This window comes from Carcharodon carcharias, chromosome 20, assembly GCF_017639515.1.
Source record: "Carcharodon carcharias isolate sCarCar2 chromosome 20, sCarCar2.pri, whole genome shotgun sequence".
Lineage (NCBI taxonomy): Eukaryota > Metazoa > Chordata > Chondrichthyes > Lamniformes > Lamnidae > Carcharodon > Carcharodon carcharias.
The window spans coordinates 44566386-44710564 of NC_054486.1; the positions used below are offsets into that span (position 1 = coordinate 44566386).

The 144179-nt window shown below is 43.8% G+C and overlaps 1 protein-coding gene across 4 annotated transcripts; it reads right to left on the reverse strand.

Annotated features, from left to right (window-relative positions):
* Positions 1–48086: 48086 nt before the first annotated feature.
* On the reverse strand, positions 48087–118259 carry egln3 (egl-9 family hypoxia-inducible factor 3). Of its 4 annotated transcripts, none has more exons than XM_041215161.1 (5): positions 116721–118251; positions 54893–55012; positions 51886–52022; positions 49272–49345; positions 48087–49170 (listed from the first exon to the last, which is right to left on the reverse strand). In XM_041215161.1, exons 1-5 carry the CDS (start codon positions 118095–118097, stop codon positions 49139–49141), a joined length of 1740 nt encoding a protein of 579 aa, XP_041071095.1. In that variant the 5' UTR covers positions 118098–118251; the 3' UTR covers positions 48087–49138. The 4 variants fall into 4 exon arrangements, with proteins under 4 accessions (XP_041071095.1, XP_041071097.1, XP_041071096.1 ...); XM_041215163.1 differs by lacking the exon at positions 116721–118251 and adding an exon at positions 108544–109175; XM_041215162.1 differs by lacking the exon at positions 54893–55012 and having other exon boundaries at positions 116721–118259.
* Between the last annotated feature and the right edge of the window lie 25920 nt (positions 118260–144179).

Consider the following 144179-nt stretch of genomic DNA (forward strand, 5'->3'; position numbering starts at 1 on the left):
CGAGCCTGCTCCACCATTTAATAAGATCACGGCTGATCTGATAGTAACCTGAAATCTGCATCCCACCTACCGCTGATAACCTATTACCCCCTTGCTTACCAAGAATGTATCCACCTCTGCCTTAAAAATATTCAAAGTCTCCACTTCTGCCATCTTGTCAGGAAGAGGTTTCCAAAGATTCTCAACCTTCTGAGTGAAAATATTTTGCCTCATCTCTGTTTTAAATGGGTGACTCCTTTATTTTTAAACAGTGACCCCTAGTTCTAGGTTTTTGCACAAGAGGAAACATCCTCTCCACATCCACCCTGTCAAGACCCCTCAGAATCTTATATGTTTCAATCAAGTCACCTCTTATTCTTCTAAACTCCGACAGATACAAGCCAAGTCTATCCAAACTTTCCTCATAAGACAATCCATTCATCCCAGGTATTAGTCTGGTAAACCTTCTCTGAACTGCTTCCAATGCATTTACATCCTTCCATAAATAAGGTGACCAATACTGTACACAGTACACCAAATGTGGTCTCACTAGTGCCCTGTACAACTGAAGCATAACCTCCCTACTTTTGTATTCAATTCCCCTCACAATAAATGATAACATTCTATTAGCTTTCCTAATTATTTGCTGTATTTGCATACTAGTCCTTTGTGATTCATCTAGCATTTTGTGACACAAAACTAGGTGGAAATGTGAGTTGTGAAGAAGATGTAAGGAGGCTTCAAGGAGATTGGGACAGGCTAATGAACGGGCAAGAACATGGAAGATGGAATATGATGTGAATAAGTGTAAAGTTATCCACTTTGTTAGAAAAACAGAAAGGCAGAGTATTTCTTAAATGGTGAGAGGTTGGGAAGTGTTGATGTCCAAAGGCACCTGAGTGTTTCTATTAATGAGTCACTGAAAACTAGCATGCAGATTCCTTCATTGCAAGGGGCTTTGAGTACAGGAGTTAAGATGTCTTGTTGCAATTGTGTACAGCCTTGGTGACAACGCATCTGGAGTATTCTGTACATTTTTTGTCTCCTTATCTAAGGAAGGATGTATTTGCCATAGAGGGAGTGCAACAGAGGTTCATCAGACTAATTACTGGGATAATCGGATTGTCTTATGAGGAGAGATTGAGGAAACTGGGCCTGTATTCTCTAGAGTTTTGAAGAATGAGGTGTACTCTCATTGAAACTTACAAAATTCTTATAGGGCATGATAGGGTGGGTGTAGATAGGATGTTTCCCCTGGCTGGTGAGTCTAGAACCAGGGGACATAGTAACAGAATACGGGGCAGGCCATTTAATGAGGAGGAATTTCTGCACTCAGAGGGTGGTGAATCTTTGGAATTCTCTACCCCAGAGGACTGCGGAAGCTCAGTCATTGAGCATGTTCAAGGCATGAATCAATAGATTTCTGGATACTAATGTTATTAAAGGATAAGGGAATAGTGGGAAAAATGGCATGGTCTGTTTGAATGGCAGAGCAGGATCAACAGGCCAAATGGCCCACTCCTGCTCCTATTTCTTATGTTCCTATGTTTCTATGTTCCTAAGTACGTCATTTTCCAATTAAGCATTTTACAGCCTTCTAGACTCAACATTGAGTTCAACAATTTCAGACTGTAAACTCTATCCTCCATTTTGAATTATTTTCCCCAGTATGTATCTTGTTACCATGTTTTGGTTGATCTTTATTCTGCTATTAACACCTATTCTGGACCAATGCTTTGTGTCTTTAATACTATCATTACCATTCTCTTTGCCTTGTGTTCCATGGCTTTTTTGTTTAATCTCCCCTGTCCTCTAACTTATTCCTGACCTTCTCTTTTGCTCCACCTGTCCCTCTCTTCCTTTTTAATAGCATAAAACCCATCATATCCCTACCTCTCTTCAGTTCCAAAGAAGAATCATATTGGGCTCAAAACGTTAACTGTTTCTTTCTCTGTTGGTGCTGTCAGGCCAGCTGAGGTTTTCCAGCACTTGCTGTTTTTATTTCAGATCTCCAGCATCCGCACAATTTTACTTTTATTATAGTAATCCAGAGGTCCAGGTTAATGCTCTCAGAATAAGGGTTCAAATTCCACCATGACAGCTGGTGGAATTTAAATTCAATTCATAAATCTGGAATTGAAAGTGTAATGGTGTCCAGGTCATGGATTGTCGTAAGAACTCATCTGGTTCACTAATGTCCTTTAGGGAAGGAAATTTGCCATCCTTACCTGGTCTCCATGCTCTACATGTGACTGCAGACCCACAGCAATGTGGTTGACTCTTAACTGCCCTGTGAACTTGCCTAGCAAGCCACTCAATTAAAGTCAATTAGGATTGGGCAACGAATGCTGGCCTTGTCAGTGACACCCACATTATGAAAGAATAAAAAAAACTCACTGCTCATCAGTGCTCTGGTTGAAATCCATGGAGACATATCTTCTCATCTCACTGTTTGCCTGCTTCACAAAGTTCAATTACTGAAAAAACCATGGGTCTCGTACACTCAATATTCTTGCAACCTCGGGAGCAGGAGAGAATGGACCAAAGGAGGGCTCTTGCCACTCAACAGTAGGGGCTGCAATGCCAGCAGCAGGCAGCACCAGAAGGGGAGGCTGCTCAGGATACAACCATCCAAGGAAGGCACTGTGGGAGGCAAGCACTGGCACATCAACTCAGAACCAGAATGCACTACCTTCGGATGTCAACGAGGTAATGTCAAAGACAACTGAGATGTCCTGAGAAATGGTTACTGAGATTTTTGGTAGCATTCACCAAGACTGCAGCCATATGGATCTGGGGATGTCATTCACCTTAATGTCATTGTGGCACTAAATTTTTTCACCAGCAGTGGATTCCAGGTTTCAGGGTTCAACGGGCAATATATGTGGCATATCATAGGCTGCCGCATATACATATGAATCAAGGAGGTGACTGATGCCCCCTTTCATTGTGCCAATGAGTTCATGCATTTTTCCATAGATGATGGCAGCCAGGCGGCAAGGACATCGGCCTTCGAGGCCATCGCTTGTTTCCCTCAGGTGCAAGGGACCATCAACTGCACTCACGTGGCCATTAGAGCTCCCTTGAACCAGCCAGCTGCATTTATAATTGCAAAGGCTTTCACTCCTTGCACGTGCAGCTGGTCTGCCACCACAGATGACAAATCATGCAGGTCTGTGCTCACTTCCTAGAGAGCTGCCATGACGCATACATCTTGTGGAACTCTCAGCTCCCAGAGCTGTTTGAGGCCCCAGCCCAGCTTGACAGCTGGATCCTGGGTCATAAAGGCTATCCCCTGTGGACATGGCTGATGAAAACAGTGAAGCATCTGAGAGCACAGCAGAAGGGCAGTGCAACCAAGCATTGGCTTGCTCAATATGCGCTTCTGCTGCCTTGATTGTTCTGGAGGGGCTCTGCAGTGTGCACCCCAGAGGGTGTCATGAATGGTAGAGGCCAGTTGTGTGCTGCAACGCAGCCATCTGTTAAAGCCTGATGAGCAGGAGGAACATAACTCTTGCTCAGATGAGGATGAATTGTATGATCCTGAGGCGGAGGCCATGACCCACAAATGGATGCCAGGGCCGTGGAAAGATATGCATGGTCTACAAGGGACAACGTTATATATGAACGGTTCACCCATGACTGAGGCCTTTGTCCCATCGCTATAACTCTATTTTCTTCTTGGGATAAAGACTTAGCCCTCCCATCTCCCCTTGCGAAGCAACCTCTAAACCTGCACCCTCTGCCAGCTGGATTGGCATGGGGAGTGGACCTTTGTCTCACACACTTATTGGTCAATGTTGGTACAGAGGACTTTTGTGCAACACTCGAACATATGTATGTCAGCATACCATGACCAAATAAATGTGACTGGTCTCCACCTTTACATTGCTTTGAGTGCACCTACCCCATTTAACTTATCCCTGTTGAGAGCCATCTTGGACAATCTCTTTTACAATGCATAGAAGGGACAACCAGCTAAGCCTGTATGTTAAGCCACTTACCACAGCCTGGCGAGTACAAAACTGGAAACTCACATGAATATTCAATAAAGAGTGCACACAAATCCAAACATTTTCCCCCAATAAATGCAATGTTGCTACCTCTGTAAGCTTCAAGTAATGCAAATTATGAGGTGTGCCATTAGATTTACTTTCTGACTAAGCTAATAATTAAGTGCACATAAATATATCAAAGGCAATGCACCATTTACATGTGATATATATATATTTATGAAACACCCTTTGAACCAATAATGTCTTATGTTTCCTTCTCCCAACACTCTGTCTAGGTGCAAACCCGATAGCAGCAGCTGAGTTGGAGGCAGTCTGCTCAGTTTTCTTGCCCATTGCCTTGGATGAACATGATGGAAATCCTCTGGTGGCCTGGGGCCTTGAGAATATCCCCTTTGGCTGCGACTGCTGGAGCTGATGGGGTCATTGCTGGAGGGGGTGAGGAGCCACCACTAATATTGGGGGTGCCTTGAAAGGAAGCCCCGGGTAGCTGTCATATTTTCCTCCTCCATCTTGGTATGCAATGTCATCTTCCTGTCTCCCTGAGGAAAAGGGGCACCTGGAGGGTGGTCTAGCTGCCTCATGCCCCTCTCACCTAGCAACTGCTGCACTGAGCCCATGGCTAGAGCGATGGAATGCAGGTTAGAGCACATATGGATCGAATGCTCAACCTGGCTCTCCATGGCAGTCGCCATCCTCTCCATGGAGGAAACCATACGTTTGCATGCCTGAACACAGCAAACCTCATGGCTTGGATGAACACTTCCATCGCATGCACAAAGCTGTGCATGACCTCTGGCATCTCCTAACTTTTTCTGTATGTCCAGCAGGCTTCTTGTGGCTTCGATCAGAGACCTGTCATCAGCCTGGGGCTCAGCAGAGTCTTGGTCTCACACTTCTGAGTGTCAGGGGACCAGCTGACACAGTCTCCCTTAGCTCCTGAGATGTGTGTGCAATGTGTTTACTAGGTTGTGCCCCTGATTACAGACATTACCCCTCCAAGGACTGGGTGTATGTTACTCTGCCAGCTGAAGTTGCTGTGCTGAGGCAAGTGACAGTGCATGCTTTGGGGCATTGGTCTCATTGTGCCCAGAGGAAAAGTCTTCTGGCTCCTGCCATGGCTGCGGCCTGCTCCTTGCATGGGGTTGACCTGTGGTGGAGAACAAAAAGAAGCATATTTAGAAACAGCACAGTATGAGCACATCGCATTTTCGCATCTGCCTCTTTGTGTGCCCATATGGCACCACCAGCATGGTTTCTTATTCATCCTTATACCTGTTCCAGCTGCGCCCTTTGCATTTGTCTGTCCTCCTTTATCTCCTGCGAGATGGATGGCCTCCTCCTCTGCTCTGGTAAGGACTCTTAGATTGACCACTCCGCCTGTGTCTTGGCTCTCTTCCTGGCATTGTGTGTCCATTTGTCCTGGACAACAATATGCAGAATTAGTGACATGTCAAGTGAAACCTAACCCTCTTATCTGCATGCATCTCCATCACACATCCTAGCCTGTCATTCGCATTTTGCATCCAAGTGCCCAGAACAGGCAAACCTCCACACACGTTGGCATCAATTGCCATGAGGCAGTAAGGCCAATCACCCATTCATCCTCCTGGCACAGTCGCCAACTTGAAGATGTCATTTACTGATGCCCCCATGAGAAACCCTTTATTAAGATGTGATTCTGGTACTGATCGTGACAAATTGGAGCAGGTTGTTCATCTGTTTCCTGCACTGCATCCAGGTTCTGCTTATGGACCCCCATGATTGCTCACCACCTCTGCCACCTCTGTCCAGGGTGACTTGATCAGGCAAGAGAGTCATCTGATGCCTTTTACAGGAAAAAGCCTTTCCCTGATGGCCTGGAGGAGAACCTGCAGGGAGGCAATGCTAAACCATTGGGCTGGTCTCTGTCTAGGCTCTGACATCTTTAAAGTTGAAGGGGCTTGGATGTGTTGGGGGGCCCAGGACAAGAGAGTATAGTAAGTGGAGAATGATAGTGATGGAGAAGTTTGATGGGGACTGTGCTTGATCAGGGGAAGCAGCAAGAAATGGACCTACTGAGCTGGAAAGCTGTGGCCATGGTGATGAAGAGCCTTCTTGTTTGTGCAGAAGGCAACATTATATACAAACCATCATACCAGCCTGTAGCTGCTGCCTTGCCAACTAATGGCAAGTTTCACCAATGAAAAGACTCCTCTGCTGTAAGATCGCATATGTCTCACATGCACACCACTAGTACTTTAAATTTTAATTAGAATCATATGGACACCAGCAAAAAGCATCACACACTTCTGGTTCCACTGTTGGGAATGACATGCTACAGATAAAATTCTGTCTATTGTTGGTCAAGTTTCCTCTTAAGTCCGATTGATGGTGCCACTACATGTCTGCACATGATATGATGCTTGCACAAGTGCAGTGGTGCTGACTTTTAAGAGAGTAATTACAATACTTCTAAGTTCAGGACAATACAACCCTGCTGCTAGCTTCTCACTTCCTTTCACTCGCTTGACTTTGTTTTCTATTAGTTTTGACCTGCCTTTTACTTTTCTTTCTCTTTCTTAATTTCACTATGTTCTCTGTCTTTCATTCTCTGGCTCTCAGTTTTCCTTTTGTTCTCAACTGATTTTCTTCCCAGCCTTTTTTCTCCATTTACTATATGTGTCATTTTCTGGTTTTGTTATATCAAAAAATGAAAGCAAATGTTATAACACTAGTTTATGTAAGTACTTATAATGCCTAACAATGAGCTGTTAAAGACCCAATGCAGTCAGCTCATGGTCATAAATGCTGAGGACTTTTCTGTGCAAAAGATCACAAATAGAACACGTCCAGAAAACAGACACTATTGAAACTAGCAACATTTGTATTTTGTACACAAAAATATTCGATATTTGATGGACTGGACAGATTTCAACAGGAAACAGATAAACGTTATCACAGAGAGCTTTTCAGATGCTACATGCTCGATCAGGACCCTTGTCAGGAAGCCCCACCCCCTGGATTACCCACACTTAGGGCTTATTACTTGGAGCCTCCAAGGACATTACGTCACCTCCTGATAGACAGCAGGAGATGCTATACCTTCAGTCACTACTTTTCCTCCCCCTTTAGTTTTTTTACAGTTTCTATTTACAGTGAACATTTGAATATCCAACAACATGTAGATATATACAACTTCAGGTGATTAAAAATTAAGTCCCTGAGGTGCTCTCCTTACTCGGTTAGAGTGGTTAGAGCTCTACCACCCAAATTTCCTCCACAGGATCGACATGATCAGGAATTGCAGCACGAGATACATCATTAGTAAGTGGCAGTTCAGAGTTTGTTAACTCTACAGAGACATCGGGCATGCCTATTCTAGGTCAACCTGTTACCTCAGGAACTGATGGTTTGATGTTAATCACAGGCGAAATAGTTAGTTGTTGGGGTGTCTCGCTATCACAAATATGGTCTATGTGCTTTCGAACAATTCAATCTTCTACTTCCACCTGGAAGGATAAAGGACCAATCTCTGAGACAATGGTCCCAGGGATTCAACAAGGTCCACTTCCAAATTTCCGCATGAATACTATGCCTCCTACAGTGAATCTTCGAGCTTTGCTATGAATATCTTGATTCAATTTTTGATTACTCTGATTCTTCTCTACCTTCTCCTCTAAGTTTGGAAACATCAGACATAACCTTGCATGTAGGTGGCATTTCATCAATAATTCAGACAGTGTTGAACCCGTAGTCAAATGAGATATTGTACAATAACTGAGAAGAAAGCGAGAAAGTTGAGTTTCTAGAGAACCTTCTGACAACCTCTTTATTCCAGATTTGAAAGTTTGCACAGCTCTCTCAGCTAAACCATTTGATGAGGGATGGTATGGGGCTGTGTTAATATGTCTGATTCCATTTAAATTCATGAATCTCTGAATCCCTGCACTGGTAAAGACTGTACCGCTATCAGAAACGATCACTTCCGCTAGGCCATGTACGCTAAAACAATGACGCATCTTCTCAATAGTTGCACTCAACGTTGGTGATCTGACTTCGTATCCATCCATCTATTTAGAATGTGCATCTATGATCAACAAAAACATGGTACCCAAGAATGGTCCTACATAATCAATATGTAGTCTTACTCAGGGTCAACCAAGCCACTCCCACGGATATGTGGAGCTGAAACAAGCAACTTCTGTTGTTGTTGACAATGGAGACGGTGCTTGACTATGCTTTCAATGCCACTGTCTATGCCTGACCACCAAACATAGCTTCGCGTGAGCATTTTCATCTTTGATACACCTGGATGTGCATTGTGAAGCTCTCTCAGGAGCGGTTCTCTTCCTTGTGAAGGGACAACAACTCTTGATCCCCACAACAAAATTCCATCTTGACAACTTAACTCTGTTTCTCGGGCATGGCAGGTCTCATCTCTTCAGACACTGGTGAATTTGACCACCCTTGCAAAACAAGGTCTCTGACTTCCGACAAAATTGGATCTCTGTTCCTCCAATTTCTAATTTACTTCACACACACAGGCAAAGGATCCAAGAAATTCAGTAACAGCACAACTTCTTGTGGCACTGGAGCATGTACAATGCTATCTGGTAACAGGAGGTGACTGCATTTGCAATATGTAAGCCAGTCCAGTGCGCAAAGCTATACCCATACATAGATAATATCAAAGATCATAGATAATATCAACAGCCCCATACCAACCCTCATCAAATGGTTTAGCTAAGAGAGCTGTGCAAGCTTTCAAATCCAGAATGAAGAGGTTATCAGAAGGTTCTCCAGAAACTCGACTTTCTCGCTTTCTTCTCAGTTTTTGCACAATATCTCATTTGACTATGGGTTCAACACCGTCTGAATTATTGATGAAATGCCACCTATGTACAAGCTTATGTCTGGTGTTTCCAAACTTAGAGGAGAAGGTAGAGAAAAATCAGAGTAATCAAAAATTGAATAGCTGACACTATTGGTGGAATGGCCTTATACTCATTGAATAAATCCACCAATGGTTTATGGTCCAACACAATGGTGAAATGTCATTCATGCAGATACTGATAGAATTCCTTCACTGAACACCACCAATAAACCTTCCTTTTCTAGCTGAGAATAACCCTTCTCAACTGTGGAGAGGGTTCTCGAGACATAGCCAATGGGACTTTAGTTCCATCTTCCATTCTATGTGCTAACACAGCTCCTACACCATCACATGTTAATACCAATTCTTGCGATGGGTCATAGTGCACCAATAAACACCAACAAACGCAACGGTATCTTTACTTTCACAAAGGCTTCTTCCTGTTGTGAATTCCATGACCAACAGTGATTCTTTTTACACAACAAGTGTAATGGTGCCAGCACAGTTGATAAGTTTGGCAAGAAGCAGCTATAAAAGTCGACTATACCCAGGAAAGACTTAAGTTTGGTTACACTGGACAGCAATCTTTGATTGCCCTGACTTTACCTTCTACCCAATGCAAACCCATGGTGTCCACCCTGTGACCCAGGTAAACAACTTCTGCCGTTTGGAATGTACATTTTTCTTTCTTTAATTGTACGTCGGCTTCTTAGCACCTCCTCCAGGTTGGCCAAGTGTTAGATCTCAGTTGACCCTGTGATCAGACATCATCTAGGTACACTACCACTCGGGGAAGTCCTTGCAAAAGATTCTCCATTGTCCTTTGGAAGATTGCATATGCAGATGATACTCCAAAGGGTAGGTGAGTAAATTGATAAAAACCCTTGTGTCCTCGAGACATGCTACCCAGCTCTAATTGTTAGTAAGCATGGCTCATGTACAATTTTGTATAGGATTTGCCTCCAGCTAGTGTTGCATATAAGTCATCTATCCTTGGAATGGGGTACTTATCTAGTTTGGCTGCCGTGTTTACAGTCAATTCATAGTCCCCACAAATGCATACAGTTTGCTCAGGCTTAACCACTGGAACTATAAGTGCTGCCCATTCTCAGAATTGGGCAGGTTGGATGATGACCAGCTTTTCTACCGGCTCTGTTCTGCATCCCCTTCTCCTTCATCGCATAAGGCACAGGTCTGGCCTTAAAGAAATGTGGTGATGCCTGAGGATCCGCATATGAATTTGCCTTATAACTTCCCTAATTCATCCTGAAATACACTGTCGTATTTCCTTAGCAGTTCAGGAACTCCTGTTTTCAGGTGAAATATTTCAGACCAGTCAAGCTTGATTTTCTGTAACCAGTCTTGGCCCAGAAGACTAGATTCTTCTCCTGTCACTATTATCACTGGAAGCTGAGCTGTCTATTGCCTATAAGACACAGGTATTGTGGCGATGCCCTTTACCTGTATTGATTCTCCAGTGTATGTATTCAATTTAGTGGTTGTCCGCTCCAGATTCAGTGGCTGGGTATCTTCATTTAGGTATCTAAACGTGTGCTCTCCCACCACTGCAGTTGAGGCTCTCATATTGACCTCCATTATTAGTGGCTTCCCATTAACTTGGATTGTGACAGTAATAGATTCAGTTTTTACAGCATTGACATTATGCAGGGAACAGATGTCAGTGTTGATAGCTTCAGGTTCTGCTGTACTATTTAATTCAGTTATGTTGGTTTGCTGCTTTATGGGCTGTTTTGACTTTGCCCTGCATTGCCTTTCTTAAGGCAGTAATGACACTCTGCCTCCTTGAATCTGCAGGTGTCCAGTCTGTAGTCATACCCACATCTATAACAAATTAACCTTGGAGTTGCTGCTGAAGTGTTTCTTCTAGGCCTTTTCATGTTTCTAACAGTGGACATTGCCTCTCGCTTCGAAGCTGTGTCTCTGGTTTTTGCGCCACACCTGGTGGTTGGTTCCCACCCAACGTGAAGAACAGCGCCATGTTGTATGTATTGCAAAGCTTGGGAATCTCTCACAGCACTTTCTATGGCAAGTGATATTTCTAGGACATGCTTCAAATCGACTTCGACCTCTGCAAGTAAACGGCGCTGAACGGTATCGTCGTGAACTCCACTAACTAATTAGTCCCTCATTTAGTGTGTCCCCAAAGTCGCTGTGTTCTGTCAACTGTTTCAGCTTCGCTAGTAGGTTGCAATGGACTCTCCCAGGGCACTAACTCTGAATTAAACTTAAACCGCTGCATTATTTTGGATGGCTCCAGCTGGAAATGCGTTTTCATGAGGTCCACTAATTCAGGACTTAGAATTGGCCGCGTTCAGAGCCATCAGGCTGCGGATGAGATCGTATGTCTTGCTAACACATATACTCAAAAGGATTGCTTTCTGCTTTCCCTCTGTTGTAATTTTGTTTGCTATGAAATAAAAAGGCGCCCCACATACTGGCTCCTGTCTTCCAGTCGCATTGTAAAAATCGATTCTGACAAAGAGTGGCACGACCGGTGAGTAGTGAGTATTCTTTTCTTTTTTCTTAAGATTCGATGTACTCATGTTAACAAAGTGCGGTGCAGCATCGGAGCTGTTTTACCATCGACTCCAAATGTAATGACTTGACAGACCAGACAGGTTTCAACAAGAAACAGATAAACTTTATTACGGAGAGCCTTTCAGATGCTACAAGCCCGATCAGAACCCTTGTCAGGAAGCCCTGCACTCCCAGATTACCCGCACTTAGGGCTCATTGGTTGGATCCTCCAAGAACATTATGTGACCCCTGATAAACAACAGGAGAGGCTATACCTTCAGTTACTGCAAATAGAATCATTTAAAAATTGAAATCATTTCTGTTTTACATGACAAATCATAAATAATAGAATCATACACTGCTTTAATGGTCATTTATTTCACATTCATGAAATAGCAATCTTATAAAATAAACCCTTAAAAACTGTTATCAAGCCAATATCTTCATGTACTTCTACATCTGTAAGTCTTTTAATCTCTCTCACATACATATCAATCCAGGTGCCAATTCCTTTTAAAACCACTTGGTGGAGACACTGTAACATTACATTGTGTTTTGATTTAAGACCACCATTGCTTTATAAATTGACAAAGAATTCAACGTTATTGAAGATATAAGAAGGTTAAGCTTTAAATTTGTATCTTCTCCTTTTGTGGTGTTGCTGATATGTTGGAAAGCAAACTGATGAGAGAAAAGGGAAAGGGAAAGAACATCTGAATTGCGATGAGCTGCTTCTTTGATAGATATCAGGTCAACTTTCTCTCAAACTGTAATCAGAAATTGAACATTCCAGGCAGTGCCACAGCTCCAGTCAGGTGCAGGATGGTTCTTGGGACAGGTAGAAATCAAGCTGTGAGAAGCGTTGTCCCAGACTGGGTTTGCGGTGCCTGGCAGAGCTATTTTGCTTCTCTTGGCTTCACAGAATTGGAGGAACGCACCTTTCAACTCATCTTAGGCCCCAGCTGTCACTGCCTTAGGGTGCATGGCACCTTCTCCAGCCAATTCAGCCCAGACATGGCAATGGTGCCCCTGCTCCACCCTTCTGCCCCCAGCCACAATCTGACTATTTTAATCAGCTGGATTCTTGCTCTATTCAGGAATCCCTCAGTCCATCAACTTGAATAGCGGTGATCAGAGCAAAAGGGTGGGATGTTTACTTTCCAGGCTGCTCCTGTTCAGCTGGCACCGGAACAAAGGGAGGCCTTAAAATTCAGCCTCATCTCTGTCCCACAAGTGGAGTAAACAAAATCATTTATGTACAGTGCAACAGCACAACTTTTCTGTAATGAAATTAGAAAGGAACTTTCTTATTATGAGCAATGCTTTGGTCCAAGTATGGTGGGTTTGTGAGATTTGCAGGACAAATCCAACAATTACTGCTCCATCAGTCTACTCTCTCAAACATTCTCAAAGTGATGGAAGGTGTCATCGACAGTGCTGTTAAATAGCACTTACACAGCAAAGCCTGCTCAGCAATGCTTGGTCTGTGTGCTGCCAGAGACACTTGGCTCCTGACCTCGTTACAGCCTTGGATAAAACATGGACAAAAGAACTGAGCTCAAGAGGTGAGAGTGACAGCCCTTGACATCAAGGCAGCATTTGGCCGAGCGTGGCATCAAGGAGCTCTAGCAAAATTGATATGAATGGGATTCGGAGAGAAACTCTGCACTGGTTGGAGTCAAACCTAACACAAAAGGTTGCGGTTGTTGGAGGCCATTTCTCAGTTCCAGGACATCAGTTCCTCAGGGTAGTGTCCTAGGCCCAGCCGTCTTCAGCTGCTTCATCATAAAGTTATAAAAGCTGGGAAGTCATGCTGCAGCTGTATAGAACCTTGGTTAGGCCACACTTGGAATATTGCATGCAATTCTGGTCACCACATTACCAGAAGGATATAGAGGCATTGGAGAGGGTGCAGAGGAGGTTTACCAGGATGCTGCCTGGTCTGGAGGTTATTAGCTATGAGGAGAGTTTGGAGAAACTCAGATTCTTCTCACTAGAGTGACGGAGATTGAGGGGCGACTTGATAGAAGTTTACAAAATTATGAGTGGCATGGTCAGAGGAGATAGTCAGAAGCTTTTTCTCAGGGTGGAAGAGTCAATTACTAGGGGACATAGATCTAAGGTGAGAGGAGAAAACTTTAGAGGAGATGTGCGGGGCAAGTTTTTTACACAGAGGGTAGTGAGTGTCTGGAATTTGCTGCCAGAGGAGGTGGTGGAAGCAGGTACAATAGTGGTGTTTAAGAGGCAGCTTGACAAATACATGAATAGGATGGGAATAGAGGGATAAGGACCCCGGAAGTGCAAAACGCTTTAGTTTGACAGGCAATATGATCGGCGCAGGCTTGGAGGGCCGAAGGGCCTGTTCCTGTGCTGTACTTTACTTTGTTCTTTGTTAGAAGTGGGGCTGTTCATGATGATTGCACAATGTTCAGTACGATTCACGACTCCTCAGATACTGGAGCAGTCCATTTCCATATGCAGAAAGAGCTGGACAAAATTGGAACTTGGGCTGATAAATGGCAAGTAACATTCGCGCCACACAGTGCCAGGAAATGAGCTCTCTGACAAGAGCATACCCAACCATTTCCCCATGAAATTCAATTGCCATCGCTGAATCCCCCACTATCAACACCCTCGGGGGTCACCATTGACCAGAAACTGAACTGGACTAACCATATAAATACTGTGGCTACAAGAGCAGGTCAAAAGCCAGGAATTCTCTGGCGAGTAACATACCTTCTGACTCCCCAAAGCCTGTCCAACATCAACTCGACACAAATTAGCAGTGTGATGGAATACTCTCCACTTGCCTGGATGAGTGCAGCTCCAACACAAGAAGCTGAACACCTTCCAGGATAATGCAAACTATTTGTGTGTGTGTGTTTGTGTGTATACTGGTTACTAGTTCTTGACTTTAATCAGAAATTTGGTTCTCGAAGTATTGTTTACATATCAGCATAAGTTTAAATTTCTTTTACATGTCAAACTCTGTACTGCCACTTTATTTATTATTGTGCTGTAACGATTCTAGTATGTTTAGGGCCAGTCATGATGGGGGTATTGCCTTCATTTCAGATGTCAGTCTGAGATACTGAGTTGTAGTCACTCTGATTTATTTTAAATTCTCAGTGACTTGTAGAGAGGTAACTCTGTCTCCAGAATATACTGTTTCATATACATCATGTACAATACATCCCTTGTCGTTTAAGCACACTGCACATTGATTGATACATTCGGTATGTATTTTGTATGTTTTCCTGATCCACAACAGGTCAATATCCTATGGCAGAATAGAAATGGACATGCAGCAGATGCCATATTGGTTTGGACACTTGATAGGTATCCTGACAGCCACCAGAATACAGGCATCATATTTATAAATCAGGGGTGAGAGTGGCTAAGCCAAAAAGGTCTGAAAATGTTTTGTGACAATGCATCATGTAATTATATAGTACTTTTAATGATCTGTAGTGAAATGTAAATGCTTCTAGGCCATTTCAAATTGGTGGAAGTGGGTAGAAACATTAGTTTTCTCATTATTTATCTTCTATTACCATCAAGACTGTGTCCAATGCATTTGTATCAAATCACCGAAGAGACCTCAGCATTTCATCATTCAATGCAGTTAGTACATGTAATGCAGAATGAAGCCCACACTAACAACAGAACACGATCTTGCTGCATTATGTACTTGCAAAGGGAAGCAAAGGATGATGGCAATGCTTACAAACTATTTTCCAGTCTGACCCCATTTTAACTCACCACCACCTTCTCAAGGGCACTTTGGGATTGGCAACCAAAGCTGGTCTTGCCACTGATGCCCACATACATAGCTAAAAAGAAACTGTTGAAAATTAACCTGACCCCAGACACCAGCAAAAACTAAACAGCAAGAAAGCAGCATAGGAAAAATTGGTATGTTATTATTAAAGTTTGCTATATATATATATATATATATATATATAAATACTTCATATAAATATGAAAATGTATGTTTTTAAAGTACTTTGTAAAATGTTATTATTTTATAACTCTCCATATGCCATGGTGACAGAATACTCAGTGAAACCCTTCTACCCAATCACACACATGTGTCTTCCCAACCCACCTCCTCCCCCTTCACTCACTCATCCTCTCCCTCCCCACTCAGCCTTCCATTCATTCACTCACTCTTGCCGTCTCTCCTCACTCAGCCCCAACTCATTCATTCACCTATCTGAAAAACCTGACATTGATTCAGCATTTATAAAAGCTTGTAAGCAATCACTGTTGATCTGACTTCAAATGGTGTAATTCGGAATGAATATTGAAGCACTCGAAAACATGATCCTGCACGACAGGATTCATTAAAAGCACTCAAAAACACTCGAAAACCACCGCGGCTTGTCAAGGTTGTGGAAGCAATCTTCTGCATTCGGAGACGCTCATTACTAATTGGAAACAATTGCCTTCACCAGCTCTGGTGAAAAACAAGGGACACTTCGCCAGGGGTCGGGGAGGTGGTGTGGTAAAGAAATAGTCAACAATGTAAGTAACAAAGTAAATGTGGCACCATTGAAAAGTATTGGTGCAGTGGAATTAAATTTGAAAGCATATAACAAAATAAGAAAGCTTGCAACTCACCAAAGACTCCATGACAGCACCTTCCAAGCACATGACCTCCACCACCGAGAAGGACAAGGGCAGCAGATACATGGGAACACCACCACCTGCAAGTTCCTCTCCAAGAGGCACACCATCCTAACTCGCTATTCCTTCATTGTCGCTGAGTCAAAATCCTGGAACTCCCTAACAGCCCCTGTCTACGTAGCTGCTGTTCTTGAGTACCTGATCGCCTAGATCCAGGAGCTGGCAGGCAATGTGGCCTGGGACAACAAGAAGAACTGCATCAGCCTCCACCACCTGCAGTTCACCATCAGCAATGGCAAGGAGTTCAGCAAGCAGACGGGAGGAGTCACTACAGCCTGAGGAGGTGTCCTCCCCAACATCCAGGCTGTGCCTGCCCAAGAAAACCACGCATCCCAGCTAGGTTTATGCCAGAAGGTGAAAGATCAGAAAAAGGTAAAATATGAATTAAAAAAACAATATATTGTCCAGTGCATGGCTCTTCCCAGATTCCACTTCCTCTGCTGTAAGCCAATAACACACAACACCCAACTCTAATGGCCCAGACCCTTCCTCTTGGACCTGCCATAAACATACCTACAAGGGACAGTGTGTCAGCCTACAGCCCTCCCTCCTCCTCTTTCTCCCCTCCCTCTCTCACTCAATACCCCTCCCTCCCTCTCTCTCCCTCCCTCCTGTTTTCTCTCTCTACCCCTCACTCCCTCCTACTCCCACTCTCTACCTGTCACCCCCTCATTCTCACTACCGGCCCTCCCTACCTCTCTCACTCTCAGCCACTCCCTCCCTCTACCACTCCCTTCCTCGCTCTCTACCCAACACTCCCTCTCCACACCCTCCCTCGCCAACACTTCCTCCCTCCCTCACCACCTCCCCATTTCCCACTCCCTCCTTCACCCTCTTCCTGCCTCCCCCTCCCTGCTCCCTCCTTCCCCCTCACTCCTTCCTCCTTCCCTTTCTCACTCTCTCCCCCACCCTCCCTCCTTTCCCCCACCCCTCTCTGTCTATACCTCCACCCCCGCTCACTCTATGCCTCCCTTCCCCCTCTCTAGGCCCCCAAACCTCCCTCTCTCTTTGCCTACCTCCCTCTCTCTCTAAACCTCCCTCCCCCCCTCTCTCAATGCCTCCCTCACCATCTCTCTCTACGCCTCCCCCCTCTCTATGCCACCCTCCCTCTCACCCTCAATGACTCGCTCCTCCTCTCTACATCTTCCCTCTCTCTCTACGCCTCCCTCCCTCTCTCTTGATGCCTCCTTCCCTCTCTCTCTCTGATTCTCCCTCCCTCTCTCACTATCCCCACTCCCTCCCTCTCACTCTGTACCCCTGCTTCTCTCCCTCTCGCACTCTCTACCCCTCCCTCCCTCTCCTCTTCCCTCCCTCTCCCCTTCAGTCCCTCTTCCCTCCCCTTCTGACCTCCCCCTTCCCCTTCCCTTCGTCCCTCTCCCCCACTATCTGTCCCTCTCCCGTTCCCCCACTCTCTATCTATCCCTCCCTCCTCCTTTCTCCTCTCTATCTATCTATCTATCCCTCCCTCCTCCCTCCTTCCATCTATCTCTTTCTCCTCCTCCCTCCCTCTCTATTTCTCTCTCCTCCTCCCTCTCTCTCTACACTCCTCCCTCTCTATCTCTCTCTACTTCTCTCTCCATCTCTTTCTCTACACCTCCCTCCCTCTCTCTCTACCCATCCATCCCTCTGTTGATCCTCGTTCCCTCCCCAAACCCTCTTCCCTCCCTCTTCCCCCTTACTCCCTACCAATCCCCCTCCCTCACTCTCTCTACCCTTCCCTCTCTGTCTACCCATCCCTCCCCCTCTGTCTACCCCTTACTCCCTCTCTTTCTACCACTCCCTCTCTCTCTCTCTACTCCTGGCTACCTCTGCCTGCTTTTCTCTCACTACCCCTCTCTCCCTCTGTCTCTCTATGCCCCTCTCTCCCTACCTCTCTCCCTATCGCTCTCTTCCTCTCTCTTTAACCTCTTTCCCTTTGCTCGTTCCCCTAACCCCTCCTTCCACCCTCTTGCCCCTCATTCTCTCCCACTCCCACCTCCCTCCTTCCTTTCCTCTCTCCTCGCTCATTCCCACTCCCCTCCCTCCCTCCTACACTATCCCTTCCTCCCTTCTCCTCTCTCTCTACCCCTCCCACTCTCTCTCAACTCCATCCTCCCTCCTTTCCTCTCTCTACCCCTCCCTCCCTCCTTCTCTCTCTACCCCTCACTCCCTCCCTCTCTCTCTACCCCTCCCACTCTCTCTGTACTCCCCCACACCTACCTCTCTATCCCTACTCCTCCCCTGCTCACTTTCTATCATTTCCCCCCTCTCTCTACTCCTCCCTCCCTCTCAATCCCTCACATCCTCCATCTGTCCCCCTCACACCCTCTCTCTCTCTACCCCTATCTCCCTCCTTCTGTTGATCCTTGCTCCCAACCCCTCCGCCTCACTCTTGCCCCTCATTCCTTCCTGCCTTCCCCCTCCCACTTTCCCTCTCCCTCTCTCTATCTCTATATCTCTCCCTTTCTCTCTACCCCTCTCTCCCTCTCAACCCCTCACATCCTCCCCCTCTCTCTCTACACAGTCACCCCCCCATTGATCCTCACTCACTTCCTAACCCCTCCTCCCTCCCCGTCTCTCTCTACCCCTCCGTTCCTCTATTTCTACCCCTCCCTCCCTCTCTCTCTATTCCTGCTTCCCTCTCCCTACCTCTGTCTCTTTATCCCTCTCTCTCTACCGCTTTATCCCTCCTGCTCTCTCCCTCCCTGTTGATCCTCGCATCCTCCCACAACCCTTTGTCCCTCCCAGTCCCCTGTCATTCCCCTCCCACCCACGCCTCCCTCCCATCCAGCTTCTCTCATCCCTTGTTCCCACTCCCCCTCCCTCCCTCTCTCTATCTCCCTCTCTATATCTATCTCCCTCCGTCTCTACCAAATCCTCCCTCTCTACCACCCCGTCCTTCTCTCTCTACCCCTCTCTCCCTCTCTCTCGATCTCTCCCCTCCATCCCTCTGTCTCTATTGCTCCCTCCCTCCCTATCCCTCTATCCCCCTCCATACCTCTTTCACTACCCCTCACTCCCCCTCTCTGCTACCCCTCACCCCCTCCCTCCCTCTGTCTCTCTATCTCTCTCTCTCTACTGCCCTTTCCCTCCTGCGTTCTCCCTCCCTGTTGATCCTCACACCCTCCCCAACCCTTCGTACCTCCCTGTCCCCGTCATTCCCCTCCCATACCGGCCTCCCTCCCACCCATCTTCTCTCGTCCCTTGTTCCCACTCCCTCTCCCTCCCTGTCTCTCTCTATCTCCCTCTCTCCACCTCCCTTCTTACCTCTCTACCACTCCCTCCCTCCCTCTCTACCACCTCTCTCTCCATCCCTCTCTCCCTCCTACTCTCAAACCCTCCCTCCTTCTCTCTCTAACTCTTCCTCCCTCTCTCCCTCTCTCCCTACCCCTCCCTCTTTCTCTCTATCCCTCCCCTCCCTTCCTTTCTCTCTCTCCCTCCCTCTCTACTCCACTCTCCCTTGCTCACTGCCCCTAACTGCTTCTCTCACTACCCCTCACTCCCTCCCTCTCTTGCTATCCCTCACTCCCTCCCTCGCTATCCTCACTCCCTCTCTTGCTTACCGTCATTCACTCCCTCTTTCACTACCCCTCACTGCCCCCTCTCTTGCTACCCCTCACCCCCTTCCTACCTCTGTCCCTCTATCCCTCTCTCTCTACCACTCTTTCCCTCCTGCTTTCTCCCTCCATGTTTATCCACGCACCCTCCCCCAACCCTTCGTCCCTCCCTGTCCTCATCATTCCCCTCCCACACCCGCCTCCATCCCACCTATCTTCTCTCGTCCCTTGTTCCCACTCCCTCTCCCTCCCTCTCTCTCTCTATCTCCCTCTCTACACCTCCCACCCTCCCTCTCTACCACTCCCTCCCTCTCTCTCTATTCCTGCCTCCCTCTCCCTACCTCTATCTCTCTATCCCTCTCTCTCTACCGCTCTTTCCCTCCTGCTCTCTCCCTCCATGTTTATCCACGCACCCTCCCCCAACCCTTCGTCCCTCCCTGTCCCCGCCATTCCCCTCCCACACCCGCCTCCCTCACACTCATCTTCTCTCATCCTTTGTTCTCCCTCCCTCTCTCTCTCTATCTCCCTCTCTACACCACCCTCCCTGCCTCTCTACCACTCCATCCCTCCCTCTTTACCACCTCTTTCTCCAACCCTCTCTCCCTCCTTCTCTCAAACCCTCCCTCCCTCGCTCCCTAACCCTTCCTCCCTCCCTCCCTGTCTCCCTACTCCTCCCTCTCTCTCTATCCCTCCCCTCCCTTCCTTTCTCTCTCTCCCTCCCTCTCTACTCCACTCTCCCTTGCTCACTACCCCTCACTGCTTCTCTCATTACCCCTCACTGCTTCTCTCATTACCCCTTACTCCCTTCCTCTCTTGCTACCCCTCACTCCCTCCCTTGCTACCCTCACTCCCTCCCTCCCTCTCTTGCTTACCCTTATTCACTCCCTCTTTCACTACCCCTCACTCTCCTCTCTTGCTACCCTTCACCCCCACCCTCCCTCCCTCGCTACCCCTCTCAATCTCCCTCTCTTGCCAATCTTCTTTCCCTGTCTACCCTCCTCCCTCCTTCTTTCTCTACCCCTCATTTCTTCCCCCTCTCCTCCCACCTTCCCTCTCCCTCCCTCTATCTCTATATCCCTCCCTTTCTCTCTACTCCTCCCTCCCTCACCCTTCTATCCCTCTCAACCCCTCACATTCTCCCTCTCTCTCTCTGCACCATCTCCCCCCATCGATCCTCACTCACTCCCTAACCCCTCCTCACTCACTCTTCCCCCTCCCTCCCCGTCTCTCTCTACCCCTCCGTTCCTCTCTCTCTGCCCCTCCCTGCCTCCCTCTCTCACTATTCCTGCCTCCCTCTCCCTACCTCTCTCTCTATCCCTCTCTCTCTACCACTCTTTCCCTCCTGCTCTCTCCCTCCTTGTTGATCCTCGCACCCTCCCCCAACCCTTCCTCCTGCCCTGTCCCCGTCATTCCCCTCCCACACTCGACTCCCTCCCACCTATCTTCTCTCATCCCTTGTTTCCACTCCTTCTCTCTCCCTCTCTCTCTCTCTATCTCCCTCTCTACACCGCCCTCCCTCCCTCTCTACCACTCCCTCCCTCCCTCTCTACCACCTCGTCCTTCTCTCTCTACCCCTCTGTCCCTCTCTCTCAATCTCTCCCCTCCATCCCTCTGTCTCTATTGCTCCCTCCCACCCTCTCTACCCCTCACACCCTCCTCCTCTCTCTCTACCCGACTTTCCCTCCTCTCTCGCTCCTTCCCCAACTCCTCTTCCCTCCCTCTTCCCCCTCATTTCCTCCCAACCTACCCCCACCTTCCCCCTCTCCTCCCCTCTCCCTCTCCCATCTCCCTCTCTCCTTCCCTCTCTCTTTATCCCTCCCTCTCTTTCTCTCTCTCTCCACTCATCCCTCTACCCCTCCCTCCCTCCCTCCCTCCCTCCATTTCTGTCTACCCCACCTTCCCTCTCTCTACCCCTCCCTACCTCTCTCTACCCTCTCTCTAACTCCCACTCTCTCTACTCTCGCCCTCCCTCTCTCTGCCCTTCTCTTCCTTCCCTCCTCTCTTCTCCTCTCTCCCCTCACTCTAATCGTCTCTCCCTTCTTTCTCTACCCCTCTCTCACCACCTCCCTCTCCAACCCACTGTCCCTCCTCTATCTTCTACGCCTTTGTGAAAGGGAAATCATGTTTGACAAATTTACTAGAGTTCTTTAAGGATATAACAAACAGAGTTGATAAAGGGAAACCAGTAGATGTAGTGTATTTGGATTTCCAGAAGGCATTTTATATGATGCCACATAAAAGGTTATTGCACAAGATAAGAGCTCACGGTATTAGGGGTAATGTATTAGCATGGATTGAGGATTGGTTAACACACAGAAGACAGAGTTGAGATTCATGGCTCTTTTTCGGGTTTGAAAGACATAACTAGTGGAGTGTCACAAGGGTCAGTACTAGGGCCTCAATTATTTACTATCTATATTAATGACTTGGAGGAGGGGGCAGAGTGTAATGTATCCAAATTTTCTGATGATACCAAAACAGAGCCATAGAGTCATAGAGGTCTACAGCACAGAAAAAGGCTCTTCGGCCCATCAAGTCTGTGCCGGTCAAACAAGTACCTAACTATTCTAATCCCATTTTCCAGTACTAGGCTGATAGCCTTGTATGCCATGGCATTGCAAGTGCACATCCAAATATTACTTATTTGTCATGAAGGTTTCTGCCTCTACCACCCTTTCAGGCAATGAGTTCCAGATTCCCACCACCCGCTGGGTGAAAAAATTCTTCCTCACATCTTCTAAACCTCCTGCCCCTTATCGTAAATGTATGCCCCCGAACAACAATGGTTTCATGTCATCATTAGACTTTTAATTCCAGATTCTTATTGAATTCAAGCTTCACCATCTGCTGTGGTGGGATTTGAGCCTGTGTACGGAGAGGTTAGCCTGGACCTCTGGATTACTAGTCCAGTGATATTACCCCTGTGCCTTGTCCCAAAATGATCTTCTGGTGGCGGTGGGATTCAAATCCACATCTCATTAGAGACTAGAACTTAAGTCCAGCACTTTAGACCACACTACCACAGTCCTAAATTGTTAGATTCAAATTTCACCATCCGCATGGTGGGATTCGAACCCAGGCCCCCAGATGATTACCCTGGGTCACTGGATTACTAGTCCAGTGACAATACCACTATACAATCACCTCAGGGCATGTTGTGATGAGGACATAAGGAATCTGCAAGGGGATATAGATAGGTTGAGTGAGTGGGCAAAAATTTGCCAGATGGAGTTTAATGTAGGAAAGTGTGAGGTCATGCACTTTGTTAGGAAAAATCAAAAGGCAGACTATTATTTAAATGGAGAGAGACTCTAAAAAAGTGCAGTAGAGAGGGAACTGGGCGTTCTTGTGCATGAAACACAAAAGGTTAGCATACAGGTGCAGCAAGTAATTGAGAAGGCAAATGGAATTTTAGCCTGTATTATGAAGGGGTTGGAGTTTAAAAATAGGGAAGTCTTGTTACAACTGTACAGGGTGTGGTGAGGCTGCACCTGTGTACAGTTGTGGTCTCCGTATTTGAGAAAGAATATACTAGCATTGGAGACAGTTTAAAAGAGATTCACTGCGCTGATTCCAGGGATGAAGGGGTTGCCTTATCAAGAACGGCTAAACAGGTTAGGCCTTTATTCATTAGAGTTCAGAAGAATGAGGGGTGATCTTATTGAAACGTACAAGATTCTGAGGGGGCTTAACAGGGTCAATGTTGAGAAGATGTTTCCACTAGCGGGGGAATCTTGAACTAGGGGACATAGTTACAGAATAAGGGGACGCTCATTTAAAACTGAGATCACAGAATCACACAGTGCAGAAGAGACCCTTCGGCCCATCGAGTCTGCACCAACACGTGAGAAACACCTGACCTACCTACCTAATCCCATTTACCAGCTCTTGGTCCATAGCCTTGTATGTTAATGAGATGCAAAGGGTTTTTTTCTCTCAGAGGTTAGTGAATGTCTGGAATTCTTTATCTCAGAGAGTTGAGGAGGCTAGGTCACTGAAAGTATTTAAAGAGGAGGTAGAAAGATTTTTAAAATATTGGGGAGTTGAGGGCTTTGAGGAACTGGCATGAAAGAGGAGTTGAGGCCTGGGGCAGATCAGCCATGATCTTATTGAATGTCGGGACAGGCTTGAGGGGCTGAATGGCCTACTCCTGCTCCTATTTCTTATGTTCTCTTTCACCCCCTCTCGCTCTCTACCCCACTCTCCTTATATCCCTCCCATTCTCTTCTACCCCTCCATCTCTCTCTACCCATCCCTCCCTCCCTCACTACACTTCTCTCTCTCTCTCTCTCCATTCCCCTCTATCTCTGCCCCTCTGTCCCTCCATCTCTCTCTCTACGCCTCCCTCAATTCCACTCCCTCTTCCACTCCCCCTTACCAATGTCTCTTCAACCCCGCCCTCCCTCTCGTCTACCCCTACCTCCCTCCATCTCACTGCTCCCCCATTCTCCCTCTCATGCACTCTCTACCGCCTCCCTCTCCCACTCTCTATCCCCTACCTCACTCCCACTCATGCTCTCTACCCCTCCCTCCCTGCTTCCTCTCCTGCTCTCTACCCCCTCCCTCCCTGCTTCCTCTCCCGTTCTCTACCCCCTCCATCCCTGCTGTCTCTCCCACTCTTTACCCTCTCCCCCCGCTGCCTCTTTGCACTACCCCACCCTTCCTCTCCCCAGTACCTCCCTTCAACCCTTCCACTCCCCTGACCCTCCCTTCTTCTCTCTCCCTATCATTCCCTCCCTCCCTCTTTTCCTCACTCCCCCTTCCCTCCCTCACTCTCCCTTCCCCCCTCACTCCCCTTTCCCTCATCAGACTTCCTCATTCTTTTCCCCCTCCCTTCCCTTCGCTCAACTTTTTCTCCCCTTCCTTCCCTTCCCTCTCCTCCCCTCACCCTTTTCCCCTGGTGGTGTAGAGGGGTTGGGTGTAGGGGGTGGCAACTAGGATGGGGGCGGTGTATTTGAAGGGGATGGGGGTTTGGTGGTGTTGGGCGTTGGAGAATTAGGGGGCTGGGGCTGTTGGGTTTACATGGGAGGTGAGGTACCACACTGGCCTTGATACTAGTCCATATCTGGTAGCTCAATCTGAAAAAGGCTTTTTAAAATTCTGTTTTAATTCTAAACACAAAAGTACTTCAGCTGTCTTTAAATTCAGAGCTGCCTGTGTGCCTGTGCCTGTGCATGTGCCTGTATGCGCGCAAATGGGTTTTAAAAAGAAAAGTTTTTAGCCCCGTTCTGCCTGTTAACAAGCTATAATCATTAATTCAATTCTAAAGTATAAGGTCCTAATTATATATGAATTCTACCTAATATCTATATTCCACCTAACTATATCTTTATACACAGTGATACTGGTAGTTAGGAGATGGGCTAGCAGGCTGGCCAATAGTAATTGCTGGTAAATGCTTTTAACAGGGACAAATTTCCAAGTATGGGCTGCATGAGGGACTAAATTAATTTCCAACAACATTTTACCCATGAGCGCTTAAACGGGCCAGCACTTGCTGTGAGCACACTTTGAAGCTAGCAGATCACTGATCCATGAGCATTTAACACCAATGATGTCAGGTGAACAGTTGCTGTTCACAAGTGATGTGGTTTCAGGTCAGTTTGATTACTTTCAGATTTCAAATGATGATTTAAAAATCAGAACACAGAATTTCACAACCAAGTGCAAGTTAACACTGTTGCATGCAGAATTCTGTCAAAGTTTTCAGGTAGGGACTCATTCACTCACTCATGTCCTCCCTCCTCACCCAGCCCGCCCATTCATTCATCCCCTCCCCTCCTCCTTCTCCACTCCCCCCCAACCTCAACTTACCTGGATTTCTCCACCTTATCTTCTTTTTAATTCATTCATGGGATGTGGGCTTTGCTAGCTGGGTCAGCATTTATTACCCATCCCTAGTTGCCCTTGGGAAGGCGGTGATGAGCTGCCTTCTTGAACTGCTGCAGTGGTGTAGGTACACTGACAGTGCTGTTAGGAAGGGAGTTCCAGGATTTGATCCAGCAACAGTGAAGGAACAGCAATATATTTCCAAGTCAGTATGGTGAAGGACTTGGAGGGGAACTTGCAGGTGGTGGTGTTCCCATCTATCTGCTACCCTTGTCCTTCTAGATGGTAGTGGTTGTGGGTTTGGAAGGTGCTGTCTAAGGAGCCTTGATGAATTCCTGCAGTGAATCTTGTAGATGGTACACACTCCTGCCACTTTGTTGGTGGTGGAGGGAGAGAATGTATGTGGATGGGACGCCAATCTAGTGGGCTGCTTTGTCCTGGACAGTGTCAAGCTTCTTGAGTGTTGTGGGAGCTCCACTCATCCAAGCAAGTGGAGAATATGCCATCACACTCCTGACTTGTGCCTTGTAGATGGTGGACAGGCTTTAGGGAGTCAGGAGGTGAGTTACTCATCGCAGGATTCCTAGCCTCTGACCTGTTCTTGTAGCCACAGTATTTACATGGCTAGTTCCTGGTCAACGGTAACTCCCACGATGTTGATTGTGGGGGATTCAGTGATGGTAAAATTATTGAACATTAAGGAGCAATGGTTGGATTCTCTCCTGTTGGAGATGGTCATTGCCTGACACCTGTGAGGTGCCAATGTTACTTGCCACTTATCAGCCCAAGCCTGGATATTGTCCAGGTCTTGCTGCATTCGGACATGGATTGCTTCAGTATCTGAGAAGTCACAAATGGTGCTGAACATTGTGCAATCATCAGTGAACATCTGACCTTATGATGGAAGGAAGGTCATTGATGAAGCAGCTGAAGATGGTTGGGCCGAGGACACTACCCTGAGGAACTCCTGTAGTGATGTCCTGGAGCTGAGATGACTGACCTCCAACAACCAGAACCATTTCCCTTTGTGATAGGTATGACTCCAACCAGCGGAGAGTTTTCCCCCTGATTCCCATTGACTCCAGTTTTGCTCGGGCTCCTTGATGCCACATTCAGTCAAATGTGATCTTGATGTCAAGGGCAGTCACTCTCACCTCACCTCGGGAGTTCAGTTTTTTGTCCATGTTTGAACCAAGGCTTTAATGAGGTCAGGAGCTGAGAGGCCCTGGTGGAACCCAATCTTGGCGTCAGTGAGCAGGTTACTGCTAAGCAAGTGCCGCTTGATAGCGCTGTTGATGACCCCTTCCATTACTGATGATCGCGAGTAGACTGATGGGGCGGTAATTGGCTGGGATGGATTTGTTCTACTTTTTGTGTACAGGGCATACCTGGGCAATTTTCCATATAGCTGGGTAGATGCCAGTGTTGTAGCTGTACTGGAACAGCTTGGTTAGGGGCACGGCAAGTTCTGGGGCACAAATCTTCAGTACTATTGACGGAATATTTTCAGGGAACATAGCCTTTGAGGTATCCAGCGCTTTCAGCCGTTTCTTGATATCATGTGGAGTGAATTGAATTGGCTGAAGATGGGGGCCTCCAGAGGAGGCCAAGATGGATCATCCACTCAGCACTTCTGGCTGATGATAGTAGCAAATGCTTCAACCTTATCTTTTGCACTGCTGTGCAGGGCTCCCCCATCATTAAGGGTGGGGTTATTTGTGGAGCCTCCTCCTCCTCCAGTGAGTTATTTAATTGTCCACCACCCTTCACAACTGGATGTGGCAGGACTGCAGAACTTAGATCTGATCTGTTGGTTGTCGGATTGCTTATCTCTGTCTATCACTTGCTGCTTATGCTGTTTGGCATGCAAGTAATCCTGCGTTGTAGCTTCACCAGGTTGACACCTCATTTTTAGGTATTCTTGGTGCTGCTCCTGGCGTGCCCTCCAGCACGCTTCATTGAACCAGGATTGATCCTCTGGCTTGATAGTATTGGTAGAGTGGGGGATATGCCAGGCCATGAGGTTACAGTTTGTGTTTGAGTATGGTTCTGCTGCCTCATGGATGCCCAGTCTTGAGTTGCTAGATCTGTTCGAAATCTATCCCATTTAGCATCGCAGTTGTGCCACACAACACGATGGAGGGTATACTCAATGTGAAGGTGGGACTTCGCCTCCACAGTGACTGTGTGGTGGTCACTCCTACTGATACTGTCATGGACAAATGCACCTGCGGTAGGCAGGTTTGTGAGGATGAGGTCAAGTATGTTTTTCCCTCATGTTGGTTCCCTCACCACTTGCTGCAGACCCAGTCTTGCAGCTTTGTCCTTTAGGACTCTGCCAGCAGTGGTGCTACCAAGCCACCATTGGTGATGAACATTGAAGTCCCCCACCAGAGTACATTCTGTGCCCATGTCACCCACGGTGCTTCCTCTAAGTGGTGTTCAACATGGATTCATCAGCTGAGGGAGGGCGGTACATGGTAATCAGCAGGAGATTTCCTTGCCCATGTTTGCCCTGATACAATGAGACATCATGGGATCCAGAGTCGATGTTAAGGGCTCCCAGGGCAACTCCCTTCCGTCTGTATACTACTGTGCCACCACCTCTGCTGGGTCTGTCCTGCCAGTGGGACAGGACACACCCAGGGATGGTGATAGTGGTGTCTGGGATATTATCTGTAAGGTAAAACAAAAACAGAATTACCTGGAAAATGGGTACCCGCATGGGCCCCAGTTATGCCTGTCTCTTTATGGGGTATGTGGAACATTCCTTGTTGCAGTCCTACTCCGGCCCCCTTCCACAACTCTTTCTCCAGTACATCGATGATTATTTCGGTGCCACTTCATGCTCTCGTCAGGACTTGGAAAAATTTATTAATTTTGCTTCCAATCTCCACCCCTCCATCATTTTTATGTGGTCCATCTCTGACACTTCCCTTCCCTTCCTTGACCTCTCTGTCTCAATCTCTGGTGATAGACTGTCCACCAATATCCATTACAAACCCACCGACTCCCACAGCTATCTCGACTACAGCTCCTCACACCCCACTTCCTGTAAGGACTCCATCCCATTCTCTCAGTTCCTTTGCCTCCGTCGCATCTGTTCCGATGATGCTACATTCAAAAACAGTTCCTCTGACATGTCCTCCTTCTTCCTTAACCAAGGTTTTCCACCCACGGTCGTTGACAGGGCCCTCAACCGTGTCCGGCCCATCTCCCGCGCATCCGCCCTCACTCCTTCTCCTCCCTCCCAGAAACATGATAGGGTCCCCCTTGTCCTCACTTATCACCCCACCAGCCTCCGCATTCAAAGGATCATCCTCCGCCATTTCCGCCAACTCCAGCATGATGCCACCACCAAACACATCTTCCCTTCACCCCCCTTATCGGCATTCCGTAGGGATCGCTCCCTCCGGGACACCCTGGTCCACTCCTCCATCACCCCCTACTCCTCAACCCCCTCCTATGGCACAACCCCATGCCCACGCAAAAGATGCAACACCTGCCCCTTCACTTCCTCTCTCCTCACCGTCCAAGGGCCCAAACACTCCTTTCAAGTGAAGCAGCATTTCACTTGCATTTCCCCCAACTTAGTCTACTGCATTCGTTGCTCCCAATGTGGTCTCCTCTACATTGGAGAGACCAAACGTAAGCTGGGCAACCGCTTTGCAGAACACCTGTGGTCTGTCCGCAAGAATGACCCAAACCTCCCTGTCGCTTGCCATTTTAACACTCCACCCTGCTCTCTTGCCCACATGTCGGTCCTTGGCTTGCTGCATTGTTCCAGTGAAGCCCAACGCAAACTGGAGGAACAACACCTCATCTTCTGACTAGGGACTTTACAGCCTTCCGGACTGAATATTGAATTCAACAACTTTAGGTCGTGAGCTCCCTCCCCCATCCCCACCCCCTTTCTGTTTCCCCCTTCCTTTTTTTTTCCAATAAATTATAAAGATTTTCCTTTCCCCACCTATTTCCATTATTAAAAAAAAAACCCACTAGAGCTATACCTTGAGTGCCCTACCATCCATTCTTAATTAGCACATTCGTTTAGATAATATCACCAACTTTAACTTTAACACCTATGTGTTCTATTGTACTATTGTCGTTGACATCTTTCGATGATCTGCTTCTATCACTGCTTGTTTGTCCCTACAACCACACCAACCCCCTCCACCTCTCTGTCTCTCTATCTCTCCGCCCCCCACACACACACCTTAAACCAGCTTATATTTCAGCTCTTTCCTGGACTCGAACTCAAGTTCTGTCGAAGGGTCATGAGGACTCGAAACGTCAACTCTTTTCTTCTCCGCCGATGCTGCCAGACCTGCTGAGTTTTTCCAGGTAATTCTGTTTTTGTTTTGGATTTCCAGCATCCGCAGTTTTTTTGTTTTTATATCTGTAAGGTATAGTTCCATGAGGATGACTATGTCAGGTTGTTGCTTGACTAGTCTGTGAGACAGCTCTCCCAATTTTCTCACTAGCCCCCAGATGTTATTAAGAAGAACTTTGCAGGGTTGACAGGGCTGCGAGTGCCGTTGTCATTTCCGGTGCCTAGAATGATACCAGGTGGTCCATCCGGTTTCATTCCTTTTTTGTGACTTTGTAGCAGCCATCTCGGCCCCGCTTTCCCCCTACACCACTTTTGGCCTGGTCCTGGCCCCATTCTCGCCTCCCCAGGCTCCACTCTTGACCCTGGCCTGCTCTTTGCCCCACTCTCCACAATGACCCCAGTCTCCCCGACCTCACCCTTGGACTGGCCCCGGACTCAGTCTCTCCCCAGGCCCCATTTTCACCCCAGCCCCATTCTTAGCCCCGTTCTCTCCCATATCCCAGGTCTCTGCCCTGAACTGTGCCGTCAATCTGGCCCTGGTCTCTCCCTAGGCCCCAATCTCGGCCCCGGCCCCACTCTCCCCACTTTCAGCGGTACAACTCACACGGCGGAGGTGGCACCAGGAAAACAACTCAAATGCAGGTAGGCGATCTGCTGGCTGCACATGGGAGCAGCAGCTACCAGGGATGTTGCCTCTACATCACCCGATCACAAAGTAAGTCAAAGCAGTTCAAATTAGCATCGAGTTAAAGACAGAGGTGCAGAGTGACAACTCTCCTGGGCCAGGTGGAAGACAGAAAAAAATTAAAATGGTGGAATTCCATGATCCAAAAATCAGAATTCTGCCAAACTGAGAAAAGTTTTCATCCCTGAAATATGTTATAAAGATCCTTTCCTGAATGAGGACCGTTTTGTGAAGTTAGTGTCCATGCTTGTCTCAAATATCACTTCCTAAACCTTCCCAGCAAATCATGCTGGGAGGAGGCCTTCTCAAGCAGTGAATCCTCAAGTCCATTAAGATACATTTCTACTTAATCATTTTTAGGCAACTTGGGTGCTTCTGGGTCAGGTTTTGATAGCTTTGGCAAGTATTTCCCTGTGAGATATTTTTACAGTGTCAATTTGTGGAGGACAAGAGCTTGTTCACAGCATTTGCTTATTCTCAATTGCTAAACATGGGGCAGGATTTTACACGTTTGCGAGCGGGGATGGGGCCCGCTTGCCGATGCGTAAAATGATGCACATGACGTCGGGGGTAACTCCTGACATCACTGTGCCCCATTTAAATTTTCAGGCAGGCGGGGGCGCAGCCTTAAGGTTGGCGGGCAGGCCAGGAACCCTCGCATGAACTAGAAAAAGCATGAAACCTCGTCCACGGGTGGGATGAGGTTTCATTTAGATTTTTAAAAAGTTAAATAAAATTTTTGTGAAAATTATGGACATGTCCCAACTCATGTGACATCGTGACAGCACTTAGCCTCAGGGAGATGAGTGCGCTCTTTTGTGCGCATGCGCGAAAGGGCACAGTCTCGATTTTGGAATTCCTCCCCCCGCCACCCACATAGGAGGCACACAGCACTTCCATGCGGATGTCTCGCCCGCCCATATAAAATGGTGCCGTGCCCCCAATTGGGGGCGCTGATCGGAAGTGTGCCTGTGCATGCCCGCCCTTCAATTTCCCCACCGACGGGGAAAATTCAGCCCATAGAAGTGCTGCAGGGTTTGACACTGAGCCTCCCAAGATCAGGAGTCTCAGCGAGGAAGGCAGCTAAGACAAACAGTGGCTGTCCGAGGAGGGTGCAGGAAGCACCATGTGGTTATTAGGAAGAGAGCATCATACTCAACCTGTTGCCCAACATCAGGGCATGTACAGCATGTATTTTTATAACTCTGGACCGTTTTAAACTGCTTCTGTTAACATCAAAAATAACAGCTGTGTGCACGATGATCTGGCAGGTCACTGATGCACTGTTTGCGAGCATCAACAGTTCATTACTTTCGTCATGGTGGCTGACAAACAAGAAGAGCACTAGGATTTGTCTTCATTGATCGATTCCCATAGTTGCAGAGAACCATAGATGTAGCCCTGTATACAATGTTGTTATGTAGGGAATTCCAACATCCAGTTTGCACTTAGCAAGATTCACAAAGTGAAGTTAGGAGGGGAATAAGGGGCCCAGAAACAGGAGAAGCACCAGGGCCCATGATTTCTCTTCCTGACCCTGGGTGCAAAGTCCAACTTTTTAGCACCGACACCACAATAGCAGAGTGTTGAGTAGTTTTGATCTGCTGCAGAAACTATTGTTGATTTCTTGGTTGAGGGGCACATGATGTAAAGGTTGCATTAATGGGTTGAAGTGCAAGCCATACTCTGGATAGGAAGCCAAACATGAAACAGCAACTATACTTAAAACTATATATCACCCAGAAAAATAAACTGGATAGATAATAACCAAGTTCATGTTTTGTCTTTTTTGCATAGTTTGGTGTCAAAAGATATTTAAAGTCTAGTAGCACATAACAATTTCATGTTCAATTAACTATTGATTTGAGTTTTTAACATTTTCTGTTGATTTTTCTTTCTCTTACCTATCAGCATTATTACCAGAAGATAACAACCTTCATCAATGTCACCTTTCTATGATTGGTTAGCATGTCATGGTTTTGTTATAATCAGGTGAGGAGGAGCTTAATGGCTCCCCTCTTTTCCCACTCCTCGTTTGACTGCAACAAGGTTTTTGTGAAAAGGATATACTTGCCAATTCGGTGAGTGTTTAACTGTTTACATGCTGACATCATAAAAGACACAATCAGGCAGGTTTTCCTGAGTTTTTACTTTATTTTAGCTTTATTATACTTAATCTGGCCTAATTAAAAGTAATAAAAAATGCCCCAACTTTCGCATTACACATATGCACACACTCACACACACACACACATACACGCACACACAGATTACGGAGAGGGGAAGGATAGATTAATCAAATTGGAGTCTAGAGAAATTAAAGGGGTTTTTGATCAGTGCACGTTGGTGACATAGTTGGCTTCAGGTTGAATTTGGTGATCTTACAATTTTTCTTCAGTGCTCACAATCCTTCTGGTGTCCTGGCGATTTCAAGATGTAGATAGCTGGTTTGGCTGTTCTCCTGGAGGCAGGAGTGATTTCCTTCAAGAGGTTTCTGTCTGCATTCCTGGGTGGTCACGGTCATGGTTCAAAGCTTGCAAGGTGGGTCGGAGAGGGAGGAAGGAGACACCTTGCTTAGGTCTTCTCTCAGCAGTGTCTCTTGCTGCAGAGAAAGCAGATGCTTAAACAAACAAAGGGTGGGCCTGCCTCATGACTGTCAACCAGTGATTCAAACATGGTCGTTAACAGTGTATTCCCCCCTTGTTACTTAATCAGTTTATGTCTGGGAATCTTATCTTTCAGCCAGGATTTCATTGTTCAAATGATTGGGTTTAAAACATTATTCCCATTGTAGCTTGACGCGTTCATATCTGGGAACCCCCTGTTGACTATCCCAGGTGATTGCCTTGAGGCCTTGCTAATGGGGACAAGATATGTGACTAACTTATATTCTCCCGAGGTCATGGATGGTGATGCGTCTTTGCAGACATGGTGTCTCCATCTCAGTAGATTGGAATGTTTGAGGGTACAGTGATGGAGATTGGGTAGCCATCTTTGGCTGCAAGATCAATCACACTTTGGGCAGGATTTTCCACACCCGCCCACTACCAGGATATTCCAGTCCTGCCGCAAGTCAATGGACTTCTGACTGGGATGACGCCTCACCCGCGGCGGGTACTGTCTTTGATGGGGCCAGAAAATCCCCGGCCTTAGTCTCTGTTTTTAAATGTTTAGTTCGAGTTTCAAGCTAATAAATTAAAAATCATTATTTGGCATAAAGCATGTTTTCGTGACACGTCTACACCACGCGGAATGAAATGTGAGTGGAGGAGCATTTCATTATAAGGTTGTATTAAAACAAACCATACACACAAATTTATCTTCAAACACTAACTTATCAATCTCACATTGATCTGTTTAAGTTCAAATCTTCTTGTCACCCTTTCTTGGATGAGGCACAATTATAATTAAATCTCTTTTGGGATCATGGTCTGGCTTAAAGAAGATGTTGTTTCAGAACCTGGAGCCTTCTGGCCTTTTACTTCTCAATCCCTGTTAGGTATCAATAGAGGGCTTGGATGTTCACTAACACTGGTGGTAGGGCTCTGCGTATGTTAATGCCAACAGTCACACAATCTTTGGTCTTGAGATTTAATGGTTCAACTCTTGGGTCCTGGAAGAAATCACAGTTCACAGGTTGCTGAGATTGAAGGCTTGTGCTATGCAAATTTCTGTCACTGTATGGCTGCACTCACTGTGAAGTTCTTGACCCTTTAATTGCAGTGTCCACAAAGCAAAGGTTTAACAGTTCAATTTCTGGTGCATTCATAAATCTTATTTCTAAGTAAACAGTGGGTGATAAATTGCTCATTGTGGGGTGTAGTAATTATGGACAACATTTTCCTCCTGGCAGGGGGGGATGTGTGGGAGTGGGCACGCCACCATTTTACGTGGTACATTACACACTAAATAAAACCATAGGGCTGCATCTTCCAGTTGGCGAGTGGGGTGGGGGGGGCACTCAACGACGCATAAAATGACACGGGGCGACGGTGGGCGTGCATCCCAATGTCACCCTGCATCATTTAGATTTTCAGGTTGGCAGGCGCGCCCACCAAATTGTCAACAGCCACTTAGGGCCTTTAAAAAAGTGATTAAGCTAATTAAAAGGGCTTGCCCGTCCAACCTCAAGGTTAGCGGGCAGGCGAGGAGGCCGGCGGCCTTTAGAAAAAACATGAAACCTCATCCATGGGCGGGATGAGGTTTCATGAGAGCTTTAAAATGTTTATGAAATGTTGAAATAAAAGAAATTGACATATCCCAGCTCATGTGACAGTGTCACATGAGGGGACATGTCAAAAATGTGTGGGCGGTGGCAGGGGGGGGCGGGGGGGTGGATTCCCTGAGCCGGGAGTGCGGTCTTTCACACGAATGAGTGCACAGATCTCCCAGAGGCAAAGTGCTGCCTCAGGGAGTCCACTGGAAGTTTTAAAAATTTTTGGAAGTGTGGAAAAATTTTTTTTGATATGTCCCCTCCCAATTTCTTTTATTTCAATGTTTCATAAACGTTTTAAAGCTCTCATGAAACCTCATCCCGCCCATGGATGAGGTTTCATGTTTTTTTTAAAGGCCGCTGGCCTCCTCGCCCGCCCGCCAACCTTGAGGTTAGATGGGCAAGCCCTTTTAATTAGCTTAATTACTTTTTTAAAGGCCCTAAGCGGCCGTTGACAATTTGGTGGGCGCGCCTGCCAACCTGAAAATCTAAATGATGCAGGGTGACGTTGGGACGCACACCCACTGTCATCCCGTGTCATTTTATGCGTCGGTGAGTGGGCCCCGCCCTCCACCCCCGCTCACCGACTGGAAGATGCAGCCCTATGGTTTTCTTCAGTGTGTAATGTACCTTTAAGAGTAATGCTTGTTAAGGAAGATCAGATGATCTGTAGTAACCAATAGGAGAGTAGCATGGGCTACCTCAGAAGTCAGTGTAGAGGTAGAATAGGATTTGAAAGCACACGTGTACTTGCTGCTGAGTATATTGTAAATAAACTTAATGTTTCCACCCAAGAAGTGTCTGCAGATTAACTCTATCAATAGTAACAACTCAGCCACCCTTACAAAAAACTGGCAATGAGGATACAACAAGCTTGAACAGAAGAAATCAAGTTGAAAAGATATTAGCACTGTACCTCTCCCAGTGATTGTAAGAAGCAAGCTCCATTAGAATTGATGAATTTATCCTCTCTCAAAATGCCGTAATTTGGGAGAATTGATCCTTTTGAATCAGCACAGACGATTGGTCTCATTACATAGAGCTTCTCGTGTTCGTTTTTCAAGCAAATGAAATTACAGGGGAAGAGAAGAGGCAAGCAATCCTCTGAAGCCCTGCTGGGAGCAAAACCTACCGGTTGATTCAAAGTTTGATGGCACCCAGTGCCCTGATTCAAAAAATTTCGATGAATTGGTGGATCTCAAAGGGTCACTTTCAACCAAAGCCCTCAGTCATGATGCAGCGGCTCAGGTTTAATTTGTGAAATAGAACCCCAGGTGAGATAATTGCATGCTACATGGCAAATTTGAAGCAGCTAATGGAACATTGTGAGTTCGGTATGACTATAAACAACATGCTCATAATTGTTTACTGTGTAGTGTGAATGAAGACACTATTAAGAAAAGATTATTGTCTGAAGTGAATTCGGGTTTCAAGAAGGTGCTAGAGATAGCACCGGCCATGGAAAGCACAGTAAGATATTCAAAAGCAATACAGGGTGGCAAAATGGCGCCGTCCTCCACATTGGGTAGGAAAACCCAGCCGAAAAGAGTGTGGAAATGCAAGACTCTGCCGAGAAGCAGGAAACAGACTTCGCTAGCTGAAGAATAAAGAAAAATATCTTACCAGCGAAACTGAAGAATAACTTTAATAGAGGTGGAAACAAGCAGTTTTTTTAGCAATTGGCAGTTTAAAAAAATCGAATGCTAGTATTGTCACAGAAATGGACATATGATGCGGCAATGCAAGGAAAGATTCAAGCAGGCTTGTAAACAAAAGAAGAAGCCCAATGAAATCTACAATGTAGAAAAGCCTGAAACAACAAATTCAGACATTTACTCATCATTTAACCTGAAAGTTGGAAATACAGAACCAATATTTTTCACAGTGAAAGTAAATGGCAAACCTGTTAGAGTGGAAGTGGACAAGCGAGCTTCCACTATAATAATTGGGAAACATACCTTAAGATATCTGAATAATGGTGAACATCAATTAAGTTTAGAAGAAACGGCTGCCAAGCTCAAAACATATATGGGTGAAGACATTCAATTAAAAGGCATAAGCAGAGTAATTGTCCATTATGGAAGCCAATCGGCAAAGCTACCAGTGTTGGTATTGAGAGGCAGAGGACAAAGCCTTCTAGGGCAAAATTTGCTAAGGGAAATCAATCTTGATTGGCCGCTGAGATTCCAAAAGGAAGCTGGAAGAGTTTCTGTTTTGAAAAAGGCTTGTGTAAGGACTCAACAACCTGAAGAAATGCAGTCTGTCTTAAGCCTAAAATTGGAATAGCAGAAGAAACTCAGAAACCCTGCTTGATGACAGAGTTCAAGACGAGGTGATTAACCTTCGCAGGGAAAAAGAAAACCTTTTGAAAGACCTTCACACACTACAAGATGCTCCCGAGTCAGAATTTGTACCTCTGGGGAAAGTATTAAGAGAAACAAAGAATTCAGTAGTTCTTCTCTGAATAAACTGAAGAATCAGTTGGCAGAGAAGACACAACAATGCTCAATTTACCAGAAGGCAGCAAACAAATACAAAGAGATGAAGAGCTGAAGAATCAGCTAAAAGAAGCCAAAGAGGCTTTGGAAGCAAAAGTCACAGAATTTTCCAAAAAGCAGACAGATAATGAAATTTTGGAAGACTCAACCACTGAGCTCAGACAAGTTGAGCTTGTATCTGAGAGATGTCGGGCCAACAGCGAAGTTAAAAAGATGGCCAAGATTAAAGTCTGCTCTAGTAAGAAGACACATAGAAAGAAGATACAGAAATACTAATAGGGCTTTAATTCTGGCAGAATATGAAAACTTTTGTACGTAGGCCTGATAATCAAATTATAAGCGCTGAAGCCCTTAGTCGTTTGCCTTTAGATGTTCCACACGAACTTCTTTTACTGTTAAAGTTCTTTGATTCCTCACCAGTATGTGCTCGACAGGTCAGAGACTGGACAAGTCGGGATCCAATCCTATCAATTACGAGAACAAGTGCTACATGGTTTGTCCCAGCAGCTCGTATCTGATGAAATGAAACCGTGCTTCATCAGAAGATGTGAAATAACCAGCTAGGATGGCATCTTCTTGTGGGGAGCATGAGTGATAGTTGCTCCCAAGGGAAGGGAGCCACTTTTAATTGAACTACACAGTGCCCATCCAGGAATTTCCCAAATAGCACACAGCTATCTATGGTGGCCTGGAATGGATGGTGAAATAGAGAGTTTAGTAAAGCACTGTGAAATGTCAGCGCTGCAAAAAGTTGCCAGCAACAGCTCCGTTACACCCTTGGGAGTGGCCAGGTAGACCCTGGGTGTGCTTACACATTGACTACATTGGACCTTTCCTGGGAACAATGTTCCTGCTCATCATCAATGCCCATTCAAAATGGTTGGACCATGAAGTCACCAACATTGGCTGCTACGATTGAGAAACTACATTAAAGTTTTGCCATTCACGGACTACCAGAAGTAGAAGTTCCTGATAACGGCATTTATGAGTGCTGAGTTTCAATGGTTTATCGGCCTCAACGGTATCACTCATGTAAAAACTTCACCGTACCATCCTTGCTCAAATGGACAGGATGAAAGGGTGGTCCAAACGTTCAAGGCAGGCATGAAGAAGCTAACTGGTGATTCCTTAGCAACCAAGCTAGCACGCTTTCTTTTTCATTACAGGACTACCCCTCACACAAGAACAGGTGTCACACCTGCAGAGTTATTGTTGAAACGCCGTCTCAGGACAAGATTGATCTTAATAATGCTGAATTTAGAGAGGAATGTAGAAAGGAGTCAGGGAAGCCAGGAAACTAAACACCATTGGCATAGTTGTGAGAGATGGTATATGTGAAGAACTTCAGAGAAGGACTAAAGAGGTTACCAGGTGAAATAAGTGTGGTGACTGGACCTCTATCTTACCATGTGGAAGGCCGGATCATCTGGAAATATGTGGACCATATAAGGAAGAGAGAGACAAATCACCAAGATTTGGTTCCACCAGTGTTGATGACCAGGTCTGCGTTTCCTGTTGAGAATGCCAGACATGTCTGATGTTCCTGTAAGGTTTGAGGATACAGAACTGCAATGCCCACTGAAGCACCTGATGTTCAGGCAACTCAGGAAAAGGAGGTTCCTGACAAAGCATCTGAAGTTGTGGAGCTGAGATGTTCCACAAATATCAGGAAACCATCTGAAAGATTGAACTTATAAATTCCTTACCCAGTGTAAATATTATGTTGTATTGAAAAATTTATACTTGTAAATACAATATGTATAGCCGAGTTAAAGGGGGAGGAATGTACTAATTGTGGTTTTATTTAGTGTGTAATGTACCTTTAAGAATATTGCTTGTGAAGGAAGATCACATGATCTGTATTAACCAATAGGAGAGTAGCATGAGCTACCTCAGCAGTCAGTGCAGAGATAGAGTTGGGACAGATTTGGTTGCATGCCCAACCCCAACGGAACGCTCGCCCGTCATCATCGTAAATGTCATCACGCACTCACATGATGTTTCAGTCGGTGGGTGCACGCAGGAGTTGGCAGCGCACCTGCCGACAATTAAAAGGCCTATTAAGGCCATTAACAATTTAATTGAATTAAATTTTTCACTGCCCGTCCAACCTTACATTTGGTGGGCAGATGAAAAGGCCAAGTGGCCTTTGGGTTTTTTGTGAAACCTCATCCATGAGGTTTCGATCTGTCATTTAAAAAAAAAAATTTTTTTTCATTTTCATACTAATTTCTAACATGTCCCTACTTGTGACAGAGTCACATGAGGGGATGTTTTTTTTAATCAATTTTAAATTTTTATTTTTAATTTTTCATATTTTTATCTCCCTGAGGCAGCCCTGTGCTTCGGAGTTTTTCCTGTCTGCATGCGTGAAGTTCTCTGCTTGCCCTCCTCTCGAACCCCAACCCCTCCCCCCAGTAGGCAGCACTGAGCGCTGCAACATGTGTTTCACGCTGGGTGGGCTTTAATTGGCCTGCCAGCATTAAATCGTGGTCAGACCCCGATCGCTGGCAGTGGCCAGCTTCCTGACCACTCCCGCACACCCCCGCTAAGACCACCTAACAAGGGCAAAATTCTGCCCTTGGAGTTGAAAGCACATGTGTAGTTGCTGCTGAGTATATTGTAAATAAGCTTAATGTCAATTAAACACAGAGATAAAAACAAAAAACTGCGGATGCTGGAAATCCAAAACAAAAAGTTCAAGAAATGCCTACCTCGAAGAAGTTTTGTTCCTTATATTCGCTCAGTTCTGTTGAAGGGTCATGAGGACTCAAAACGTCAACTCTTTTCTTCTCCCCCGATGCTGCCAGACCTGCTGAGTTTTTCCAGGTAATTCTGTTTTTGTCTTACAACAGGGGTGTCTGGGTTCTCCTCCTGCGCCTTAATTTTAGTGGGTTCTAAAGCTGGGTTGCCGGGGTAGGTGAGATTTGAAATTTGGACTTGACCATTTGATTCACCAACGGGTAATTCCACACTGATTTCACTTGTATTCCCCTTGTGGTTTCCTCAAGTGGTGTTCATTTTAGGGTGTGCTACTTTCCCTTTTTCTTTTACCATGAGAACAGATTTTTCCCCAATCTGTCCCATGTCCTCTTGGGCACCACTACGCACAGGTGGCTGCCCAGCTTCTGCTGCACCACCCTTTGGCACTTTAGCTAGGTGAGGCATCTTCCTCATTTTCTGTCTGTTTGGGAACTCCCCTGGTTGCTAGTTAGGAAGAAGGTCGCTGCTAACCATACTTCTGCTGTGTTTCTTTCAACCTCTGCTGCTACTGTTCCAGCATCTTGGCTTTCCTCTGGCTCAACTTTGGCTACTGTAATTCCGATAGGCTCCACTCTGGCTTTCTTAAATCTTACGGGCTCTAACCTGAAACAAAAACAGAATTACCTGGAAAAACTCAGCAGGTCTGGCAGCATCGGCGGAGAAGAAAAGAGTTGACGTTTCGAGTCCTCGTGACCCTTCGACAGCTCTAACTTGGCTCTGTTAAATTCTGTTGGCTTCCCAGTAGTCTCCTTAATCCTCACTGGCTCTATCGCCTTCTGTGGGACCTTTAAACCTTCACCAGCCATCATGCTTCAATATATTCTATTTCTACATCATAGATGATCAGTTTAAAATAATGGCCGGGATTTTCTGTTCGGCGTGCAGAAGCGGGCCCCCCATGCTGACGCAAAACAATGATGCGCGGTAATGTTGGGCAGGCATCCCGACATCACCACCTGTCATTCCAATCTTTAGTTCAGCGGGTGCACAGCCAACTCCGGTGCGTGCCTGCCGAACTGTCAAAGGCCTGTTACGGCCGTTAATGAACTAATCAACTAATTTGCCAGGGCTGCCTGTCCAAGAGGTTGGCAGGCAGGCAAAGACCCCAGGCGGCCTTTGCACTTTTCATGAAACCTCACCACAGGCGGAATGAGATTTCATGAAGGATTTATTAAATGAATAAATATTTATTAAACATTTGATAAACATGCCCCAGCTCATGTGATGCTGTCACATGAGGGGACATGTGTAAATGATTCTTAACTTTTTTTATTGTGAAGTTTCAAATTCACCTTAATCTCCCTGAGGCAGCTTAGTGCCTCAGGGGGATTTCTGCCCTCTTTCACGCACATGTGCAAAAGAGTGCAGCCTCTGACTCTCCCTCTCCCCCCACCTGCACAGGTGCGCGTCACGCTGGGCGGGCCAATTAAGGCCCGCCCATGTAAAATGGTAGCATGCAGCCGATCGGGGGCAGCAATTGGCTCCACACCCGCTCCCGACCGGCCCACTAGATGGGGAGAAAATTCTCCACAATGTTGTTTTGTTGCTTTTTTGTCCCTGCCAGAAGACAGGAAGGAAAATATTTACGTCAACCTGGCTACTTTATAAAATTATTATTTCTATTTTTAAAACGGACAGGGCTTTACCCTGACTAGCTATGACTCATACCTGAGGAATTTCTAACTTTCAGGAAACCAGCAGGAACCTTGTTATCTTTAATGCCCTCTGTGACTGATGGCAATCAAATTCCAAAGAAATGCACCAATCCACTTTGCACTTCTAAGGCAGAGCTCTGGCCAATGGAGATAGTATATCTGCAAAGAACAAAAGGGACCCTGACTCCTTTGTTAAACATCACAAGGTTCCCAATCTGGGAAAATACGTCTTTTGTCCAACACCCAGGAGAAGCGGAAGGTATGTCACATGACCTCCCCAAGCTGCTAGAACCTGTAATACTACCATGTGGAACTGAATCCAGGTAGTCTACCATTTTATCATCCAACAGGTAGCAGCAGAAAGAGGTCTCCAGGTGAAGTATCTGGCCCTTATCTACACTGTGAACTACTGGACCATTGGAAATTCTGCATTTGTGCCTTCAAGACTAATTTATCTCAATGTGCTTCTCCCATCCGGAAGTCAGATCACCCTGCAACAGTTTCAACCAGCTAACCTCTAAAAGGCCACTGGACTTTTGATGCTAGTCTCTGGACTCACGTGAAACCATACCTCTTTTTTAAAATCAAAGTCTTGCCCTGTACCCGTTCCTTTTCCTTATTTCTCTTTTAGTGTATGAGTGCACGAAGGGGCAGACATTGCAAAACCCATTCCCTGGGTAGTATTTTGCCTTTGGTGGGCGTGCGGGCCCGGCAGTGGGTGGACAGCTGACCCTACCACCGAAATGGGGCCCGCCGCCATTTTGAGTGAGTGGCCAATTAAGGCCCACCCAGCAGCCTGCCCGACAGGAAGCGCTATGTGCTTCCTGTGCAGGGGGGCGAGGATAGGGCTTCCCCATTTGTCAAAGTGCGTTCTTTCACGCATGCGCGCGGAAGAGTGCAATGTTCCCTGAGACCAAGTGCTGTCTCAGGGAGATTACTGACAGGTAAAAAAACAACAAAAATAGAAAAATATTAAAATTATTAACGTGTCCCCCTCATGTGACAATGTCACACGAGATGGGACATGTTAATAAGAAACACATTGACTTTATGAAACTTTTTAAAAACGGACATGAAACCTCATCTACTGGAGTGATGAGGTGTGTTAATCAGAAGCCCACTGGGGCTCCTGGCCTGCCCGCCAGCCTTAAGCTTGGACGGGCAGGGTAATTAATAATCTTAATTAGTCTTAATTGGTCATTGACAGGTCAGCGGGCAGACAACTGATTTCGCTGTCTGCCTGCCTTCCTGAATATTTAAATAGGGCGGGATGACATGGGGGGCTCCTCCTGATGTCATCCCACGTCATTTTCCCGTCGGCGAGTATGCCCCGCCCCCAAAACCGCAACAGGAAAATCCTGGCCCCTGTATTTTATATGTATGTAAAATAAACCCTCTACTTTTACCTTATCTTGAGTTTTCTGTGGGGTTATTAATAGAGGATTGGATCACTCCAAATTGAAGCATTGGGGGAAACACGCCACCACTTATAAAGATGGGATATCAGAAATCAAAACACCTTTATGTTTACAGACTGGTAGTGAGAGGAGAAATCAGGCTGTTTAAATTAATCCCCCTCCAGTCTGTAACAATTTACTCTCATTGGTTTACTGAAAGGTTGTGCAATAGATCACAACATTGTGTGAAAATTGGAATGTTTTTGTTTTGGATCTATTTGTTTGGCAGTAACAAAGATTACTAAATAAACAGGACATGTGTCATGGTAACTATACTTATGACAAATAACATGTTTCTTAACAGATTTCTTCTACAGCAGTTTCAGTGGTAGCATAAACCTACAAAATACTATGATTCACGGAGCTAAAATGTTTTAGCTTATTAACTAGGTGTAAATTGAAAAATATATTTTTGTGTCAATGTTCACCATTGGATGTAATTAAAACATACTGTGGTTGCTTCCATTCCATGCTTGAAGGAGCATTTTAATTTTCTCTTTGTATTGAGCTCTGGAAACAATACCTGTGCCAAGTTCCGTAACTCAATGCAGCAATCTGTACCTGTTTTGTCTTCAATTTTTCACTCATTTCTCTGTGGCTATAAACTGGTGGCTTATTGAATCTATCACAACATTCTTCAAATTTAGAATAGTTCTCATCGTAAATAAATTAATGAAAATCATGTATATCTTTTTTAAAAATTGCTAATTAAATGTTAACATGCCTCCCTTGTGTTTAGACAGGGTGCGTAAACTTAAAATCTCATTGAAGCTCAACAAAATTTCCCAAAATAGGTGTTGTCAGAAACAGTTCATAGGCTGAGATGATGTTTCGGGTTCTGCAATCTAATTGGTTAAAGAAAGTCTGTGGCACTACATCGTAGAACATTCACATCAAAGGGTGCATCAAATAATCAGGACTGCAAACTGCAGATTTTACTTATGAGGAAGACTGCTAGGTTATGTCTTAGAATAAGATAGCACAATACAGAAGCAGGCCTTTCAGCCCATCGAGTCTGTGAGCCCTTCTAAGAGCAATCCAGTTAGTTCCACTATCCTGCTTTTTTTGCTACATCCATGCAATTTCCTTCAAGTACTTATCCAATTCCCTTTTGAAAGCCATTTTTAAAAAATCATTCATGGGATGTGGGCATTAATAAAAGCATTTATTGCCCATCCCAAATTGCCCCTGTTCAGAGGGCATTTTAGAGTGAACCAAATTGCTGTGGGTCTGGAGTCACATGTAGGCCAGACCAGGTAAGGACAGCAGATTTCCTTCCCTAAAGGACATTAGTGAACCAGATCATTTTTTACCACAGTTGGCAATGGTTTCATGGTCATCATTAGATTCTTAATTTCAGCTTTTTATTAATTTCAAATTCCACAATCTGCCATGGTGGGATTTGAACCCAGATGCCCAGAACATTACCCTGGGTCTCTGGATTACTAGTCCAGCAACAATAGCACTATGCCATTGCCTCCCTGCCACTACAGGTGGGGCCTGGGTGAGGGGGTGGTGGGTGGTGGAGATAATATTTTCACCTCGATTTTTTAGTCTGTATATATCTCAAAAACAAATGGACGTATGTCAATGATCCGGATCCTTGGATTTTTTAAAGGATCCGTTAACATTGAGAGATAGGGCAAATTTTTAAAAGCATATTGTGGGTTGTTTTATTCAGATTGTTGTTGTTTTAGAGCGTTCTAGATTGTCTCAGCTGCTGCTGTGCATTTTGTCACACCTGTCAAAATGTGAGCAGAGTTTTTAAAGCAGGTTGTTGAATGTGGATTGGCCTGAAGCCTCCTCCGAGAGATGAAAGCTCTTAATAAAAAGATTTTTATTCAGCTTTGTCGTTACACAGCATCAGCTAGCAGGGAAAAGCCTCAAGCAAGAACTCTACTGAGTGTCCTTTTCACTTGTTGTAAACGTTCCTATCACCCTTATCAGGCAATGCACTTTACTCGGGTAATGTTCTTTTGCCAATCACCTTAAATCTGTGGTTCCTGGTTATCATCCCTTCAGCCATTGAAAACGGTTTCTCTTTACTTATTCTATTTAAATTCTTAATGATCATAAAGATCTCTATCAAACTCCTATTAGGCTAGTTCCCTTCAGAGTAGAGAAGGCTAACTACAGTCAGGTGGATAGACTGGGGAAGTCTTTCATCCCAAGAAACATTCTTCTGTACCCTCTCCAAAGCCTCATGTCCTTCCAAACATGTGGTGTCCATAATGGGACATGATACTTCTGCACTTGTTTCTTTCACAAATGGAATACATCATGTACTGCACAATTTCTCCTCATGTTCTTGGTGAATTTGCAATGTGCTAGCAGCAGCTCAAGGGAATTCCGTGCACGCTTCGCATTTCATCATTTGAACAGAGCTGTATTGTACCAGCTGTGTAGAATCTGGGATCAAAGAGCTATCAAATTTCCTGTTAATTAAAAGTAACCACGGACAGAATTTTTTATGGAGCGGTGGTCCCACCTAAAAAGTCAGGGGCGACCCCACCTCCATTACCAAGAAGCTCCAACCTGATTTAACAGCCGTCGCATTGTTTATTGGCTAGGGTTGTGGCTTCTGTCCCCTTTTAGCAGGAAGTCCATCCTCAGTGCTATTAGCCAATCAAATGACTGGCAGCTCTTCAGTCCCAATAGCACCACCAGAAGCAGTGGTCATTGCTGTGACTGCAGCAGTCCCCCATTAGGATTGACACTGGGGGCCATGCACTGAGATAAATGGGGCGGTTCCACAGGGGCTAGTCAGCCAGGCCCTGGCGAGGGGAGCAAGCGGGGATGCGAATCACTCTTGGAGGGGCTTTCTGTCGAGCACAGTGCCTGAACAGGAGACACCCACCTGCCCCCACCCATCAAGCCTACAGTCAGCTTGCCAGGGTTTAACTGGTGGCGTGGGCATCCTTTGCCACTGGTAAAATAATAGCAGTGGTGGGAGGAGGTGCTTAAATGGTCATTAATTGGCCTCAATTGACCCCAGGGCACGGTGGGCTGCTCAACATTTCCTTCCCTTGCTGGTAAAATTCCAGTGGAGGCAGGTAGACATTGGGCATGCCACCATGCCACCTGATTTTACGCTCTCCCACCGGACAGCCTGGTCCTGTGGGGGCCTAAAACACCTTTTGTAAATGCTGCCCAACCTTTCCACAATGATCTGAAAACACAGCAACAAGTTTTATCAGCAATACACTATGCAGATAAGTCACTTTCTAATCAAACATTTGGATAAGCACTATTGTACTTGCAAAACGCCTCACCAGAAGAGCTGCTGATCTACTGTAACTAGTTTCAGTTTTTGCTTCCATATTTAACAAATTTTTGTTGTGTTCAATGACAAAGACTTTCAGAAATGAACATTATTAAGGACAGGCCACACTGATGTTCTTTCTTGTCCAAAACTATACAGATGAATAATTCTTAAGCATCACTATGTGATAAGAGCAACATTTCTAAAGAATGAATACCCAATACAATTTGTATTTCAAGTATCTTGTGACCATTAGCATTTGATCTCAAAAAGTAATGCACATCTCCTGAAATAATGTTTACTTTTCCAATGCAACATTTCACAGTGTCATGTATGGAGCGGAAAAGTATACTTTTATAAAAAGAACACTCCTGGTTCAATGATCAGCCTCCTATGTTCCTCAATATTGCTTAGTCTTGGCTAGTAAAATATTTTTATAAAAAAATCCAAAAATGCAGCCACTTTGTGGAATAAGCAATTTTTTTAGTGCATTCAAATATAAACACCAGCATGGGCTGGTTGAACAAAATATAATTTACAGCACATTAACAGACTATGTCAACAGGCTAATATTTCATTTTTAAAGTAAATTTAAAGTAAATCCCAGCCACATGACATCACAGACAATGATGAATCCTGGGAAATTCTTAGTCAACTATTAAAATACCTCATCTTCCGACTAGGCACTTTACAGCCTTCCGGACTGAACATCGAGTTCAACAATTTTAGATCATTAACTCTCTCCTCCATCCCCACCCCCTTTCCGATCCCCCTTTTTTCCAATAATTTATGTAGATTTTTCTTTTCCCACCTATTTCCATTATTTTTAAATGTATTTCCATCCATTGTTTTATCTCTACCTTTTAGCCTATTTCGATCCCTTCCCCCCACCCCACCCCCACTAGGGCTATCTGTACCTTGTTCGTCCTGCTTTCTACCCTTAATGTCACCTAATAGCACATTTCTTAGCTAATATCACCACCATCAACACCTCTTTGTCCTTTTGTCTATGAAATCTTTTGGCAATCTCCACCTATCACTGAACCTCTATCCAGCTTTACTTGTACCCCCACCCCTTAAACCAGCATATATTTCACCTCTCTATTTTTCCTTAGTTCTGTTGAAGAGTCATATGGACTCGAAATGTTAACTGTGTTCCTCTCTGCAGATACTGTCAGACCTGCTGAGTTTTTCCAGGTATTTTTATTTTTGTTTTTGATTAAAATTCAAAGGTGCCAGATATGTAAATAAGCCATTTTTATAAAGCAATATTGTATGGGACGATCCAGATTTTTTCATTATATAGAGTGACACAGAAGACTGAGCTCTGTCCAAATGATGGCATGCGAAGCGTGTACAGAATTCCCTTGAGCTGCTGCTAGCACAGCAAATTCACCGAGAACATGATGAGAAATTGTGCAGTGCATGATTTATTTCATTCATGAAAGAAACAAGTGCAGAAGTATTATGTCCCATTGTGGACACCACATGATTGGAAGGACATGAGGCTTTGGCAAGGGTACAGAAGAATATTTCCTGGGATGCAAGACTTCCCCAGTCTATCCACCTGACTGTAGTTTGCCTTCTCTGCTCTAAAGGGAACAAGCCTAATAGGAGATTGATAAGAGATCTTTATAATCATTAAGACTTTAAATAGAATAAGTAAAGAGAAACTGTTTAAAATAATAAATAGTTACAAGAAACCAGAAGTGTAGAAGGGTCAACAGTCACTTAATAATGTTGCAGCGAGAGGAGGGAAAAAATACACGGAACTGTTTGTGTAAAACCATATCTTTGTCCTGATTGCAAGGACTATTTTATTGCCTGAAGACATAAGTCTTATAGTTTTCAAAGATGCCTTCCAGTACAACTTGTTTATTGCCACTACTGGATTGCCAATTTGTTGACCAGCATACAAGGTGGCATCCAGCTGTAAACTCAGAAATTTTGCTGCTCACATATTCAAGTTATTTTAGAAATTGCCATGAAACTATTAAAGGCAGCAACAGAAATAATTTCACATATAATGTTGTATTGTTTCTTCTTCAGACAAAGTTAACACAAGTTTGATATAGTAATGCAAAAAGTATTCATAAACAAGGGTAAATTCCAATTCATTGGAGGATAAAAGTAAAAGACTTACTAAGATTAATCACAATGCAGTGCGATGAAGATTGTTCATAGTAATATCAGAAGAAATGTGTATTTTTGCACAACAATACATTTAGCTTCCATATAAATAGAGAAAAATCAAATAAAGCTTTAAGGTTATCAGCTTCATTTACATGGTACATAAATGTGGAACAAATATTTTTAATTACAATCAGTAGGTGATAATCAAGCAACCTCAATGGTTAAAGATAGAAAAAATGCCACAAATAAAATCATTCATGTGCTTTTGAATAGAAGAAGAAAAAAAAGCCATTAAAATGTATTAATCAGCGCCATTGCAATCTGGAAATAATCTGTATAAAGTGCAATATTAGACCTAATTATTTAAGATGGTCATAATATTTAACACATCATGTTATCATCATGTCACTTTTGCTATATTCTTTAAGTATAATTATGTTGACACTGAATTCTATTTTGTGCAATATTGATTTACAGATTAATAGTGCTAAAATTGTTTTTACTGAAAGGTAGGCTAAACAGCAGCCAGTACCATCTCTATTATGGACAAGAGTAGAAGTCAACATACTATTATTCAAAAGCATGGCATTAAATGGGATTATCATGGAGGGACACTTGTTTTTGGAGCTGATGAAAAGATCATGTGAATGATCACTATTCAAAGGCTTAGCTCATTGTTCAAGTTTCACAACTATTACTGTCATGACGAAAAGCTTGTAGTTTGTCCAGAAGCTGGAAAACAAAAAAAAAAGGAAATTAATAATGTAAAAATGTGTTAATGCAAGTTATACAATATCATTAAAAATAAAGGATAATTAAAGTTTATATTATACCTGCTCGATTACGGTACCTAGTTCTGGCTTCAGCCCTCTCCTCTGCATCAAAATACCACACAGTAATGGCATATCTAGAACAGAAAATTATTATTTAGGAGCAAAATTCACAAATTGCTCTGCAAATACCTGAAAGGAATTTTTTTAAATACCTAAGTCTTCAATAATCTCGAAAACTATTTTGAACTCCAAGGGTCCATCTTCATATGGGTGATGAGACAACAGGTCTTCACCCAATAGTTACAAAACACCTGCTGGGCTCCCTGTCCTGCTTGTAGTTTACTTAAAGGGCAAGTCAGTAATTGTCCACTGCTCCCGGTTTCCTGTCAGTTTAGCAGCAGTTTAACAGTGATTAACACCACTTCAAAAGAATAAACTTTTTTATAACTACATAATGGCAGCAACCTCGTCACCCGTCGTGTTGAGGAGGTTTGGGATTTCTACATTTTCATTTCCTGTTTTAAACCCAACTGCACTGTTCCCACTTGTCTTTAATTATCAATGGACCACTACCATCAGCCAGCATAAAACAACTTAAATAATTTCTTGCAGGCGACAGAGCACTCCCCACCAATTCTCTGTAAGACAGGTGTTTATTGGAGAGGACTTTATATATCAGGCTTCTTTTCAAAGCTTACATTCTTTGGTTATGGTACAATACATAATACATACCATACCATGGTATTGTGGGAAACTGTACTACACTGAAGTAGTGTTGCACTGGTTGGATGTGATTTCTTTCAGATGAGACACTGGATAAAAGCAAAAAACCGCGGATGCTGGAAATCCAAAACAAAAACAAAAAAACCTGGAAAAACTCAGCAGGTCCGGCAGCATCTGTGGAGAGGAGCACAGTTAACGTTTCGACTCCGCATGACTCTTCAACAGAACTGGACATCATTTTACACTTCTTCGTGGGTGGGTTGGTAGGTGGGCGAGAGGTGTTAAATTGGGCATAATGCCGTGGGCACCATTCCTGGCACCTACCCACCTGCCACACTACAAATTTACAAATGATGTGGGAGGTGTTGGGTGGCCCGCCTGCCTGTGGACCAATTGAGACCCTCAAGTCGCTAGTTAATGCCTACTTAAAGTCCTCTTCCTGCTGCAATTTTTCCCACAACAGACTGGGGATGGCACCTGGCAGCTCTCACTGCTCGGGCAGCTGGCAGGCAAGGTGGGTACCACCTGAGGCCATCCCCATGGTCTTCTCTTCCTTCCCGGCTGTACACCCTGGCATTCCACTAACTGTCCCCCCATCCCTTCTGCCAGGCCCTGCTGGCCTGGACAGCCAGACTCGCCCTCCCACTTATCTCCCTATTTGGCTCCAGAGAAGGTCTCAGTTGGAGCCTGGATGCAATCCCATCAGCGGCCATCACTCCTGGTGGTGCTGCTGGGACCAGAGACTTGCCAGCCATCTGACTGGCCCATTACTCTCAGAGGCGGTTCTTCCTCCCAGATGGGGGAGGAAGTCTTGCCTAGGGGCAATTAATTAGTTGAGCATTAAATGGCTGTGGGCAATCTGTTGGAGCAGGGCAAGCTTGCCCCTGAAATTTAAATTTAAGCCAGGGTGGAGGAGGGGGAGACTGGTGCAATGTAAAACTCTGCCCATTAAGTTGCCTTTTATTGGTTTCATGTCGAAACTTAAGATTCCGTGGGACTACTCAAGAAGGAACATGGAGTTCTGAGCATGCTGGATGAATTCCTCCCTCAACCATTACAGGACCTTGCTTTGCACAAATTAGCTGTTGTGTTTGCTAACATAACAATAGGGACTATACTTTTAAGTAAATTTGTCAGCTGTCAAGTACTTTGGGATGTCATAAGGTGGTAAATAAATGAAAGCTCTTTTTTTAATTGCTGAACATCTGCAACTAAATCTCATTTTTAAAATCAGCTTGAACTTAAAAGATGATATTGTTCTTAATGGAGTTTTAATGCAAGAGCCCTCCAATGTTTGAAGTGAGCAATGGGGTCTGATTTAGACCAAGTCCAGACAATAGCTTGGCATATCGGAATTTGTGAGCTATATTATTTTCATTCCCATGCTTCCTTTGAATCTCATAATTACCTGATCTGCTTCCCAACCACTCCCGTTCGCCCTCGCTGAGCCCGGCCAACGAGGGTAAAATTCTGTCTCTAATGATAAAATCAAGGGTTCTCCTTAGCTCAAATTTTGATTTTTGTAGAATCTCTGTATATGAGTTTTGGATTTCACAAATGTGGAACAGCACACCACTGGTGTTACTCACCAGAAATGGTGGATGCACATTTAACTAAGATTGGGAATAAGCATGAACCTCTTGGTCACCAATTTATTATGTGCAGGCAGACTTTAAAAATCTAACTAATGAAGAAGTGCTTGTGAAAAATCTTTTTCTTTCCATAATTTTTCTTTTACTCCATTCAAAATGTATAGTTGCATTCAGTGGGCTTTATCTGTTAAAACTAACCATCAGGGTCTATAATTTTTAAAAAGTATTTTACAGCTCTGTTTTGGAATTGCAAAATAATATCAAGTTTTATAGCCAACCAACTGGACAAACCACACTAAACATTTTGCATGTTAGGTACCTCGGAATGGCTTGTTACAGTTATCTTTAAAGGGACATACCTGACAGAATATGCTGGCTGTACTTCATGTGGATTTCTTCGATCAGACCAGAATAACAACAATCTATCAAACATTGGCTCAACGTCAACTACATAGGACTTTCCTTCTGGAAATATTCGAAGAATACCACCATCCACCTAAAAAACGCATAAGTTTCAATAGACAAGCTAAGAAATGTCTGCTTTGGAAAGGCAATTCTAGCATTTTTAAATTGTAATACATTTTGAGACAATAGTTTTTATGATTGCAATTGTCTAAAGAGAAACGATGGATGAAAGCTAACAAAAGTAAAACAAAAAACAGTAATGAAAACTAACCAATAATGCCAAGTGCTTTTAAATAGAAAATATAACATGTTCCGTATTGTACATTAAGACATGGATCAAAGCCTGAAATAAGGACACTGAAAGGCTTCTTCTAGCAAGAGTAACCAGCCATAGCAAGTGCTGGCAGATCTCCAAATCAGACAGAGCCTGAAGTATAAACATTCCCAATATGCAAGTTATCATGTTTTCAAAATAACCTGATCTTTTCTGGACATCCAAACATAATGGGGGAGACTTACAGGAGTGGTGCGATATTGGCGGTGTGCCTTATCCTTCTTGGCCAACACAGCATTCAGTATCCCAAACCACTTGCACATTCAGGACTTTAAAATGTTCATGCTGGGCTGCAGGCACTAAACGGAACATAGGACACAGGAGTAGGAGTAGTCCACTGGGCCCTTCGAGCCTGCTCCACCATTTGATAAGATCATGGCTGATCTGACTGTGGTCTCAACTCCACTTTTCTGTCAAACACTCATAATCCTTGACTCTCTTGTCTATCAGAAAACTACCTAACTCAGCCTTGAATAAATTCAATGATCCAGCTCCACTGCTTCCTGGCGAAGGGAATTCCACATGCTAACAACCCTCTGAAAGAAAACATTTGCATCCGTGTCTTAAAAGGGAGACCACTTATTCTTAAATTGTGCCCCCCTAGTTCTAGTCTCCCACACTAGGGGAAACATCCTCCTGGTGTCCACCCTATTAAGTAGTCCCCTCAGGATCTTATATGTTTCAATAGTAGCACCTATCATTTTTCTAAACTCCAGTGGGTACGGGCCCAACCTTTTTTCATAAGATAAGCCCTTCATCCCAGGAATGAGTTGAGTGAACCTTCCCTGAATTGCTTCTAATGCAATTATACCCTTTTTCAAATAAGGAGCCAAAACCATATATAGGGCTCCAGATGTGGTCTCACCCAGGCCCTGTACAGCTGCAGTAAACCTTCCTTACTTTTATTTTCGATTCCCCTTGCAATAAACATCCATTCCATTTGCCTTCCTAATCACTTGTTGTACTCGCATACTAATGTTTTGTGATTCGTGTACCAGGACAACCAGATTTCTCTGTATCACTGAGTTCTGCTAACTCTTACAATTTGAACAGTACACTGCTTTTCTATTCTTCCTGCCAAAGTGGACAATTTCACATTTTCCCACATTATACGCCCATCTGCCAAACTTTTGCCCACACACTTAAACCTGCCTATATTCTTTTGTAGACACCTTATCTCTGCTTGACAACTTGTTTTCCTGTCTATCTTAGTGTCGTCGGCAAATTTAGCAACCATGCACGCGGTCCCTTCAAAGCAGGTACATCACTGCAGCCTGCCAGTTCAAGTGAGGAGGAAAAGCATCTGGCCACTGAAGTCTGCCAGCTGGCAAGGCTTGGTCAGGATGGTGGCAGTTTGTTTGGGTGGCGGGGGGATGGGGGGGGGGTGGGGGGGGGACTTTGCTTTTCCTGGCCCACAAAAAAAACTTAGGAAACATGAAACTGTACTTTTAGGGGGAGCTTCCAGCAGCCTTTAACACCTGATACAAGTGGAACTGGCATGCCACATGCATACTTTACACACTTCAGCTTGAAAATTGCATCAGGATCTTGCAATGGTCATAGGATCTTGGTTTACATATTTAAACAGCCTCCTGCCTGTTTTGGGCAGGCATGCTGCACCCTTTTAAAGACCCGTCTGAAATTTGATTTAAACAAAAACAAAAATTGTTGGAAAAACTCTGCAGCTCTGACAGCATCTGTGGAGAGAAAGACAGAGTTAACGTTTGGAGTTCTGAAGAAGAGCCATACGGACTCCAAACGTTAACTCTGTCTTTCTCTCCACAGATGCTGTCAGACCTGCTGAGATTTTCCAGCAGTTTTTGTTTTTGTTTCAGATTTCCAGCATCCGCAATATTTTGCTTTTACCTTGAAATTTGATTAACGCTGGTAAATATATGCACAGGGCTCTCCTCAGATTTACAAATATCAATCGTCTGTTTAGCAAGTGAGAAATGGATGGCCAGCAGTTGAAAGGCTCCCCAAATGTGCCATTTCACGAACTAAAATGTTTGTGCCAACTGAACAAAATGGTGTACTGAGCAGAAAAGTTAGATTGTCTCATCACTTTTTGTCCTTCTGTCTATTGCCTTATACCAATAATTATCACAAGGAGAGTGTGAGATCTGTTTTTAAACATGCACCAACACTAGGCATGGTGACCAGTATGCAATGTGCAAGAGTAAAGCATTAATGACAATTTATAACTTAACCTATTTCCTGATTTCTGCTGCATATTTCTCTACATCAGCACAATGGAAATCAGAATTTCAGTATCATGTGTTGGGGCAAACAAGTTTTAACCCAGATCTCATGAATCCCTGGCATCTCAGGGATGCATGCAACCTGTGCTACCAAAGAAATTGTTTACTGCATGATGGGAATTAAAAATACATGTATCCAAAATTGTCTTGAAAGTACAGTCGCTGATGCAGCTACTTGCATGACACAAAATAAATAATAATCAGTAGAACAGAAATGTTTATTTTTTAAATGGAAAATTTCACTTTTTAAGTCCTTATCTTTTAGAAGTGTTGTCAGAAGTAATACAAATACAAATGAAATCCATGAACATACTGTAAGAAAGCAGCTCTAAACAATTTCCTGAGGAGGAAAGGAATATTTCATACCTTTGCATCCCAGTTTTTATTCAGGTAATAAATACATGTCACACAACGACCATCACCAGTTGGATTGTCAACATGCCGAACATACCCTGTTCCATTCCCTGGGTAGCAGGCTACCATTGCCTGAAAAAGGGAAAATGTTTATTTGCAAGCAATTTTTTTTTTCATTTATTAGTTTTAGATTAGCCAGCAACAATGCACGGTTAGAATCACAGGGCGGTTACAGCACATAAGGAGGCCATATGATCCATTGTGTCCATGTCAGCTATCTGAAAGGGCAAATCAACCAATTCTACTTCCTTGTCCTTATCCTGTAGCCCTGCAAAATTTTTCTCTTCAGGTGCTTATTCAATTCCCTGTTGAAAGCCATGATTTAATCTGCCTCCACCACACTCTTGAGACAGTGCATTGCTAACCACTCGCTCCGTAAAAAAATCTGTTCCTCATGATTTTGAATCTTTGTCATATCTCCTCTCAATTGGAACAACACAGCTTTTCCAATCAATCCACATAACTAAAGTTCCTCATCCCCGGAATCATTCTCATAAATTATTTCTGCACCCTCTCTAAAGCCTTCACATCCTTCCTAAATTGTGGTGCCAAGAATTGGACACGATACCCCAGAGTTAAAGTTGAAGCAGTCTTTTGTAAAGCTTCTTCCTAACTTGTTTGCTTATGTATTCGCTGGCACCCGGCTGAAAAGTCGGAGGTGAACCCTTCTTAACATGGCCGGGAAACCACAGCCCGATTTGATGGCCATTGGGCTGTTAATGACTCAGGTTGTGGCTTTCACCCCCATTTGGGAGGAAGTCCCACTCCTGAAAGCAGCCAGCCAAGCAGATGCCCTGCAGATTTCCAGTGCCAGTGGAACCACTGCTGGGATTGCAGCAGTTCCCCACAAGGAACTCACTGGAGGCCAGGTGCCAAGGTAAGTGGGGCAGTTTCACCGAGATCAGTCAAGCAGGACCCAGGTGGAGGGACCGTGATCGGCTGGCTGGAGAGTGGGGCAGAAAACAAACAGGGGGCAGGGGATCACCATTGGGATGTTTGTCTCTGTTGGGTACAAGCTGCCCGAACAGGAAGCACCCCGCCAGGCTTGCAGCCAGGCCACCAGGATATACATTATGTGGCATGGACAATCCTGCTGCCCATAAAATGCCAGCAGGAGAAGGCTCATGGCACTTAAAGGCCTCAAATGGCCCAAAGGCTGGTGGGGCCCAAGGGCAATCGGGTTGCCTGACACCTATCAAGCCGTTGGTAAAATACCAGTGGAGGCAGGTAAGCTAGGGACATAGTGCTCCAAGCCAGGCTGCCTGATTTTATGGCTCTCCACATGCTGGCCCACTCCCAATCTATACCTTTATTTATAAAGCCCTGAATCCCGTATGCCTTTTTAATCACTTTCTCAACCTGCCCTGCCACCTTCAATGATTTGTGCATATATACTCCCAGATCTCTTGCTCCTGCATCCCCTTTATAATTGCACCCTTTATTGTATATTGCCTCTCCTCCTCCTTCCTACAGAAATGTATTGTTTCACACTTCTCTGCATTAAATTTCATCTCGCATGTGTCCAACCATTCCATCAGCCTACCTATTTTCTAGTCAAGTCTATCACTTTCCTCCTCACAGTTCACCATGGGCAGGATCTACCAATCGGCAAGTGGGGACGGGGCCCGCTCGCCGACACATAAAATGATGCGGGATGACATCGGGTGGAATTCCTGATGTCACTATGTGTCATTTTCATTTACAGGTTGGTGGGGGCACAGCCGAGTCAGCTGTGCGCCCGCCGACCTGTCAATGGCCTATTGAGGCCATTGGAAAAGTAATTAAGGTCATTAATAGACCTGCCCGTCCAACCTTAAGGTTGGCAGGCAGGCAGGGAGCCCAGGCGGGCTTTGGAAAAAGCATGAAACCTCATTTTTTGGGTGGGGTGAGGTTTCATGAGGGTCTTTAAATTTTAATCACCTCTTTCAATAAAAGTTATGGACATGTCTCAACTCATGTGACAGTGTCACATGAGGGGATATGGCAGGGAAATTTTTTCAACCTCTTTATTTAAGTTTTTAAATCGGAGACGATCTCCCTGAGGCAGCACTTAGCCTCAGGGAGATCTGTGCACTCTTTCGCATGCATAGTGCTTCCGAGCGGACCTCACGCTGGGCGGGCCTTAACTAGCCTGCCCACGTAAAATGGCAGCGTGCCCCTGTTTGTGGGCACCGATTGAAGGAGCGCCCGCCCACGCCCGCTTCTGCACTAACCCCCGATGGGGAGAAAATTTTTCCCATGTTTCCAAGTTTTGCATCATTTGCAAATTTTTAAATTGTGCCCTATACACCATAGTCTAGGACATTAATATAGATCAAAAAAAGCAGTGGTCTTTGTACCAAATCCAGGGGAACTATAGACCTTCCTCCAGTATGAGAAACGGCAGTTCTCCACTAATATCTTTTTCCTCTCACTCCAAAGAAAAGTTATGGCACAGAAAGGGGCCATTCAGTTCCTCATGTCTGTGCCAGCCAGAAAAAGATGAAAAAGAAACTAGTTGCTCATTTTAATCCCACTTTCCAGCACCTGGTCTGTAGCCTTGCAGGTTACAGCGCTTCAGATGCAGATCCAAGTACCTTTTAAATGACTTAAGTGATTCAGCCTCAACCTCCGATTTAGGCAGTGAATTCCAAACAACTACCACCCTCTACTTGAAAAAGTTTTTCCTCATGTCCCCTCTAATCCTCCTACCAATCACCTTAAATCTATGCTCCTGGTAATTGACCCCTCAGCTAGGGGAAACAAGTCTTTACTGTCTAACCAATGTAGGCCCCTCATAATTTTGTACACCTCAATTAGGTCACCCCTCAGACTCTTCTGTTCTAAGGAAAACAACCCTAGCCTATCCAATCTTTCCTCATAACTGCAATTTTTAAGCCCTGGCAGAATCTTATAAATCTTCTCTGTACTCTCTCCAGAACAATTATGTCCTTCCTGTATTGTGGCGACCAGAACTGTACAAAAAATTCCAGCTGTGGCCTAACCAGCGCTTTACACAGTGCCATCATTACTTTTGTATTCAATACTTCGTCCAATAAAGGAAAGCATTACATATGCTTTCTTTATCACCTTGTGCACATGTCCTGCCACCTTCAGGGACATGTGGGCATGCACTCCAAGGTCTCTTACTTCCTCAACCTCTCTCAATATCGTCCTGTTTAGTATTCCCTTGCTTTGTTTACCCTTTCTAAATACATTACCTCACACTTTTCCAGATTGAATTCCATTTGCCATTTTTCCGCCCACTCAACCAAACTATTGATATCATTCTGGACACAACAGCTATCCTCTTCACAATCAACTACACGGCCAATTTTTGTGTGGTCTGCAAATTTTGCACTGATACCTCCTACATTTTTGTCCAAATCAATATATAACAACAAATAGCAAGGACCCCAATACTGAGCCCTGTGGAATACCACTAGAAACCGTTTCTCATTCACAAAACCATCCAACGTCCATGACCCTCTGTGTCCCGTCGCTGAGCCAATTTTGGGTTTGACTTGTCACCTTCCCCTGTATCTCACGGGATCTCATGTTTCTGACCAGTCTGCCATGTGGGACCTTGTCAAATGCCTTACTAAAATCCATGTCGACAACGTCCATTGCACTACCTTCATCAATCTTCCTTGTTACTTCCTCAAAAACTTCTATTACGTTAGTAAGACATGATCTTCCCCTAACAAAACCATGCTGACTGTCCCTGATCAACCCCTGCCTTTCTAAGTGACAGTTTATCCTGTGTCTCAGAATTGATTCCAATAATTTGCCCACCACTGAAGTCAGGCTGACCGGTCTATAATTTTCTGGCCTACCCCTTGCACCCTTTTTAAGTAATGGTACAACATTTGCCAACTTCATATCCATGCTATTATTGTCCATTTTATTCCATGGGCTTCAAGTTTTCTGGCAAGTCTATTGGGTGATACTTCTTCAAATGCCGTATACACTGCATCAACCACATTACTACCACTAACCATCTTTGTTACCTTATCAAAGATCATGTTTAGCTAACTTGAGTGACTTTTGCCTTTAACAAATCTGTGCTGGCTTTCCCCAATTAACCCACATTTGTCCAATTAATTTTGTTCTGGATATCATTTCTAAAAGCTTTCCCACCAGCACGGTTAAAGTGACTGGCCTATAGTTACTGTGTTTAACTTTGCACCCTTTTTGGGCATTTGCAGTTCTCCAGACCTCAGGCATTAGCCATGTATCAAAGAAGGAATGGAAGAATATGGCCAGTAGCTCTGCAATTTCCTCCCATACATCTCTCAGCATCCTCAGATGCACCCCATCCAGTCTTGATGACTTAACAACTTTTAAGTACAGTAGCCTTTCTAACACCTCTTTATCAATTTTATCCCATACATTACGTTGATTACCTTTTCTTTCATGATGACTGGGCAGCACCTTCTTCCTTGATAAGTATTTTACATCTGTCTTTATTTAATATTTCAGCTATGTCCTCTGCTGTCATGCATAGATCCCCTTTGGGTCCCTAATTGGCCTCACCCCTACTCTAACTACCCTTTTACTATTTATATACCTACAGAAGACTTTTGGATTCCCTTTATGTTGGCTGCCAGTCTCTTCTCACACTGGTTTTGCCTCTCTTACTTCCTTTTCCACTTTCCCTCTAAGCTTTCTACATTCAGTCTGATTCTCACTTCAATTTTTTTTTGTTCGTTCAAGGGATGTGGGCATCGTTGGCTAGACCAACATTTATTGCCCTCAAGATGGTGGTGTGCTGCCTCCTTGAACTGCTGCAGTCCTTGCAGTACAGTACTGTTATGAAGAGAGTTCCAGGATTTTGATCCAGCAACAGCGAAGAACTATAATACAATTCCAAGTCAGGATGATGTATGACCAGGAGGGGAACTTGCAGGTGGCGGCCTTCCCCTACATCTGCTGTCCTTGTTGTTTCAAGTGGTAGAGGTTGCGGGTTAAGAAGAAGCTGTCGAAGGAGCCGGTGAGTCGCTGCACTGCATCTTGCTGATGGTACACACTGCTGCCACGATGCAATGGTGGTGGAGGGAGATAATGTTTATCGTGGTGGATGGGGTGCCAATCAAGCAGGTTGCTTCGTCAGTTAGCCTAACATGTTACATAGGGAAAATGCTTTAATCCATTATTAAGAAGGTAATACCAGGATATTTAGAAAATTGCTGAGCCAATTTTGGATCCAACCTGCTACCTTCCCCTGTATCCCACGAGATCTCACTTTCCTGGCCAGTCTACCATGTGGGACCTTGTCAAATGCCTTACTAAAATCCATGTAGACAACATCCACTGCACTACCCTCATCAAACCTCCTCGTTACTCAAAAAATTCTATTAAGTTAGTAAGACTTGGTCTTCCTGTAGCAAAACCACGCTGACTATCCCTGATCAATCCATGCCTTTCTAAGTGACAGTTTATCCTCCCTCTCAGAATTGTTCCCAATAACTTGCCCACCACCAAAGTCAGACTGACCGCCTATCATTTTTTGGCCTGTCGCTTGCACCCCTTTTAAATAATGGTACAACGTTCGCAGAACTCCAATCCTCTGGGACTATGCCTGTACCTAAGTGAGGATGGGAAAATGATCCTCAGGACATCCTCTATTTCCTCCCTGGCTTGCCTTAACAGTCTGGGATACCATCTGGATCTTGTGATTTATCCACCATCAAGGATGCTATTCCCTCCAGTAATTCATCTCTCACTATGCTTATTATCTAATATTTCACAATTCTCTTCTTTAACTGGATTGTCTGCATCATCCCTCTCCTTAGTGAAGACAGAGATAAAGTACTCATTGAGAACCCTACCCACATCTTCTGCATCAATCCACAAGTTACCAGGTACATCTCTGAAAGGCCCTACCTTTTCCTTAGTTATTCTCTTGTTCTTAATGTACTGGTAAAACATCTCATTCTTTGATTTTACCTGCCAATATTTTTCGTACTCTCTCTTTGCTTTCATAATTTCCATTTTCGCTTCAACCCTGTACTTTCTATACTCCTCTAGGCTTTCTACAGTATTAAATATGTTGTGACTGCTCTAAGCTTTCTTTTTCTGATTTATCTTGACCTGTATGCTCCTGGATAACCAGGGGGCTCTAGATTTAGCAGTACCACCCTTTTTCTTTGTGGGGACATGTCTACACTGTGCCTGTAGAATCTTGCCTTTGAATGCCTCCCATTGATTTGACAGTTTTTTTCTTTTAATGACTGTATCCAGTCCACTCTCACCAGCTCACCTCTCACCTTTGTAAAATTTGTCTTCCCCCAATTTAGAACTATTACTTCTGTTCTATCTTTGTCCTTTTTCATAATGATGCTATATTTGACTATATTATGGTCACCATCTTCAAAATGGTCCCCCACTGCTACTTCATCCACTTCCCCAGTTTCATTTCCTAAGATTAAATCGAGAATTGTGCCCCCTCTCGTTAAGCTTGTTACATGCTGGTTAAAAAAGTCTCTTGAATGCAGTGCAAGAATTTCGTGCCCTCTGTGCCCTTCACACTGTTTGCATCCCAATTGATATTAAAGTAGTCAAAGTCACTAACGGTTACTGCCTTATTGTTTTTGCACTCAGAAATCTGTGTACATATTTGCTCTTCTGACTCCCTGCCACTATTTGAGGGTCTATAGTATATACCTAGCAGTGTGGCTGCCCCTTTTTTATTTCTGACCTCAATTCATATGGCCTCAATTTCTGCTTCATTTAGTATATCATCCTCACAGCTGTAATTGATTCTTTAACCAATAATGCTACACCATCCCCTTTTTTATCCCCTTCCCTATCCTGCCTGAAAACTCTATATCCAGGGATGTTGAGCTGCCATTTTTGCTCTTCCTTAAGCCAAGTTTCCGTCATTGACACATGGCAGCATGATAGCATCGCTATCTGTGCCCTCAGCTCATCGGCTTTATTTACCATGCTCCTTGCGTTTACATATGCACCTTTTAACACTGCCAAATTCCTGTGCTGAACACTTTTTAACCCGTGCTGCTTCTGTCTTTCAGAGTCACTCACTAATTCTCCATCTCCTGTTCCCTGTTCTGAATTTGCCCTCAGGTTCCCATCCCCTTTCCAATCTAGTTTAAACACCCCCGCAACAGCACTAGAAAATCTCCCTTTGAGGATATTTGTTTCAGTCCTGTTCATGTGTAGACAATCCAGCTTATACAGGTCCCACCTTCCCCAGAACCGATGCCAGTGCCTCAGAAATCTGATGCCCTCCCTCCTAAACCAGCTTTCCAGCCATGTATTTATTCACTCAACTCTCCTATTTCTATACTTGCTTGCATGTGGAACTGGGAGCAATCCTGAGATTACTGCTTTAGAGGCCCTACTTTCCAATCTCTTTGCTAGCTCCCTAAAGTCTGCTTTCAGGACCTCATCTCTTTTCCTTCCTAAGTCATTGATACCAACATGGACCACGACCTCTGGTTGATCACCCTCCCCCAGATGAATGTCCTGTAGCTGCTCTGTGACATCCTAGACCCTGGCACCAGGGAGGCAACATACCATCCTGGAGTCACGTCTATGGCCACAGAAATGCCCATCTGTTCCCCAACTAATAAATCCCCTACTACTACTGCTCTTCCCCTCTTCTTTCTCTCCTCCTGTACATCAGAGCTGCCTGTGGTGCCACAAACATGGCTCTGACTACACTCCTCAGAGGAACCAACTCCCTCACCGTTATCAAAAAACCGAAAATCCTGCCCAATTTTCTTGGACTGGCTGGTGATCACCCATTCCCTTTATACCTCCAGACTCCTAAATTGCAGTGTGACCACCTCTCTGAACATGCTATCCAAGTAGCTTTCAGCCTCGCGGATGCGCCATATTGACTCCAGCCGCCACTCGAGCTCCAAAGCCCAGAACTCAAGGTTCTGCAGCTGGTGACACTTCCTGCACTTGTGATCATCTAGGAAACTGGTAGCATCCACAACTTCCTACATATTACAGGGCATGCATTCCACATGACCAAACTGTCTTGCCATGGGTTCAATTTACCTCCCTTGCTTTACCTTTATTTTACTTTGGTACTTATGCAACTTTATTTTACCTGGCCTCGACTTTTCCCATTGCTTGTGTTTCTTACTTAAATGTATATAGCCCCTTCTTTTAAAAAGCAGGTACTTTTCTAGTTCTCAGCTATTTGATGACACTCCCTAACAGCAGTTTCCCACCAACCAATGACCTTATGTTTCTCCTGTGATGTTAGGTGCTAACTGCTGCTGACTGCCTGTCCCAGGGTCTTCCTCTCGCACTTTCCTCTAGGTGCTGCTGACTGCCTGGCTCGGGGTCTTCCCGTCGCTTTCCCCCCTTAGGACAAAGGAAAAGAGGAGCTACTTTGACATTGGTTTAAAGAGCGGATAAGCACCACTGTGAAAAACAGAGTGGGAGAGAGTAAGTTATTTTGTCATTAGCAGGTAAATATTAGGGATGTGGATAGAATATAATGGTGGCAAGTGATGTCACTAGTTCTCCAACTTTCTGCTTCTGGTGTACTTGGCTCTTGGAGATACTCCTCAGTGTAGCATAAGCTCCTTCTGTTTGGAGCCCAAGATAATTCTGCAAGAAATCTGCTGTATCATGTTCTTAGGTGTGCATAAATAGCCATAACTCAAAGTAATAGTAATAATATAGAAGAAGAACAGCAATTACTTTCAAAGTAATTGTTGAAAAATGTCTCCAGATTCCGTGCACAAAAATAAGAGGCAAATATATGCCTTTACTATAATTGTATCAAGACAAGTTAAATCCATCATATTGTTTCCTAACCTTGGTCAGCAATTCCCAGGGGAAAATAATTTTTACCTCCACCATAGTTAGATCAAGGCAAAATCAATTACAATAAGATACGCCATATTCAAATAACTGCTCTAGGAAAATAGGAACAGGAGTAGACCATTTAGTCCCTTGAGCCTGTTTAGATGAGACAATGTCTGATCTGCAACCAAACTGGATAACTTTGGTTAACAAAAATCTATCAATCTATAATTGATCTAGCATCAGTTGCCATTTGCAAAAACATTTACCACCCTCCGTACGTAGAAGTATTTTCTAATTTCACTCCTGAAAGGCAAGTCTCTAATTTTTAAACTATGCCACCAGTCTTAGATTCTCCAACCAGTGGAAATAGTTTCTCTATCTTGATTCTATCTGTTTCCCATAATATCTTGAAAACTTCAATCAAAAGACCGCATAACCTCTTACATTCCAGGGAAAACAACACTAGCTTGTCAAATCCCTCGTAATTTAACCCTTGGAGTTCAGGTATCATTCTGGTTAAACTACTCCACACTCCCTCCAAGCCCAATATATCATTTCCAAAAGTGTGGTGTCCAGTATTCCATGTTTGGTTTAACCAGGGTTTTGCATAACTGCAGCACTTTTCCCACCCTGTATTCTAGCTCTCTAGATACAAAGCCCAGCATTCCATTAGCCTTTTGATTATTTTCTGTACATGTTCATGACATTTTAATCATCTACATACATAGACCCTACCGGTTTCCAGTTTTTCCACCATGTGCAAAGAACTTTATTTATTCTTTTTAGGTCCAAAGTGAATTTGATATTTGCCTCCGTTGAAATCCATTGCTACGGTTTTGCTAATTCACTTAATTTATAAATATCACTGTAATGTTATGCTTCCATCAACATTGCTTACACATCACCTATCTTTGTGTCATCAACAAACTTGGATATGTAACTTTCTATCCCATCATCTAAGTCATTGATAAATATGGTGAGTAGTCAGGACACTATTCGTCACATCCTACCAATTAGAGTATTTGCCCATTACCCCTAATCCCTGTCTCCTGCCAATCAGAAAGTTTCCTAAGCCTTTAAATTTAACTACAGTCTCTTACGGGTGACTTTATCAAATTCCTTCTTGAATAAATAACGTCCATAGACATTCCCACACTTCCCTGTTCACTACTTTATTCGCCTCTTAAAAAAATCCAATCAGGGCTTGTCTGGCACGACCTTTACAAATCCATGCTAGCCATGATGGCAGGTGAGCGGTATAAGTCAGAGACCTCATGGGAAAAGTTGTTGTTGCAGGAGTGGAGGTGGGAATACAACCGCAGAGGCTCCTCAGGAAGACATCTGAATCCAGGAGTAAAGTGTTGTGATGGATTCCTTGTTTCAAACTTTGTATTTTTTGAGACAGGCCCTAGCAGAAAAGGGGAACTGACCCTCCCAGTTTCTAAGGAAACTAAGACGGAAACTATATAAAAAGGAGACAGCCATTAAAGCTCAGTAAATGATGAGTCCAGTGGTGCAGTACAGGCAAGCCTGAAGAGAGAGGCTAGATCCAGAAGCTGAGAATAAGCATCGGAACTGAGAGCAGGAGTAGGCCATTCAATCCCTTGAGCCTGCTCCACCATTCAACTAGATCATGGCTGATCTTCTACCTAAATGCCATTTCCTGCACTATTTTAATATCTAGAAATCTATCGCTCTCTGTCATGAATATACTCAATGGCTGGGCCTCCACAGTCCTCTGGACTAGAGACTTCTGAAGAGTCACCACCCTCAGTGAAGAAATTCCTCCTAATCTTAGCCCTAAATGGCCTAACTCTTATTTGGAGACTGTTTTCCCTGGTTCCCCCAGCCAAGGGGGGAACATCCTTCCTGTCTCTACTCTGTCAAGCTGTAAAAATTCTTAATGCTTCAATGAGATCACCTCTCACCTTTCTAAACTCTAGAGAATATTGACCAGTCTCTTCAATCTCTCCTCACAGGTCAATCCCGCCATGCTAGGGATCAGTCTGGTGAACCTTTGTTGCACTCCCTCTATGGCAAGTACATCCTTTTATAGGCAAGGAGACCAAACTGTACACAATATTCCAGGTGCAGTCTCACCAAAGCTCTATACAACTGCAGCAACCCATCCTCAAATTGTCCTGCAATAAAGGCCAACAAACCATTTGCCTTCCTAATTGCTTGCTGCACCTGCATGTTAGCTTTCAGTGACTTATGAACAAGGACACCCAAGTCCCTTTGGACATCAATACTTCCCAACTTCTCACCATTTAAGAAATACTCTGCATTTCTGTTTTTCCCTACCAAAGTGGATAACTTCACATTTTTCCACATTACATTCCAACTACATTATTCCTGCCCACTCACTTGGCCTATCTAAATCCTTTTGGAGCCTCTTTGCATCCTCCTCGCAATTCATGTCCACCTAGTTTTGTGTCATCAGTAAACTTTGAAATATTACATTTGATCCCCACATCCAAATCATTGATATAGATTGTGAATAGCTGGGGCCCAAGCACTGATCATTACGGTACTCCATGAGTCACAACCTGCCAACCTGAGAATGACCCGTTTATTCCTACTCTCTGTTTTCTGCCCGTTAACCAATTCTCAATCCATGCCAGTTTATTGCCCCCAATTCCATGTGCTCTAATTTTGTTTATTAACCTCTTGTGTGGGATCTTATTGAAAGCCTTCTGAAAATCCAAATACACCACATCCACTAGTGCCCCCTTATCTATTCTGCTAGTTACTCAGAAAACAAGTTTGTCAAATGTGATTTTCCTTTCATAAATCCATGTTGATTCTGCCTAATCCTACCATTATTTTCTAAGAGTTCAGTTATCTCATCCCTTATAATAGGTTCTAGCATTTTCCCTACTACTGTTGTCAGGTTAACAGGTCTGTAGTGCCCCGTTTTCACTCTCCCTCTTTTCTTAAATAATGGGGTAATGTTTGCTACCTTCCAATCCGCAGGAACTATTCCAAAATCTACAGAATTTTGGAAGATGATCACGAACAGATCCACTCTCTCTAAAGCCATCTCTTTTAACACTCTGAGATGTAGATCATCAGGTCCAGGGGACTTATCAACTTTCTGTCCCATTAATTTCTCCAGTACTACTTTTTTTTTTTACTAATACTAATTTCTTTCAGTTTCGCATTCCCTCTAGTCTTTTGGTTCTCGAATATTACTGGGAAGTGTTTTGTAGCTTCTTCTTTGAAGACAGACACAAAGGACGGAATTTTCCGAGCCTGCTGGCGGCGGGCATGATAGGTGGCATGTGCGGAAAATATGGTGCGACCAGCTTCACGACGCCATGGAGGCAGGTCGCGATCGTCCGTTCAGCTGGCCAATGGCAGGCCGCATTTCCTGCTATCAGTCGGTGGGGAGCTAATTGTAGTACAATAGCATATAATTAAAAGGCCACCCCGCCAAGCTCTTGGAATCCCGCTGTATTGTCAGTCCATGTTGGTGGGAAAGCACACCGAGGTGTTTCACAACAGCATGCAGGCGATGTGCACTTGGTGGCCTCAGGCGATGTGCACTTGGTGGCCTTCACTTTGGGAGAACTGAGGTGAGTGAGCAGCAGCGTTCTCCACAGCTTGCCCATTGTTTACAGGCCTCAAGGGCGCCGGGAACAACTGATGCCTGGCCCCGATGGCGACTGCTGCTTGTAATCGGCTTCGTGCCGCCAATTTACGTGGGCAGGCCAATTAAGGCCCATCCAGCGTAAGATGCAAGCTGCAGTGCTACCTGTGCGGGTGGGGGAAGGAGGGAGAGTCAGGGCCAGTGTTTTTTCGTGCATGTGCGCGAAAGAGTGCTACATTCTCCCTGAGGCATGGAGCAGCCTCAGGGAGATTGAAGCACTTTTGAAATAAGTAAATAAATGGATAAAAAATTTAATTAAACATGTCCCATCTCATGTGACTGTGTCACATGAGATACATGAGATGGGACATGTTTTTAGATTTCAGAAAATGTTTTCATTTAATTAGTAAAAGCTTTAGGAAACTGCATCCCGCCCGTGGGTGAGGTTCCCTAAAAAACGTTAAGGCTGCTTGGCCTTTTTGCCTGCTCGCTAACAATGAAGTTGGACGGGCAGCCTAAAGTTGACCTTAATTACTTCCTTAATGGCCTTAGTAGGCCGTTTAAATATCTGCGGGTGCGCAGCCAACTCCGGCGCACGCCTGCGGAACGAAATATCGTGAGACAGCGCGATGACATCAGGACGCATGCTCGACATCATTGCACATCATTTTACACGTCGGCATGTTGGGCCCACCCCCGAACACCGACTGAAAAATTCAGGCCCTTGTGTCATCTTCACCACTTGCCTTCCCACCCATTTTTGTGCCATCCGCAAACCTGGCGATAGTGCATAACCTTCCCTCATCTAAGTTGTTAATGTATATTGTAAATAATTGAGGCCCCAGCACTGATCCCTGTGGCACTCCACTAATTACAGGTTGCCATTCTGAAAATGTCCCCCTTATCCCAACTCTCTGTCTTCTTTTAGTTGGCCAATCCTCTATCCATGCTAATATACCACCCCGAATACCATGGGCTCTTATCTTATTAAGTAGCCTTATGTGGTATTAAGTAGTCTTATGACCTTTTCGAATGCTTTTTGGAAATCCAAATATATAACACCTACTGGTTCCCCTTTAATCTATCCTGTCTGTTACCTCCTCAAAGAATTCGCTCATCCTCCCTGCATCCTCGCTTTCATCCATACAGCTTGCAAGAACCTGTAACTGTAGGACAGTTGCAGGGGCCGAAGCTCCTTGAATACAACCCCCTCAGTCTCCAAAACTGCTTCATCTGCAGTCACACCCTCCTGTCCCTGATGACAGACCAAATTTGAATTACCTAATCTGAGGGGTGTGACCGCCTCCTGGAGCAAAATGCCCAGATAACTTTCCACCTTCCTGATGTGGCACAACGTCTGCAGTTCAGACTTCAGCTCCTCAACTTGGATTCCAAGTTCCTTGAGCTGTAAACACTTGGTGCAGATGAGTTTGCTCTGGATCGCCTTGGTGTCCAGCAGCTCCCACGTGCTGCAGGAGTAACATATCACCCATCCTGCCATCGCTATCATATTTTATTCAATTTATTAATTAATTACTCTAGTATCCCCACTCTTTATGCTTTATTGTAATTATTTTTTTTATACACACCGTATCGATCTTACACTTAACAAGTTATCTTTAAGAAAAAGAGACAAAAATACTAGAGATCTAAACACAAACTAAATGCCTTACTTTTATTTTAAAGACTAGAAACCTACATACCTAGGTGGACCACAACAACTGGATCCTTCCCCCTACCACTACAAGTTCCTTTCCAGCCCAGAGCAGATGTCCCAAATCCTGGCACCAGCTAGGCAACACAGCCTGCTGGACTCATGTTTTCGGCTGCAAAGAACTGCATCTGTTCCCCTGACTATACCTTTCCCCTGCTATCACTACATTCCTATTAACTAACTCAATTGAATGGCTTCCTGTACCACAGTGTCATGGTCAATTTGCTCAACCACCCTGTAACTCTCCCTTTTGTCCTTATACCCCCATTACCTTCTCAATCCCTAGACTTACCTCACTTGTAGTCACACCCTATTTCCATACTCACTAGCTTTGGAAGTAATCCGGAAGAAATACCTTTGAGATCCTGCTTGCTAATCTCTTTCCCAACTCTCTGAGCTTGGCCTGCAGGACCTCATCCTTTTTTCTACCTATATCGTTGGTACCAATGTGAACCATGACCTCTGGCTGTGCACCTTTACCCTCCAGAGTGCTCTGAAGCCTCTCGGTGATATCCATAACTCTTGCACCAAGAAAGGCAACATACCATCCTGGAATCACGTTTGTGACCACAGAGGCGCCTGTCTGTTCCCCTAACCATAGGATCCCCTACCATTATTGCTCTCTTTTTTCTCCTCCCTCCTGGCACAACTGAGCCACCCATGGTGCTCTGGCCATGACTCTTGCTGTTCTCTCCAGAGGAACCCTCTCCCCCATTGGTACTCAGAACTGTGAACCAGTTAGAAAGTGTCACAGAGGGAACGATCCCCATGGAATGCTGATGGTGGGGGGGCGGAAGGTGTGTTTGGTGGTGGCATCATGCTGGAGTTGATGGAAATGGCAGAGGATGATCCTTTGAATGCGGAGGCCAGTGGGGTGAAAAGTGAGGACGGGGATTCTCTATCATGGTTCTGGGGGTTATGGGGGAGGAGAAGGGGTGAGGGCAGAGGTGCAGGGAATGGGTTCTCCGCCATTCCCGCCAAATGCAACATGATGCCACCACCAAACATATCACCCCCTCTTAAATTGTATAAAATCCATCGCATTTCTACTTCTCTTTAGTTCTGAAGAAGAGTGATACGGACTTGAAACGTTAACTCTGTTTCTCTCCACAGATGCTGTCAGACCTGCTGAGTTTTCCAGCATTTTCTTGATTTTATCTCTTTTGAACTACCTGGGCCGAACTTTCCCCTTTGAGTCAGGAACCACAAGTCGTGCCTTTTCCCAGCATTGTATTCCCGACTTCTGAAAGTCAGGGAACTCCCAAAAGGTTTTGACCTCCGGGTGTCAGGGTCAGTCTGCAGTCAGGAACGTTACCCCCAGAATCAGTTCTGATGTGGCAACAGAGGTGTGCAGGTGGTAAAGCGGGTTGGTTAGAAGGCCCATCTCAGTTCATTGGGACATCATCCCAGTCCTGTACATGGTTGTTAAACCCCTCATACCCCTTCATATGCCTCCTCCATATCCCCTCATATCCTCCATGGCCCCTTTTATCCCCATGCCACCTCATATCCCCTCCAATTAACCCCATGTCCCTTTCATGTGTACATGGATCTTTCAAACCCACTAAAAGCTGACAAGAGGCTCTGATGGGCTTCATCCTAGGGTCTTAAAACAAGTGGCTGCTGAGATAGATGTATTCGTTTTAATTTTCCAAAATTCCCTAGTTCTGGAAAGATCCCATCAGATTGGAAAAAAGACAAGTGTCTTTAAGTTAAGTGTCCCTCTATTCAAGATAGGAGGGAGACAGAGAGCAGGTAACCACAGGCCAGTTAACTTAACATCATAGGGAAAATGCTGGAAGCTTATATTAGGGAGGTGAAAGTGGGGAACTTAGAAAATCTCAATGCAATCAGGCAGAGTAAACATGGTTTTTGTGAAAGTGTAAGGAACATACATTTTTATTTCTGTTGGTCTGTTGTAAAGAGCAGGTCTTTTTATTTTCTGTTGGACTGTGGATTAGCATTACAATGGCTGCACTTGAAGGACATGTCCACTGGAACAGAATGAGATATATATACAATGTTGCAGTCCTGGAACAAAGTGTCCCATGAAAGACAGGATGATACCAGAAAGGAGTCCTGGACCAGGGGAGCTGCCTGACAACAACATTTTAATTGGCTTCTGACCAGGTAACCAGGGTTTTGTGTGGCAGCAATGTAGCAGAAAGCTCCTGGCCTGCAAAGAGAAAACATTTAAAATCTCTCTTTCTCATATCTCTATAACCTGTTCTCTCTTGGAGGAAACCTCTATAAAAAGGAAAAAGGGGAAACCAATGTTTGAGACATTGAAAAGCAAGTTTTCAACCAATGGACTAAATACTGAAAGTGCTGGAAGACCACCTTGTGCCATCAGTAAGAACTGAAAGGAATTTGGAAGATATTGATCAAAATCAACTCATTGAATTGGCGCTAGTGAACTGTTTTATCCCACCCTTAAAATCCATGTTTTGTTTGTCTTATTTGTCTTGTGTGTGTATGTATGTATGTATGTGTGTGTGTGTGTGTGTATAGGGATTTAAGAAGGGCGTAGGGTTTAATTATAGTGTTAGAAGTTAGCATATTTCTTTCCTTTACCACTAGTTTAAAAATGTGTTCAGTAAACAGTTATTTACTTAATAAGTTTACAAACCTGGTGCTCATATTCTGTTAACCTAAATTAAACAGTTAGGTAGAATTGGGGCAATCTGATGGTTTGGTCAAACTTTTCACATTTGTCATGGCTCGGGGAACTGTGGGGCTTGATATTATAGTGTACTATCCCCAATGAGTCATGACGAAAGGGAAATCATGATTGACTAATATATTAGGGTTCCTTGAGGGAGTAGCAAACAATGTGGATAAAGGGGAACATGTGGATGTGGTGTACTTAGATTTCCAGGAGATATTTGACAAGGTGCCACGTCAAAGGTTACTACATTAAGTAAGAGTTCATGGTGTAGGGAGTAATTTATTAGCATGGGTAGAGGTTTGGTCAGCTAACAAGAAACAGAGATTAGGCATAAATAAGGCATTTTTGGGTTGACAAAATGTAACAAGTGAAGTGCCACAAGGGTCAGTGTTGGGGCCTAAACTATTTATAATCTACATCAATGATTGGATGAGGGGACCAAATGTGTGGTTAGGTAGTGAAGTAAGTTTTGAAGAAGACATAAGGAGTCTACAATGGGATACAGATAGGTTAAGTGAGAGGGCATAAACTTGGCAGATGGTATAATATGGAAAAATGTGAACTAGTTCACTTTGGCAACAAGAATAAAAAAGCGATGTATTATTTAAATGGGGAGAGATTGTAGAACTCAGGAGGCACAGAAGGATCTTGATGTTTTGGTACATGAATCACAAAACGTTTGTATGCAGGTATAGCAAGTGATTAGGAAAGCAAACAGGATGTTGTTGTTTATTGCAAGGGGAATGGAATATAAAAATAGTGATTTTTTTTTTGCTACATTTGTATACGTATTTGTTGATGACACCACATCTGGAATATTGCATACAGTTTTGGCCTCCTAATTTAAGAAAGGACATAATTGCATTAGAAGCTTCAGTTCATTCAACTGACTCAAGGGATGAGGGTGTTATTCTATAAGGAAAGATTGGACAAGTTGGGCCTATATCCATTGAGTTTAGAAGAAAGAGAGGTGATCTTATTGAAACATAAGATCCTGAGGGGACTTGACAGGGTGAACGCTGAAAGGATGTTTCCCTAGAGACTAAAACCAGAAGACAAATAATGGGTTTCCCATTTAAGGCAGAGATTAAGAGAAATCTTTTCTCTCAGAGGGTTGTAAGTCTGTGGAATCCTCCTCCCCAGAAAGTGGTGGAGGCAGGTCATTGAATATTTTTAAGGCTGAGTTAGATAGATTCCTGATTGACAAAGGGTAAGAAGGAAAGTAGAATTGAGGGCAGAATTAGAGCAGGCTCCAGGGGCTAAATGGCCTATTCTTACTCCTAATTCGTATGATCATATATTCATATGTACATGAATGGCTGTGGTTGATTGATACTTTTATGAAATTATAAGAGCCAGCAGTTTATTGCAATGGAAATTTTCAAAGTTTTTTTTGAGTGTTTCAGGGGCATTTCAAAGACTTGTCATGGCTTTTACAAATTACAGACAGGCAAGCCCTAAAGAAACCCCATCTATACGCTCAAATTGTGGTGTGGGAGAAATGGGTTTGAATTCATGGGACATTGGCACCAGTGCTGGGGAAAGAGGGAACTATTCCATTCGGATGGGCTCCACTTGAATCATGCTGGGGCCAGAGTCCTGGCAAATCACATAATTAGGGTTGTAGATAGGGCTTTAAATTAAATAGTTGGGTGGGGGGGCTTCAGTTGCATGGAAATATAAAAAAATCAAAATTTAAGGAGAGGGTAGGAGTGCAGGTTAGTGATGAGGCTGTTGTTACCAAAAAGTGAAAGGATGGGACAGAGTGTGTGAACACCATATTGCACCAAAGAATCATATAAGAATAGGGAAAATTGACAATAGGGCAAACTTAAAGGCTCTGTATCTGAATGCACGTAGCATTTGGAATGAAACTAATGAGTTAACAATGCAAATAAATGTAAATAGGTATGGGTTGGTGGCGATTACTAAGGTGTGGTTACAGGGAGATCAGGTTTGGGTGTTGAATATCCAAGGGTATTCAGTGTTTCGGAAATACAGGCAGGAAGGGAAAAGGAGGTGGTGTAGCTTTGTTAGCAAAGGAAGAGATCAGTGCTATAGTGAGGAATGATATAGGCACTGGAGAGCAAGACGTAGAGTCAGTCTGGGTAGAAATAAGAAATAGCAAGGGAAAGAAGTCCCTGGTGGGAGTAATCAATAGGTCCCCAAACATAATTCAGCAGTGGCGCCCAGTATAAACCAGGAAATACTGGGAGCATGTAAGAAAGGCACGGCAATAATCATGAGTGATTTTAATCTGCATATAGACTGGACTAATCAATTTGGCAAGGGTAGCCTCGAGGGAGAGTTCATAGAGTGTATTAGAGATTGTTTCTTGGAGCAATATGTTGTGGAACCAACCAGGGAGCAGGCTATTCTGAATTTGGTTTTGTGTAATGAGATGGGATTAATTAATGATCACATAGTAAAGGATCCTCTAGGGAAGAGTGATCATAGCATGCTAGAATTTCAAGTTCAGTTTGAGAGCGAGAAACGTGAGTCCCACACTAGTATTCTGGAGTTAAACAAAGGTAACTACATAGGTATGAGGGCAGATTTGGCCCTAGTGGACTGGGCAGGGAGACTACAAGGTAGGACAGTTGATGAACAGTGACAGATATTTAAGGAGATATTCAATTCCTCCCAAGTAAAATATATTCCAAAGAGGACGAAAGATGGTAAGAGGGGGAAAAAGCATCCATGGCTAAGCAAGGAAGTTAAAGATAACATAAAGGCAAAAACTAAGGCATACCAAACTGCAAAGGTCAGTGGCAGGCTGGAAGATTGGGAAACTTTTAAAGATCAACAAAGGGTTACTAAAAAACATAATAAAAAGACCAAAGGTAAATTATGAAAGAAAACTAGTGCAAAATGTGAAAACTGATAGCAAAAGCTTCTACAAGTATATAAAAAGAGAGTAGCTAAAGTGAATGTTGGTCCCTTGGAGGACGAGACTGGAGAGTTAATAGTAGGGAACGCAGAAATGGCAGAGACGCAAAATCAATATTTTACCTCTGTTTTCACGGTGGAGGACACTAGTACCACCCCAATAGTAACAGGTAGTGCAGAGGGTATAGAGGAGGAACTTAGAACTATCACCATCACTAAAGAAAAAGTACTGAGCAAGCTATTGGGATTAAAGGGTGACAAGTCCCCAGGACCTGATGGCCTACATCCCAGGGTCTTGAAGGAAGTGGTAGCGGAGATCGTAGATGCATCGGCTATAATATTCCAAAATTCCCTAGAAAGGTTCCAGTGGATTGGAAAAATGCTAATATAACACCCTTATTCAAAAAGGGAGGTGGCGGGGGGAAAGGCAGAAAGGAGAAAACTATAGACCAGTTAGTTTAACGTCTGTCATTGGGAAATTGTTGGAATCCATTATTAAGGAAATAGAAATGGGGCATTTGGAAAGTCAAAATGCAATCCATCAGAGTCAGCATGATTTTATGAAGAGTAAACCATGTTTGACTAATTTGCTAGAGTTCTTTGAAGATGTGACAAGCAAAGTGGATAATGGGGATCCTGTAGATGTAGTATATCTGGACTTCCAGAAGGCCTTTGATAAGGTGCTGCACAAAAGATTAATACACAAGATAAGATCACATGGAGTTAGGGGTAATATATTAGCTTGGCTAGAGGATTGGCTGACAGAAAGCAGAGTCAGGATAAATGGGTCTTTTTCTGGATGGCAAGCTGTAAATAGTAGGGTGCCACAGGGTTCGGTCCTTGGGCTCCAACTATTTACAATCTACATTAATGACTTGGATTCAGGGATAGAAGGTACTATAGCTAAGTTTCCAAATGACACCAAAATAGGTGGGAAAGTTAGTTGCAATGGAGAAATAAGAAATTTACAAATGGTTATGGACAGGTTAGATGAATGGGCCAAAATTTGACAGAGGGAATTTAATGTGGATAAGTGTGAGGTTATCCATTTTGGTCGGAAGAATAAAAAGGCGGCTTATTATTTAAATGGAGAGAAACTTCAGAATGCTTCAGTCCTCGTGCATGAATCGCTGAAAGCTAGTATGCAGCTACAGCAGGTAATAAGGAAGGCAAATGGAATTTTGGCATTTATTGTGAAAGGAATAGAGTATAAAAATAGGGAAGTGTTGTTGCAACTGTACAAGAAATTGGTGAGACCGCACCTGGAGTACTGTGCACAGTTTTGGTCCCCATACTTGAGGAAGGATGTAGTTGGAGGCAGTTCAAAGGAGTTTCACTGGATTGATTCCAGAGATGTGGGCCTTGTCTTATGAGAAGAGATTGAGCAGTTTAGGCCTATACTCACTAGAGTTTAGAAGTATGAGAGGAGATTTAATTGAGGTATATAAGATGCTAAAGGGAATAGACAAAGTAGACGTGGAGTGGATGTTTCCCCTTGTGGGACATCCTAGAACAAGAGGCCATAGTTTTAGGCTAAAGGGTGGTAGTTTTAAATTAGAGGTGAAGAGGAATTACTTTTATCAAAGGGTCATGAATCTGTGGAATTCACTACCTCAGAGTGCAGTGGATGCTGGGACGCTGAATAAATTTGAGGAGATAGGCAGGTTTTTAATTAGTAATGGGTTGAAAGGTTATGGGGAGAGGGCAGGAAATTGGAATTGAGGCTGAAATGAGATCAGCCATGATCGTATTGAATGGCGGGGCAGGCTCGAGGGGCTGAATTGCCTACTCCTGTTCATAGCATGTTCTTATGTTCTTGTACCCTGAACTCAAGACAAAACATGGTGGCAGTGGACAGAGCGTAAAGACCCAGAAAAACTCCAAGAGAAGATTACAGACCTGAAAGACATACCATCCTTAGAAAAAGGATAAGAAAAAGTTTGAAGATTCTCCTGGGAGCAAAGCATCATGGGTGCAGCAGATGCAAGCTGACACAGAGGCTCAAGAGTCCAAACAGCAGTGAGTACAGATCACAGTCTACCAGACAAACTACTCAAGCAGCAACAGATCCCGAGATTAGGACGAACATGGAGTCTATATTGTCGCTCCCAGAATCTTTCTGAAGCAATGAAGCCTCATGAAAGGCTCAACACTGGGAAAATTGGCGGAAGAGATTCTTCAGATCCAGAACAGCTTCAGGTTTTCAAAAGAAGAAATAAAAGGATCAGGTCAGTCCTTTATATAGTAAAGGCTGTTGCAGATAACGTAATAGCATGGGAGTCGATTAGGCTTCAAGCTCATATGATGAAGTCCTTTGGGCGTTTGATGTATGCCTCAGAGTTCGAAAAAATTTGATAATTGAGTGAGAAAAATTGACTAAGCAACAAAAACTGGGCGAATGCATGGATTCATTCATAAATGACATGTACAGGCTAGCAGAGAATTGTGACTATGGGCACCTCAGAGATGAATTAATACATAATCATATAGTATTTGGAGTTTTAGATGAAACCCTTTATCAGCTCTCTTGCAAACGAGAGAAGATTTAACTCTCACAAAGGCATTAAAAATAGTGTGACCAAGATTAGGAAGCTAAACAGAGCTGTTTATGGGGGAAAGTGATGCCTCTTGGAAAAAAAATAGTGAAGCAATTCAATATGTTGGACAAAAAAAAGGGAAAGCGCAGTGAAGCAAGAGCCTGTGGAAATTGAGAAGAGCACGCCAACCACCATCTTGAGATGCCCGTGTGGCTGGAAAACCTTGCACAAATGGGAAAAATGTCCAGCAGGGGGAGAAGACTACCACAACTGTAGAAAGTTCAGGCATTTCAAAATTGTCTGCTGATCTAATATACAAGAAGCTCACAGGAGGAAAGAGAAAATGATAAGGTCAAGTCAAGTTCAAGAAGTGGAAGAGCCACAGAAAAAAAAATAACCTTCCAAGGAGACATTAACATAACAGAAAATAATCACTGCAGCATTAAATTAGAAATGGATGGTCATCCCACAGAATTCAAGCTTGATACTGGTGCAGATGTTTCAGTTTTACCTGATGAAGTGGCTTGAAAATATCATGTTACAGCAGTCCTCCATCCAGTTGCAAGCTCCAGGAGAGACTACACTGCAAGTTATAAGCCAGGCTTGGTGAGATTAAGATACAAAGATAAATTATTAAAACCCTGTATGTTATGCAGAACCAGGAGTTATCATTACTGAGCAGAAAAGCATGTTTGCAGTTGAGGCTGATTTATACAGTTGATGAAATTGCTGCCAAGCAGTCCAGTAGTGTATTCAGAAAGGAATTTCCATCCCTATTTTCAGGGTTAGAAAAGCTGAAGACAGAATATCATGTAACCCTAGGATGGATGCTAAGCCATGTTATGTTCACAGCGTGGAAGGTCTCTCACCCACTCTCAGACAAAGTAAACAGTGAGATTGAACACATGTAACAAAAGAGGTTATCTCGCCAGGAACTGACACAGTGGTGGCCTGGAACGGTCACAGTACCAACACCTAATGGTTTAATTAGAATCTGTGCGGACTTGACTCAATTAAACAAGTCAGTAGAGCACGAAATCCATCCGTTGGCCTCAATGGATGAAAGTCTTGCCAAATTAGGAGTCCTCATGCATGAATCCCAAAAGGCTAACATAACATCCCAAAAAGCTAACATACAAGTTCAGCAGGTAATAGGGAAGGCAAATAGAATGTTGGCCTTCATTTCAAAGGGAATGAAGTATAAAAATAGGGAAGTCTTGCTAAAACTATACAAGGCACTAGTTGACCACACCATACTATGAACAGTTTTGGTCCCCTAATCTAAGGAAAGATATACTAGCATAAGAGGCAGTCCAGAGAAGGTTCGCTAGGTTCATCCTGGGTACGGAGGGATTTTCTTATGAGGAGAGGTTGAGTCAGTTAGGCCTGTATTCATTGGAGTTTTGAGGTGACCTTATCGAAACATATAAGATTCTTAGGGAGCTTGACAGAGTAAATGCTGAGAGGTTGTTTCCTCTTGTGGGAGAGTCCAGGACCAGAGGGCATAAACTCAGAATAAGGGATCGCCCGTTTAAGACAGAAATAAAGAGGAATTTCTTCTCTCAGAGGGTAGTGAATCTGTGGAATTCTTTACCGCAGAGGGCTGCAGAAGCTGGGTCATTAAGTATATTAAAAGTCTGTCTATCTCAGCCTTGAATCAATAATGGAATCACGGGTTATGGGGAAAAGGCAGGAAAGTGGAGTTGAGGATTATCAATGATCTCATTGAATGGCTGAGCAGACTCAACAGGCTGAATGGCCTAGTATTGCACCTGCGTCTTTTGATCTTATTAGGAAAAAGCACCCTCTTCAAAATTAGATGCTAACGGCGGCTTTTGGCAGTTGCCTCTGGACAAAGAATCCAGATTGCAAACTATTTTTATTACCCCATTTGATTGTTACTGTTTTAACAGGTTATCATTCAGAATTGCTTCTGTCAGAAGTGCACTATGATCCACAGTTGCCAACAATTGTAGCAGCAGATTTACAGGCTTAGGCACTGGTGTTGTTTCAAGTTCAAGAAGATAGACAAAGATGAAAAAAGCATCAGCAGCTACGTGGATGTGTGAGAAGTTCTCTGATTATGTCATGGGATTAAGGTTTAAAATTGAAATTTATCACAAGCCTTTGGTAACTCTTCTTGGTCTAATAGAGATTGCAAACATGTCACCTAGAGTTCAACGTTTTAGACTGAGACTCAGGAATATGATTCAGTTACTGAGCATGTTCAAGGAAAGTAGCAGACGAAAGTAGGTGCATCATCAGGAATACCAGTGGAAGGAGTCAAACTGGAAGATTTAAATTTTATTGAGGAAGTGGAAACATATATTTCCCTTATTACTAAACAATTACCAGCCATGGAAAGAGATTGTAAGAGATTAAGCAAGCACAACAGCAGGATGATGAATATATCCAAATTAAAAAAAGGTATTGATAGATGGATGGCCAGAATATACACCTGACAACCCAATACTTTGCCAACATTTCTAACAGAGAAGACACCTCACAATCATTGATGATTTTTTACATTTTAAATGACAGGCTTGTCATTCCTAAAACACTTAAATTCAAAATTCTCCAGAAAATCCACCAAGGTCACTTGGGGATAGCAAAATCTCGAGCAAGAGCCCAGCAGTCAGTCTGGTAGCCAGGCATTAACTCTTCAATGGAATGACTAATCTCGAATTGCCTTATGTGTTCAGTGAATAGCCAATACCAGAGTGAACCACTTGCACCCTCCACTTTTCCTTTGAGGCCATGGAAGCACCTGGGAATGGATTTATTTGAGTTTAAAGGCAAAGTTTTCATCATCGTCATTGATTACTACTTCGGATGGTTTGAAGTGAGTAGACTGCATAGCATCACAGCAGAAGCAGTCATGACATCGCTGAAGAGAATCTTCACGACACATGGTATCTTGGATGTTGTGGTGTCAGACAACAGTCCTGAGTTTGCTAACTGTTCCACAACTTTGCAGAAGAATATGGTGTCATGCATGTGACTAGTTCACCTAGATATCCTCAGTCAAATGGCGAAGCAGAAAGAGGAGTTTGAATAAATCAAGGAATTGATGAAAAAAACAAAGTTATTAACTTAGCCCTTCTTAACTACGGAACCTCACTGCTACAAAACAAGTTCTCACCTTCAGAATTATTGATGGGTAGACGCCTGCAGACACAACTTCCAGCTTGGCAACAAAAGCTACAACCTAACATTACCTCAGATGATCATGAGAGAGTTGGAAAGAGCAGCAAAGACACAAATAAGCTCTTAATTTCAACTTCAGACATAGAGCAAGAGACTTAAAAGTGCTACAGCCTGGGAAGAGTGTAAATACAAGACCAACAGAAAGATGGCATAGAAATAGAAAGAGTTCCACAACTAAGGTCTTACGGAATTGAAACGGACCATAGAAATACAAGAAGGAATTGAAAAACCTTGATATCATTGGGAAGGAAACCTATGGGAACCTTGGATTTATCCAGATCCAGATAGAGAGAAGGAACCAGAAACAAATAGAAACGCTACAAACATCCAGGTGGAAGACACTCCTATCAAACAAAAGAGTGCAGTTCATCCTAAACCTCAAAATAAAATCAGGGCCAGTACAGGGAGATTGGTCATGGCACCTCAAAGACTAACCGTGTGAAGTCTGAGACCTTTGGGGGAGATGTAAGAGGATGTTTATAGTTTGGATAAAGACTTGGGGGAGCTATAGAGTAAAAGGTTAACATCAGGAGCTCCTAATACTGATGTAACTACTGATGTAATGTCACATGATTAGGTAACGGAGATCTGGAGGGTAGCAGAAGTGCAACCTTGTGTAAAGTTACTGAGATGTATATAGATCTGAAAATATCAAGAATGTGTTTTTCAAATTAATTACAGACTAAAGTAGTTTTCTTAGGGAAACAGGCAAACCCTAAAGAAACCCTATCTAGATCCTGAACTCAAGACAAAACAGGGAGCAGGAGAAGGAAAAAAAATCAAGCCCCAATGTCTATAATGTGTGTAAGAATGATTTAAAGCCAACCTAGAATCAACACGCAATGTTGTGGCACAAATACAGTTAGCATCAGAAATGTAGGCCAGGGTTTTAGATGGAGGCAGTTGCCAGATGGTCAGAGGCAAGCCTGGCTTCAAGATTTGGAAGCCACAGCTCAATTTTGCACTGGCTGCCAGTTAATAGCCTGCCGTCGTGGCTTCCACTTCCCTGCCTCCAAGAGCTGCAGGCCATTTAGAGGGGGAAGTGGCCACTGCAGGGATTGTCAAAGTCCCTGGATCAGCCACCATCAAAGGCCAGAGTGCAAGTAAAAGGAGGAATTTACAGCCAAAAATACATTGAGAAAATATATCATAGAAAGCAATAAGGAGAAAACTGCAGAAATATATTATCAAAATTTGTAATTATATTTATTTAACCTATGGTTTTGAAAGATACATGAAAAATGCCTTGCTGCAAGACGTTGAGATTTATTCAATGGTGCTAATCAGACTGAGCCCAAAGAGGTGGGGAGGGGGTACTTGTTGCTATTGCTGCCTGGTTTTACTCGCTGGCCTCCCCAAGTGGCAACTGCCCATCCACTGGTGGCTAGATGTGATGAGCATGGCATCCCCCATGATCCACCCGATTTAACACTGCCCCCTCCTCCCAGAATGTTCTGGGGGTGGGGCATGGTGGAGGAGAAGGTGGGTATAGAATAATGGCCGTAGGTCGTAACATATTTTATGTAATAGATAAGGTTAAATGTGTATTTTACTAGGAATGTGGAACATTGAGTTTTAAGTGCAATTTGTGAAAGACCAAGTTATATATTCTACCCAACCTATTCGAATGCACCTTCTAGTATGAAGCACAAGATTGGAATTAGTCACACACCGGCTCTCTTGGCACAGTGTGTGGCCCAGGATAGAAAATGAGTTGGACTGGATAAGGAGAGGAAGCTTCTAATTTCACTAAAAAAATAGTACAGTAAAAAAAGGCAGTTTCTTCGGTCGCATGTCTCAGACAGTGAAACTTTATAACTGAGCAGTGTTAAAGTAGAACCAGGAAATGCAAATCATAATTAAAAGAGTAGTTTAATCTTAAAAAAAAGAGTTACACTCTTTGAATCCAGCCAATTAATGATTTTAATAACATGGCAACAAGAGGGCAATCCCATCAGTAATTTGCTATAATTTTCTCATCTCAACTGAGATTACAAACCCCAGCAGAGATGGATTTAGCATACATGATATATAGTAAACATTAAAAATTATAACATTGGTGGCTATAGTTGTCAAAAGGAGGAATTTACAGCCAAAAATACTTTGAGAAAATATATCTTAGAAAGCAATAAGGAGAAAACTACAGAAATATATTATCAAAATTTGTAATTATATTTATTTAACTCAAGGTTTTGAAAGATACATGAAAAATGCCTTGCTGCAAGACATCGAGATTTATTTATTGGTGCTACAAGATGGTCTGCTAGTGTACCATCGGGTTCCAACAACGTCTTGCCTCAAGTTAATATTACAAATATTGATCACACATCATGCATGTAATTAAGTTCTGCACAAAAATCAGTACAGTATTTTCTTCATAACTCAAATGTTCCAGCCTTATCTTCTGTTACTGACAAAGAACAGTTTCTGTTGGCAAGCTGAATGGAATTAGGTCAGTGTTATGCTCTGCGTGGATCTGCAAATACTTCATGCCTTAAGTGTACTGTGCAGTACGTGCTCACAGTCATGAGCTGAAAGCCACAGCAGTTGCAAAACAATTGGTTTCATTCCAATAATTTATACTTCAGTTTGGCTTTGCAAAAACATTCAGCACAGCTCAGGGGCCAATCCATTACCATAATGTACAGACTTTAATGGTTTTGTTTTGAGGTGGCATATACCACGGTATAATATGTGTCCATTTTTTTGGCCCCAAAGATCATGTTTTTGCATACACCTGGTGATTAACTTGACCTCACTCTGCAGCCACAACATGCAATACTTGCAGTAGTAGTCTGCCTCAATTTTTCATCCCGCAATTGGATATTTCACTTAACGGTGCCTTATAACTGGGTGCAAAGGATCAAGCAGGTGATATGGGCTGTGTCGTGAAGACGCATGGGAAGTTAAGACATGCCCACATAGAGCAGATGCCATGGGGCGGATGACAACGATGGCGAACACCCACAATGATGGTTCACTTTTTTACTCGGCGTATAAGTCAATCCCCGTTTCTGGGGGTATGGAGAGGCTTCAAAGGTCAACTTGTACGCAACCTCCAAAGTATTGAAAAGACAAACAGAACCACAAAGCCACAAGAAGCTCTCTACTAATAACAGTACCTGCTTCATATGTTCTGGCAGTGCCATCAGATTGCCAAACACCATAATGGCAGAGTTTCAATGCTACTCAATATATATCTAGCACCCCATGTCAATATGATCCATCTTTAAATATTTCATAATAAAAGATATATGTTAATTAGCAAAATTATTCTAATTATTTTCTGCATAGCAGGTTTTTAATATACGCTTTTAACCCTTTACAAAAATTGTTTTTTAAAATAAATCAGTGCAATTTTAATATGACGCACGTTATTACCCATGCAGGGTAACATTACATACAGATTCCAAGCCAAATGGGTATGATGGGAGTGCAGTGGCAATGTTATTGGGCTACTAATATCGGGGTCTGGGCTATTAATCCAGTGATTGCAGTTTTGAATCCCATCATGGCAATTTAAAATTTTGAATTCAGTTTAAGAGAATAATCTGGAAATGAAAAAAATAGCTGATGAATAGTTGCAAAAACCCAACTGGTTCTAACGTCCATTATGCTACTAGGAAATTTCTTGATTAATCTTGCAAACTTAAAGTTAATTTTATTAAGTGACTGTTTATATTATGTTACAAGATCAATCAAAACTAGTTCAATCTACCAGACCATTGGCGCTATACCATTTATTCCATGTTGATTTCTTAGATATATAATTTGGGATTCCTAAGTTTTAACATGATCCAAACACAGACTGCTAGAAGGCACAAAACATGTGTGTGCCTAGATACGTTTAAAATGCAATATGGCAACTGGCATGCGTGTGCTCATTCTGCATAAGTGCGCTGCCCAAAATATTGATAAAGATCCCTTCACAGGTATCCAGGACATATGCAAATGGGGGGCCTTATTCTTGTATGAGGTCACTTTCCAAAAATCTGTTTTGGCATGACTGCTGCCAGCCACTGCTCATCAACATGCCAATTTCCTCCCATTACTCGCTTAGACGCTTCCCCAATGACCACAGTGACTTGTTTTAGTGAGTTTAAGGCCCAATTAAAACAATAAAAATTGATTATCACAATTTCAATTTACTAACGACTTGGAAACAGAGTCAACACAGGAATGCAGAGTTGCAAAAGTGATTTCATCCTAATGGTTATTTATGCATATGTTACAATGTTTCGCACTGATTTAAATGCTCACTGACATTCATTCCAGATCATTACACCTATTTGTTATTTCTTCACTGGACTGCCAGATAAGATACTGTCACTATTGTTGGTGACATCTTTTGATGATCTGCTTCTATCACTGCTTGTTTGTCCCTACAACCACACCAACCCCCTCCACTTCTCTCTCTCTCTCTCTCCGCCCCCTCCCCCACGCACCTTAAACCAGCTTATATTTCAACTCTTTCTTGGACTCGAACTCAAGTTCTGTCGAAGGGTCATGAGGACTCGAAACGTCAACTCTTTTCTTCTCCGCCGATGCTGCCAGACCTGCTGAGTTTTTCCAGGTAATTCTGTTTTTGTTTAAGATACTGTCACTGATGTGACCAATTTCACACAGATTCTGGCTCCCAGCTAATCAATAGATACATGAGCATATTCAGTTATGAATGGAGAAGCGAACGGAGAAAGCAAAATTCTATCATTGTAAAATAAAAGAAGAGGAAGATTCCAGAATATACAGAGTCAGCTGGTCTCAGCTTGATAAGCAGGAGGTATTCAATAGGTTGTCTGTACTTAAAGTTGATAAGACAGCAGAACCGGATGAAATGCATTCAAGGATACTGGGGGATTAGGAGTGGAAATTGGGGAGGCGCTGGCCATAATTTGCAATCTTCCCTATACTTGGGTGTTGTGCCAGAGAACTGGAAAACTGCAAATGCTACATATTTGTTCAAAAAAAAAGGATGTAAAGGTACGCCCAGAATCTACAGGCCAGTCAGTTTAACCTCGGTGGGTGGGGAAGCTTCTTGGAACAATAATTCCGAACAAATTAATTGTCACTTGGTCAAATGTGGGTTAATTAAGGAAAGCCAGCACAGATTTGTTAAGGAAAAATCTTGTTTAATTAACTTGGAGTTTTTTGATGAGGTAACAGAGAAGGTTGCTGAGGGCTTTGTGATGATGTTGTGTACATGGACTTCCAGACAGTATTTGATAAAGTGCTGCATAACAGATTTGTGAGCAAAGTTAGAGCTCATGGAATAAAAGGGACAGTGGCAAAGTGGATATGAAATTGACTGAGTAACAGAGTAGCGGTCAATGGGTGTTTTTCACACTGGAGGAAGGTTTATACTGGAGTTCCCCAAGGATTGGCATTAGGATCCCTTCTCCTCCTGATATATATTGATGACCTAGATTTGGGAATGATACAAAACTTGGAAGTATTGTGAACAGTGAGGAGGATAGAGTAGAGCTTCAAAAAGACATAGGCAAGTTGGTGGAATGGGCAGACAAGTAGCAGATGAAATTTAATGCAGAGAATTGTGAAGTGATTCATTTTGGTAGGATAAATGCAGAGATAATATATGGATATAATTCTAAAGGGAGTGCAGGAGCAAGGGGACCTGAGTGTACATGTGCATAAATCATTGCAGGTGGCAAACAGGTTGAGAAAGGGGTTAATAAAGTAATAAGTATCTTAGATTTTACTAAAAAGGACATGGAGTACAAAAACAAGGAAGATATGTTAAACTTGTATAATACACTGATTTGGCCTAAAGTGGAATATTGCATCCAGGTTTGGGCGCCACACTTTAGGAAGAATCCGAAGGCATTAGCGAGAGTGCAGAAAAGATTCAGGAATGCTTCTAGGGATGAAGAACTTCAGTAATATATATAGATTGGAGAAGGTTGAGAGGAGATTTGATAGAGGTTTTTTTAAAATTCGTTTACAGGATGTGGGCATTGCTGGCTAGGCCAGCATTTATCACCCATCCCGAATTGCCCTTGAGATGGTGGTGGTGAGCTGCCTTCTTGAACTGCTGCAGTCCATGTGGTGTGGGTACACCGACAGTGCTGATAGGGAGGGAGTTCCAGGGTTTTGACGCAGCTACAGTGAAGGAACGGCGATATATTTCCAAGTCAGGGTGGCGAGTGGCTTGAAAGGGAACTTCCAGGTGGTGGTGTTCCCATGTAAATGCTGCCCTTGTCCTTCTATACAGTAATGGTCATGGGTTTGGAAGGTGCTCCCTAAGGAGCTGTGCTGAGTTTCTGCAGTGCATCTTGCAGGTGGTACACACTGCTGCCATTATTAGCTGGTGGTGGAGGGAATGAATATTTGTGGAAGGGGTGGCAATCAAGTGGGCTACTTTGTCCTGGATGGTGTCAAGCTTCTTGAGTGTTGCGGGAGCTGCACTCATCCAGGCAAGTGGGGAGTATTCCATCACAGTCCTGACTTGTGCCTTGTAGATATTAGACAGGCTTTGGGGAGTCAGGAGGTGACTTACTTGTTGCAAGATTCCGAGCCTCTGACCTGCTCTTGTAGCCACAGTATTTATGTGGCTAGTCCACTTCAGTTTCTGGTCAATGATAACCCCCAGGATGTTCATAATGGGAGATTCAGTGATGGTAATGCCATTTAATGTCAAGGGGCGATGGTTAGATTCTCTCTTGTTGGAGATGGTCATTGCCTGGCACTAGTGTGGAGCGAATGTTACTTGCCATTTGTCAGCCCAAGCCTGGATATTGTCCAGGTCTTGTTGCATTTGGACATGGACTGCTTCAGTATCTGAGGAGTCACAAATGGTGCTGAACATTGTGCAATCAGAGAATATCCCCACTTCTGAACTTATGATGGAAGGAAGGTCATTGCTGAAGCAGCTGAAGATGGCTGGGCCTAGGAATCTACCCAGGGCTATGGAGGAACTCCTGCAGTGATGTTCTAGAACTGAGATGATTCACCTCCAACAATTCCAACTATCTTCCTTTTCGCTAGGTATGACTCCAACCAGTGGAGAGTTTTCCCCCTGATTCCCATTGACTTCAGTCTTGCTTGGGCTCCTTGATGCCACACTCAGTCAAATGCTGCTTTAATGTCAAGGACTGTCACTCTCACCTTTCCTCGGGAGTTCAGCTTTTTTGTCCATGTTTGAACCAAGGCTGTAATGAGGTCAGAAGCTGAGTGACTCTGGCGGATCCCAAACTGAGCGTCAGTGAGCAGGTTATTGCTGAGCAAGTGCTGCTTGATAGCACTGTTGATGATCCCTTCCATAACTTGATTGATGATGGAGGGTAGACTGATGAATTTGTCCTGCTTTCTGTGTACAGGGCATACGTGGGCAAATTTCCACGTTGCCATGTAGATGAAGCATTCAAAACTAAGATGTCTGGACAGAGTAGATGGGAAAACTGTTCCTACTGGTGGGAGGATCGAGAACAAGGGGGCACAGATTTAAAGGTATTGGCAAAAGAAGCATCGGAGGCATGAAGGAAAAACATTTTCACACAGCAAGTGGTTAGGATCTGCGATGCACTACCTGAGAGCGTGTGGAGGCAGGTTCAATCAAGGCATTCAAGAGGGAATTAGTCTATCATCTGAAAAGGAAGAATGGGCAGGGCTATGGAGAGAAGGTGTGGGAGTGGCATTAGGTGAATTGTTCCTTTGGAGCACCAGGACAGACATGACTGGCAGAATGGCCTCCTTCTCACTGTAACTACTCTGTGATTCTGTTAACTAGGGTGGTGGCAAGAGTTCTGCAATTGGCTTATGCATCCCAAGTTAGTGAGAGGCAAATCAGCTCAGGATCTCACATCCGATAGCTATCAGCGACTCATGCTGAAAGATGCATAATGGATGCATAATGTATGTGGATATTGAGTTAGGGTAAAATTTGGATCTGTTGTTCTGCCTTCATAATTGAACAACCTACCAATATTCATGGTCAATTCTCACTGATGAATAACTTGTGTGTGGTAATGGAGTGTACTCAGAGTAGTGGTCAACATCTTCAAAATAGGACACAAAAGCAAAAGGAACGAAATTTGCAAGAAAAAGATGAGGAAAGCTAAAATTATGGTGGCAGGTGTGGATTTTGTGTCTTGAAATTTAACCACTATGTCCTCTCACAAATCATGATTTATCTAGGTTTATAAATGAAAAGAGTGAAATCTATAAACAAACACAGTAGCTTCCTACTACAAACCCCACTCGACCAGAGAAATCAAACTTCCTAGAAGTAATAAACATCACCAGCTCAAGAACAAGATGTAATCAGCACTAGATGGAGGGAGCATGTTCAGCTTCTGAATAGCCTGTGAGTACCTTAGCTACAAATCCTATAAAAGTACAACTGGTAAATTGAACAAAGAATAAAGGTATGTAAAAGTATTAAATCTATCTATTTATGAAACAATGTTGGAATATAATTATTAGTAGATGTAATTTGCATCATATAATTAGCAACATAATCATGAACAGAAATGTTTGGGAGCAGGGTAGCTGCTTCCGGTGAGGTTTGGCTCCCAGCCAACTGCTTGTTGATTTAACGACAGTGCTACGTGCAGAACGTGGACACACTGATAGTCAAACTCCAGTGAAGTTAAGTTATTGTCCAAGCAAACACCTCAATCAAAGCAGAACTTGATAGTGCAGTGCTGCAAATAAATAAAACAGTGCCCATTCTGGGACTTGTTAACAGTAATTTTAAAGCCTCGGCAGTGAAATCAGGAAAAGCAATCAGTCTTTTTTCACTGCCCTAAACCACAGTTTACATACTGTGATAAGAGCACGTGTTTTGTATCTAGTTTTCAGAAGTTTTAAAAATCTAGCATTTCTTAAGGATCAGCAACATCTAAAAGTTGATTAATTTAAAGAGAAAAATCAGGCACCATGGCCCTGTAGGTTCTCAGCTAGTGCTCCCTCTGAGTGTTGTGCTATGCGAGAAGTTTCTGATCACTGAACCATAGTGGAACTATAGTTCCACTAACATTAAGAACTACATCAACATTTTTGTAAATACCATGCAGTATCACTGAATGGAGCATGTCTAAACTGGTATCTAAGTTCAAAACAGGATGTTTTGAAGACTTGTGTACTTTTTTAAAAAACAGGGCTGCTAGTTTTGAGAATGATAGAGAAATTTCAAAATTTTGTTTTATTGCACATTTTCTATAAGGTTATGATGGTGATTTGCCTTCTGATAAAAGCAGTCATCAGTTCCAAATACGTATCCAAGTTATTCATATGTTCAAGTTTAATCTTGCTGCAAGAGTTCAGAAGAGTGCAGTGTACTGAAATGTATGTTAACAGTCTAATTTAGGTGATCCGGTTTATAATGGCATAGAAATTGTATTTAACTGGATTGACTTTGAAGCTGCTTAAATGAAAGATAGGAAAAACATGGGGACATGGCTTTTTGTCACACTGCAGTTTGTTGTGGCAATGATTTTGTGCCTTGTGTTCATGAAAACATGATAATGAATGAAAGTGGTTTTATAAATTACAGGATGCTTAGTCTCATATTCCTGGGAATACAAATGCTGATTATGTCATTGCCCAGAAATCTATGGTTGTTCCCAGCAGATTTTGTAAATTGAGCCAGAGTCCACCAGAACAACCACAAACTCAACAGTTGACCTGGTTACAGAGGACCTTAAATTGGGGTTATTTTTATGCCTTGCAAGAGTAAAACCTCTGCCCAATCTTAAAAATACACCAATGTTAAAGGGGGCGTTGGGGGAGGTGTGTAAAGGAAGGGAGCTCCCATTCCAGATCCTCAGTCAGGAGCAGTTGTATAACTGGAGCAGGCAGGTCTAGTCTCATAAGATATACCTGGACAAAGGGGCAAAAGTGGGGCTCAGATAAGGGTCCAGCCAAAATCAATACTTGGAAGACTGGAGATGAGGAGTTCAGGGATAACACTCAAAAATTGTGGTTTTTCTGATGTTGAAGGGGATGTAGCAGGAAATCAGCATCCTTCCTAGTCCAGTTACTGTTCATGTTTCTACGGTATACTTACCAAACTGTAATGTCACTGTTCCCCCAAGCCCTAAAACACCAAACCTCCCCCAACCCTGCAGGGTACAAGCATCAAGCCCTCTATACTTTCCAAAGTCAGTATGATTTATATAATTCAAACAAGGCCCAGGTGTGGAAAATGCTTCTCCATGGGAACTTGCCCATTAGAGGTAGTATAGACATGCTGTTACAGGCTTTAAACACCATCCTTAATAGACCTTTGTTGCTAATCACAACAGTCCATTGCATAAACCATCTGGAAGACCTATTGTAAATGTACATTCTCAGGTTTGCTCATGCAAATACAGAAGTATTGCTACAGGAAGTCAGTGTTAGGAGGGAAACACGGTTTGGAATAAAAAATGGAAGGTGCCAATATAGGCAATTCAGAGACAATGGTGAGAATTGTCCAGCCCTCTAAGTATCACAGAATCACACAGTGCAGAAGAGGCCCTTCGGCCCATCGAGTCTGCACCGACACGTGAGAAACACCTGACCTACCTACCTAATCCCATTTACCAGCACTTGGCCCATAGCCTTGAATGTTATGTGCCAAGTACTCATCCAGGTACTTTTTAAAGGATGTGAGGCAACCCGCCTCCAACACCCTCCCAGGCAGCGCATTCCAGACCATCACCATCCTCTGGGTAAAAATGTTTTTCCTCACATCCCCCCTAAACCTCCTGCCCCTCAACTTGAACTTGTTCACCCTGGTGACTGACCCTTCAACTAAGGGAAACAGCTACTCCCTATCCACCCTGTCCATGCCCCTCATAATCTTGTACACCTCGATCAGGTCGCCCCTCAGTCTTCTCTGCTCCAATGGAAACAACCCAAGTCTATCCAGCCTCTCTTCATAACTTAAATGTTTCATCCCAGGCAACATCCTGGTGAATCTCCTCTGCATCCCTTTCAGTGCAATCGCATCCTTCCTATAATGTGAAGACCAGAACTGCACACAGTACTCCAGATGTGGCCTCACCAAGGTTCTATACAACTCCAACAAAACCTCCCTACTTTTGTAATTTTGTTCTTTTCTTTGTTCTTTTAAGAGGCAGCTTAACAAGTTCATGAATAAGATGGGAATAGAGGGATACGGACCCCAGAAGTGCAAAATGTTTTAGTTTGACAGGCATTATGATCTGTGCAGGCTTGGAGGGTCGAAGGGCCTGTTCCTGTGCTGTACTTTTCTTTGTTCTTTGTAACCTAGGCCTTGATTGATAAAGGCAAGTGTCCCATATGCCTTTTTCACCATCCCACTAACATGACCCTCCGCCTTCAGAAATCTATGGACACACAGGCCAAGGTCCCTTTGTTCCTCAGAACTTCCTAGTGTCATGCCATTCATTGAATACTTCCTTGTCAAATTACTCCTTCCAAAGTGTATCACCTCACACTTTTCAGGGTTAAATTCCATCTGCCCATTTGACCATCCCATCTATACCTTCCTGTAGCCCAAGACACTCAACCTCACTGTTAACCACCCAGCCAATCTTTGTGTCATCCGCAAACTTATTAATCCTACCCCCCACCTAGTGGGGGGTACAATCTCTATAACCCACACACTGCAAGGAGAAGCTTAGTGATCTTATCAGGTATGGTACAATCCAAGAGCTCAGCTGTTCCTTCTTGAAATACACAACTAAGCATGAAATAAAAACAAAAAATGCTGGAAACACTCAGCAGGTTTGACAAAATCTGAGGAGAGAGAAACAGAGTTAACGTTTCACGTCATCAGTGACGAGCAGCATCATAGTGGCACAAACAGAACGTCATTCTGACCAGAGTGTCATATGAAGCTGCAACATACATGTTCTGACTTTACAAGAGCAATGCAGACATGGAGGATTCTATCAACAGCATGTACAGGACACAGAAGGACCACTGAAAAGCAGTGCAGCCTATTGTGAAGTGAATGGCAGTTTCAGGAACATCTGTAGCATAATTTGTCATAACAGAGGCCTCATGTGCAGCATCTTCTTTCAGAATGGATGGTAAGACTGTTGTCATAGAGGTCTTGTGTTCCAGAACAGAACACTCTGGCTTGGGCAACATTTGGCAGGAAAGCACACAGTTCCCCTAATATCATTAGCAACATTGGACTTACTTTCTCAGAGAACTGTGCACACATAGAGTTAGTGCCCACTACTGGTGACATAGAAGATACAGTGCTATCTTCAGGGATAGCAGTAATCTACTCTGAAAGCTGGACCTGTGGCAGAAAAGAAGCTGGGCTAGTAGGTCTAACAGTGACACAACAAGTGCATTTCTGAGAATCTGGGAGACTGTGGGAAATTCCACAGGACATAAAATGCAACATAAACAAATATCTTAATATAACCAGAAAAAAGGCTCGGGGCAGGGAGGGAAAGCAAACAAGATAACAGTCCAAGCAGAGAGAGAAAAGGGAGAGAAAATTACTTGCCGATCTTTTAGAGTTGTGTAAGTTATACAAACATATGGATAAGGTAATATTTTATTACTTATTACAGGGAGAATTGATGAGGATGGAGCAGTGGATATTGTCTACATGGATTTTAGTAAGGTATTTGACAAGGTCCCACATGGCAGACTAGTCAGAAATGTGAGATCCCATGGGATACAGGGGAAGTTGGTGATGGGTTGGTGATGGTGGTGAGTTGGTTTCAAAATTGGCTCAGCATCAGGAAACAAAGGGTAATGGTCAATGGATGTTTTTGTGAATGGAAAGCAGTTTCCAGTGGTATTCCACTGGGCTCAGTGGTGGGGCCCTTACTGTATGTTGCATACATTAATGATTTGGACTTAAATGTGGGAGGCATGATCGGGAAATTTGCAGATGACACAAAAATGTCATTTTGCCCGTGTGGTCGATAGGGAGGAGGATACTGTCGACTCCAGAATTATATCAACAGTTTGGTTGAGTGGGTGGAAAAGTGGCAAATGGAATTCATCCGGAAAAGTGTGAGGTAATGCATTTTGGGAGAACAAACAAAGCAAGGGAATTCTCAATAAACAGGAGGATATTGAGAGGGATTGAGGAAGTGAGGGATCTTAGAGTGCATGTCCACAGGTCCCTGAAGATGTCCACTTTACAGCAAGGACATAATTGCTCTGGAGAAAGTACAGAGGAGATTTACAAGAATGTTGCCAGGGCTTGAAAATTGCAGCAAGAGGAAAGATTGGATAAGCTAGCGTTGTTTTCCTTAGAAAAGAGGAGGCTGAGAGGTGACCTAATTGAGGTGTACAAAATTATGAAGGGCCTAGATAAAGTAGACAGAAAAGACCTGTTTCCCCTAGCTGAGGGGTCAATTACCAGGAGGCATAGATTTGAAGTGATTGGTAGAAGGATTAAAGTGAATATTGGGTGAAAAAGTTTTTCCTTGAGGGTGGTGGACATCTGGAATTCACTGTTTGAATTGATGGTTGAGGCTGAAACGCTCAACTCATTTAAAAGGTACCTGGATCTGCACCTTAAGTGCAGTAAACTGCAAGGATATGGACCAGGTGGTGGAAAGTGGGATTAAAATGAGCTGCTAGTATCTTTTCTCTCTTTTGGCCAGCGCAGAAATGCTGGGCTGAATGGCCTTTTTTTGGACTGGTTGCGGGGGGGGGGGGGGGGGGGGGGGGGGGGGGGGGGTGGTAAGCAGTGAGAGCAGAAGCACATGAAATTGATCGGACACTGTGGAGGGCCTTGTCAACCATGCAGGGGTGGGATGGGTGAAGAGATACCTTGTTTGAGGTAAAACAAAGACATATAGGGACAGCTAGTATGTAAAGTTGTATTGTCTGAACAAATATGACAGAGACAGAGAAACTGGGAGAATGGATATAGAGTCCTTACAGGAAACAGGGTGTGAGGAAATGTAACTATGGAAGTCTGTGGGCTTATAATGAATATTAACTAATAGCCTATTCCTAAACATGGAGACAGTCAAGGAAGGGAAGGGAAGAGTCAGATGAACCAGTGAAAGTGAAAGGTGGCATGAAATCTGAAAGGTAGTCAATGAAATTTTCTAGTCAGGGCAAGAGCAGGGAGCAGCGCCAATACAATTTGCCTTTGTATAAAAGTTACGAATTCTCTGAACTAGTGGGTGAGTAATTCCCAACCAAAATAAACTGCAAGTGAGTTAACACTTAGCAAAAACCGCTCATCAAAGGCAATTAACAGTCAATCAGCTCGAAATGCTTGCCTGAATAGAAATTAATTACTGCAGCAGGAAGCTGAGTGGCACTAATAACCTGGGCATGGCTTGAAAGGTGCACAAAAAATAAAGAATTATCTGCTGATGCAGACAGTACTGTGGTCATAAACGGACTGCATCAAAAACAAAAGTAAAAGTTTGGAATTTGATGAGAGTAGAAATTTGATGCAGAGGGGGAAGGAGGTGCTGCTTTTGCCTTCAGTGTTTGTAGTGGCTTGTTACAGGGAAATATTTAACTTAATCTACCTTTTTATTCATTCATGGAATGTGGGCTTCGCTGGCTGGGCCAGCATTTATTGCCCATCCCTAGTTGCCCTCGAGTAGGTGGTGATAAGCTTCCTTCTTGAACCGCTGCAGTTCATGTGGTGTAGGTACACCCACAGTGCTGTTTGGAAGGGAGTTCCATGATTTTGACCCAGCGACAGTGAAGAAACAGTGATATATTTCCCAAGTCAAGATGGTGACTAACTTGGAGGGGAACTTCCAGATGGTGGCGATCCCATCTATCTGCTGCCCTTCTCCTTTTAGATGGGTTTGGAAGGAGCCTTGGTGAATTCCTGCAGTGCATCTTGTAGACGGTACAAACTGCTACTACTGTGCGTCAGTGGTGGAGAGAGTGAATGTTTGTGGAAGGGGTGCCAATCAGGTGAGCTGCTTTGTCGTGGATGGTGTCAAGCTTCTTGAGTGTTGAGGGAGCTGCACTCATCCAGGAAAGTGGGGAGTATTCCATCACAGTACTGACTTGTGCTTTGTAGATAATAGACAGGCTTTAGAGAGTCAGGAGGTGGGTTACTCGTCGCACAATTCCTAGACTCTGACCTGCTCTTGTAGCCACAATATTTATATGGCTAGTCCAATTCACTTTCTGGCCAATGGCAACCTCCAGTATGTTGATAGTGGGGGATTCAATGATGGTAATTCCATTGAACATCAAGGGGCGGTGGTTGGATTGTCTCTTGTTGGAGATGGTTATTTCCTGACATTTGTGTGGCGCAAATGTTACTTGCCACTTGTCAGCCCAAGCCTGGATATTGCCCAGGTCTTGTTGCATTTGGACATGGGCTGCTTCAGTATCTGAGGAGTCATGAATGGTGCTGAACATCGTGCGATCATCAGCAAACATCCCTATTCTGCCCTTATGATGGAAGGGAGGTCATTGATGAAGCAGCTGAAGATGGTTGGGCCGAGGTCACTACCCTGAGGAACTCCTGCAGTGATATCCTGGAGCTGAGATGACTGACCTCCAACAACCGCAACCCCATCTTCCTTTGAACTAGGTATGACTCCAACCAGTGGAGAGTTTTCCCCCTAATTCCCATTGACTCCAGTTTTGCTAGGGCTCCTTGATATCACACTCTGTCAAATGCGGCCTTGATGTCAAAGGCAGTCACTCTCACCTTACCTACAATTTAAACTAGATCAAGAAACTCGTTAAAAGGCTAAAAGCTCAGGGATTTTATACATATATATACACACCTTTTATATAAATTATATATACATATATACACACACAAACATATATAAATATATATATTTAAAAACTTTTAATTAATCAAATAAGTAAAACAAGGTTCAATAGGATGGCAAAGTGTTGCTGGTGTGCCACAACTGCAGCATGTAGGAGTTGTACAGAGCATTGAGATTCTGGACAACCACATCTGCAGTAAGAGACTGCATCCTGAGAAATTTCAGCACAGAGCTGTTGAGTTTGTGCCTGGGGCATCAGGGAGTGAGGGAAACGAATTACCTGGACACTTTGATTCAGGAGGCAGTTGCACCTCTTAGGTTAGGAAGTGATACAAATCTGGCTGGTGATCATGGACAGAAGCACGTGACACTGAATCAGGTAAGTGGAGTGCTGGAGGTCCCTTGGCCTTTGCCCTCATCCATAGGAACACAGGACTTAGAAACAGGAATAGACCATTCGGTTCTTTGAGCCAACAGGTTGGAGGTTCTTGCTGCCTGTGTGGGTGAGGACAAAGTCTGCAAGGTGGATGAATAAGCCGACGACAAAGCCATAGTACAGGAAGCCATTCAAGTCAGGAGAAAAAGGAATGGTAGGGGACAGTATAGTTAGGATGGCAAATGCTGTTCTCTGCGGTTGTGACTGCAAGTTCCAATGGTTGTGTTGCCTGCCCAATACCAAGATTAAGGGGAATGCATTATGGCTGGACAAGAACTTGGAGTGGGAGGGGAAGGATCCAGCTGTCATAGCATTGGTTCCCATGTGGACAATAAGTTGAGTGAGGAATAAGATTCTACTCAGGGAGTTTGAAAAGACAGGGCCCAAATTAATAAGCAGAACATCAAAGGTCAATATGCAAATTGTCATAGGATCAAACAGTGAGAGAGTTAAAATGCACAGCTCAAAGAATGGTATGTCAGACAGAGGTTTCAATTCATGGGGCACTGATACCAGTAATGGGGAAAGGGGGAGCTGTTTGTTTGGGATGAATTCCATTTAAAACTGATTGGACCAATGCCCAGGTGAATCAATTAACTCAGGCTCTAGGCAAGGCCTTAAACTAAAAAGATAGAGGGGGGTGTTGAGTGAGGGGATACCTCAGAGTGCAATATGATCTATGTCGATAACTTGAATACCATTGCACTGTCTGTAATGACCATGTTGAGGTGTCTGTAATGTTCATTGATTGTAATGAAGCAACTGGAGGAACAACACCTATCTTCCGACTAGGGACTTTACAGCCTTCCGGACTGAATATTGAATTCAACAACTTTAGGTCGTGAGCTCCCTCCCCCATCCCCACCCCCTTTCTGTTTCCCCCTTCCTTTTTTTTTCCAATAAATTATAAAGATTTTCCTTTTCCCACCTATTTCCATTATAAAAAAAACCCCACTAGAGCTATACCTTGAGTGCCCTACCATCCATTCTTAATTAGCACATTCGTTTAGATAATATCACCAACTTTAACTTTAACACCTATGTGTTCTATTGTACTATTGTCGTTGACATCTTTTGATGATCTGCTTCTATCACTGCTTGTTTGTCCCTACAACCACACCACCCCCCCTCCACCTCTCTGTCTCTCTATCTCTCCGCCCCCCACACAAACACCTTAAACCAGCTTATATTTCAGCTCTTTCCTGGACTCGAACTCAAGTTCTGTCGAAGGGTCATGAGGACTCGAAACGTCAACTCTTTTCTTCTCCGCCGATGCTGCCAGACCTGCTGAGTTTTTCCAGGTAATTCTGTTTTTGTTTTGGATTTCCAGCATCCGCAGTTTTTTTGTTTTTATTTTTGTTTTTATCATTGTTTTCATCTCATGATCTACTTGGGAAAGTTGAAAATGATTGCATTTTTTGCAATGGCCATTTTGAAATGTTTTGTAATGTTCTTTCAGATATTTTATGAATAAAGTACATTTTTCCAAAAAAAATTATAAATCTAAAGAGAAAAGTAAAGGCGCCATGGACCAGTGTAGCGATTTGGGTAAAAATAAGCAGCGTCTCACAGGAAGGAACAAAGAGTTCAACAGTAATAGTCCGGTAAATAAGGTCAAATCAGGAAAAAATGATAAGTTTGGGTGTTTTATCTAAATGCACGATGCATTTTTAACAAGATAAACAAATTAATGTTACAAATACAAATAAATGGATTTCAGCTAGAGATAATTGGATTTGATCTAATCGCCGTTACAGGGACATGGTTGCATGGTGACCAAGGTCAGGAATTGAATATTGCACAATTGTTGACATTTCGAAAAGACAGACAAAATGGAAAAGGAACACAGTCACCCTAATAATAAAAGGTGACCTAATGATAGCAATGAGAAAGGACATTGTACTTCCTGCTCTTTGAAGTTAATCTGTATGGGTGTAGATAAGAAATAACGAAGGGGCAGAAAACACTGGTGGGAACAGTTTATAAACCCCCTACCAATATATGTGAGGACCATGTAACAAACAAAATGCAATAATTGTTGGGGACTTTAATCTCCATATAGACTGGACAAATCAAATCGGCTAAAGTAGTTTGAAGGACAAGTTCATGGAGTGCACTCTAGTCAATTCCCAATAATACTCCATGAAACCAATGAAGGAAATAAGCTATTTTAGATCTTGTATTGAGAAGTGAGATAGGGTTAATTCGCAATCTCAAAATAAGAGATCCTCTCAGAAAGAGTGATCATAGTATCATGAACTTAATGTTGTATTTGAGAGTGAAGTATGGATAGAGGGTTGGTTAAAGTTTAGAAAAATTATAATCAGAATAAATGATCATTTTCAGGGTGGCAGATTGTTATTAGTGAAGTGCTGGAAGGATCTGTGCTGGCTCAGCAATTTACAATCTATATTAATGATTTTGTTAATTATTGAGAAACTATTAAATGTTGGTCTTTTGAGTGATTTGGGTGGCCTTATACATTAAGCACGTGCAGGTGTGGCAAGTAATTAGGAAAGCAAATGGTATGTTGGGATTTTTTTTGCGAGGGAGTTGGAGTACAAGACTAAGGAAATCTTGTTGCAATTATATTGTTATGGTAGAACCACGTGTACTGCGTACAGTTTTGACTTCAGTACCCAAGGAAGCATATACTTGCCTTAGAGGAGATGCAACAAAGGTTCAGTAGATTGATTCATGACATTAGAATAGTGTCCCATGAGAAGAAATTGAATAGAAGGGGCCTACGCTCTCTGGAGTTTAGAAGAATCAGAAACATAAGATTGTGAGATTGTGAGAGGGCTTTATAGGATAGATGCTAAGCAGCAGTTTCACCCAGCTGGACAGTCTAGAACAAAGGGGCATCATCTCAGGATAAAATTCAGCCATTTTGGACTGAGATAAAGAAAAAATGCTTCAGAGAGTTGTGAACCTTTAGAATAATCTACCTGAGGGGGCTAATGAGTACTCAGTTGGAGAGTATATTCAAGGCTGAGATTAATAGACTTTTGGACTAAGGGAAATAGGGATCATGTAGGAAAGGATCAAAGTTCAACCACAACTTCATTCATTGGCGGATCAGGTTCAAAGGACTACAGGCCTATGCCTGCTCATATTTCTCATTTTCTTGGGGCTGGCAGATCCAGTGACACTAACTGTCAAGTGTTAACTGAAAGCTACCTCCACTACCTTGGAGGCATGCTGCAATGCTGATCTGTAGGGAAAGTACCATGGAGTGGCACAGGGGACTGCCGCCCCCTCAAAAACCATCTCAACTTCAGCACACAACAAATAGGGGTTGCATATTAGGCTCCTCTATCACTTGCCTGCAGACTCATATCTGCATGAAATGTTTACTTTTCCTTCATTTCTTAGTCCACTGCCTCTTTTGCTTTGTCAAAGGCTGCTAAGAAAATGAGATGCCCTCAATATCTTAGGAATATCGCCACGCTACATTTGTGGCACTCTCCTTTCATAGTTCCCATTCCTTTCAATTAATTTACATTCAATTTTCTGCAATTACCACCATCATGTTTTCTAGACTCATCCAAATATGCACCTGAAGCTATGCTAATAACTGATGATGGAAAATTGGGTGCAAAGAGCACACCTCCACTTGGGTCTGCCTAAAGCCTGCCCTTAACCACTGGGATTTAAACTATGCTAAAAGGATAACAGGTATCTTTAGAATCTTTACAATAACACTTGCATTCATGTAGCATCTTTAACATAGAAAAGTCCTAATTGTTTCATTGTACTAAATATAAAGCCAGGAATTAGAATGGATGACAACAATCGTGATTGAAGATACAGGTCTTGAAGAGGTGTCATGGAAAGTGCAGAGACCAAGAGGTTGAGGGCGGGAGAGGGAGAGCAGTTTCAAACAGTACAACCAAGTATACGGAAGAATCTGCCACCAACAGTGGGAAGATGGAAAGGGGGACGAATGCAAGTTTTGGGTCAGAGAAATGGAGTGTTTAAAACTAGGGATGGTGGGGATTTAAAAGATGCCAGGATCAGGGAAGAATTCATAGATGATGACATTGATTTTGAATTCAGTGCCTCAGGAACGGTAAACCAGCATTGATCAATAAAATGGACGAGTGGGTCTTAGTGTAGCATAGGACACAAGTAGCAGCATTTTGGACAAGGTACAGTTTATGGAGAGTGAGGAAACAGCAAGCAGAATGTTACTGTAGTCAAAGCTGGAAGGTATGTTTAAAGGTATCTCCGGGAAAAGGGCTAAGGTGGGGCAGAGAATGGAACTATGTGGAGATGCGCTGGCTACATCCAGACAAGTTGTAAACTGAACAATGCTAGAGTCACCTTACAGTGCTGAATAATAGGGAAAGGTGTTAGAGAAGGAGGATGGATTGGTCAATGGTATTGAACACAGCAGAATGTTTGAGAAAGACAAGGAGGGGTAATAAACGATATGTTCTAAAACCATAGTGTATGACTTTGGCTAAGGCCATGAGAATGACAGAAGTTGGATAAATCAGTTTCAAGCAGGGCATGACAGGTATATTAACAAATAGGTGTGTTGCATTTATGCTAAGCAGCTTCAGTAATTATGCAGTGTAATCTGGGTAAACTCAGTTGAATAGAATCTAGGTACATGTTAAGGACATTGGGGGCTGTATTTAATGGAGACGACAAGGGTCTCTCCACTGACTGGAGAGCTGGCAAGGGCCCCTCATCACCCCCTAAGGGGGAAGGCCCACCGAATTAAGTGCCACTGAGGCACTTAGCAGGGCAGCAGCGGTAATTCTCCAGAATCAAGGGCTCCACAGCTGGAGGTCCTGCCTGCTAAGAACTGTAAGCCAATCAGAGGCCAGCAGCACTTCACTGAACAGCAGCGTCACCGGGGAGGTGGTGGCTTATGCCAATATTAGACTTGCCCAAGGCAGATGGACCCTGGTACATGTGAGTGATGCCGGGAAGAGGTTGCAGGATGGGGGTCGCAAGGAATGGCGGAAGAGGGGGATGCTGGTGTAATCGACAGCAAGAGCAAGGGAGTGGCTCTCAGTGGAATCCCCCCTTCCTGATGTCAGCTCCTTTGATCAGGCACCATGCCTTTGAACAAGGAACTCCACCAGGAGCACACAAGCAACACCAACAGTGTTTGCTTCTCCAGCTTCCCACATGAGGCAAGTCACGCACCCGCCACTCGCATTAATTGCCCACTTAAAGGCCTCAGTTGGTGGCAGGGTAGGAAAGGCCCTAGGCATTCCTGTCATGGACTTAAATCGGAGTAGAGGCAGGAACTTGAATGGGTCCCTGCTGCCACTCTCCCACCCCCACCCACCAAACTCGCCATGGGGGACAGCATTAAATTTCCCCCTAGAGTAGGCTTTTTCACATCACTTCCACAAATACCAGCCATGCTCATAGTAGCAGGTTGCATAAAGCCAAGTTTATAAAGTATTTAGATGGTTCATAGAACAGCTGAGGAGCTTTCTGAAACTTCAATCATTTTAACATTAACATAAAAGTTCCGCGAGGAGGCAGGAGCTGCCTGCCTAGCGCTAGCAGCAAAGGGCTGCTGCTGCCTTGCTAATTTAAGCAGGCAGCTCATCAGATGGCCAGAAGGTCAAACGAGGCGACAGAGGCTTTGCATAACAAGGTAAAGGCCAGTGCTCGTATGGGCGCTAGTTCACCAGTTAGGTTCCTCCCAAAACCATCTCCAAAGAAATGTATTCAGGCCTGCAGCAAACCCAACAGCTGTGCACAAGATTGTTTGGGCTCACTGGGAAAAAGTTTGAAAATTTAATTCTATTCTGAACAGGTTCCTTACCAAGTCGGAGACAAGAGCCTTTCCTACTTCCTCCAAACCGCCAGCCTGCTGAAAATTAAAAATTTGGAACTGTCCTTGAGGCGTTGGGATGCTGACACTACCTCTGGACCGCGATTTTCACAGCCTGCCTGCACCAGGTCCTGACTCAGCAGCCCTTTGAAATTCCCAATCATTATTTGCTACAAAAGCAAATATAATTTTAAAATGTTAAGTTGTAAACACATCTGTGCTACTGTAATTTATGGGATTTGCTATAGTATTTATGTACATATTTAATATTCTTAATGTGTTTTAAGCGCAATTTTCTATAACAAACTCTAGAACAGTACTTCCTAAATTTTCTCTCACTATGACCCCATTTTAATGCTTGAAAATTGCTGTGACATCAGAGCGGGGTGGAGGGAAAAGCTGTCAGAGCGGGACATGTTGTTTGAGTCATGGACAGGGATAAAAACCTATGCAAGCATATCAAAGGCTTTTGGAGTTGGTCCCAGGACTGTCTTACCACAGTCTCCACTCTATGGTCACTATTGGTGCCTCAGAGCTTGTAACTCCAACTGCTCATCCTGCAACCCCACCAAGGGTCATGACCGCTGGTTTGGGGACCACTGCTCTAGAATTGTATAGACTTAAACTGTTCTGTTTGTGTGGCACTGTACAAATATTGCTCACTTTTGTTGACATTTTTTGAACCTGCTATCCTAATTTTTGAAAGATATATTAGCTATCCAAGGAAAATCAGAGCCATCGCTGCAACAGTTTTTTTTAAATTAATATGCTATTACAAAAATAATCTGCTATTAAGTCAACAAATACAGAAATTTCATGGCAAGTGAACAGAAATCTAATGACCTTACAGGTCCCTTTGAATTCAGGCATCCCAGTTTGTAAATCTGTGTCATTCTAAAGAAATTAATACTTTAAAATACAGTGCAGAGACTGAAGCTGTTCTACGACAAATGCTTTACTATCAAAAACTGAAAAATGCTTTCTTCATAGAAGCCTGATATTTAATCTGGAAACTAATACTGAATTAAAATACTACTTAAAGTCTTCCATCTGTTTAAGATGATACAGTCACATAACAAAATACCTGTTAGCAGTTTAAAGAAAAAAGCCCAACATGAATTTCAGGGTGTTATGACTTTTTAAAGATGGGAAAATCCAGTTTAATATATGAATGCTTCACTAAAAAGTTCATGCCCAGTAAAACCAACCTTGTAAGTGAAACAATCTAATTCTTGCACAGTTAGCTGTAATTGTAAAGTTGCCTTCTGTTACCTTTAATGCTACTCTTCCTTCTTGTTAAATGTTTATTACGACTATTGGGGCAGAATTTTCCTTCCAGGGGCAGAAATGGATGTTTCTGGGTCTAGATCCCACTCCTGGGAGAGACAGACACAGCCCTAGATTCACAGCGGCGGACTGTTAATTGGCTGGAGGATGGATTGGGAGGTGGCCACAGGTACAGGTCCAAAAGAGAGCAGGCCTGATTTAAACAACCACAGCAGTCATAAATGTAGCTCCTGTTTCACTGAATCATTTGCTGTGGTCCTGTAACTGATGGAACAGGAGAGTCAGAGGGCTAGAACCTGGGGCAGGTCTGCCTCTTGCTTTGTGGATGCCAAACTTGAGATCCTCCTCAAAAGGAGTGAGGGAGGGGGGGGAAGGTTCTCTTTCCAGGGGGTCACAGGAGAAAGCCAAGTAGACTGGAGCTGGGTGGCAGTGGCAGTGAGCAAATGGAGCGTGGTCCACAGGAACTGAGTTGAATTCAGGAAGAGGTTCAATGACCTTGGCAAGGTGAGTGCAATGCCAAACCCTCAGGACAGGCCTCTGGATATTTCACCTCCAGCAGAGAAGGCCAAGGATACATTCTACTCCTGGGCATGGGAGAGACATGCATTCAGGGGACTTACTAACCCATCAGCAAGGCTCAGAACCATAGTACTGTTGAGGATCTGCCAGTATTGATACATGCACTTCTTATGTATATGAGCCATTGGCACTGACCATAGACACCTGCAGTGTCTTATTTTTCTCTTTTTTTTAAATCCTTGCAGGAGAAACTGGCACATAATGTCAGTGAGAGGGTCCCAAAAGGAAGGGGGTGTTCCCTTCCTACATATCACCACAATGAAAGAAGGAGCTATGGAGATTGTCAGTCACTGACTGCACGAAAGGTAGGGGAAATGAGATGGGCATTCCTGGGGGAGAGGGTGAATAGAAATTAGAATGTGTGCATTAAGTGGTGAGATGGATGGGTGGGGGGCATTGCACTCCAGCCTGACCAAGCTGTATTGGAAAGTCTCAACACTACTCACCACGGCTAATTCTCATGACCTTTTCTTGTGATTCCCACACGTTCAAATGTCAAGGCGCAAGGGCTGATTGCTGCACCATCACCAGGCCAAATACTGTCAGAGCAGACCTCAGGCCAAACATCAGCATGCCCTACAATTACACCCTTCCATCAGAGCAGATACGGTCATTATGCGCAGTTAGAAACGGTGGCAATGGTGATAAGCATGTCATAACTGTACAGGAGGAAGAAGTGACAGAAGCTGAGGCAACCCTGGGCAGTCTCCCTCAGAGGGTGAAGGATAGTCATAGCCATGCTCAGCTGGGCACAGATGCAGGGCTTGGAAGTCACAGGAAAGGAGTCTCTACTTAGACCAGCAGCAACAGATGTGCTCCCATACATCAGAGTACCCTGAGTCAGTGCAGGTCATGGGCTGGGAATGGAGGAGACCATCCAGCTCATGTACATCACCACTGCTGAGGTTTAGAGTGCATGACTTCCTCCATGGAGAGAATGGGCAACCTCAGAGAGAGCCTTATATGACAGCACTTGGGAGTACATACAAGATCTGTGCACTGAAGAAGTTCACAGGATGCATGCCATGCTCTGCAGCCTTGACCAGTCAGTGGCTGTGTTGGCACAACAATGCTTGGAGCAGATACCAATTGCACCCTAGCTGATAGTCCCCAGACAAGGGCTGAGGCAGTTACTAATGAGGATTAGGGTGCCACCCATCATTGGGGCCCCATGATCATCATTGGTCTCCCTGGTCCCTCTGACTGAGGGATCATCTCTGCTGCAAGGCCCAGTGATGCAGACTAGCCCTGCAGTGATGTTGGTGAAGCAACCTCTGGAGTTGCCCCCATGAACACCTCCAGAACAGGGGCATCTCAGTCACATGCCGCGACAAGTGGGCAGGCTGTCTCCACCTTGTCCGACACCACAAGGGGAGCAAAATATAGAAGTGGTTAAGAGCGGAGGCCATTGCATCAAACAGAGAACTGAGTGGGTCACTGCGGTTTCTATCGTCTGCAGTTGTGTGCTGTCTTTTTGAGCACGATGTAAATATTGACACAAAATCTACTATTAATGGCAGGACAGGAAAAGAAGGAGGAAGTGGTGAAGGGATACAAAGGTCTGTGAACAATGGCAGTGAAACCAGAGGGCAGGTACGCATCCTTCATTAGCAGTAAGAGTTGAACTGTTTGAGGTTGCACCTTCAGCAGATGTGGGCAGCTCAAAGCAAGTTCCATACTGTGCGACTGATCATGGGTTAGAGGGGCTCATTGAAAAGTGCCTGGATCAGAAGATCCCCGATACTGATGCCATCTGATGAGGCTATGATGCTTCACACCGGGCCCAGCTACCTCCCTGTGCAACCAGGAAACCTCTGTGTTTTGCATCTTCCTCTTATCAGCTATGTTTCACCTGGCACATTAGCGTGTTCAAGGTCCACACGTCTCCAGGGGCCCATATCATCGAGACTGCTCAAGACTACAACAATGCATGAGACACTTGCAGGAGTGTACTGCAGGACAACACAATACCTGCATCTTCAGAAGCCCAATGGCCTGCTCGATGGTGGTTCTAGTGAGTAGATGGCTCTTTCTGTTTTGCTTTTGTCCTCTGTCTCAGGTCTTGTAGAGGGGTGAGAAGCCATCTCTTCAAAGGATATCCCTTATACCCTAGAATCCATGCATATAGTTTGGGGCGCGGATTGAAGAGCTGCACTACCCTGGCCTGGTGGAGAATGAAGGGGTCATAGCAGCTGCCAGGAAAGTGAGCACAAAATATAAAAAGTTCTTGTTACGGTCACAAACCAATTGAATGTTGAGGGAGTGAAAGCCCTTCCTGTTGGTGGATCTCACTGGGTGATCACTCAGTATCTTGATGACCATGTGAGCAATCAATGATCAATGATATGTTGCACTTAGGGAAATCCAGTGATGAAGGTGAAACCCACTGCCCGTTGCACCTATGAGGTTCCATCTGTCTGGAATTGAATGTACTGTCAGTTCTCATGAAGGCATGAGTGACCGATGAGACACAATAGTATGCAGCTGTTTGCAAGGTGTCACCAAGGTCCATTGCTTGTCCTTGGAAGGAGCCAGAAGCAAAGAAGTTCAAGGCCACAGTGACTATCGGACACTGGCAGGGCACAGCAAACCATATTGCAAGGAGTGAGGTCTTCTGCAACAAGGTCACAAATCTTTTATCCGACATGTCCAGACAGCTCTGGCTTTTCGGGGAATTTAGCCTATGTTCAAGGTATGGCCTCCTGTTGCCTGCTCCCCTCATCCTTCTCTGCCCTCCTCAGGTCCAGGGAACTGCCTTTTCTGTGGAGGATGTTACTCCTCATTGCCACTAGATCTGAAATCTGAAAGTTGTGCTCCCATTGTCAGCTGCTGGCCCCTTGCACTCAGGTGGCCTCCCAATTGTGTTTGGAAGTCATTCCCCCTCCTCTTATGTCCCATGATATCAGAAGGTTGATGATCCTCTGCACTGCCAAGCACTTAGTGACCACTCTCCCTGCAACCTGTGCAGATCCAATGGTATCATTGTGCTAACGGCCAAATCCCCTCTGGACCCTTCTTTCATTTATGAGCCCATCCAACTTTCTAGGAGTGTTCATGATTAGCTCTTTTCTGTGTGTCCACCTCTATGTACCTGATCTGCCCCTGACCCAGCATGCAGCCCATGCATCCCCACCGCAATCTTATCATGTCTTCAATGAGCTCTTAACAATATTAATTGCAGTTAGCGACAGATCAGAGAGGTTCTTCGTGCTACCCTCTTCCCATCTTGTGAAAGTTGCCAGTGGCAGGAATGCTAATAGGTATCTGGCAGGCTGGCCTGCACAGGTATTTTCATTCCACCTGCCTCCATTGCCATCCCAGCAGGACCTCAAAATTCAGCCCCTCATCTTTAACTAGGCAGCTGCCGAATGGTGCCATGTTAATACTATCTGACTCAAACTGAATCAGAAGGGCATTAAAAATTCCCTCCATAAACCTGTCTTCCTCTCTACTTCTCTTTCCTCCTTTAATGAAGTCTTCTTTGAACAAGCTTTCATCATAATATCTCCTTATGTGGCTCAGTGTCAAATTATGTTTTATAACGGGCCTGTGAAATGCCTTGTGACGTTATGTTAAAAGTGCTATAGAAGATAAAGTTGTTGTTGTTACATGGTTTTCACCTCTGTTATTCTATCCAGAAGTCCAATCCATGCTTTTATCTAAGTTTGTCTTTCATTAGTCTGAAATCTTGTTCCCTTTCTCTAAACTATCAGTCTAGTTTGAAATAGTTTTCTGGGTTTATTTTCTCCAGACCGTTTAGTATACCTTAATAGCAATACTTCTCACATCACCTTTCAAGACAGAAAATGCTTCTCCAATATTTCACTGAATTCTGACTCCTAACACTTAGGATCAATTTGTATGTCATTATTTTGTCCCTATGGAAATTATATAGCAAGACATATCTTCTAAGAGCTGCATTGCTGTCTGATACCAGCAAGCCAGAAAAACACAAATTGTTGAATCTAACAGCAGTTAAATGGCTGCTGATGGCCATTACTTTTTGCAGCTGGAAGAGTGGTTCTGTACTTCTAGAGGCATGTGTGGCAACCACATTGATTACATCGCAGTACTACCTCTGGAAGCAAGACTGCAAAAGAATGAAATATAAAAGGACCATTTCCTCTCCCTCTCCACCCCCCGCCCCCAGCCCCACCTACATGATCATGAAACCTCACAATTTCTGCATTTGGATGTGAAAAGTAATCTGGTCATAAAGAACTCTTTGGAAACGTAGGGGGTGGTTATACTATTGCACTACACAAAGCATCTTTTAAACTCAAGATATTAAATTAAACACTGCAGCTGGTGACAGCTTCTCAAAACAATAATGAAAATACTTCATGTATTTGTCAACAAGCCAATTTGACCCTATACCGATTAATTTCATTTGCTAAGTCAACCAAAACGTACAAACTGAAAAATGTAGCCAGATAACTTACCTGGGATCTGTCTTTTATGTTGTAATTTTCAAGTTTTCCTCCACAAAGAATAATAAGCTTATCTAGTAATGAAAGAAGGAGGTCTATTGCATAACATCCGTCCTCGACTCCTCTGATCCAAGCGATCTGATCACCCCGCAAGTGTCTTTTCGAGGAACCAGTTCTCTGACCAGCCAACTGTCCATCTCGTAGCGCTCCAACAGAATGCAAGTTACGAACTTCTTTATAAATGCAATCTCCGACTACACTTCCCAAAAAATTATCAATGTAATAATAACCGTGTTCATTTAAGCGAGGAACAACGCACTCCCTCACTTGTCTCTCGAGGTCTGAAAACATCTTGTCAAAGCGTAAATCGAATCCTATCAGAGGATCCAGGATCGCTATTTTTTCAATTAAGTTTTGAGAAACCTTTAAACTGGCAAGATTTCTTGACCTGGCTGACTATTATCGTTGTTTTCGCCCCTGACTCAGTATTATTAATATTTTTTGTATTACAGATGACTTAAGGTCATACACTAGGACATCAATGCCACCTAAAGCTGGCCTTCCAGCATCAACGATGTCAAGCTTAAACCATGTACAGATTACACGCCGTAGGCCGGCGACGTGCTCTTAACCACTGGAAGCGACGTGCCGAGTCCGCGAGTGGGAGGAGAGAATGGGCCGGCGCTGCCCCGCCGCCATTGAGGAATTCCAGCATAGCATGTAGACAAAGTTGCACGGTGCCAGCCTGTCAGACCACAGCCCTTTTTTCATCTGGACTGGTGCGCAGAAATATTAGAAGAGAAAATAAAACGGTCGCAGTTTGCCGGGGACATATTCAGTCTCCTTATGGCTGGGAAATCCTTACTTAATTGAAAATCATTAATACAGCTGAATCATGAAACGGTCTCAAACTGGCTGAATCATGAAACGAACTGAAGAAGAGTCATCTGGACTCGAAACGTTAACTCCGTCTTTCTCTCCACGGATGCTGTCAGACCTGCTGAGTTTTTCCAGCAATTTTTGTTTTTGTTTCACTCAAGCAAAGTCCGCCGATTTTTGGCTATGACAGAAATTGGAGGAACCAGCAGATATCACCAAATATCTTCTAAGTACTGTAATCAAGAAATGTGTTTCAAGGATAAATCATGTCAAAGAATCAAAGGGTTTTGATTAAATAAATACTTAAAACAAACCTAACAGCGCATTCATGTTACAACTGTTTTATAATGCAAATTCAGTCTGAATCCAGAGTGAGCGCACCAGAACAAAGCAAGTGAGATTACTTGGTGAAAGAAGTCTCTCTGTTACACATTGCTCCCAATGCGGTTTCCTCTACATTGGAGAGACTAAACGCAGACTGGGTGACCGCTTTGCAGAATACCTTCAGTCTGTGTGCAAGCGTTACCCAGACCTCCCTATCGCTGGCCAATTCAACACTCCACCCTGCTCTCATGCCCACATGTCCGTCCTTGGCCTGCTGGATTGTTCCAGTGAAGCTCAATGCAAACTGGAGGAACAGCACCTCATCTTCCTACTAGGCACTTTACAGCCTTCTGGACTGAATATTGAGTTCAACAATTTTAGATCATGAACTCTCTCCTCCATCCCCAACCCCTTTCCGATCGCACCACCCCCCCCCACCCCCTTTTCAATAATTTGTATAGATATTTCTTTTCCCACCTATTTCCATTATTTTTAAATGTATTTCCATCCATTGTTTTATCTCTACCTTTTAGCTTTTTCAATTCCTTCACCCCACTCCCACTAGGGCTATCTGTACCTTGCTTGTACTGCTTTCTACCCTTAATTGGCACATTCTTTAGATAATATCACCACCTTCAACAACTCTTTGTCCTTTTGTCTGTGACATCTTTTGGTTATCTCCACATCACTGACCCTCTATCCAGTTCCACTTGTCCCACCCTCCCCTTAAACCAGCTTATATTTCAATTCTCTTCTATTTTTACTTAGTTCTGTTGAAGGGTCATTCGGACTCGAAACATTAACTGTGCTCCTCTCCGCAGATGCTGCCAGACCTGCTGAGTTTTTCCAGATATTTTTGTTTTTGTTCTCTCTGTTACACTTTGGAGTCATTTTAGGCTTTGTCAACAGATTGGAACCAAACAATTGGAGTAGCAGCAATTTGTATTTATGTAACACCTTTAATGTAAAAAAAAAATTCCAAGATACTACACAGAAGTGTAATCAGATAGAGAAATGATGTCCAGTCAACAAGGGACTGACTAAAAATTTGGTCACATAGCTGGTTTTAAGGAGGGTCTTAAAGGAGGAGAAATTGATTCACAGGCACCCCATCCATCACCTTAAACATTCACCTCCCCCACCATTGGCGCACCATGGCTTCAAGATGTTCTTCAGCAACTCACCAAGGTTTCTTTGAAAGCACCTCCTAAACCTACGACCAAGGGAGACAAGGGCATGGGAACACCATCACCTGCAAATTCCCCTTCTAGCCACATCTCATCCTGACTTGGAATTATATTGCTGTTCCTTTAGCAAGGAACTAAAGGTTCCTTACTGGTTCAAAATCATGAAATTCCCTGCTTAACAGAACTGTAAAAATATCTTATCCACACGGACTGCAGCAGTTCAAGATAGTGTTTCATACCTTCTCAAGCAATTAGGAATGGGTAATAAATGCTGCTTTGCCAGTGATGCCAACATCCTGTGAATGAATAAAAATATTGGAAAGGCATTTGGGGAGGCAAAGCTGACAAACTTGAGGTGTAAATGCACTGCAAAATAATTATCTCATGTGGTTGTATTACAGTGCCACACAAACAAAAAAATACGTAGAGGTTTTAAAAAGGATAGCACCCATCTGAATGCAATTATATAGAACTGTTAAAGTAAAACAAGAAACAAAATACCCCCTAACAATTGATCTACTTGTAGTTACCTTGTAGTTAACTACAAGTGAAAGCCCATTGATTTTTAAACATCCTATGTTTGCCACCTGTCCTTTCTCCCAAAGTGTTTTCTGAGCAGGTCAAACTTTCATTTAAAAACCAAGTACCTTGTGTCCAATTTTCTGAGGTTTTCAGCTTTTTCATCCTGGAAATGTCTAACCCTGAACAATTCTAACTATTTTAGTCTTATAGACTCATAGACGTCCACAGCATAGAAAGAGGCCATTCAGCCCATCATATCCACGCCAGTCAACAAAGATCTGACTACACTAATCCCATTTTCCAGCGATTGGCTCATAGCCCTGGAGGCTATGGCAATGCAAGTGAATAAATAAATACTTCTTAAATGTTATGAGAGTTTCTGACTCAATCACTCTTTCAGGCAGTGAGTTCCAGACTCCCACCACCCTCTGGGTGAAAAAAAATCTCCTCAACTCTCCTCTTAGCCTTCTACCTCTTAGCTTAAATCTATGCCCCCTGGTTATTAACCCCTCTACTAATGGAAAAAGTGCCTTTCTATCCATCCTATCTATGCCCCTCATAATCTTATACACCTCTATCAGGTCCCCTCTCAACCTTTGTTGCTCCAAGAAAAACAACCCCAGCCTATCCAATCTTTCCTCATAGTTCAGACCCTCCTGCTCAGGCAACATCCTGGTAAATCTCCTCTGCAACCTCTCCAGTGCAATCATATCCTTCCGATAATGTGGTGACCAGAACTACACACAGTATTTTAGTTGTGGCCTAACCAGCGGTTTTATACAATTCCAGCATAACCTCCCTGCTCTTGTATTCTATGCCTCGGCTCTATAAAGGCAAGTATCCCATATGCCTTCCTAACCACCTTATCTATCTGCCCTGCTACCTTCAGGGATCTATGGATATGCACACCAAGGTCCCTCTAATCGTCAGTGCTTTCCAGGGTCCTACCTTTTGTTGCGTAATCCCATGCCTGGTTATCTCTCCCCAAGTGCATTATCTCACACTTTTCCGGGTTGAATTCCATTTGCCACTGTTTGCCCACCTGACCAGTCCATTGATATCCTCCTGCAGTTTACAGCTATCCTCATCACTATTTACCATCCTACCAATTTTTGTGTTATCCACAAACTTCTTGATCATACCCCCTACATTTAAATCCAAATCATTTAAGTACACCACAAACAGCAAGGGCCCCAGCACCAAACCCTATGGAACCCCAATGGAAATAGACTTCCAGTCACAGAAACATACTTCTATCATCACTCTCTGCTTCCTGCCTCTCAGCCAATTTTGGATCCAACATGCCACTTTGCCTTGGATCCATGGGCACTTACTTTCTTGACCAGTCTGCCATGAGGGAACTTATTAAAAGCCTTGCTAAAGTCGATGTAGACCACATCAAATGCATTATCCTCATCAATACTCCTGGTTACCTCCTCAAAAAATTCAATCAAATTTGTCAAACACGACCGTCCTTTAACAAATCCATGCTGACTATCCCTGATTAATCTGTGTCTCTCTAAGCGCAGATATATTCTGTCCCTCAGAATTCTTTCCAGTAACTTCCTCACCACAGAGATTAGACTGACTGGCTTGTAATTTCCTGATCTATCCCTTCCTCCCTTTTTAATAATGGGACAACGTTAGCAGTCCTCCAGTCCTCTGACACCTGGGGCCAGAGGGCATTTGAAAATTACTGCCAGGGCCCCTGATATCTCTTCCCTTGCCTCCCTCAACAGCCTGGGATACATCTCATCCAGGCCTGCAGATTTATCCACTCTTAAGGACGCTAAACCCGCTAGTACCTCCTCTCTCTCTGCTAATTTCCTCCAATATTTCATAGTCCACCAACCTGATGTCTATGGTACAAGTAATTAAGAGCAATTGAGACTGGATGTACAGTTTAGTGGTTTGAATAGAAAAAGTACATAATGGTCCAAATCTTCCAGTGTCCATATCATAGGAGTTGGGACGTAAATCAGGAGATACATGTGCTGAACTTGAGCCAGATATGCAGGACTTACCTGTATACTTACCCTGGAAATGTTACCCTGGTTAATACCTGGTCTAACTTGAGTGATGAGCCAGCATAACTGAATTAAACACCGCAACTGACCACCCTCCCAATCACCCCTGCTACCCGACCTGACTAGCCCCCCTAGCCAATCCAACTGCCTTTCCCACCCAACTACCCCTGATACACCTCGACTACCCCCCACCAACCTGCCCTGACTATCCCACCACCTGACTACCCATTCAGTCACTCATCCACCCGCTCACTCAACTGCTCGCCCTCTCACCCACCCACTTAGCCACTCATCTGTTTACTAAGACCTTTAAAAACTTACCTGAATACAGCAACTAATGTTGTGAAAAGGAGGTTTGTCCTCTCTTTATCCATCTTTTCTTGATTAGTCTTCCCCCAAAAGGCTGCATTGACCCATCGATACTTCAGCCAGGATCAGAAGTCCTGGCTGAAAAATTACAAAAAGGTCGAGTCACAGAAATCTTTGTGGGCAATGTTAATGCGTGCAGCATCAACGCTGACCAGAAGTTCTGAGCCAATGAGTTGATGAACTGTGTGACGGACAAGATTGCAGTGAAATGAAAATTCCTTCCAAATTAAGCAGAGTTCAGAGGTGTGGAGTGAAGACCATGCAGTAGGGATGGATAGACAGTGGTCTACGGGAGCATTGAGGGAAAGGTTCTTGAGGAAGCTAAAGATGAGAGAACTAAAAATGTTGCAGAGGATCGAGGGTGAAACAGAGAGTGTATTGGGATGGACTGCTCATATCATCTGAGAAAGAGATTAAGGTAAATATAATTGTGCAGCAGGGATTTTGGCAGCAAATTTACAATTCCACAATCTTCCAAATTGATTCTCCTCCCAACTATATTAAAAACTGTACAATTAAACTCATTTTTCAAAAAAAATCAATAGGTTGATTATAGGAAAAATCAGTGACATCATATTCAAGAGAACAGCTAGATAAAGGTATCAAGAGATATGGAGACACACCAAGAAAATGGGGTTAATATGCTGATTAACCATGATCTAATTGATTGGCAAGGCAGGTTTGAGGAGCTGAATGGTTTACTTCTGCTCTTATGTTCAAATCAAATGTCAAATGTTACACCCTTGCCCTTTCACAGGGGCATGCCCATCCTTTATACAATATCTTCCCTAATTCACAAAGTCACACCTTTCCTCTTACCATCTCCTTCAATGCACAGAAGTACTTTCTTGTTCTAAGCTCTGACATTTATCTCCAGAGTCCCCCAAGAACCTATCCTTGGTCCCCTGCTATTTCTCATCCATGTGCTCTGAAAAGCGTCGGATTCCACATATACACTGACAACACCAAGCTCTACCTCTCCATCTCTCTCAGCCCCTCCATCTGATTTGTCACTCTGCATTCCCACCCACTGATTCCATCCATCATTTTAACTACTGCCTAAGGTTGAATGAGATGTTTGCAGCTTTGCTGCCCTGAGCTAAGCTTTTGACTCCATATCATCTCCATCTGCTATTTCCACTCTGTAATATCATCAGTCTTTACAACTGCCTTAGCCCACCTGCTTCAGCAATCTTCATACATGCTTTCATTATCTCCCAAAGAGGCTATTCCAAAGCTAACTTAGCCAGCCTCTCATCTTTCAAGTAAACTTCAGCTCAACAAAACTCATCTACCCTCATCCTAACTTGCACCAAGTCTCGTTTATTCATCATCCCCTTGTTCACTAATTTACATTGGCTCCCGGTCCAGAAATACCTTAAATTTAAATTTCTCCTTTTTGCCACAGTCTCTCCATGGCCTTGCCCCTCCCTATATTTATATCCTTCTCCAACCCCACACAGAATCACACAGCGCAGAAGAGGGCCCTTCGGACCATTGAGTCTGCACCAAGACATGAGAAACACCTGACCTACCTAACTAATCCCATTTACCAGCGTTTGGTCCATAGCCTTGAATGTTATGACATGCCAAGTGCTTTTTAAAGGATCTCTCCAAGAACTCTGCATTCCTCCAAATCTGGCCTCTTGTGCATCCTTGATTTCCTTCACCCTGCCATTGGCAGCTTGCCTTCAACTTCATAGACCCTAGTGCTACAATTCCCACCCTTAACCTCTCCTTTCTCACTTTTCACTCCTTCATTAACATGCTCCTTAAAATGTATTTATTGACCAAATTTTTGGTCACCTATCCTAATATCTCCTCATGTAAATCAATATTAAATTTGTCTATAACACTATGAAGTGCCCTGGGACATTTTACCACATCAAAGGCCCTAGCTAAATGTTGTTGTAAGCTCCTCTCCCTCCCAGTTCATTTTTGCACTCTTCTCTCATTTTACACCAGCATTCTTCTTCTCTGCCAATTTATAGTGGTTCTTTTCCCCTCCTTTTCCTCCTCAGTTCATGCTGGCAGTTTCTATCTGCCTCCTCTCAGTTCATGCTGACATTTCTCACCCCACCTCCTTCAGTCCTCATGAGAACTTTTTGTCCTTGCACATCTTATGTTGGTACTCTCCCACCTATTCTCTTCACTCTCTGCATGGCTTCAGTTCGTCCCTCTTCAGGGATGAAATGCTGCTGTGAATGGGAATTTATGTGGTAGTTTCGCAGGATTGAAAATTTCTAATTTTGCAATGTTATTGTGAGACTTCCCATCTGTAGCTGTGTTTCATTCTCAGAGCAGCAGGTCAGTGCACACTGTGTAAACCCCCAACTAATCCAAGCTTTGCAGACCTTTTGTGGCTGCCATTCTAATTAGTTACCACCTCACATTGAACATTATATGTGTTCTAGGGGCTAAAACCAGAGTGACACCTAGCAACATGACAATATAAAAACAAAATAGTGTGGATGCCTGGAAAAACTCATCAGGTCTGGCAACATCTGTGCAGAGAGAAACAGAGTTAGCATTTCAAGTCCAATACGCCCCTTCTTTGGAACCTTGGCAACACCTGATGAGCCAACTTTCTAATTTAACATACAACATTCTAGTTTCATAAATGTCACTTGTTATCTATTAAAATTAATATAGAACAATCAATCATTTATATTCCATTTAATAGACAAAAGTCTACTTAGCAGACAGAATACAATAATTTAATGGTGCAACCAAAATGGCAAAATACGCTTTCACTGTATAGAAATGGTCGTAGAAATGTTTTGGTTGCAGAAAATAATAATTGCATTCCACTGAAACATTGAAAAGAACATGCTGATACTGGACCACACATATGATGATTACATAAATTTTAGTTACTGACCTTGTGTCTTCCTCTGATTCTGTACTGCCCAAGTTTCCCATCGGCGTGCAATATAAGTTTATCCATTCTTTGCATAAGAAGTCCTATCGATGCACATCCAGGCTCAGTACCCTGCACCCACATTATTTTGTCTCCACGAATAGTTTTATTGGAAGTGCCAGTTGGTGCAGTTACTTCCTTATCTGAACTGGTACTCTGCCCTGCCAATGTTCCATCCTCAAAACTGCCACTCTGATAGAGAGTAACAACTTCTTGCAAAATTTTGTCACCAATTTTGTGCCCCAAGAAGTTGTCCACAAAACATAAGCCATATTGATTCATGCAAGGTGCTATATGATCTAACACCAACCTTGACAAGTTCATTCTCTTATTGCTTGTAGTTTTGGGACAAAGATGCTTATTCAAAGTATCAGATACTACCCATGATTCGCATTTTACTTGACACTGATCCTCTCTGTTATTAGAAACTCCTTTAGAACATTTTGGTAGTTCATCCTCACCACCTACATCTTTTCTCTTCGCTTTATTGTCACTTTCTAAATTACCTGAGCTTTTAATTAAAGATATGTTTAGTGGATCCAAATAATCTCCGCGTAGTGTTGCTATTTGGGTTTGCACATCTGCAGGACTGTGGTCCGTGCTGGCATGTGGAGGGTTCGTGTTGTACGTGAGCGACATGTCCGCTTGTTTATTTACTTGTTGGGAACACGGGCGTTTGCGCAGTGGCTCCGCGCAGTCCCAGTCTGCCAGCGGCGCGCTCGCATAGTTGTCATGTTCCCAGCGTAGTTCCAGGCGGTGCGAACTGTCACTAGGTTCCACGCGCCCCACCGAGAGCCCGCTCGCGCCTGCCGATTCCACGGGCAGCCGTTGGAGCTCAGTCGCGCGCTCGGGTTCTACAACTGGCCGGTGCGACCCGCCTGCGTTGTCACCTTGCACGAACGCATTGGTGCCGCTGCCAGGTTCCGCAGCGACCTTTCCCAACCTGCGCTTGGTGCCCATTACGCCGTGAACCCCAGTGCCATCGCCGTCAGGTTCGTTTTCCATGTCTCTCACTTCTGGAGTATGAGAACAAGTCTCTGGTAAAGAAACTCGCTTTCTGCCGCCCGCTCGGTTACATTGTCGAGTCCCATTTTCCTTGTCTCGCCGGTGGAGCAAGTAGTCTGACTCGCCAAAGTCGAGCCAATTCGCATCGGTCTTTGAACAGACCCGATCTCGCGCCTGCTTCTCTTCCTCAAACCTGGTGCGCGTGCTCGTAACGGGCTCTCCCTCGGAGCAGCCGAGGTGCCGCGAGCCGCTCTCATTTCCCAACCGCTCATGCACATGGCCACTGTCCTGTCGCTGCTGCCGCCTTATAGAGTCCTCGCACCATCTCAGCATATTCAACTTTTCACACGAACTGATTGTAAAGTTTTAACAAATCATGAATCACGGATTATACCGCATTAGCAAAATCCCATTGTACCTGAGACAACTTCCATGTGCGCACGCTTTCGAAACGTTTTCCATTGGTAAGAATTTTTCCAAAGGATATCTACCTCGTCCTCCGCCCACCGCCTCTATAAAATGAGTCCATAAAGTTATAAAACTTATTGGGTAATGAATGTTTGATATGCACGCATCAGAAGGTACATCACGACTCTGGATTTATATCAAGCTGTTCTTATTTATACTCCTGCCCATGTGACTAATGTATTTTGGGAAATGAATGGTAGCATATATGTCTATGTAGGAAGACAGGCAATCTCAAAACTAATCGAAGTGGATGTGTAGCAGAGGCAGGTCTTGTAAGTGTTTATGGCTGGATATTACTCCATCAAAGTATAAAGTTTCTCAAATGTAAGCAATATTGTGACAATCATAGAATGTTTACAGCACATACAGAAGGAATCCATTCTGCCCACCTTGTCCATGGCCACTCTCTGGAAGCTCACGAAAGAACAACTCACCTAGTTCCTATCCCTCACCTTTGCCCTGCAATTTTTTTGCTTCAGATAAACATCCCATTCTCTTTTGAAGGCTTGAATCTGCTTCCACCACACTATCAGGCAGAGCATTCCAGATCCTAACTACACACTGTGTAAAAAGGCTTTTCCTCATTTACCATTGCTTCTTTTGTCAATCACCTTAAATCAGTATTCTCTGGTTCTCAACTCTTCTGCCAATGGGAGCAGCTTTTCCCACCTACTCTGTCCAGATCTCTCATGATTTTGAACATTTCTTTCCCCACTTAATGTTCTCTTTTTCAAGGAAAACAGCCCCAGCTTCTCCAGTCTATCCAGTTGAAGTTCCTCATCCCTGGAACTAATCTCATGAATCGTTTCTGCATCCCCGCTAATGCCTTCACATCCTTCTTGAAGTGCGGTGCCCAGAATTGGACATAGTACTCCAGTTGAAACTGAACCAGGGTTTTTTACAGGTTCATCGTAACTTCCTTGCTTTGGTAATCTATGCCTTAATAGACCCCCAAGAGAAAAATAGAAGAGCAGATATGTAGGCAAATTTTAGAGAAGTGTGAAAACAATAGGATAGTGGGGGATTTCAACTTCCCCAACATTAACCGGGTTAGTCATAATGTGATAGGTTTAGAGGGAGTGAAATTCTTAAAATGCATCCAGGAGAGCTTTTTAAGCCTGTATGTAGAAGGTCCTACAAGAAAGGGGGCGGTCCTGGACTTAATTTTAGGGAATGAAGCCAGGCAAGTGGTAGAGGTATCAGTGGGGGAGTGTTTTGCAGATAGTGATCATAATTCTGTTAGATTCAAGGTTGTTATGGAAAAGGACAAGGATGGGCCAGAAATCAGAGTTCTAAATTGGGTGAAGGCCAATTTTAATAAGATCAGATATGATTTGGCCAGAGTGGACTGGGAGCAGCTACTTTTAGGTAAATCTGTGTCAGAGCAGTGGGACTCATTCAAGAAGGAAATAGGGAGAGTACAGGGCCAACATATCCCAGTAAAGACAAAGAGTAGGACCAACAAATTCAGGGAACCCTGGATGTCGAGGGATATACAGGACTGGATAAAGAGAAAAAGGGAGGCTCATGGCAGATACTGAGGGCTCAAAACAGCGGAAGCCCTAGAGGAATATAGAATGTGTAGGGGGGAACTTAAAAAAGAAATTAGGAGAGCAAAAAAGGGGCATGATAAACATTGGCAAGTAAAATAAAGGAAAATCCAAAGTTATTTTACAGGTACATTAAGAGTAAGAGGATAACTAGGGAAAGAGTAGGGCCCGTTAAGGACCATAGTGGTAATTTGTGTGTGGAGCCGGAAGATGTAGGTAGGGTTCTAAATGAATACTTCGTGTCAGTGTTCACAAGTGAGAGGGACGACGTGGGTATGGAAATCAGGCAGAAGGACTGTGATATAATTGAAGAAATTAGCATAGAAAGGGAGGAGGTTCTAAGTGGCCTGGCAGGCTTAAAAGTAGATAAATCTCTAGGCCCGGATGAAATGTATCCCAGGCTGTTGAGTGATGCAAGGGAAGGAGATAGCAGGGGCGCTGGCAATAATTTTCAATACCTCTCTGGCCACAGGAGAGGTGCCAGAGGACTGGAGGACAGCCAATGTGGTACCATTATTTAAGAAGGGAGAAAGGGATAAACCAGGGCACTACAGGCCAGTCAGTCTAATCTCAGTGGTGGGGAAACTATTGGAAGCAGTTCTGAGGGACAGAGTTAATCTACACTCGGAGTGGCAGGGATTAATCAAGGGCAGTCAGCATGATTTTGTTAAGGGGAGGTCTTGTCTGACCAATTTGGTTGAATTTTTTGAAGAGATGACCAGGTGTGTAGATGAGGGCAATGCATTTGACGTAGTCTACTTGGACTTCAGCAAGGCTTTTGATAAGGTCCCGCATGGGAGACTGATAACGAAGGTAAGAGCCCATGGAATCCAAGGCAATTTGGCAAATTGGATCCAGAATTGGCTGAGTGGCAGGAAGCAGAGGGTGATGGTCGAGGGGTGTTTTTGTGACAGAATACCTGTGTCCAGTGAGGTTCAACAGGGATCGGTGTTGGGTCCCTTGCTGTTTGTGGTATATATAAACGATTTAGACCTGAATGTAGGAGAGTTGATCAGTAAGTTTGCGGATGACATGAAAATTGGTGGGGTGGTAAATAATAAGGAGGATAGCCTTAGATTACAGGAGGATATAGACGGCCTGGTCAGATGGGCTGATCAAATGGAATTTAATCCGGATAAGTGTGAGGTGATGCACTTGAGCAGGACAAACAAGGCACGGGAATACACGATGAAGGTAGGACCCTGGGAAGTACTGAGGATCAGAGGGACCTTGGTGTGCATGTCCACCGGTCCCTTAAAGTAGCGGGACAGGTAGATAAGGTGGTTAAGAAGGCATATGGGATACTTGCCCTTATTAACCGAGACAAAGAATATAAGAGCAGGGAGGTTTTGCTGGAACTGTATGAAACGCTGGTTAGGCCACAGGTAGAGTATTGTGTGCAGTTCTGGAATCCACATTATAGGAAGGATGTAATTGCACTAGAGAGAGTGCAAAGGAGATTTACCAGGATGTTGCCTGAGCTGGAGAGTTTTATTTATGAGGGGAGATTGGATAGACTGGGGTTATTTTCCCTGGAGCAGAGGAGATTGAGGGGTGACATGATTGAGGTGTATAAAATTATGAGGGGCATAGATATAGTAGACAGGAAGGAATTTTTCCCCTTGATGGAGGGATCAATAACCAGGGGGCATAGATTTAAGATAAGGGGCAGGAGGTTTAGAGGGAATATGAGGAGGGTGGTGGGAATCTGGAACTCACCGCCCGAAAGGGTAGAGGCAGATACCCTCATAACATAAGGAATATTTGGATGTGCACTCGTGATGCCATGGCATACAAGGCTATGGGCCTAGTGCTGGAAAATGGGATTAGAATAGTTAGGTACTTGTTTGACCAGCGTGGATTCGATGGGCCGAAGGGTCTTTTTCTGTGTTGTAGACCTCTATGACTCTATTTATAAAGCCCAGGATATTGTATGCTTTATTTACCACTCGCACTATCTCACTGGTTGGAGTCATACCTAGCACAAAGAAAGATGGTTGTGCTTATTGGAGGTCTGTCATCTCAGTTCCAGGACATCACTGCAGGTAGTGCCCTCGGCCCAACCATCTTTAGCTGTTTCATCAATGACCTTCCTTCCACCAGAAGGTCAGAAGTGGGGATGTTTGCTGATAATTGCACAATGTTCAACACTATTCGCGACTACTCAGATATTGAAACAACCTAATGCAGCCTGGACAATATCCAAGCTTGGGCTGACAAGTGGCAAGTAACATTCGCACCACACAAGTGTCAGGCAATGACCATCTACAACAGGACAGAATCTAACTATCACCCCTTGACGTTCAATGACATTACCGTCACTGAATACCCCACTATCAACATCCTGGGGGTTTACTATTGACCAGAAACTTAACTGGATGAGCCATATAAATACCCTGGCTACAAGTGCAGGTCAGAGGCTAGGAATCATACGATGAGTAACTCACCTCCTGACTCCCAAAGCCTGTCCACCACCTACAAGGCACAAGTCAGGAGTGTGATGCAATACTCTCTACTTTCCTAGATGAGTGCAGCTCCCACAACACTCAAGAAGCTTGACACCATCCAGGACAAAGCAGCCCGCTTGATTGGCATCACATCCACAAACATTCACTCCCTCCACCACTGACGCACAGTAGCAACAGTGTGTAGTATCTACAATATGCACTGCAGGAATTCACCAAGGCTCCTTCGACAGCGCCTTCCAAACCCGCAATCGCTACCATCTTAAAGGACAAGGGCAGCAGATAGATGGGAACACCACCACCTGGAAGTTCCCTTTCAAGCCACTCACCACTGTGACTTGGAAATAAATCACTGTTCCTTTACTGTCGCTGGGTCAAAATCCTGAAACTCCCATCCTAATAGCACTGTGGATGTATCTACACCACATGGGCTGCAGCAGTTCAAGAAGGCAGCTTACCACCACCTTCTCAAGGGCAACTAGGGATGAGCAATAAATACTGGCCCAGCCAGTGAAGCCCACATCCTGTGAATGAATTAAAAAAACTAAAGCCCAGGATGCCTTATGCTTTATTTACTGCTCTCTCAACCTGCCTTGCCACCTTCAATGATATGTGCAAATATATCCCAGGCGCCTCTGCTCCTGCCCCACTTTAGAATTGTACCCTTTGTTTTATCTTGTCTGTTAACATATTTCCTTTCAAAATGAATCACTTCACACTTCTCTGCTTTAAACTTTATCTCCCACTTATTCACTCATTCCACCAACCTGTCTAAGTTCTCTTTCAGTTTATCACTACTCTCATGGTTTACAATTCTTCGAAGTTTTGTGTCATCTGAAAATCAGCAATGTTAAGATAAGTTAAAAATCTAGTGAATTTCATCAATGTTAATGTGTATCAAATATAAAGTCTAACCATCTAAAGCAAAGTGTAAAATGATAATGATTCCTTCCTGTGACTGTCCCACTTCCGTGGAGCTGCGGCTACCACTAAAATTACACAACCAGTAGAGAGGATTAGGAGCACAAATCCATAATAATAATATTCAGTTTTTGTCTGTCTGGACTTTTTTGATTGGTCAGTTTCAGGTGCATATCTGTTGATGGGTTTATTTGGTGGGCAGTGCCTGATGCACACAGGGGACATGTGAGGCATCTTAAGTGGAGCATATGTCAAACGTGTGGCTGCCAACAGTTCATGGCGGTGATGGCACAGTGGGGAGGGTGGGGGATGGGTTGGTGGAGAACAAAAACAGCGGAAGGTAAAGGGAACCCAACAACAAAATTACCCTGGTGGAGAGATTGTTTCTTGAGGGCTGGAATGGGATTAATGAAAGGGATTAGAATGGTGTGAGGGATGGGGATGGCATGGAAGGAATGGAAGGAATGGAATGAAGATAGCAAAAGAGGGATGGCATGGGAAGGACTGAATGCCATGGGATGGGGATGGCAGGGAAGGGTTGGATGAGATGATGGGATTCATCAATGTGGCAAAATGGTGGGAATAATTAATTGTTAAGATGTTATTCTTTGTGCTAAGAATTAAGGTTCACTGGATTTGAATGAAAATCTGGCAGATGAGTTAAAATAATACATCTGCTTTGATTCTATAAATGAAATCAGTCTACCCCTAGAGGTTCTACACAATTGTCTTATCACCGCTCAAACTTAGATTCGAGGAAGGAACAGTTACAATGTTGCTACAAAACTTGAATCCTAAAGAAGGACTTTGTCAAGGAATAAGAATGGGAGTTAAGAAGCTGTTTGCTTCAATGATAGATGCTGAAATTATAACAGGCAGATATACAGGAAATATTGTTTATTCCTCAAATAATAGAGCCCATCAGATGTAAAGCTGCCTTTTCAACTCAGGAGAAAATAGCTCCCAATTAGATTTTCATATTCTAGAAGGGCTAAACCCTTGAATCAATTGTAATTTTAGTCTCAGAACTGTTTTTACACTTGGACAGCTTTATGTAGCTTTAATCAAAGTGAGAAGTATTGATTCTGTTAAAGGTTTTGGTGAAAGAATAACTAGAAATTCTGCATTTAAAGAAGTAGTATTACAGTGAAGTTACTAATTTAACAAAAGTTTTGTGGGTCTCTGTAAACATAATTATTTGATTATCAGTAACTTTTCAAATCTTTCCATGGTGCTATGAGGAGTAACTTTTTCATCCAGAGCACATGGATGTCTGGAACTCACTGCCTCTACTGGCTTAAGGATAGGAGGGGTACCCAACACCTTGTTGCTGATAAAGTTCTAGCAGAGGCAGGTAGGTGACAGTCCCTCCACCATGCCATCCAACTTTATGCCCCCTCCTCACCTGCCAGCCTTCTCCTGGGAGGGGGAAGGGTATGTAAAATTTCAGCTGTTAACTCTGTTCCTCTCTCCACAGATACTGCCAGACCTGCTGAGTATTTCCAGCATTTTCTGTTTTAATGCCACATATACTTCATGACTTGTGTGTGATTCTACACACTGAGTTGTTATAATTCAGTTTTCTCCTGATAATTTCTACACAAGCCCTAATGCAAAAGTCCATTTCCAGATGCAAGCCCTGGCTCCTTATGAACTGAAGTGTAATCTTATGCACACATTATCTAAGACATAATGAGTTAGAGTGAACAATGAACCTTTTTGTTGTTGCTACGTACATGGGAAACAGTGTGTGTTCTTCCGTAATCCCTGACCTCTCCAAAATCAGTGGAAAATAAAATGCTAACAAAGCTAAAAACTAATTTAGTTAAGAATATAAATATCAAAAATAAAAGGATCAATCAGCAGAGTGAGTGCAGTAATAGAATATCCGACTTCTTACCAGTGCTTTACATAATAGGTCAAATAGATTGGGCAGTTTCCTTCAGTAACTTTGGACCATTTTCCATGACTAAAAGCTATATGAGATATAAACTCCATGGAATGCCATGCTAGCCATTGGTCCATATTAGTAGAAAGCAAGAAGAAAACAAGCCAGCGTTTACTCCAGTCAAAGTCTACCTCTTTTCTTTGACCCAACCTTGTACAAATGCAGTTATTGTTTTGAAAGATTTTGTTCATAATCAGTTAAGGCTAATTCATTCCAAAACACTCCTGTGACAGTGAAAGACCTGTTAATGAAGGTAGGTTTTCAGAGATAACAGAACAGCCTCTCAGATACCAGCTTCACAGTTCTCTGCTGCAAATCTTGTAAACAGACCCCCTGTTGAGATCAGGATGGGTAAAATTGCCAGCCTTGCCAATGACACCCACATCCTTGGAATTAAAAAATAAACATCTCATAAAGCTCCTCTCTGACTTGCATTAGACAATGCACATAATCAGGAAACAATCAAACTATTTATCCTGATAGATACTGCTTTCAACAACCCTCATACTAGCCACGGTATGTGGATTTTCCATCTTCCTGGTGCAAAAACCACATTTAATAGATAAAGTCTCCTAGAATTCAATTAATGTCAATTTAAAATAGCTATAATACTGGCATCCTATCAATTCCTATATGTAACAAAGTTTAGATGTGGAGCAGGGAAGATATGCTATCTGGTACAGAAATATTGAGAAATTTTCAACTGTATTAGAACAATAGTGACACCCCAAAAGTAATTCAAAGTCCAAAAGCATTTTGGGATGTCCTAAAGTCATGAAAGGCACATAATAAATACAAGATATGAAGAGCAGCAAAACTAGAGGCCATCAACATAAGAAAAGTCAAATAGGGATCAGCAGATACCTTTTTATCCAAAGAATAGTGATAATATGGAACTTGCTACTACAGAGAGTGGTTGAGGCAAATAGTTGCATTTATAGGGCAGCTAGATGAAGGAGAAGGAACTGGTTGGGCCAAATGACCTGTTTCTGCACTGTATATTCTATGTAAGTTGTTTCTTAACTGTTGTGCATTATAGTCAAACCGGATCATTTCCTTATATAAAAGCAAAATACTGTGGATGCTGGAAACCTGAAATAAAACAATATGCTGGAAAAACTCAGCAGGTCTGGCAGCATCTCTCCACAGATGCTGCCAGAATTGTTTCAAATGGGGCAATTAATTGATTACAAGTTCCTCAAAAGAGTTACAAATAAGAACAGGCTATCCACAGGTCCAGAGAGTGAGCAGTCGAGGGGGTCATTTGGCCTGACTGCCTGTATCTCTTCTGTGGCTATGTCAGTGTCCGGGTGTCCCTGGAGAATGAGTACACAATGTCTGCTGGTACGCTTGAGGCCTTCTGCATCTGGTGGGCACTGAGGGTCTAGAGTGCATCATCAATCCCAGGAATGTTATTTTCATTTGATTTGTTAAGCTCCCTTTAATGATTTGGGGGTTTGTTACAGTTGCTTTGTGGTGCCCCTTTCAAATGGGGCACCTAGTTCATCACAACTGACAACCTTTAAATTGCTTCAAAGTGGTATAAATAAGAACAGACAAACTGTGATGGCTGGGTTAGCAGGTGAATTTTTGTAATGTGTATCTCTGTAAATAAATGCTGCACAAGTGTGTAAAGGCTGGCTCCAGTTCTATCCGTTATCATTAGACTTTGTGCGGTATAATGTGGTAGCAGAGGATGTTGCCTAAAGGAAAAGGTTAGAAACTAAGAAAACAAAATTCAGACATAAAACTAAAATCCCAGTGGGCATCGTGGAAAAAGGCAGGAAGCAAGTGTAAATTGTTGGGGTGTGATTGCCATCCAATATTCTCAGAGTCTGAGTCATATGACTGGTGGAAGAATGAAGTGCACGTTGGCCATGAGTTACAACACTGCCGTCACTCTATATTTTTATAAATACATCTGATCTTGGTTAAACTATAAAATTATTTTTTCTAAAAAATCTATACAAAGGCTTTACAATGACAGTTCGGACGGGCTCCACTTGAATCATGCTGGGACCAGTGTCCTGGCAAATCGCATAACTAGGGTCGTAGATAGGGCTTTAAACTAAATAGTAGGGGGGAGGGTTCAGTTGCATGGAAATATAAAAAATCAAAGTTTAAGGAGAGGGTAAGAGTGCAGGTTAGTGACGAGGCTGATTGCTATCAAAAAGTGAAAGGAAGGGACAGAGTGTGTCAATGCTAAATTGCAACAATGAATCATATAAGAGTAGGGAAAATTGACAATAGAGCAAACTTAAAGGCTCTGTATCTGAATGCACGTAGCATTCAGAATAAAACTAATGAGTTAACAGCGCAAATAGAGATAAATAAGTATGATTTGGTGGCGATTACTGAGACATGGTTACAGGGAGAACAGGTTTGGATGTTGAATATCCAAGGGTACTCAGTGTTTCGGAAGGATAGGCAGGAAAGAAAAGGAGGTGGTGTAGCTTTGTTAGCAAAGGGAGAGATCAGTGCTATAATGAGGAATGATAAAGACACTGGAGAGCAAGACGTAGAGTCAGTCTGGGTAGAAATAAGAAATAGCAAGGGAAAGAAGTCCCTGGTGGGAGTAATCTATAGGTCCTCAAAAAGTAGTTTAGAAGTAGGGCACAGTATTAACCAGGAAGTACTGGGAGCATGTAAGAAAGGCACGGCAATAATCATGGGTGATTTTAATATGCTTATAGACTGGACTAATCAAATTGGCAAGGGTAGCCTTGAGGGAGCTTTCATGGAGTATATTAGAGATTGTTCCTTGGAGCAATATGTTGTGGAACCAACCAGGGAGCAGGCTATTCTGGATTTGGTTTTGTCTAATGAGATGGGATTAATTAATGATGTCATAGTAAAGGATCCTCTAGGGAAGAGTGATCATAGCATGATGGAATTTCAAGTTCAGTTTGAGAGCAAGAAACTTGAGTCCCACATTAGTGTTCTGGAGTTAAACAAACGTAACTACATAGGTAAGAGGGCAGATTTGGCCCTAGTGGACTGGGCAGGGAGACTACAAGGTAGGACAGTTGATGAACAGTGGCAGATATTTAAGGAGAAATTCATTTCACCCCAAGTAAAATGTATCCCAATGAGGAAGAAAGATGGTAAGACAGGGAAAAAGCATCCATGGCTAAGCAAGGAAGTTAAAGATAACTTAAAGGTAAAAACTAAGGCATACCAAATTGCAAAGGTCAGTGGCAGGCTGGAAGATTGGGAAACTTTTAAAGATCAACAAAGGGTTACTAAAAAACATAATAAAAAGACCAAAGGTAAATTATGAATGAAAACTAGCGCAAAATGTAAAAACTGATAGCAAAAGTTTGACAAGTATATAAAAGGAAAGAGAGTACCTAAAGTGAATGATGGTCCCTTTGAGGATGAGACTGGGGAGTTAATAGTGGGGAATGCAGAAATGGAAGAGATGCTTAATCAATATTTTGCATCAGTTTTCACAGTGGAGGACACTAGTACCACCCCAATAGTAACAGGTAGTGCAGAGGATAAAGAGGAGGAACTTAGAACAATCACCATCACTAGAGAAAAAGTACTGAGCAAACTATTGGGATTAAACGTTGACAAGTCCCCAGGACCTGATGCCCTACATCCCAGGGTCTTAAAGGAAGTGGCAGCAGAGATAGTGGATGCATTGGCTATAATATTCCAAAATTCCCTGGATTCTGGAAAGGTTCCAGTGGATTGGAAAAATGCTAATATAACGCCCTTATTCAAAAAGGGGGGAGGCAGAAATTAGGAAACTATAGGCCAGTTAGTTTAACGTCTGTCATTGGGAAATTGTTGGAATCCGTTATTAAGGAAGTAGTAATGGGGCATTTGGAAAATCAAAATGCAATCCATCAGAGTCAGCATGGTTTTATGAAGAGTAAATCATGTTTGACTAATTTGCTAGAGTTCTTTGAAGATGTGACAAGCAAAGTTGGTAATGGGAATCCTGTAGGTGTAGTATATCTGGACTTCCAGAAGGCCTTTGATGAGGTGCCGCACAAAAGATTAATACACAAGATAAGACCACACAGAGTTAGGGGTAATATATTAGCTTGGATAGGGGATTGGCTAACCAACAGAAAGCAGAGAGTTGGGATGAGTGGGTCTTTTGCTGGATGGCAAGCTGTAACTCGTGGGGTGCCACAGGATTCAGTCCTTGGGCCCCAACTATTTACAATCTATATTAATAACTTGGATTCAGGGATAGAAGGTACTGTAGTTAAATTTGCAGATGACACCAAAATAGGTGGGAAAGTAAGTTGCAATGAAGAAGTAAGAAATTTACAAATGGATATGGACAGGTTAGGTGAATGGGCCAAAATTTGGCAGATGGTGTTTAACGTGGATAAGTGTGAGGTTATCCATTTTGGTCAGAAGAATAAAAGGGTGACTTACTATTTAAATGGAGAGAAACTTCAGAATGCTTCAGTGCAGAGGGATCTGGGAGTCCTCGTGCATGAATCGCTGAAAGCTAGTATGCGGGTACAGCAGGTAATAAGGAAGGCAAATGGAATTTTGGCATTTATTGTGAAAGGAATAGAGTATAAAAATAGGGAAGTGTTGTTGCAACTGTACAAGAAATTAGTGAGACTGCACCTGGAGTACTGTGCACAGTTTTGGTCCCCTTGAGGAAAGATGTAGTTGCACTGGAGGCGGTTCAGAGGTGGTTCACTAGATTGATTCCAGAGATGTAGGGCTTGTCTTATGAAGAGAGATTGAGCAGTTTAGGCCTATACTCGCTCGAGTTTAGAAGGATGAGAGGAGATCTAATTGAGGTATATAAGATGCGAAAGGGGAAAGACAAAGTAGATGTGGAGTGGATGTTTCCGCTTGTGGGGCATTCTAGAATGAGAGGCCATAGTTTTAGGCTAAGGGGTGGAAGTTTTAAATCAGAGATGAGGAGGAATTACTTTTCTCAAAGGGTCGTGAATTTGTGGAATTCACTGCCTCAGAGTGCAGTGGATGCCGGGATGCAGAATAAATTTAAAGAGGAGATAGACAGATTTTTAATTAGTAATGGATAGAAAGGTTGTGGGGAGAGGGCGGGAAATTGGAGTTGAGGCTGAAATGAGATCAGCCATGACCATATTGAATGGCGGGGCAGGCTCGAGGGGCTGAATTGCCTTCTCCTGCTTCTAGTTCTTATGTTCTTAGAAGCCAGGATCAGTTATGACTCACACAAAAAGAATTTGTGGCCTTCAGAAGCAGTAGCAACCTTGTTATCTCTAAAGAGGCACTAATGCCCCTTGTGACTGTGAAGATCAAATCCCAAGGAGTTGTCCAAAGACCATTTACTTTTCTAAGGCCAGGGTCCGGCCAATGAAGATGATCTGTCTGCGAGGACAAAGGACCTGAAACCACTGTGAATTTATTGATGGATGAAACGTTAGCCATCTTAATAATCCAGACCAGGAATATACATCATTTGTCCAAACCATGGAAACCAAGGGGAAGAATCAGGAGTTATGTCACATGACCTCCACACCACCACCAACACCAACCGCCCCCACCCCCCCACCCCCGCACCCACACCTCATGCTGCCTAGAACCTGTAATATTGCCTTGTGGAGCTGAAGGAGGCAGTCTGCTATCTCCTATCAACCAAACAGCAGCAGATCCAGAGCTCTGTCCAGGTTTAGATTGCCTGGCCCTCAGCTACACTGTAGGTGAACTTCTGAAATTCTTTACCAGCCCCTAATTCAAGGATAATTCTCTACATAGAAGGCTAATTCATCCCTAGGGGCCCATCTCATGGAGGAAGTCATTTCTACTGGAACAACGAACTATCCAGCATCAGTCTTCAGCCAGCCGCCTCTAAAAGAATTTGATTCTGTACACAACTCACGTGAAACAACAATCCTTATCTTCTCTGTGGTCTTTGTCCTGTACCTCTTTCTTTCCCTTATCCCTCTTTTATTGTATGAATGTACCAGGAGCAATGTAGCAACACCTCCTCCTGCATTTTGACTGTGTGTTTCAATAAGTTTAGTTTTTCTCTCTTGAACCTAATAGCTGTGGGGCTATTAATAGAAATTGGATCACACCAAAACCGAGGGGTTGGGAAATATGCCACCTCTTACAAAGGGGAAATCAAAAACACCTTTTTGTTTATGAGTGGTGAGAGGAGAAATCAGGGCTGTTAAATTAAACCCCCCTCCTGCCTGTAATGCTACAAAAGAATAAAACAAGTTATGGCCTTGGTGCTGTCGCTTCCTGCAACAAGTAAAACAGAAGTAAAGTACCTTGTGAGATGGATTTGCATCAGCTGTTTCTATTCGAGCTCCTGGATGAAATCTACAAGAATGACAATTTGTTAAATGTTTATGAGGCATTTTCAGAATTTGATACATTACAGAAAACAGATGGTCATTCCTTTGGAGAATATATCATGGGCTTTAACAGATTGTATACAAGGTTGACAAACTTCAATTTGGGGATTGTACTAAGGTGTCTTATATATGGATAGGCTACTGGTTCTAACTGGTGTTTTGTTTCTCAAAGAGATTTTATTGGATCAGATGTCTGCTATCTTTAAAAATTTCCTGAGGAAACAGTCATTTCCTTCAGCTGCAAACAATAAATTAGACATTCTGTGGTGACACAAAGAATAGAAAACTCAATGATTACCAAATTTTGAAATAATCCAGTATTGGATGCAGGTGCCAATACTACAGAAGGATTAAAGACAAGCAGAATGAGGATGAAAGCATCTTTAGCCGATCTGGCTATCACAACAGAAGATAATATTGGAACAATGACGGGTGAATGAATAACTGAGGAACAGTTAATAGGTGCCTCGTGTGTGACTCAAAGTATCATCATGCGATGAACTGCCCAAAGTGAAGAGGCAGAGTCCTTGAAATGACACAGGACAAAGTGAATTCTGAGGATGAGGATGAAGATAATACTGAATCCGAATACGTTATACTGGTCAGAAGAAATTTAAGTTCTCTGATGAATATATTGGTCTCACAACTCCTTTAACTTTGCAGTGGTAGATAGTGTTTGTACTTCAACAGTAGGTGGGGCAGATGGGTTAAATGTTATTTTGATTCCTAGTGATGATTGATACAGGGTTAAGGAATACAAAAGTACTACTTGCTCAAGATTTGGCGATGACAACAATTGAGGTCACTAAAGATAGTTGTAGTTCTATGAAAAATAGCTGGAGTAAGCCATTTTATAAGTACTAATGTAGTCTCCAGTGAGATACCTATGCTGTTGACTAAATCTTCTATGAAAAGAACATAAATGAAACTTGACATGAAATATGATAAGCCAATTATTTTTACAGTTTACCCAATCAGAACATTATTGTACAAAAGCAAAATACTGTGTAAGTTAGAAATTTGAAATAAAAACAGAAAATTTTGGAAATAGTCAGCACCTAAAGATCACAGATCTGAAATGCTTATTGAAGGCAAATGAATGGGAGATTTCTGTGTCTATAGTGAAGTGTAGACAGATAGCTTAGTGGGCTAAGACCCACCCCCTCCCCCACTCCACCACCCACCCCTCCCCACCCTCATATCACAGGCAAGTAGGGGCTATGTTTCAAGCATGGTAATTGAACAATAAGAAGCTGTCCATGTTTTAACAGTCTAGATCAATGACATTACCATTACTGAATCTTTCACCATCAACATCCTGGGGATAATCATTGACCAGAAAGTTACCTGGATCAGCCATATAAGATCATAAGAAATAGGAGCAGGCATAAGCCATTGGCACCTTGCACCTGCTCCACCATTCGATAAAATTGTGAATGATCTGATTGTGCCCTTCAATTCATTTTCCTGCATGCCTCCCATAACTTTCGCTCACGTATAGATCAAAATAGGTCTAACTCAGCCTTAAATATATTCAATGACCCAGCCTCCACTATTCTCTGGGCAAGAGAATTCCAAAAGCTAACAACCCTCTGAGAGAAGAAATTTCTCCTCATCTCAGTCTTAAATGGGAGCTCCCTTATTTTTAAACTGTTCCCTCATGGTTCTAGATTCCAACACAAAGGAAAACAAACTCTTAGTATCTACCCTGTCCTGCTCCCTCAGATTCTTATGTGTTTCAATAAGATCAACTCTCATTCTTCTAAACTCCAATGAATACAGGCCCAATCTGAAGAACCTTTCCTCATTAGACAACCACTTTATCCCAGGAATCAGTCCAGTGAGCCTTCTCTGAATTGCTTCCAATGCAAGTATATCCCTCCTGAAGTAAGGAGACCAAAACTGTACACAATACTCCAGGTGTGGTTTCAACAGTACTCTGTACAGTTATAGCAATACTTCCCTACTTTTATACTCCATCCACCTTGCAATAAAGGCCAACATTCCATTTGCCTTTCGAGTTACTTGCTGTACCTGCATACTAACTTTTTTGTGATTCATATACAAGGACACCTAGATCACTCTGTAGCGCAGCATTCTGCAGTCTCTTTCCATTTAAATAATATTCTGCTTTTCTATTCTTCCTGCCAAAGCAGACAACCTCTCATTTTCCCGCCAAAGCAGACAACCTCTCATTTTCCCACATGATACTCCATCCGCCATTTTTTTTGCCCAGCTACTTACCCTATCTATATCCCTTTACAGACCATTGTATCCTTTTCACAACTTTCTTTACTACCTACCTTTATATCAAAAGCAAATTTGGCCACATTACAGTCAGTCCTATCGTCCAATTCATTAATACAGATTGTAAATAGCTGAGGCTCTACTGATCGTTGTGGCAGTCCACTAGTCACTGCCTGCAAACAAAAATGTCCCACTTATCTCTACTCTTCATTACCTGTCCATTAACCAATCCTCCATCCATGCTAGAATATTGACCCCAACTCCAGGAGCTCTTAATCATGTATATGAGCCTTCTGTATAGCACCCTATTAAATTCCTTTGGAAATCCAACTATACTCCATCTGCTGGCTCCCCTTTATCTACTAGTTACATCCTCAAATAACCCTAGCACAATTGTCAAACATGATTTCCCTTTCATAAAACCATGTTGACTCTGACAGTTCATATTATGATATTCTAACTCCCTTAATAATAAATTCAGTTATCCTCCCGACAAATGATGTCAGGCTAACTGGCCTGTGGCTCCCTGTTTTCTCTCCTTCCCCCCATTTCTTGATTAGCCTTGTTATGTTTGCTAATGTCCAATCTGGTGGAATCATTCTAGAATCTAGCAAATTTTAGAAAATCATAATCAGTGCAACCACCATCTCTGCGGCTACCTCTTTTAGAACCAGGACCAGGGAGAGAAATCATAGGCCCTATTGGTTCTCCTGTTTCTGGGCCCCTTATTTCCACCTCCCTAACCTGTCCCCTCAATCATGCGTAATATTTTTCCCCTTTCAAGATTCATCAATCAATTCACCAATCACAGAAAGGTCCTACTAAAATGATACATTCATTGTTGCATCTGGTTTCAAATATTGTCCAATATATATACAGCATGGATCATTAATATTAAGAGCAGCAACGATATAATGCAGCATTAGTTTGTGTGGGCCCAATAGGAGATCCCACTGTGACTATCAAACAGACCAGAGAGTACAAATTGTACTTTAACAGCATCGTGCAATATTGTTAATTTGACAGGAAAGTATGTCAGTAGTTAGTTATAACACTGTGCATATGATAACACTGATTTTGGTGACTGCCTGAGCCCTCATTAACAGGTTCTGCACATTGCATCATATGGACATGGTGACAGTAAATTCATATTTTAGGAAAGATTCAATACTTGAAACCCAGATAAACTGCACAACATCCTTTCCATTCTGTAGAAGAAGTAGCAGACTTTCTCCTGCCTGGGTGCATGATATTATTCAATATAATTATTCCATACTAGGGCTGTAATTTTATCAGTAATCTCACAGGTTGGAGAGATCAAATGACTACTGAGCAACAAAGTAGAATTATTAAACAACATAGGTCTTTATTGTCAGTGAGCAGCGTTGAACCCTCAAGTGTCTCTCTGAGACACAACTTTTAAGAGGCCAGAGGACAAAGACTGAATGGTTCACAATTGTATCTGTGTTTTCTTGATCAGCAAGTCTGAAGACTGCTGATTGCTGCTTCTCACTACAATATATTTTCAATATCTACTATGCAACACAATTTTATCATGATATTTCAATTCCTCAAAAAACTCATAAAAGCACCAAGATAGAGTGGATGATAGGTAAGTAAACAAAAGGACAAGATTGAAGTCAATGGAAAAGACTCTTGAGAATCATGTGCAGTATAAAACAGATTACTAATTCATTATGGGCCCATTATAGACACCTGCCCCCACAATTTCACCCCTCAAAACCTGCTCACAGTAAACTTCCATTAGCAATAAAAGAAACAGAATTCCAGCCATGATTCCATCCTCTGTTTGCAAGATCATTATGGGTGACAAAGGCTATCTAGCCTAGCTCATTTCGTCCATACAGAATGACATAAGAACATATGAACATACATATTAGGAGCAAGAGTAAGCCATTCGGCCCCTGGAGTCTGCTCTGCCATTTGATAACATTGCCTACATAATACCAGTGACTACAACTCTAAAGTACTGAATTGGCTGTAAAGTGAGTTGGGACATCATGAAAGGTGCGGTATAAATATAGGTTTTGTCTTCCTTTCATTACACCTGCATGTAGTATGCAGAGTGACTGCAACAATGATGAAATTGGAGGCCCAATGCTGACTCTCTAAGGATAATTAATTACAGAGCAATCAACTGGTGCTATGAAAGTGGCTACAAAGAAATCACTATATTTACAAAACAAAAACACCTGGAAAAACTCAGCAGGTCTGGCAGCATCTGCGGAGAGGAACACAGTCAACATTTCGAGTCCGAATGACCCTTCAACAGAACATATTTACAAACTTATTCAACTCTGTAGCTAATTACCATTCTGACTTCTATGGTGTCAACTCACAATGTACCATAAATGGCATCTGACCCTTTCACGCTAATAACACTATCCACAGGATTTGTTAATCTGGCATGTACCAGCAGCTCAGGAAGAATGTAGATTGAATTGTTGATCTAAATTTTTCAGAGAAGAATGATACATGTTACATAAATTCTATACGGCCTTAACCCAACAACTGGATTGCTTCCACTTTCCCCTGAAGCTGTTGTACAAATTGTGTTGCAGACTATGAATTTACAGACTACCAGGGGTGAACCTTTCTTTAAGCAATTTCCTTGTGACAAATAGGGATTTCATTCGCAAACTTTGAAAGAATAATAAAATGGGTGATAGCGAGTCAATAGCCTGTTTTTCATCAATCCTGGTTTTTTAGTTTCTTACATTTATTTTAATGAGGCCCAAGATTCTCAAGCCTCTGGTTCATCAAGACAGCATGCCATCAGAATTGTATCTACTTTAGCGCATAATGAAAATTTTGTCCGCTATTTGTATGCTCATTTAAATGCAGAAGAAAACAATGTGAAATGTACAGTATTTAATTTTGTGGTACTAAAACTTAAAAGTGAACGCCCAACACCCCACCCCACCCTACCCCACCCACCACACCCCCACCCACCCCTCCCTACCCTCCATCCTCCCCACCCAATCTTACCCACCTACCACCCACCTACCACCCAGACACTCACCCAACCACCACCCACTACATAACCCCACCCTTTCACCCCACCCTACCCATGCACATGAACCACCCATCACCCATACCCCCACACACTCACCCACCCACCATCCTCCACGCACTTTGCCACCCCCTCACCCTACCTTCACCAGCAGCACCCCCCACCCCCCATCACCCCCCAAGCATCCAGTTAGCTCTAAAATAATTACAGGAACTTACCAATTTTCAAGCAGATATTCAACTGAAAGCACTCCCCCAAAAGTTGCTGGGAATAGGAACTGCTGCTGCTGACCATCAGGCAACATTGGGGCTTTCTGGCAGGCTTTAAAAAAAAGAATTGGAACCATAAAACTTGTCCAAGGTTCGGCAGCAGCAACGTAGCAACTCAGTGAAACTGACCTGAAAGACCGGCTCTAAAAAAATCAGAACTGCCAGGCCAACGGTTCCAATTCGGTTCTTAAAGTCATTCTGTTAAGACTTGCTGCTCAGCCTGGACACCGTTTACAACACCCAGCCCATACCTCATCTAGACTCTGGGCCTCAGTGTTTGGCACTGTATGTACCCCCCTCCCCCAGATCCTTTTCAGTACCCAAGGGTGTAAACCATTAGGTCCTTGGAATTTTGCCAGCTTTTAGTCGCTTACCTTTAATTATATTAATCACATTAAGTTCCTTACTCTTATTAGCCCATTAGTTACCCGCTTTTTCTGGTACATAATTTGTGTCTTCTACTCTGAAGAAAGACACAAAATATCTGTTCAATGTCTTTGCCATTTCCTCACTCTTCATGATAACTCCTCTTGCCTCTGCTTCTAAGGTACCAATATTTACTTCAGCTACTCTTCTTTTTTTCTATACTTATACAAACTCTTATAATCTGTTTTATTATTCCTGCCTAGTTTACTCTCATTCTATGCTTTCTCTTTTTATTAACTTATTGGTCACCCTTTGCTGGTTTTTAAAACTCATCCAATATCAGGCATGCTACTATTCTTCGCAACATTATAAACCTCTTCTTTTAATCTAATACTATCCTTAGCTTCCCTAGCAGGCCACAGATAGACCTTACTCACTGAGGTTTTTTTTTAATGGAATGTATTCTTGTTGAATATTTTGTGTCATTTTTGTTTTGAATATTTTCCACTGTTTATTTACTGCCATACCTTTTAGTCAATTTACCCAATCAACCTCTCCCCTCAAGCCCATATATTTGGCTTTGTTTAAGTTTATGGGTGGAATTTTCCAGTCCTGCCAGCGGCAGGTTTCATGGCAGGTGGGAGCGGAAAATTTGGAGTGAGGTCATAAGTTGGATTTCTGCTGGCAGAAAAACGAGCTGGAATTTTCCTCTCGTCACTTTCATGGCAGGATGATAGCGGGTCGGCTTTCCCGCTGGTCCATGTTGGGAACACAATTTGCATGCATTAGCATGTCACGAGTACTCATTAAAAACGGAACTCACCAGAATCTCATTCCCCCTCCCAATTACGTGCCACGCCAGCAGGCAAATAGACTGGTCTAAATCACGACCAGATATAAGTGGCATGTAGCTGTCCACCTTCATTTCACTTGTGACATTGTGGTGAGTGCAACATTCAAAACCTCCCTGCAACAGCACTACTCCGGTTTCTCAGCGATGCCAGTGTTAGCCTGCACTGGTGGGGGTGTATGGTGGGACTGCTCACTATGGCTGCCTTGGGTGTTGATCTGGGCTGCTCACCGTATTTGCCTCTGGTGTTGAACTGGGTTGCTCCCTGTGTATGCCTTGGGTGCTGATCTGGGCTGCTCACCGTGGTTTCTGTGCTACTCTGGCAGGACAGCATTGTGTGCTGCAAGTCTCAGGCAGGGTTGCACTCTAAAACAAAAGTCAGCATGGCAACCAGGGTGGTGGGGGGGTAGGGGGGGTTGGTGGGGCATGACAGCGACATGAGGATGAAGGGTGCTTTGGTAGGGTTGTTGGTGGGGGGGAGGGGAAATGATGGCAGGCAGAGGGAAGATTGGGGATGAGGAAGCTGGAGTCCGACATCAAACAGTAGAATACAAATGCAGAAGGGCATGGATGGGATTTGATTTATATGAAGGGGAGGTGATACATGCACTCTAGAGTATGAAGCCAGGTGGGGGAGTTAATGTGGCACAAGAGGGAAGGGTTGCACAGAGACTCATGCATTGGGTGGGTGGAGTGGGGAAGGCTTGAACAAGAAGGATGGGTTGCATAGAGACTCATGGAGCCAGACAGCTGAGCGAAAGGCAGTCATAGACCCTGGACTGATGCCAAGAAGTTAGGTTGCGAGATTAAAGGCAGCCCTGCGGCTCTGTGGGCCATGCTGCAGGGCTATGCATGGCACACACACTAATGTGTGTTTTGGGTGGTGTTTAAAATTGGCGCCAGGGACTTCAATCCCTTGAGGTGACTGCGGGTGGACGAATCAGTGCCCGCCCCACCGTGTGAATCAGTGAGCAGTTCACTAATGCATAATTAATAAAGTTTCAAGCAGAAGTTAAGGCATGAGAAATTGACAGGCTGATCAGTGGGAAACTCGCCGTTAATTTCGCCCGCCACCGCACCTATTCTCCAGAGCAGAAAATTCCACCATAAAATTCTTGTTTTGACATGTTGCTCTCAAACTTAATATGGAATTCAATTGTATTATGCTAACTTTTTCCACACACAGTCTTTTACTATAAATCATTCTATGATACTATGATAACTTGTATAGATGCCACATGCATAATATTGTCATGCCCAGTAAAGGCTTGTCATATTCATAACTTTAAACATGGGGCAGGATTTTTACCTTGTCGCGCGGGCGCAGCTGGTGGTCCTGGGAGCTGTCGCAAAGCCTACCGCCACTCGTATCGGGCCATGACATCGATTTCACGCTGGCTGGCCAATTAATGGCCAGCCAGCATGAATTGGATGCTGCAATGCTAAGCACTGCCTGGCTGGTAAGGGATGTGGGTGAATGCAGAAGTTTGCGCATGTGTGCGGATGCGCACACTGAAAGCTACCTGAAGATACAGAGCGGCCTCAGGGAGCTGAAGATTATTTCAAACACAGATAAAGAATTTAAAAATGTTAAAAACACATCCCCTGAGCAGGGACATGTTATGAATGAGATTCAAACATTTTTATTGTATTTTTAATTCCTGTTGGAAACCTCATCCTGCCCATGGATGAGGTTTCATAAAAAATCCTAAGGCTGCCTGGCCATTTCACCTGGGCAGTGAAAATATCCATTTAATTATTCATTTAATGGCCTTAATAGGCCTGTTAGTTGTTGGCGGACACGCTGCAGACTCCCCCGCACGCCCATGGACCAAAATATCTCGCGAGTGTGCAATGGTATCGGGACACTCGCCCAACGTCATTGCGTGTCATTTTACGCTCAAGCAGGTTGGGCGAGCACCCGCCCGCTCAGCTAAAAATTCTGGCCCATGACTGTGTTCATATGAAAGCTTATGGAACTGTCTTTTATTTGTTTGAAATGAACACTGATGAACTGCTAAGATGGCTGCCAAGGGGCCAGGTGACTTTTGCTTAGGAACTTAAATCTAAATGGAGGAAACTTCAAAAGTATGAGAGGAAAATTGGCTGTGGTATATTTGGAAACTACATTAAAAGGTATGACACTAGCTTTTAAAGAATTAATACATGGGCCCGAATTTTACGCGCGTTGTGCACGAACGATTGGCGGGTCTGGAAATTGATGCGTTATCCGCTACCGCCTGTGATTGCAACCTGGACGCGATTTCATGCTCTTAGTTGGCCTGCCAAGCATCAGCTTCCAGACCCACCAATCGCTCATGCACATGCCCGGACATTGGCTCAGCGCTGCTGGCAGGGCTGGGAGCGAGGCGGCGCCAGGTGCAATGGTGACCCGGAAGGGGCATTTAAGAGAGCACAGGGAGCTCCCTAAATGCTTCCAGGAGTTGGGGAGGAGCATCAGGGAGCTGTAAATAACAGAGTGCAAGATCATTTGCTTGGTAGGAGTGAGAGTGATGGCATCAGCACCCATTGGGCATGTCAGGCAGGAGGGTAATGCCAGTGGGCACTCTGCCCCCCTCCCCCCCGGTTCTCTGACTAGTGCCTGCGTGCTGTCGTGAAGGAAGTGAGTGCCCGGCATGAAATACTCATGCTGCGGGATGGCAAGAGGAGGCCACCCCACCAGCTGAAGAAGGCCTGGATGGAGGTGGCTGCCCAGGCAAGCAGGCATGATGTTGTGAGCTGCTCATGGATCCAGTGCTGGAAGCGATTCAATGATCTTCTGTGCTCTGCAAGGATGAGTACCAATTTGGCATGGAACTGTGGGCAGACTTTTCTGCTTGACGTGCGGGGTGCGGGCATCGCACGTCAGCACGTAAAATGACACGCGGTGACATCGGGCAAGCATCCCGACATCACCGCGCGCCATCGTGATATTTCGCTGGACGGGCACACGATGAAGTTTGACCCGCGCCTGACATTAATTAACGGGCTAATCGATGCCGATTTTCAGGCGCCCATGCAATCTTCGGGTAGACGCATGGGCACAACGGGCAATCGGGTAAGAGACTTTTTAATAAAACTCATCCACGGGCGGGATAAGAGGGCTCAGTGGGGTTGTCAATCTGGTTTGTGAGTATTTATTGCAGAAAGTTTTCTAAACTTGTCTGCGTGATATGTAGCAGTTCAGAACAAATTCCAGCAGCTTTCACTGTAATTTTAACCTTTGGGTCAGCACTCTGCAGTCAGCAATCCTTATCTGGCTTGCAGCTTCCCAGAGACCTCCCTTTAGCCTGGGTATGGGTTCTGACATGTCCACTGGAAACAGCTCCTCTGTGTAAGGAGGCCAAGAGCCTCCAGGGGAGTCACCTTTGGGAGTACAGGCGTAGGCACAAGGGGCACAGGGCCAAGAGGTAGTCCAAGGTGGAAGGAGTTGCAGAAGACGCCACTATCCTGCTGCCAGGGTATACAGGCGGTAAAGCAGCAATCTCAGTATGACTGAGGTGCAGTGCCGAAGAAGGCTCCGACTGTCAAGGGAGACAGTACACTACATCTGTCAGGTGAATGGCCCTGAAATCTTTCCTAACTGTATGGGTGGACACCCCATGCCAGTGGCTCTGAAGGTACAGTTGCCCTCAACTTATATGCCTCTGGCTCCTTCCAGGGCTCGGTGGGTGAACTTTGAGGCGTCTCCCAAACAGCTGTGGACACTTGTGTCAAGCAGGTCACAGATGCTCAGTTCAGGCATGCATTGACCTTCATCCACTTCCGCTGGGACCAGGCAAGCCAGGCATAGCAAGCCAGAGGCTTCGTGGCCTTTGCTGGCTTCCCCCACGTCCAGGGTGCTATAGACTGCACACATGTGGCATCAAGGTGCCAGCAGGTGAGCCAGGTTCCTTTGTCAACAGGAAGGGCTTCCACCCCATGAACGTGCAGATAGTGTGTGATCACAGGATGCTGATTCTGCAAGTCTGTGCAAGGTACCCAGGCAGCACCCATGATGCCTACAACCTCAGACACTTCCAGGCGCTGGGGCTCTTCAGTGCTCTGGCTCGGCTTGTTGGATGGCTGCTGGATGACAAGGTGGCTCCTCAGAAGGTGGCTCATGACGCCTCTCCGCCATCCGAGAACAGAAGCTGATCAGCGCTATAATAGGAGCCATGCCTCCACAAGGTCTGTGGTGGAGAGAGCCATTGGTCTTCTCAAGATGCACTTCTGATGCCTGGACCGCTCAGTACACACCAGATTGTGTCTCAGTGATAGTGGTAGCATGCTGCGCTCTTCTCAATCTTGCGCTGGAAAGGGGGGATGCAGTGGACAATGAAGACGTTGACGCAGTAGATGCGGCTGCACACGATGATTCCAGCACTGATTCTGAAGACGAGGAAACACAGGGGAATGATGAGGGGCTAAACACTGACCCGGGACTACACCAAGGAGGCAGGGACACCTGGGACACTTTAATCCAACGAGCCTTCAGCTAGCTCCACACAAATGGATCAGGAAGACCAGCCTTGCCTGGCACTTCCATAGTCGGCACTTAAGTGCTACATCTGCCACTTCATCAGCTGCAACTAAGGGCTTTGGACATAAAGCTCAATGTTCACCCAAACACTCATGACATGTATGTAAAACGTACAAACGCAGAACAAAGGAGCCACCCTCAGCCATGGTAACACATCTGGTTTTAATTTTCTGCATCATAAGGTCACACAAAATGAAAGCAAAACGTTTTTCAACTATAAACAAATAATAATTCCCTAATCTCGGGCTAACACAAAAGCACCAGTGAGAAACCCGTGGTGTGCCGAAGGTGCTTTATGCTTTCGTTTACGGGTGCTACGTCTTGGTGCTACCCCATTGCCTGGAGTGGCTTCTGAGACAGCCACTTCTGCCCTGTTGGCCTCAATGACCTTGGCGGCCGTCCTCTGGCCTGTGGAGCCTGTGCTGGCCCTGCCTGGGAGGGATCTGCCAGGTCCACAGCTGGCATTTCCCCTAAAAACACCGGCTTGGGGGAACAGGAAACATCCGGACCCAGCGTCGCAAATGCACATACTCCCGGGCCCGTGTGTGCCTCAGCGCAAAGTACTGGGCTCGGCATCATCCCTGTGCGGGTTCCCGGGTCTGGCATTGTTGAGCCGCGTGGCCCCGAGCCATTGGACTTGCCCAAACCCCAGAGGGCGGAGCGCCCGGGAGAGCTGGGCAAGGCTGTGGAGGCCTCGCAGATGGAGGTCTCCCCAGCCCCTAGCCTGCCCTGGGAGAGACATCACCCCCTCGGAGGGGGAGGGCATTCCGACCCATGAGGTTGGTTGTGTCCCCTCCCCTGGTGAAGCGGTGGTGGCGTCTCCAACGTTTAAGTCTTCGCTCTGTCCTCTGGGAGGAAATCAAACACCTGTTTCCTCACTGTAGCCCCCTGAGCGGGGCTCCTCAGGGGTCAGTGACGGTGCCGCCCTTGCAGCGGTGCTCCACCCAGATCCAACCTACACCCACGGGATGTCATCTGGCCCGCCAGGAGACTGCAGCAGTCCCTTCATGGCCCTTACTGCTGGGTCATTGGGTGGCGGTGGCGAGGAAGGCCACCCTGCTCCCCCCAATATTTAGCGCCAGGCACCATCATCTTAGGCCAGGAGATCTTTCCAAACTCGCCAGGCGACCCAGTGCCTGGGAGGGAGCAGGGATCTGAGTTGCCACTGCCCTCTGACCCAAATCCCCAAGAGGAGACCAGAGAGGACTCCTCTGCCCTTGATCCTGGGGGTGGGATCAAGGTAGAGGTGGAGCCGACTGGCAGCTCTGAACCAGCCCCCGTACTCAATATGGGGGAGGGGTTGGAAGCTGGCGGTGATGACCTGGAGGAGGATGGAGCTTTGGTGGTGAGCTCTGGGGATGACTTGGAGTCGTTGTCGGCTGAGGTGGTGGATCCCCTAGTGCCCCCCACTGACTTTCGCCTCATCCCCATTAGGGATCTGCA

Excerpts from the sequence above, each read along its gene's own strand:
- egln3 (XM_041215161.1), bottom strand. The coding sequence starts at position 118,097 with ATGCTGAGATGGTGCGAGGACTCTATAAGGCGGCAGCAGCGACAGGAC. Across the intron at positions 55,013-116,720 it reads GAATCAGAGGAAGACACAAG|GCAATGGTAGCCTGCTACCC; the intron begins GTCAGTAACTAA and ends TCCCTTTTTCAG. Across the intron at positions 49,346-51,885 it reads CAGCCAGCATATTCTGTCAG|ATATGCCATTACTGTGTGGT; the intron begins GTATGTCCCTTT and ends TTTCTGTTCTAG.